This window comes from Mustela nivalis, assembly GCF_964662115.1.
Source record: "Mustela nivalis genome assembly, chromosome: 13".
NCBI lineage: Eukaryota > Metazoa > Chordata > Mammalia > Carnivora > Mustelidae > Mustela > Mustela nivalis.
In genome coordinates this window covers 67,742,952-67,887,130 of record NC_139032.1, presented here as the reverse complement: position 1 = coordinate 67,887,130, position 144,179 = coordinate 67,742,952, and the positions used below count along the sequence as shown (strand labels likewise).

At 39.2% G+C, this 144,179-nt stretch overlaps 1 protein-coding gene and 1 pseudogene across 2 annotated transcripts; both read right to left on the bottom strand.

The window, feature by feature from the left end:
- Positions 1–68,948: 68,948 nt before the first annotated feature.
- Positions 68,949–134,912, bottom strand: TMEM38B (transmembrane protein 38B). The gene is made up of 6 exons (XM_082695110.1): positions 134,650–134,912; positions 121,054–121,210; positions 108,023–108,207; positions 107,164–107,251; positions 102,998–103,115; positions 68,949–70,898 (listed from the first exon to the last, which is right to left on the bottom strand). Exons 1-6 carry the CDS (start codon positions 134,759–134,761, stop codon positions 70,683–70,685), a joined length of 876 nt encoding a protein of 291 aa, XP_082551236.1. The 5' UTR covers positions 134,762–134,912; the 3' UTR covers positions 68,949–70,682.
- Positions 83,781–85,077, bottom strand: LOC309846253 (protein S100-A10 pseudogene; annotated as a pseudogene). Its single transcript has one exon. The product of its transcript is annotated as a protein S100-A10 pseudogene (transcript).
- Positions 134,913–144,179: the final 9,267 nt, after the last annotated feature.

The window sequence follows — 144,179 nt, the reverse complement described above, 5'->3', positions numbered from 1 at the left end:
CAATGGGGCGGGGGGGGGGGGGGGGCAAATAGACTTATTTATCTGCCCTTGTATTAAAGAGATATTGGAGTGGTGATTTGGGGAAAGCCATGACCTCCCTCCGCCTCACTTTTTATCTTTTTTTTTTTTTTAAGATTTTATTTATTTATTTGACAGAGAGAGATCACCAGTAGGCAGAGAGGCAGGCAGAGAGAGAGAAGAGGAAGCAGGCTCCCTGCTGAGCAGAGAGCCCGATGTGGGACTCGATCCCAGGACCCTGAGATCATGACCCGAGCCGAAGGCAGCGGCTTAACCCACTGAGCCACCCAGGCGCCCTCACTTTTTATCTTTGAAGAACAGGAATGAATGAGGAGCTTCAAGCCACAGACAGAAGAGACCGGAAGCTCCCTTCCTGATGCCTGAGTGTCCCCTGTACTAGGTCATGAGGTTGTCACCCCGAGTACCTGCCCCAGAGATAAGGGATCCATCAAGAACAACAGTATTTGCCATTTACTGAGCGTGCCTGTGCCCCCGGCACTGCACTAAATGTTTCCCCTACACGGCTCATCTGACCTTCCAAATCAGTCAGTGAGGGGGCGGCAGTTGTGCGATTCTGTGGACACCAAAAACCATTGACTCCTATGCCTTAAATGGGTGAATGGTGTGGTTTATAAATGGTATCTCAATAAAGCTGCTCTAAAAGCGAAAACAAACCTCCAGTGAAAAAGGAGCTACTGCTCTCCTCATTGTACAGGTGCAGTAACCGAGGAGCCCCCTGAAGTCAGGTACCAGGTCCCAGGGGCCCCCCCACAGTCACACGGCTATCAGAGAGCAAAGCCAAGACACCAGCCTCCCAGGCTGTTCACCGGCCCCCGTGGGGTAACCCACAGAGGGCTTGCTAAGAGTCTAGGTTTTGATCTACAGGTTGTAAGGAGGCATTGAAGACTTTAGGCAAGGGAATGACGTGCATATATGTGAGCTCTGAAATGGTCCCTCAGGTCGCAGTGTGAAGGACAGCAGATGCCTAAGGGCAGACAGGGGGGCCGGTTAGGAGGGTGTGGCCATGGTCCACGGGGAAACAGGCAATGCAGGCTCCCACAGAACAGAGACAGTAGGAGGAAAGGAAGAAATGGATAGGAGAGAAGGAAGGGCAGGAGACTTTTTCCATATTCTAATCACCCCGTCACCAGAATTTAGCAATCCTTTGTGGAGATTTTAGGGGGAAAGAAGAATTGAAAACTATCTCCGAGGAAGAGCTGGAAACTGAGCTCACCAGGGGCCAGTGATGTCCTGGAGTGTCACGGAAGGTGGTCCTGTGACTCAGGGGCGTGGGGAGGTCCCCCCTGCACTAGCATCCCAGGCACTGCCTAGGTGCTGTGGGGAGAGCAGAGCCCAGGCAGTAGGGACTAGGAAGGGGTCGCAGGCTTTCCCAGGAAGCCAGCTCTCTGAGATGGAGAGGAGTGGGCACGAGGTTTATTAGGGTGTGGTCTGGGGATTGTTGCTGTGGAAGGAAGGGGGGTTGGGGAGAAGGAAAGAAGCAGGAGTAGAGGGGGCAGTTGGGATGTGATGGAGCCCTGCTAGAGTTCTCAGGCCTGAGGCTGCGATGCCTCCTCACAGCTGTCCGGGACTGCGGACAGGGGCCCAGGCCTTTCCACCCCTGCATCTGTCATGGAGCTGGCTCAGGGAAGGGGCTTCGACAGGGCAGCTGTCTTCAGCGGAGGCCATCCTGTACAACTGTGTGCAGGGAACAGTCCTGGAAGCCGGGGGGCCAGGTCCTGCCCTTTTTTTTTTTTTTTTTAAAGATTTTATTTATTTGTCAGAGCGAGCGAGAGCGAGCACAGGCAGACAGAGTGGAAGGCAGTCAGACGGAGAAGCAGGCTCCCTGCGGAGCAAGGAGCCCGATGTGGGACTCGATCCCAGGACGCTGGGATCATGACCTGAGCCGAAGGCAGCTGCCCAACCAACTGAGCCACCCAGGCGTCCCAGGTCCTGCCCTTTTGAAGAGGGACCTGGGTGGTCCAGCACAGGGGCCCCTGAAGTTCCACAAGTGAGAACATCAGAGTTAAGCATGAGGGCTGGCACCAGTCTCCCAGTGAGAGGACTGGAAACCAGAACAAAAGCCCAGGTGTAAGACGGAACCACTCGGTGGGGGAGTGGGGGGCATGAAGGAGCCAAGCCTTCCTCCAGCTCTGTGGATACCAGCCCAAGGGCAGCAGGATCCTTTTCAGACTCACTGGAGTGTTCAAAGCCCCACAGACCATTGCCCTCCAACACGACAGACTGCCTAGGCCAGGGGCCCTATCAGCGGCTGGCCCGGGGGAATGGGAGGAGTTGGCCTCAGTGTTCTCTAACCACAACTGCCAGACTCTGGAAACAACCTGCCTACCCAACACTAGGGAACAAACAAGTCAACCATCATGTTTCTGCATCCTTTAAAATAATTCAGCCTACTCTGAAATCACATGAAAAATACTTAGGACTCATTCAGCAAAGAAAAGAACATGAAATAGCCACCTCGTCGGTATACCTATAAAAACTGAGCTCTGCATATGGACAGACACTGGCAAACACAGAAAATAAAACCATTGATTTTTATGATCGAGGGAGTAGGGACGGGTTTTAATTCATAGTACCGTAGTCTGTCATAAATCCTCTTATTCCAGCCTTGACCACCTCCCGATAGAGGAAGTTACAGATGTGTTCATGCTGGTGTGTATGTGGCTGGCCCACATTATCTCCCGTTTTGACCTTACAGTGATATCTATGCCCACTACACACTGCAGGAGGACCTCCAAGCCGGCTAAGAGAGTGTCCAGAGGCAGCCATTAGCTCTGTCTCCGAACACAAGGGGTTCAAAAGTTGGCAAGGAGAAAAATATTTCTAGGAGACAAGAAAAGAAGGTTTTATGTCTCCCGGTCCCAACAACTAATAAGTGGGACATTAAAAGAGGCAGAGTATAGATCGATATTTAAGCAAGTTTTTGTAAGAACAACTGATAGGCTGTCTTCAGAATAGTAAGCCCAGTAGATTTGAGTAGATGCTAAAAATTATAAAAAATAAAGAAAGGAAACCTCGTGAAACATTGGAGTCATGAAACCCTGCAGGAGGTGCTCTCACACACTACCACTTGGAGCAAGAAGAGTATCTCCCCTTATCCAACTGGAAGAAGCCTACTTTCCATAGTCCAGCAGAGGGAAGAAAGAATTTCTCCTTGCCCAGCAACAGCCCAGCCAATGAGAACGCAGCAAAACCGCTGTACCCAGCTTCCTCCTTTCCCCTACAAAAGCAAGCTTATCTCCTCTGTTCTCTGGACTTGCCCACAGCTCACCATAGTTTGCTTGTCCCAAATTATAATTCCTCTGCTATTCCCAATAAACTCATTTTGCGGGTAAAAGAAGTGGCTCTTGTTTTTTAAGGTCAACAAGATCATTAGTCCAGAATGTTGTAGAAGAGTTTCAGGAGGTCAAAGACCCTGCCTTGATTTGTCTAATAAGGAGATTTTATAGATGATATTTTAAATAATTTAAAATATAACTTAAGGAAGGTTGGGTAGAGACCAGCTGGGTCAGATCCTCATGAATTCCTGGAGAGCCAAGTGAGATGGCCTAGGATAGCCCACGGAGAAGGGCATTTAGAGCTCTCCTGCAGCAAACTTTTGTGGTGACCCACTGATCTGCGTTTGGTCTGCAAAACAATTCAGACCTTTCAAGGCTGAGTCATTCAAGAAGCCACAAACTTCCGACTCTTACTCATGCTCAAAAGAGTATGGTGAGGAAAAACCCCAAGGTTAACCAAGGTCCCTTATGTCAATCATTTTTCCCTAAAAGTATCTTTTTTTAAACACCATGGTCAATGTTTTTGAATACAGGCTTTCAAGCTTCCCCTCCCCACACCCCACAAGGAGTTTTAATTGCAAATGGTCAAGTAGTGCTAAACCCCATGTCACACATGAACTGGGCTTTGATTCGGCTTACAATTCCCAAAGACATTTCTTTGTACCTTCCATGAAGCCATCTCGCAAGCATTGAGTGAACTCACTGTATGCCAAGGAGTTGTGTTAGGCACTGAGGACCCAAAGATGAACAAAGTCAGGAGCAACAGGTGAAAAAAGTAAAGTTGCATATCACACGTGAGAAGAGCCGAGACGTATGCACGGAGCATCATTCGTGGGCTTCTGTGATATTCGGAGTCAGGTGATAGCTCACCTAGAAAGAAAAGGACAAGAGAATTGCTCCAGATGGAGAAGGTGGCACAAGATGTGACCGGAGCTGATATTTTTAGGGGAAATGACAAAGCTGAGCTTCCCAAGTGGCAGTAGGTGCAGATGCAGAGAAAAGTAAACCTGTATAGGTAGAAAGGCTTCTGATCAAGAAAGATTTTGCATGCCAAGCCTAAGATTTTGAACGTTATCCTGAGAGTCAAGGAGAACAAGGGGGTTTTCAGGCAAGGATCCAGTGGAATTTGTGGTTTTCATTTTGATCTATCTGGAGCAGTGAGAGGATGAACCTGAGGAGAAAGGAACACGACAGGAAATTCGAACTGTTTATAATTTAATCTGTCTCACTGAATTCTGACATCACCACCCTGATTACGCATCCTCACCTGACAGATGATCTATTGTGATGTAGATCTGCTTCTGTAACGGAAGGATTCCATGGTGTGATTGAAAGAACATGAGGTCTAGAAGTGGAAACCCCAGGTTAGAATTAAGGCTTCTTTCCTGACCAGCTGTGTAACCCTGAAAAAGCCACTTCACCTCTCTGATTCCTAGCTCTCTTAACTATGGAGAAGGAACACCTGCCTCCCAGAGATGTTGTGAAGATCCTAGACAAGGATGCGAAAGCTCTTGGTAAATCACAGAGCTCTGGGAAAATGCTAAATCCACTATCCTACTCTACTGGGATATACAGGAGTTATCATTGCCCCCAGCATTAGCTTGCCATGGGGGTCCACCCAGATTTGGACCCCAGTTTTGCGCTGTATTGAGAGGGTCTCAATAATATATCTTTAGATAAAATCGTACTACATAAAAGAGTATCCCCAAGAAATTGAGGTTGCACTGAACCATACTCTGCCACAAGAGGGAGCTCATCCTTAAGCATCAAAGTCATTTCAAGAGGTCATCAGCTAGAGGCCGCAGAAAGCTGGGGAGGGTTAGTTGCTTGGTTGTGGACCAAGTTGTGGGGGCAGAATTTTAATCATCATTCACCATTAGTCCGTAGCTCCGCAGTTAGGCTAGCATTCCATCCCAAGGCCACCATTTCCTCATGTACAAATATGGACACGCGACTTCATTTCTCTGAACCTGCTTCTTCATCATTCTTACCCAATGGTGTCCAATATTAGACACAGAGTATCCAGCAAGTACCTAGCACAGAACAGGAACTCCATAAATTCCAGAATCCTCTCCTTTTCACATTCTGCTACAAATAACAATCACTGAGAAATACATTTACATGAAATGGAAAGGCAAACAGGAGAGAACAGAGTGGAAAGAGGCACAAAGGGCTGCTGACTGCTCTTAGCGTCAGATGTGGGCATCCCTCCTTCTCACAGCTGTTAAGCGAAGGCATCCGTAGATGTAGATGCCGTTTTATAAGCCCCATGGCTAGACGAGGCAGTCACAAACAGATGGGCAGCTAGAAGTAGCTGCAAAATGAAGCAGGCATATGGACCACAAACTAGGGCTCCGTCTCCTTCTGTTGGAACCATTCCCCTCAACTCCAGAGTCATTACCCTGAGGTGGGAGAGGGAAAATGTTATTTAATTTATTTCATGTCGTCCTACCTTATATTTCTGAAATCACTGTATTAATCCTTAATCACTGCCTTATATTTCCAGAGCCTTCTCTTGGTCTTCTAGCAAGTGACTCTGACAAAGTCTGTGCCAAAACCATGCCAACACAACCGGTGGAAAAAGAAGATTTGAGTTAAACAACCAGGTTCCCTTGACCAAATTCCAAATCTCAGATGGGGTGATTTTTCCTCTCTGCATTAACCCCCCCCCCTTTTTTTTTTACTAAACCAACAGAATCAACTAGATCTTTTGATTTCTTTTAGACAAAGGGAGGAGGGAAGTCACATTTGTACAGCACCTATTGTGTGTCACGCTCTGTGTTAGGCACATTCTAACCACTCCCATGTAATGCTCACAGCCCTACAATGGGGAGGTGCTTGACTCTGCTTTCCTGATGAGGCACCTGAGGTTCAGAGAGGTTGAGTAACTTGCTGGAGGTACCCAGCAAAGTGTTTGGGAGAGCTAGGTCTAGAGATCTTCCGCGGGAGACGCCGAAGTCTGTTTTTCCAACAGATGCACACCAAATACGATAAAAATCTGAAATCTCCCTCTTTAAAGTGTCCCTATGTGATGTGTTCCCTTTTTAGATCTCAGCCATCTCAATTTCTAAGTCTTTCTTGAGTTTTCCTTGTTCTAATACAGTTTCAATTTAATCCATCCTCAAATGACCTTACCCCCGCCTTTTTTAACCTTACCCTCTTTATTCACTATTACAATGCCCCGCAAAAGGTAAGAACAGCCTGTTTCACATGTAGGGTGGGAGTGACTTAACTATCTAAGATCACTCAGTTGGCAAGTGAGGCTTCCACTTGCAGAAAAACAACTTTCTCTCATGCAGGCGTTGCCTCTAGACTGAGCTGGAAGGGAACCACAGTCCTCTGACCCTCCAAATACCGAACTCAGGAGCATCATCCTCAGTGCTTTCCTGAGCTCTCCTCTCAATACTGATTCAACATATCTTAGATTAGTCACCTAATCTCGGTCTCCACGGCCACTGCCCTGGGTCAGGCCCCCATAGGCCCTCAAGAGGATCCTTGCAGAAGTCAGCCACCTGCTGTCCAAATCTCCCAAATCCCCTGTGTCCTCAGCCCAGCTCCTTGCTGTCAACAGAGGGCTCTTTTCAAAAACTTAATTCCATGGACCCACATAGCTGATGAAAATGTTACAGTGACACTCCCATCATCTCCCAGAGAAAACCAGAATCCTTGAACCTGCCAACAGCCTCCTTTATGTGCTGACCCTGGCCATCTCTATAATCTCATCAATGCCACCCCAAGACGACACCCTCCCCTACTCCATTGCTTAACACAGTGACGTAGTATTGGGTCTATAGTGCCGTTAGCTACTTATGGGCTGTAGCACTGACAGGAAGCTTCTTGACCCTGGGTGGCTCAGTTAGTTAAGCGTCCAGCTCTTGATTTCAGCTCAGGTCATGATCTCAAGGTCATGATCTCAATGAAGTCAGACTCCATGCTCAGCTGGGAGTTTGTTTAAGATTCTCTCTCTCCCACCCCCTCTGCCCCTCCCCCTGCTCATGTTCTTTCTCTCTCTCTCTCTCCCTCTCTCTCTCAAATAAATAAATCTTTTAAAAAAGATAGAAGGAACTTGGGTCTCTGAAGGTTTACAGAGTATGCCACTGTTGTGCTTGGTTTGGTTTCCTTGAAGATAAGGATTTCAGTGAATTTATTTCAGAGATGATGCCAGGAAACACCAGGAGGGAGTGGGGGAGTGAAACAGAGAAGAGAAAGGAACAATAAAGTTTGTACATTACGAAGTCATTACCACCATGGGCTGCTGGCCCTCAATCACAATGGGAATCCTGGGAGAATGTAGAACACGACCCAGAGCTATCCTGCACGAGGGGCAAGGATGCTGAGGGATTTGTGCGGCGACACCTGCAGAATTGTTGGGAATTTTGAGGAAGGGGGCGTTCCTCTGCTGTCACCTTGGGTCCCCCTCACTGCTGGTGGAGAGTGCTCTGGGGGCAGAGAGGGCCCTCAGGGAGGGGTGGGTGCCAGAAGACAGATGGATGGTCCAAGTGCACACAAATGGTGATGGTGCCTGGGATCTGGCCCCTCCGTGGTACCGACATGTGTGCAACACTCACCCACCTCTCCATTTCTTCATTCCACCTTAGACTTTTATGAAAGAGAAAGGGAAAACTTCCATTTCCTTAATTGAGTATTATTTAGTCTCTTAATGCATGTATTTCTGTTAACCAACAACAGTGTGACATTGCTTGCGTGCAGAGCCCTTGTCCGCCACTTCTTAGATGCAAGGGACTGAACCTCTGTGCCCTCAATTTCTTCTTCTGGAAAATGGGTTTACTCATACTTCCTCCGAGGGCTATTTTTGAAGGGTGCCTGGGATGCTTCCTGCAAAGCACCCAGCACACTGCCTGCCACGGGGTGAAACCCTCGTTATGCTTGTTTCATTTCTACGAGCGCTTTTCAAAAGCTACTCTTGAATTTGCCTTCCAAGTCGGCAGAGTCTCCTGGACGGGCCCTTACCGTTGTTCCAGAGCAGGGCTACAGAACACTGTTATCAAAGTCTCCCTCTGCTGCCCCAGAGTAAAAATAAAATGGAACCTGAAGCCAGAGCCAAAGATCAAAGCCAAGAAAAGACAGCGGATCTAGGAGGAAAATGACCGGAAATGAGACCAACCCCTGAGGAAAGCCAGGAGAGGAGGGGAGGAGACACCAGATCCGCATGCTTTCAGCAGAGGTTCCCTACTCACCCAGCTTCTCTGGCCCCAGCATCCAGCCAGGCAGCAGGGAACCAGCACCCCATTGGTGTCTGTGAATGAGCAGGGACAGGTCACCCAGGCGGTGGCCTGGCTCGCTTCCCAGCTCTGCTCAGTGAGCAGCACAGAGAAAAGCAGCTCTCCCAGCAGGCACCCCGGGTGTCTGCAGACTCTTCGCCCTCATCTCCTCCTCCCTCCCCATCCCAGCCCCCCCCCAAGCACAGTCTGGAGCAGAGAACACACCCCAGAGCCAGAAAGCAGCAGCTCCTCCCTTTCAAAGCCCCGTCTGTGGGAACCTGGAATCATTAAGGATTGCAGGGCTGCCCAAGGTAAATATCAGTTGACTCCTGATGGATAGCAAGTGCTCAGTCATTAAGATTAGTTGAAATTGAACCGAGGGGGTTATTGTTTTAACTGTTACTCTCCCCGGGTGCTATCACACATGCAGAACTGATCGTTAATATTAATTATTCAGTTGGCTTCTATGGAGTACTTCCCTGAGCCAGGCACTCTTACTAGCCAGGGTCTCCGGAAGTAGGAGATGGGGCTCCATGGCTTGGATTAAATCACGTCCAGCGGGGGAAGCCACTGAGCAACGAAGTAACTTTACAAGTGTGATCCGGCGGCCATCTTTAAATGTTGACTGATAGGAATTCATCTGACTCTTACTTAATCTGTGGCTGGCTGGGCCCAACTCTCAGGGACTTAACCCGGGACCTGCATTTTTTTAAGTAGGCTTTATTTGTTAGAACAGTTTTAAATTTACAGAAGAATTGAGAAGACGGTACCCTGAGTCCCCACGTACCCTCTGTCCTCAATTATCGACATCTTAGGTCTGTAGGGTTCATTCATTAACATTTATGAAACAAGATTGATATTTTTATGTACCAAAGTCCATCGTTTATTCAAATTTCCTTATTTTTTTACCTAATGCCTCTTTCTGTTCCAGAATCCCATTCAGGACACCACATCACATTTAATGTGGCCTTCCCTGGTTGTGACAGTTCCTTGGAGTTTCCTCGTTTCTCGTGACCTTCACAGTTTTGAGGAGTACTGGTCAGACACTTTGTGGGGTGCCCTTTGATTGCATGTTTTTCTCATGACTGGACTGGAGCCATGGGTCTGGGGAGGGCAACCACAGAGGGAAAGGGTCATTTTCATCCCATCACATCAAGGGTACGTACAATCGGCAGGCAGGACTTACCACTGTTCGTACTGACTTCCGTCACTGACTGAGGTAGTGTTTGCCAGTTTTCTCCACTCTAAAGCTAATTTTCTTTTCTTTTAGGAAGGAAGTCACTATGCGGAACCCTACAGTTAAGAAATGGGAAGCTGCCCTCCCATCCTTGAGGGCAGAGTCTCCACAAATGACTGGAAAACATCTACATGGGAAATTTGTCTCTTCTCCCTATTGATATATTCAATCATTTTTATGTCAACATGAACTAGTGGCTACTTATTTTATTATTTTATTTATTTATTTTGGGCTACTTATTTTATACTTCAGGTTATAATCCGACACTGTTGTATTTGGTTACACAAACTGTTCCAGTGTTGGCCATTGATTGGAAGCTCTTCCAGCTGGCCTCTGTGTCCCTTTGACACATGCCCATCTATTTAGGGCTTATTGTTTGTTTCAGAGCATGTCCTCCCTTTCTAGCACATACTTCAGGCCCATACATTTTTCGTGTTCCAGTCCTAGGATCATCCATTTCTTCCAGGAGCCTGGCCCCTTTGATTGAAGAGTGGTCTTAGTGACAAAGTCTAGGGTGTTGGGTGGAGGACCTGCACTTTACGTAACTTCTTCTTTGAATATAATGACAAACTTACAGGAAAGTTACAATAAAGCATTGGGTTTTGTGCCATTTGCTGGGTCATTTGATCTCTCTCTCTCTCTGTATAGAATCTCCCTAAACCATGTGGAAAATCATGGCTCTCTACCTGTAAACACGTCAGTGTGTATTTGCTAAAAAGAATAAGGATGTTCTTTTACATAACCACAAAGAGCTACTGATTTGTAAATTTAACATAGATGCAGAATTCTTTTTTCTAAACTACCATCGATATTCCAAGTTTGTCAATGGACCCAACAATATCCCTTATGGATTTTTTTTTCTTCTAGTACAGAACTCAGCCTAATAGTAGGTATTGCATTTAGTTGTCATATCCCTTTAACCCCCCCTGTAATCGGGAATAGTTCCCCAGCCTTGCTTTATCTTTCATGACACTGACATTTTGTGAAGACTATCATCTTCTTTTTTTTTAAAGATTTTATTTATTTATTTAACACAGAAATCACAAGTAGGCAGAGAAGCAGGCAAAGAGAGAGGAAAAAGCAGGCTCCCTGCCGAGCCAAGAGCCTGATACGGGGCTCAATCCCAGGACCCTGGATCATGACCTGAGCCGAAGGCAGAGGCTTAACCCACTAAGCCACCCTCAGATGATAGGCGCCCCATCATCTGCTTTTTTAAACAGAAAGTTCCTCATTGGGGATTTGTCCAACTGCCCAGAGTTGAACAAATTATGAAGTTTGAAGGCAGAGTCCCCAGGTCTATCCTCACATCAGATACCAACTGCCAATTCAGGGAATTACCCAGACTACCCTCAGGTTCAATAATTCGCTGGAAGGGCTCATGGAAGTCACAGAAGGCTGTTTTACTTACAGTTGTGGTTTATTACAGGGAAAGGACACAGCTTAAAATCAGCCAAAGGAATAGATGTACAGGGCAGTGTCTTGGAGGGTTCCAAGCAGGAATTTTCTGTTTTCCTCTCCCCAGGCAATTAGCACACACTGGCCTCCCAAGAATCAATCAGTGACAACACTCCCAAGCATTGGATGAAGGAAGCCCACTCAAGCCTTGAAGCGTAGACTGATATTGGAGTTTCATCCCATGGGCATAAATGACTGACTGATGGCCCACGTGGTTGAACACAGTACCCAGGGCAACCTCTGTCACATGACCCAACTTCCCCATTGTCTTCCCAAGGTTGGTCTTTCTGGTGTAACCAGCCTCCACTCTTATCAGTGATGATGCAGCGCTTAGGGCAACAGCCAGATTTCTTTGGGCAAGCCCACATTCTTTATGTGCACCGGTGTTTTTTCCCAAATAGATCCAGCTTATGCCTTCCCAGCTGTAATAGCATGGAAGCACCACTGTGGCCTTCTCAGAGTGCCATATCTAAAGGCACACGCTGTCACCCTGTCCATCACCTCACATCGATGATGTTAATTATAAACATCCAGTCAAGGAATGTCTGTGGGTATGGTCTTCCTCCACCATATAGAACTTATATTTTCCTTTGCTTCTAATAACCCATCTATTAAAAGGGGGGATACAATTTCAGATCAAGCAAATATCTGGCACCTCATCAAACTCCCCTAGATTTAGTATCTACTGACGTGTCTTTCCTGAACCAGTCTTAACGATGACGGTTGCAGAAGGTTGCTCTGCCATCTCCAACAGCCCCTCCAACTTCACCAGTCAGCCCCTGTCAGCTACCAGAAGTGAAGAGGACCTGCGGTTTAAATAAGCATCCCCAAGCGATTCTGCTGCAGGAAGTTTCCTTAACGTTCTCCAAGAGACACCCTGACAGTCTAATTTGATTTGGAAATAAAAACTAGACTAAGTCTCTACTTTGTGGATGAGGAGACATTCATCTATAGGAGAAACACTTCTCGGGACGAAGGAGCAGCCCTTGCAATGGCCAGGGGCGTGGAAGAGTCTAGTTCATCTGGGAAAAGGTGAGGCTTAGGGCCTGGAGGAAAGAAGTCTTTCTTTTTCTTTCTTTTCTTTTTTTAGATTTCATTTATTTATTTGAGAGCGAAAGACAGCATAAGCAGGGTGAGTGGCAGAGGGAGAAGCGAGAAGCAAGCTCTCCAATTGAGCAGGGAGCCTAATGCAGGGCTCGATCCCAGGACCCTAGGATCATGACCTGAGTCGAAGGCAGAGGTTTAACCCACTGAGCCATGCAGGCACTCTGAAAAAGGCCTTCTTTTATTTCTTTTGTGTATTTTCCTTATCTTCTTTCCAATAGCTACATGCTCCTGACGAAAACCCTTCATTTTTACAGAATATAATCAACTCCTCTTTAATATCATACCCCCTTACTAGTCCAAGTGATTCAGCAGCACCTGCTGCACTCAGGGGCCTGTGAAAAATGCAGAATCTCAGATCTTCTCGCTGACTCACTGAGTCAGAAGCTGCATTTGATCAAAATCTTCAGATAGTATGTTACCACATTAGCTTTTGGAAAACACTGACCTTCAGGACCCCTTTCCATCTAGCACCTAGCTCTCCAGCCCTCAGGCCATCCCTGCCCCAGAAGTCAAACTCCAGGCATATTGAACCAAGTGCACTCCTCTGAAAATGCCTCCTACCCTCTCCAGCCTCCACATAGCCTTTTTACCAACTAGTCTCTGGCCCGGAAAGCCCTGGCCCATCCCATAGCACAGCACTTTGAATGCTTGCATCCTAGTCAACCTTCTGGACTCAGCTTAGAATCATTTCCTCCAGTCTCCCCTGATCCCACCAACCAGGTTAGAAGCCCCCGTCATGGCTTCCAAAGGACCCTCAACCTCCACTCTCCCAGCTCATTTCCACTGTACAATAAGTACCCATTCTCCTGTCTTTCCCTCCACTGAATACTGCAAGCAGTTTAAGGGCAGTGTCTTATTCATTCATTCACGCATTCATTCCCAAAACAAAATGCCTGAGCCCTAACGGGCACTAGTAAAATGGGTTTAATTAAATGATAGATATATGCTTGATTATAGTAATAATTAACATTTATCTCATGTTTACTGTGTGCCTGGCACTGTTCCATGTGAAATACACACACACACTAATTATGCAGATATAATTATTATGTCCATTTTGTAGATGAGAACACGGAGGCACAGAAAAGTTTGGTATCTGAACCAGGATTACACACTTAGCAATTGCTGGAGCTAGGGTTTGAATCCAGACCACCTATAAGTTTCATACATTGTACTTCTTGACACAAAAGTATACTGGTAGGAAAGCAAGCTAGTTTTTCTCTCAAAGTCCTCCATGGATAGGTAAGTTCTAGCAGACCGACCCTCATATGCACAGAACTTAAAGCCCCTTCACCATCCGGGCGATGTGCTGTTACTGTTGTCAAGGTACCTGCAAGATGGGCTCCCACAAGTGAGTGGGAAACCCCAAAAAGGAGAAGAAAGGAATAGGGAAGTTCAAATGAGCCTTTAAGTGAAAAGAATAGGAATCTCATACTCTGGCACAGTCTTTAGGACAGGACAGGCCTTCTGACCATCTGGAAAGGTAAAATACTCAAGAAAGTTTATCACAAAGAAAGGGACACGTTTATGAAAGCTGCTATCTTGAACACACTCGTTCATTCCGTACATGTGCTGTGCCCCTATTGCTATTAGCCAGGCATTGTGCAGGTAGAGATGATGAAACACCAAGGAAAGGAACAGACACCATCTTGCCCTTGAGGGACTTACAGCCTCTGGTGGATTATTACCATATACATGCTGTCTCTGAGTCATAGCTGAAGAGAATAATGTCTCCTTGTAAGGATACAGGTTTCAGGATGATCCAGAGGCAAGAGTCCAGCCTGGCCTTCACTCCTACTGGCTATGTGAGCCTAGAAAAGTCATCTCAGCCTATGCCCTCTTTTGAAGATGCTAATAATCCCTTCCTCATGGGCGGTTGAGCCATTCCTTGATTCTACAAACGTTACTGGATATCTGCTAAGGGCAGGAACTGGGGACAGAAATGGGAAGAATACAGTCCCTGGCCTTCTGGTTGTCATCACAGAGGGGGACAGATATATAACATGCTGAGAAATTCCCCAGTCCATCCCCAGGGCCCATCTGGCACATAACAGGTGTGTGTAATATGTATAAATGGATACATGTAAATTAAAACACCACAAGGCTATGGGGTAAGCATATGACAGGCCCGGATAGCCATTCATTTACTCCATTTTCCTTTTGAAGTCATTCACTGAGCATGTACTTCGTGCCAGGCACTCTACTAGACCATAGCAATACGGCAATAGACAAAGCAAAGATTCCACAGAACTTGACCCCGACGCAATGTTCACTGTACTAGAGAAAAGGAGCTGGTAAACAAATCAATCGATCAATGCATAACTTCATACCAGGTAGTATGTAGCGCTATGAAGAACAACAGAGCAGAACAAGGCAATGGAGCAGGGCACTTTCAAGCCCGTGCCCGAGCTTGCACCGTGGAAACAGACAATGCAATATCTCAGGGACTTCGCACAACATAGGTTTACTGTTTGCTCACATGAGGTCCGTGGTGGGTGTGGACTGGGAGACTAGAATGCTTGGCTCCTGCTCTGCCCTCCAGATGCAGCTGAGAAGTCATTTTCTCTGATCTTCCCTGTGTGTCCATCTGGTTTAGAAGCCCCGGCTGTGCACTTGCCCACCGTGCTGCTTAGGGTCTGCGCATCACAGTGCAGCCACCTGTGCAGCAAGGCTGTCAGAGTGGCAGAGTACTGGAAAGCTCGTAGGCCTCAAACAGGATAGTGGATCTGGGCTACAGAGGATGAATACGAGTCTGCCAGACCTAAAACGGGTGTTCCAGACAGAAGGCACAACAGGAGCAAGGATGTAATGTGGACAAAACAAGGCGATATGGGTGAAAGTCCTTTATAAAGTAGAAAGGGCTCCATTCACATGAGTTGTTGTTATTACCCACCTAAGTAAGGAAGAGGTAGCAAAGGTATTAGAGCAAATGGTGAAGAAAGGTGTAGAGTCTGGGAGGTAACTTTGTCAGAAAAAAGAATCTTTATGAAAGATGATAAGAAATCAGTAAGAAAACATTGGCATTAATAACACAGATGCAGCCTTTTTCTGAGAAGCCCTTTTGGCAATCTGCAAAACACTGGCTACAGTTGTAGAATCTGCAAATCCTTCATCAAAGCCATTCTGTTGCTGGTTCTGCTGCCATTGCTACTACGGCCACTTGGGAAACTCCAAGAAGACTCCAAGAAAAATTATGATAGGAGATTACGCATGATACTAGACATTAGCCTGATTAGATACGTATTAGTTAGGGTCCTCCAAAGACACAGAACCTCCCAGTGGAGAGATGGATAGATAATGAAGATCGGCTCATGTGATTATGGAAGCCGGGAAAGCTGGTGGTGTAGTGCCTGGCAGATCAGAAGTCGTGAAATCCAGGAGCACTGATGGTACAAATTCCAGCCTGAGAGTACAATACAGATGTCCTTCATCAGTCAGGCAGAGATAGGAGCTCCCCCTTCCTCTGCCTTTTTGTCTTATGCAGGGCCCTCACCGGATTGGCTGATGCCCAAACTAGGGAAGGCACTCTGTTTTACCAAGCCCACTGATTTGAATGCGAATTGCATCCAAGACATCCTCACAGAAATTATTGTTTAATCCAGGCACCCCATGGTCTAGCCAAATTAACCCTCACAAGATGCCAGTTGCCAAAGAAAGATATCACCAAGTCGCCCCATCCTTCTGAACCAAAGTTGGCAATCTTGGTCTCAGGAAAACCCGAGAACCCAGGTTGCCCCTCCAGGAACCCATCTCTCCACACATGGAAAAAAAAATGGTAAGTAGTTCTTTTTATGGAAGCAATAGAACATGGTGGTTAAGAACACATGGCAGATCTGGTTTTCATTGCATCTCTACCATGTATAGTAAATATATATAGTATATGTTTGTCCTTGGACAACCACATCCCTCTCTCTGCCTTCTCCTTATCTATAAATTAAAAAATGATAATACTATCTTCCTCAGAAAGTTGTGGTGAGAGTTCAAGGAGAGAATGCATGTAAAACACACCATAAATGTTAGTTCTTGTCTATACATTTAAATATGAGAAAGCCTTGGTGGAAAGCTTGAGAAGAAAATGTATAATGACAGGGTTAAATTGTAGATATTCACATTGTGACCAGAAGGAGAAAGGAAGAAAGAATTCAACTTTATTAAGCGTTAACCATGTGACAGACACTCTTAAACTCTAAATCCTTTGTCTCATTCACTTCTCACGACCATCTCTGAAGAGTGAATTGGGCACCGTTGTCTTCATTTTTCAGAGACTGAGTTTCAGACAAGTTTAGTATCTTGCTCAAGGTCACTTAGTTCCTAAGTGGTATTTTTTTTTTTTTTTATGGCTGCAAAAACCTGTTCTCTTTCCATTACCGGAAAAATGTTTCTGCATGTTACCAATATCCTTGCTATTATTCTCAATACTAATGTTAATCATTAATCTCCCAAAGAGGCACATCTGAAGTCAACTCTCCAGACTCAAGATCAGTTCGTTTTAGGGATAAAGGTGATTCTTGCTAATGGGGTTTTCAAGAGAGTCACAGCACTTACTGCATTATAGCCTGGGGGAAATTCCCTAAACCCTCAGCCTTTCTTTGCTCACCTGCAAAATGGAGAGAACAATGCCTTGCAAAAAGCGCCATGTAAATTAAATGAGATTATACATGGGAAATCACCTAGCAAAGTGCCTGGCTTTTAACCTACATCTTCAAATTTCTGTAGAGATAGTCTAGCAATCCCTTACTGTCAGAAACCATCGAAGTGATCATCTAACTTTTAATAGCCATGGTTACTTTTGTAGATGTAAGGAAATATTTCTTTGGGCAAATTCTTTTGTGGAATTAAAAAAGCAAGGGAGTTCATCTTTTTTCTAGGTTAAGAATAAACAGGAAGAGGGGCCCCTGGGTGGCTCAGTGGGTTAAGCCGCTGCCTTCGGCTCAGGTCATGATCTCAGGGTCCTGGGATCGAGTCCCGCATCAGGTTTTCTGCTCAGCAGGGAGCCTGCTTCCTCCTCTCTCTCTCTCTGCCTGCCTCTCTGCCTACTTGTGATCTCTCTGTATCAAATGAATAAATAAAATCTTTAAAAAAAAAAGAATAAACAGGAAGAAAGTAGACACTGAAAGAACTTCATATTATAAATTTCTTATTTTTACCTACCAGGGAATGTATTTCACTTTTGCTGTATATGAGGGGATATGCAAAAAAAAAATGTACACACTGGATTTGTTAAAATAATCTATACCTTGAGCTTATCAGCTTTTAAAATTGACTTATTATTTGGGGTTAAGATAGGAATCCTAATATCGTATCAAAAATATCTCCCAGAGGTACAAAATCAGTGCATTCCAAGGTTGCCTACTGATTCATTGGCTCTAGGGTGGGGGAAAGAAAGCTGTGCTTTAACAGATCACTCTGGGTTATTCTTAAAACTGGGCAAATCTGGAAAATACAATTCAAACCCACCTTGCAAATTTCAAGATGTTTCACCTCCCCAAGAGGCTACTAATTTTGGCCTCAAGTATTTTTGGCCAACCCAACTACCAAATCATTAAACAATCCCCTAATGTGACTGACAATTAACTTTTAATGAAGTACTGCTATAATTAATTTCAGAAAAGAAAGCATTGCTACATCTGAAGCCTGTTGGCTCATCTGAGCAGTGAAGAAAGTATTCGGACTGGATTAGAGCAGAGAAGCCCACTTTGAGTAGGGAAGAGAAGGTGCTCCCAAGGATCTCTGACCAAGTAATTAAAATGGGGTCCTACCTGACATCCAGGCAGGTGTTTGCACAGGGAGTCTGCTTCTCCCTCTCCCGCAGCCCCTACCCCCAGTCACACTCACTCTTTCTCAAATAAATAAATAAATAGAAAATCTTAAAAAATTAAATTAGGAAGCTGAAAAACATTTACATAATGCCACCGGATTTACAGAGCCCTTTTACAAACATCTTCTCAGTTACTCTTCAGAACAGCTCTGTGAGGTTAAGTTTTCCTCACTTTAGAGTCGAGGACATCAGGGCTCAAGCTAATTATCAAATTATCCTTGGACACTGCATTTCCCAGCTTCTAGGTTCCTGGCTCTTTCGACACTCGGAGCTGCTCTGACAGACAATAATGAACTTGAGGGAAGGGGCTTCTGGGATGGAACAGAATGAAGAAGGCAACCGTTATAAATCAAGCAGAATAAAATATAAGTGGAAGAAAAGGATGAGGACTCTGTCACAGGCGGCAAGAGGGCATTCGAGAGTTCAGAGAGGAATCGTGACCAATGACAGCAAATCAACCTCATAAATTTCCAAAGCTGCACTAGAGTCAAAGCTTGTCAGGGCAGACCCAACACGGAAAGGTCCTCCGCAAGAGAGAGAAGGTTGCCGTAATTCGTCCCCAGGTGCCAGCCGCAAGAGCACGAGTACAGACAACCTGCAGGGTCACGAGAGTCGCGTCATGCTGGACGTGATACCCTAGGCCTAAGACCACACGCATCAGAGACAGACACCCAAGCCCGCGGAGCCCGAAGTTGTTGGGTCTGAGATGGGATGTCTCCTCCAGGGTCTCCACTCCAAGCGCCTGGCCACTGGCCGGATGCAGATGACTTCATCTCTCCCCTGGTCTCGTGACTGGTTTCCCTGCTTCCAGCCTCCTTCTCTCCCTGCGAAGTGCCATTTCAAAAGGCACACTGAGGGCATAGCCTCGTGCCTCTAGCAAAAAGACATTCAGCAACTCCCAGGATGCCCGAGATACAGTAAGTGCCGCAGGTCGTAATTCCAGCACTACAGTCCTACTGCCTGGGTTCAAATCCCAGCTCCCCTCCCACCGGCTGTGGATCCTTAAGAAGTTACTTCTCAACTCTGAGCTTCCCCAGTCGTACCTGCTTCTCAGACTGTAGTGAAGCCCTCGGCACAGTGCCTTCCAAGGGGTGTGACCAGAAAACAAGGGCTGTTTTTGCTTATAAAACACCAACCTGAGGAGATATAATTGGAGTGTTGGACAGCTCATCCTTTGCTAGGAATTGTCTGAGTGTAGGACAGACCCCCAGCCATCACAAAATAACTCTTGGTCTCCGAATACTAGATTTCCATTTGTTCGGCCATCGCTAAGAGCCTACTCTGAGCCAGAAACTGTTGTCAGTGCTGGGGAATCTCTCTTTTTTTTTTTCTATAAAGGTTGTATATATTTAAGGTGTTAAAAGGTCTGTACCAAATTCCACTGTGTTCATGGGGTCTGGGGCCCAATAGGCATTGCTCTGACACCAGCCAAGTAGCCCATGATTCGACTCCATTCTGTCTACCTGGAGATAGCATCATATCCCGTAGATTATGGGGTCAGTCCTACAAGACTGCCCCCTCCACAAACACACACACACACACATCAGATGCCAGTCTCCAGCCCACATTGTCACCGGGAGTTTCAACAACCCCCTCCTTGGATTTGATTAATTTGCTAGAGTGGCTCACAGAACTCAGAGAAACATTTTACCTGCTAGATTACCAGTTAATTATAAAAAGATGTAACTCAGAAAGAGACAGATGGATGAGAGGCACAGGGCAAAGTGTGGGGAAAGGGCAGAGAGTTTTCATGCCCTCTCAGAACACACTCCTCTCCCCAACTTTCCATGGATATTCACCATGGATGAATATCCATGGATGGGATATTGGAATATTCCATGGATGAAATATCCATGGATGGAATATTGACTCCATCTCCAGCCCTTCTCCCCTCTCAAGAGAATGGTGGGTGAGGCTGAAAATTCCCAAGCTTCTAATCATGGCGAGGTCCTCCCAGGAACCAGCCCTCATCCAGCAGCCCAGGAGCCCACCCAAACAAACTGACACAGCTATCACCCAGGAAATTATAAGGTGTTCGGGAACTCTGTGCCAGGAACCGAGGACAGAGAGCAATGTGTGTTTCCTATTATATCTAACTGGTGTACAATATGATGTTTTGATATACATCTACTTTGTAAAATGATTATTATTACAGCCAGGTAAATTAACCTTACCTCACACAGTTACCTCTTCTGCGCGCACGTGCGCGCGTGTCGAGGTGTGTGTGTGTGTGTGTGTGTAATGAGAAGACTTAAGGTGGACTCTCCTAACAAGTTTTAAGAGTGCAACATAGTATTATTAGCTATAGTCACCACGCTGTAGCTTAGATCTCTAGAACTTACTCATCTTGCATAAACTGGAACTTTGTACCCTTTGACCAACATGTCCCTGTTTTTCCCACACTCCCCCACTCCAGTAAACACCATTCCACTCTATGCTTCTGTGAATTTGACTTTTTCAGATTCCATGTATAAGTGAGATCATGCAGTATTTTCCTTTCTGTGCTTATTTTGCTTAGCATAATGTCCTCTAGTTTCATCCATGTTGTCCAAAATGGCAAGATTACCTTCTCTTTTCAGGACGAGTTACATATATACTACATACATAATAATATAATTTTTATATATTTTATATAATAATATAAAACAATATATTAATATATTACATAAAATATATATTATCCTATATACATATATATGTATATTCTCACAATTTCTTTTTCCATTCATCCATTGAAAGACATTTAGTATGTTTCCACATATTGGCTATTGTGAATAATGCTGCAATGAACATGAAGTGTGGTTCCCTTTTCAGAATATTAATTTTATTTCCTTTGAATATATACTGAGAAGTATATGGGATGGTTGGGTCATATGGTAGTTTTACTTTTAATTTTTAGGAAACTCCTTAGTGCATTTCATTATGGCGGTACCAGTTTACATTCCCACCCACAGTGCACAAAGGTACCCCTTTCTCCACATTCTCGCCAACAATTGTGTTCTTTTTTTTTTTTCTTTGTCATACCATCCCAACAGGTATGAGGGGATATCTTATTGTAGTTTTGATTTGCATTGCCCTGATGATGAGAGATATTGAACACCTTCTCAACTACCTGTTGGCTGTTTGCATGTCTTCTATATGCAGAATGCCTACTTAAGTTCTTTGACTATTTTTCAATTCAGTTACTTGTTTTTATACCATTGAGTTGCATGAGTTTCTCAAATATTTTGGATCTTAACCCCTTACCAGATGTATGGTTTGCAAATATTTATCCCCAGTCGATAGGTTGCCTTTTCATTTTGTTCATCATTTCCTTTGCTGTGCTGAAGCTTTTTAGTATGATATAGTCCAACTTGTTTGTTTTTGTTTCCTGTACTTTTGGTGTCATATAACAAAAATCATTCACGAAGCCAACGTCAAGGAGATTTTCTCCTTTGTTTTCTTCTAGGAGTTTTATGGTTTCATTCTTATGTTTGTCTTTAATGCATTTTGAGTGGATTTTTGTGTTTAGTATAAGGTAATGGTCCAATTTCATTCTTTTGCATGTGAACATCCATTTTTCCTAGTACCACTTACTGAAGAAACTCTCCCTTCCCCTTTGAGTATTCTTAGTGCCCTTGCTGAAAACCGACTCTACATAGGTGGGTTTCTATCTTGGCTCTTGATTCTGCTCCACTGATCTGCTAGTACCATTATGCTAGTACCATACTGTTTGGATTATTGTAGTTTCATAATATAATTTGAAATCAGGAAGTATGGTGCCTCCCATTTTGTTCTTCTTTTTCCAAATTCCTTCAGCTACACTGGGCCCTTTCTAGTTCCATATACATTTTAGAATTGAATTTTTCTATTTCTTTGAGAAATAGTGGCATTTTGACAGGTATTGCATTGGATATGTAGATGTAGATCTCTTTGAGTGGTATGGACATTTTAACAACATTAATTCTTCCAGTTCATGGCACCAATTTTGTATATCTGGGAGACAGATGCTAAATAATTAAAATGCCTTCTCTGTCTTCAGAGCTTCCATTCTAATAAAGTGGACTAAGCCCTGCTCCCCAAGAATTTAGACTTTGGTCTGTGCCAGCTGACCTCTTGGAGAACCTCTAGCAGCAGAAGGAACCAGGGTAAGAAAGCAAAGTAGGGTAGTCTGAAGGATGAGGGAAGAATAAAGCCTGGCCCCATGAGGAGCCATCCAAAAGGACAGAGAGAGGCTCCGGAGGTCTAACTGCACGCTGGCCTCCATGCTCATTAGAAACTTTCGTGCTGTTACAATAGCTTCCTCCCTGGGCATCAGATGGGTCCAATACATTGATGTTTATACAGTTCCAACCTGAAGAAAAGTCTATGCAGAAATCATCACAGATAGGGACCAGTCTATATATATTACATTAAGGAACATTCAGATAGCCCTGTAGCTGTGTCAAAATGTCACTTCATTTAATCCTCAAAACAATCATACCAAGAAGGAGTTTTCAGAGCCATTTTACAGATGATGCAACAGATTCACAGAAATGCTAAAACTGCCTGGTTTATCAGTGGCAGAGTGACAATGTGAACTCACGCAAATCTGGCTCCAAACCTGAGCTTTTTTATAGTGTATCGTTTCATACTAAGAATAGCGTTTCATCAGTTCTGCTTCAATGGCCAGAGTATTCATGACTCCTCCCCTTCCTCCATCTAGAGTATGTTTACCTGCTTGTCCTCTGCTCCAGGCCCTGTCTCTAGCCATGGAGGCCATAGAGACAAACTGGACGTCAGTCCCCATCACAAAATTTCCAGTCGATAGTGATGTATTAACCATGATAACAACCCTGGAATCTCAGTGGTGTGTTTCTGACTGCTCTCACAGTCCCACGCGGGTCTGTGAGGGTTTTGTTCATGCCAGGATCTGGGATCTGGAACCCTCCATGTGTCCTTCCACCAAATCTCTGTCCTTCACCTCCAGTTGGTTGGGTAAGAGAAAGAGAGCCAAGAATATAGCAGAGAAACTGTAATGCCCAGGTCCAAATGCAGAAAACATCATTTCCAACCACAGATACCTAGGGAGAACAAACGTAGTTGTAACCATCCAGCCAGGCTCTGCTAGAGAAGTAACTGGAAAACAATGTAGCAGGTGTCCTGTTCTCTAAGACTTCAGTTGAGTATGATACAAGTTGAGAGGAGGGCCAGTTCCCTCCAAGCCAGGTGTGCAGGAGAGGAAGAGGTATTATTTCTATCTCAATGGTCAGGTTATAGCCACTAGGAAGAGGTTGGGCTGGACGATGTCTTCTTGTGTGTCAAGGTGAAGCCCACCTTGCCCAAAGGATTCTGTTCTTTGGCAGAATCCTTCTCCCACAGGCAGGAGCCCCTGCCTTTAGCAGCAAAAGTGAACAGTTCTCCCATCCTTCCCTGTCTTCATGCTTTCAGTGCCCCGGACCTCAGGTGCAGGCGCTGCAGAGTGGAGCTGTTAATCTTCAGGCTGAGAGCGACAGGAAGAAGGTCAGCCTCCTTGGTGCAAAGGTTCCTGACTCTGATTCACAACCGGGACTAAAAATGATAACTCTAATGCCCAATACTTAAAAAATAAGGCTTCGGCCCTCACCTCTAATAAATTATTGAATGCTTCTCTTTTCTCACTCTCAGCCTCCATTTCTCACTCTTATGGTCTCTACTGGATTCCCATCACCTGAGTCTTACATAACATCCTAGAGCGGATACCCCAAGCCTGACTTGCCGATATGAGTTATCTAGACTACTTACTAAATATACAGATCATCAGGCCTCTCCCCCCAGAAATGCTAATTCTGGGACAGAGCCCCCCAGTCTGGATTTTCTAAGAAGAGCTTCAGGTAATTCTCACCTTTAGGAAAAGACTGGGAAAACACTGATCCAACACATATGCCATAGTAAATGATTTCTGAAAGGTTTTTAGCTTGAAAACACAACTTTATACAGTGCTTACCACCTCATTTCTTTTTTAATTTTTTAAATTAATTTTTAAATTTTTATAAACATATAATAATAATAATGTTTTTATAAACATATTTTTTTAAAGATTTTATTTATTTATTTGATAGACAGAGGTTATAAGTAGGCAAGAGAGGCAGGCAGAGAGAGGGGGAAGCAGGCTCCCTGCTGAGTAGAGAACCCGACTCGGGGCTTGATCCCAGAACCCTGGGATCACGACCTGAACCAAAGGCAGAGGCTTTACCCCACTGAGCCACCCAGGCGCCCCAAACATATAATGTATTTTTATCCCCAGGTGTACAGGTTTGTGAATCGCCAGGTTTACACATTTCACAGCACTCATCATAGCACATACCCTCCACAATGTCCATAACCCCACCACCCTCTCCAGAACCCCCCTCCCCCCAGCAACCCTCAGTCTGTTTTGTGAGATTGAGTCTTTTATGGCTTGTCTCCCTCCCGATCCCATCTTCTTTCATTTTTCTTTTCCTCCCCCCAAGCTCCCTCACATTGCATCTCCACTTCCTCATATCAGGGAAATCATACGATAGTTGTCTTTCTCCGACTAACTTATTTTGCTCAGCATAATACCCTCTAGTTCCATTCATGTTGTTGCAAATGGGAAGATTTCATTTCTTTTGATGGCTGCATAGTATTCCACTGTGTATATATACCACATCTTCTTTATCCATTCATCTGTTGATGGACATCTAGGTTTTTTCCATAGTTTGGCTATTGTGGACATTGCTGCTATAAACATCCATGTGCACATGCCCCTTTGGAGCACCACATTTGTACCTTTAGGGTAAATACCCAGTAGTGCAATCACTGGGTCATAGGGTAGCTCTATTTTCAGCTTTTTGAGGAAACTCCATGCTGTTTTCCAGAGTGGTTGCACCAGCTTGCATTCGCCTTACCACCTTGTTTTAAAGTCTTGTTCACCACTGACATTTGTGCATTACTTACCAGTATACAGGTCTCACAGTCCCCAAGGGGGCTAAGTGGAAACTGGAGGCAGTGCAGGTAAGTGATTTGCCCCAACTCGGCCACAAGGCTATAATAACATTGAGACCAAACCCAGACTTCCCACATCAGAGCTGCAGTCTTGCCGCTTCATTATCCTTTCTTCTATTGTTTGATGTGTCTTCATCCTGGGCCCTCTATCTGCTTGTGGCTCTAACCGGGGTGGGAAGGCAGGCCACGCTCACTAAAAAGCCACGAAGCTTCTCTGACATCTCTTCAGCCTGTGGCAGGGGCGGTGGGGAGGCAAAGATGCGGCTGGCGGGGGGGGGGGGCATGGGGGATGTTGGCTGAGGAGCCAGGCTGAATCAGGAAGCAGGCAGTGATGAGGATAGGATTCCTTTCACTGTAGGAAACCATAGCACTAAGGGAGCACCTCAGGAGGGGTCAGGACCTCGACTCCCACTAAACAGGGTGGCTTGGAAATCATGAACGGTCAGGACAGGCAAGGAACCAAGTCCGAAGTGGTCAGCCAAAGTAGTGGTGAGCGCTGACCCCTTGACCACTCTTGGCCTTGGCCTGGTCTCCTCTCCTGCTGGACCGGAGGGGTTCTATTTCCGGTACAACACCCCTTGGGGTTGCTGTCGCTCCCTCCTCCTGAAACACTTTCTCCAGGCACCACATTTCCTAATGCCTTTTCTCGGAGCCCCAGGACAAACACCTGCTCCTCTAGGAAGCCCTTGTCGGTAAGTCCCAGGACCCCCGATCGGCACTTTCTTCGAAGTAACTGGCACTGAACCCCTCATGTTAGTGTTTCTTTGGGACGTAGACCGAGTCTCATGTGGTTGGGCAGGAGCCCAGACACAACAAGGCAACTCGGCCTCGCATGACCCACCGACATGGCTCAAATGTACCCTCCACACCCATGGCGAGGACACCCGGCGCTGGGGGCTGGCCAGCGCTCACACGGCTTCAGCTCCTTCCTGCTCTCTTGCTCTGAGTCGCATTCTCTTTCTCCTTCTCTCTCTCTTGCTTTCTCTCTTTCTCTCGATTTCTCTTTCCCTTTCTTTTCCTCTCTCCCTATCCCCCACCGCCCCTCCCAGATTCAAATGGCCTTCCGGTGGGGGTTGCCTTTCTGCTTCTCTCCCTCTCTCTTTCCCTCTCTCTGTCTCCCTCTCTCCAGCACTCGCACTCACTATCATCGGGTGAGGCTCAGGTGAGAGGAGTCACACCTGCTGTTTCCGCACACTTGAACACCACGCTGTTTCTGGTGGCACACGCGTTGCCAGTCACCGGGGCTAGCTTTTGTCAGTGAGCTTGTTTCCTCTTTGTTAGGTGTCTGTGGCCCACCGTGGGCAGCAGGTGTTGTTCTGATCCGCCTGACAACCTTTCTATTCAGTTCCTGCTCTCTGCTGGCGTCCCTCCAGAGCCTAGGGGTTCAGAATGGGCTGGTGGAGACTCGCAGAGCTTGGGTGAGCAGGGCCCACTATGGCCTCAGCTGCAGCTCCTGGAGCTTCTCTGGGGAGTGAGGAAGTCTCTGCTTACAAATCCATAAAGTTCAACTTGAAGTTCAAGTCCCTCCTAGTCTGGGTGGTTCCAGCTGGGACATTTTCTCCGTAGAACACCCCCACAGTGTGTCTCTGTAGAATGGGCATGTCCCTGGTATCTTCGAATTTTTGTGGAAGCCCAAAGCTGACAGGTTCTGGCTCTCTTAATTCGCCACCCACCTTCCAAGCTTCTAAGAGTCAGAGTAAGTGTGTCTTTGAAGAGAGTTGCCCTTCTGGCAAGAAGTGTCTGACATTCCCGTCAAAGGAAGGAAGGGGGCATGAGAAAGGGTCCTCAGCCCATCTCAGCCCACAGAGAGCTGCCTGTGACTGCAGCGTGGAGAGGAGAAGAGGGCTGAGCTCCCCCTCCTCAGAAGGGGAGACAAGGGTGACGTGGGTTTTCCCATGGATTGAGTGGGACGTCCCCCAGAGCAGCTAAGCGGGGGCCATCTTAAAAGGAGCCCCACGCAGACGGATGGGACAGGCTGAAGAGATGTCAGCAGGAAGAGTCTGGAGGTATTCCTTCTGAGAAAGAGCTGAGGAGGAGCTATTGGCTGCCAGCCAGAGAGGCGTCGCCCAAGCCAGAGATCCCTGGGAGGGCCAGGACTAGGGCTTCAAGGACTCGCAGAGTCTCTCCTTGAGCATTTGGGCATCTGCCACACAGACAGCCTCAAGGCTAATTATGCCAGCAGCTGTCAAATAAGAATTAAGATTTCCCTCTTATTCCTCCTTCCCACTCATCCAGAAGCAGTAGAAAGGGAGCTAGCTGGGAGGCGAGGTAAAAGAACAGGACCACGTCTCTCTTCTCCAAGGCAGCAAGCTGAATCCAACCTAATTTCAATCAAATTGAGCTTTTTAATACTCCAAAAATGAGTCTGTTCTGATAGGTGAAAGGGCCAGAATAGCTAGTATCGCTGAGATATTATCTAGGAATAGGAAAGAGTTTCTCGACAGAGAAAGTGGTTGACCAAAAATAACTAATTAATTTTTGGATTTTATGCTACCAAGTTCAACCCAGACAACTTATAGGTCAGTTATACTTATAATTCCAACACACTCAGATAAAAGGCAGACTAGACTCTTCGAGGAGGCGGGAATTCTGAAATGGAAGGAGAAGCCAGAAGGTGAGGCCAAACTGAAGGGATCTAGGGAAGCTAACCCGGCTCAGGAGCAGGCTGGTGTGGGACAGGTGTGTGGGTCCCAGCGAAGCCTGCAAAGCCTCATCACCCACATACCTGTTCCGGGGGCTGCTGCAGTAACAGGAGCAAAGTGCGAGGCTCGGAGGGCAAACGCTCAGAAGTCAGGAGGCGGCAGACCTGGCTCTCCAGGATCTCAGAAAATGGATGGGGGGCCAGGCACATTCCAGCACCCAGGGGGCAGGGGAGTGTGCAGAAGACTGAAGCAGGATACCTGGATTCCGGCTGAGTTCACTGGGTTTCAGGGAGGGACTCCCACCCAGGGGGGACCTGAAGAATTAGATACAGCACAGAGAACTAAGACAGAAGCAAATCCCACAGAGAGGGAGGCAGAAGTGCTCCTTATATGCAGGGACTCCGTTCCATGTGTTTGCTTCCTAGGGAATGTTCCTTTACAGGCCCCCTCTCCTCTCTGCTCAGCCCTTCACTGGGTTAAAACTTCCTCTTTGTTTTCACAGCATTCTGTACTGCACTGTTCTATACTGGACTCAAGTATAATTGTCTCCTTTTCTATTCCCCTCACAGGGCCCAAGGAGAACCTGCCTAGGAGCAGGGATTCAGTAAATGTTTCCTGAGTGACTGTGTTGGTGAATGAACGCATGAGTGAGGGAATGAATGGGTGAATGCATGAAAGAAAAGCTACATATGTGCCTTGACCAAGTGCTGGTGGCATATACGTCTAACACCTGGTTAGCACCAAATCGAGGTTAGCAGGTAGGTTAGGGTGTGGGTAAAAAGAGACTAAGAGGGGAGCCGGGGTGGCTCAGTGGGTTAAGCCTCTACCTTCAGCTCAGGTCATGATCTCAGGGTCCTGGGATCGAGCCCCGCATCAGGCTCTCTGCTCAGCGGGGAGCTTGCTTCCCCCTCTCTCTTGGCCTACTTATGATCTCTCTCTGTGTCAAATAAATAAATAAAATCTTTTTTAAAAATTAAAAATAAAGAAATAAAAAAGAAGAGACGAAGGGTGGTGGCCAACTGGTGGGGCCTGGATCTAGGGTAGGTGTTGAATTCTTTTAAAGGACCATAGTGTTAAGGGGAAGGAGTACAAGAGCTTTCTCAATCATGATGTGTTCAGGACTGGAAGAAGGAGGGGTCCTCTCAGTGGAAGATATCAGGAGATCCAGAGGGAGGTTGCTGAGGAAGGCAGAGCTCTGGGAAACAAGATGGCAGCTGATATCAAGATGGCAACTCATACTGTGGTCTTTAGAGTGTTTCACAACTGACCCTGGAGTATTTGCAGCATTGGGACCATAAAAACGTGAGTCCATCTTCTGTATTAAAAAACTCAAGGGCAACCATTCATCAGCAGTGCCTGACACTGTGGTACTACGACTTGGAGGCGGAGGAATCCCATCCAAGGGGCAACAATGCAGCTCCTACTGAATGCAGTTCCCACCGAATTACAGCTACGGAAGAATAATATCATTTGGTAACATATGTTCAACACACCTTCCCAATAAAATTCTTTAAATTAAAAGGCAGTGCTTGAATCAGGGTGAGCATTATCAACGTCAATGAGATCCAACGGACTCCAACTACCAGAGGAATGCATCCCAAGCCATAGTACCACGTGCACCCACAGTACCACAAAAAGTAAAGCTGGACAGACAAGGGGAGAATGGTCAGACATCACACCCAACATAATTTCAGATCTCTGAGCCCCATGCCAAGATTCTGCCAAACCTTATGGCATCCAAGAGATGGGAGTTAGATAGAAAAAGCATATGGCTAGGGTGGGAGGGGGTTGAGGAGGAACTGCACAAGAAACAGACTTGCTTTTCCAGAGGTCTGCTTCAGCATCAGACTGTTGAGACAAAAATATGCTGTTTGAAACACACAAAAAAAAGTCCTTAGTATTGCCTTTTAATACCAGGAATTGTATCCTGGGGGTGGGCCACATCCAGCCTCCACACACACGGTACAGACATGCGGAGGGGTGCACACAGGAAATGTAATTCTCAGGAATCTAGACCTTTTGGGGTGCTGTCAAAGGCATCTGGCAGAAGTAACTTGATTACTTGATTCAAGACCCACACTACATGTTTTGCAAGTATAATTTTTTTATTATTTCTTAGGGGGTAAAAAAAAAAAGTACACACATAAAATTAAGTTTTGGCATATTTTTAGTGTTTTTGCCAACTGTTACATGGGGGAGGGGTGTCAGCTTTGGTTCTTTAAATTATGTATAAAAAAACAAGTGGTCATAAGTAATTTGAAGAGAAAAAAAGGAAAAGAAAGCTACACAGAAAGCCAAAAGGCTATTTCCACTGGCTGAGGAAAAGCTGCTCCAGGAATTTCAAAAGTGGATGGATACGGAGCTTAGAGAAAAATGGGTCAAGCAGAGCACACCCAACCAACAGCCTGTCTTCCCGTATTTAATGTGAGATTAGGCCATACATCCAACAATAGTTAGACACTGTGCCCAAGGGCATTCCTTGGTTCAATAAGATGTGTGACACCAAGCAAGTCACCCTCTCTCAAAATTAATTAAGAGTCTCGGAGGACCTACGATGTCCGCTCCCACGCTAGTTTTCACAATCGTGTCCCTTCAAAAATTCCCATCGCAACCGTGAGAAGGAAGGAATTATTATTCCCGACTTCCAAGTGAGGAAACTGGAAGAAAGCAAAGATTTAGAACCTTTCCAATGTTACACAGTGTCCTGGAATACCAAAATGGGCCAGGGGTGGAGTCTCTGAACGAGGGAGAAGAATGCCAAAGCAGCAGAGGGAAGAGAGGAACCAGAGCAGATCGACAGCAGGGACCTGTGAAGTTCTGCTCTATCGGGCCTCATTATCATTCCATCCACCTGTTGCACTGACTTCCTCCAAGGTCCCTGAAGGCTCCAAAAAGCTTCTGATGCTCAGGAATGCTGATTCAGGATCCCAACCCAGGTAGGGAGGACGATGAGGTTGATGAGAATGGTAATGACCGGTGATGAAGAGGACGAGGAACATGATGGCAGTGGTGATAAAGAAAGCAATACCACCCGTGGAGCTAGACACTCTTAGGTACTTTCAATCCTTTCTCTCATCTTATTCTTACTGTAACCTTGTGAGATAGAGATTACCATTATGCTCCCTGTTACAGATGAAGAAGCTGAGGCTTAGAGAGAAATGTGTTCCCCAAAGTAGCAGAGCTAGTAGTTGAAACCAAGGGCAGCCTGACAGATGGCCAAGGCCGTGCTCTACACCAGCACACCTGGGGGTCTTCACATAGCCTGTTAGTCACAGGTCCATTATGTACCTAAGACCCCACCTCGCTAAAGTAATTCCTCAGGTTCCATGCAGATATGAAATTCTATGCCCATGACTTGTCATTATTGTTACAAATACATCCGAAGTACGGTTGCCTTCTAAATTTTGGTTCTTTCTGTTGTTGGATAGAAGTTTTTCATTTTGGGAGTCTGAACTTGGAACCCTATCTCTTATTTTCCTGTGGCTTCAGGGCTTGGTAAGGTATTCTTCATTGGGGAAAAAGTATGATAACGACTCCATTTTACATGAGTCTGCTTTCTGACTGTACATTCTTTTAACTCTTGAATCCATCTGGAATTCATTTTGATGTATGGTAGTAATCGGATTTTATGTCCACTGGTCTAGCTGACACTATTTCTGACAAAAGCCTCCTTATTGCCTCTTCCTGCAATTACTATCACAAGACAAGTTGTTCCTTTCTCAAAGTTTAAGTTTCCAAATGATTTTTCCAATTATGTGAATTCCTACCAATAGGAGTCTCCCATCTCCCTAAGCTATGTATAGGTAATTCAACATTCAACGTTTTACCAAATAAATCTGACCAGAAAGAAGGGAGCACACACTGCCTGAGCGACCGGGATCCCTAGCCGACCCAAGCAAAAAGGAAGACTTCCAAAGGGTTTACTGATTTTTTTAAAAAATCACCTTTATTTGAAATTTTCAAGTAAACTGAGTATACGCTTAAGAAAATCTTTTTTCTTTTTGACCAGAAAAAGATGGCTAAGATGGTGACTTAGAGCAGACATTTGATGTCTCCACTCCCAAATTTCCATGAAAATGGCAAACACAATTAGTCAGCAATCCATTAACAATTTGTAGACTGACCCCAGTGAAGACTACTAACATTGGCATCACCTCAGAGCCTTTTCTGCATTTAGCAACAGCTAAATTTATTGTCTGGAGGACCAGCACAGTGCTGAGTCTTGGACATGAGATGTCCCAAGTGAAGAAACAGTAAAATCAACCCCCATCTATGAAATAAGAATTCTGCAGGTCAGAAGAAATAGGAGAAATCCTTTTTTTAAAAAATTGCTTTTATGAAATAGATTTACTCCAAAAAGCAGGAGAAGTTTTGAAGCATTTATGGTCACATGCTCAGCAAGATTCAAGAATATATTGAATCTATGAAACTAAAACAGAGTCATGAAAAAGCAACAATTTGACATCAAGAAAGATTGGATGAACATGCAAATAAAACTGGAATTAAAACTGTAATGGAGGGGCACCTGGGTGGCTCAGTGGGTTAAGCCGCTGCCTTCGGCTCAGGTCATGATCTCAGAGTCCTGGGATCGAGTCCCACATCGGGCTCTCTGCTGAGCAGAGAGCCTGCTTCCCTCTCTCTCTCTCTGCCTGCCTCTCCATCTACTTGTGATTTCTCTCTGTCAAATAAATAAATAAAATCTTTAAAAAAAAAAAACAAAACAAAACAAAAAAAAAACTGTAATGGAAGCAGACAGATACTGTGGAAAATTGGATTACCACAGTGGAAGAGACACGAGAAATTTAAAATGCTACGCAGGAAAAATAAACATTTTCTAGATGTAAGAAGATATGGAGGTTACGTTGAGGAGACTCAGTCTATGTATGACCCCAGTGTCCACAATATTCTAATCTTCATAACAGCTTTATTGAGATATAATTTACATACCATGTAATTCACCCATTAAAGTGCACAATTCAGTGGCTTTTAGTACATGCACAGAAATGTGCAACCATTATCACAATCAATTTGAGAATGTTTGCGTCACTTCAAAGAGAACTCTGTACGCATTAGCTCCTAAATTCCTCATTCCCCACCAAGCACTACTGTAGGTAACCACTAGAATATTTCCTATCTCAATGAATTTGCCTGTTCAGGACATTTTATATAACGGAATATTATAATAGGTGATCCTCTGTGACTGGCTTCTTCCACATAGCACAATACTTTTAAGATTTATTCATTTAACATGTATCAGTATTCCTTTTTATGACCAAATAATGAACATTTGGGTTGTTTTCACTTTTTGTCCATGATTAATGCTGCTTTGAACGTTCATGCACAAGTTTGTTTGTTTGGCAGGCATATGTTTTCATTTCTCTTGGACATATACCTAGGAGGGGAATTGTCACTGGGTCATATGGTAATTCTATGTTTAAATTTTTGAGTAATTGACAGACCATTTTCCAAAGCAAACTGTACCATTTTACATTCCCACCAGCAGTATGTGAGTGTTCTACTTTCTCCACATCCTTGTCAATACTTGTTATCTGTCCTTTTAATTAGAGCCACCCTAGTGGGTATAAAGCCGTGCCTCATTGTGGTCTTGATTTGCATTTCTCTGATGACTAATGATGTTGAGCATCTTTTCATGTGCTTATTGGCCATTTGTAGATCTTCTGGGGAGAAATATCTATTCAGATCCTGTGCCCATTTTTAATTTTGTTGTCTTTTTATTATTGAATTGTAAGTGCTCCTTAAATATTCCAGACGTAAATCCTTTATCAGATATATGATTTGCAATATTTACTTCCATTCTGTTAATTAATTTTTCATTTTATTGATGGGGCCCTCTAAAAGTTTTTGAAGCACCAATGTTTTTAAGTCCAATTTATCTATATTTTATTTTGGACACCTAGCTTTTATTGCCATATTTAAGAAACCATTGCCAAATCTGAGATAATGAAGATTCATGCCTGTGTTTACTTTAAGAATCCTTAGTGGGAGAAGAATAAATGAAACAAGATGGGATTGGGAGGGAGACAAACCATAAGTGACTCTTAATCTCACAAAACAAACTGAGGGTTGCTGGGGGGAGGGGGGTTGGGAGAAGGGGGGTGGGGTTATGGACATTGGGGAGGGTATGTGCTTTGGTGAGTGCTGTGAAGTGTGTAAACCTGGCGATTCACAGACCTGTACCCCTGGGGATACAAATAGATGTATATAAAAAATAAAAAATTTAAAAAAAAAGAAAAGAAAAAGAATCCTTAGTGGGGGGTGACTGGATAGCTCAGTGGGTTAAAGCCTCTGCCTTCGGCTCAGGTCATGATCCCAGGGTCCTGGGATCCAGCCCCACATTGGGCTCTCTGCTCAGCAGGGAGTCCCCTCCTCTCTCTCTCTGCCTGCCTCTCTGCCTACTTTGTGATCTCTATCTGTGAAATAAATAAATAAAATCTTTAAAAACAAACAAAAAAAAGAATCCTTAGGGGAAGCCCATTTCCTTTTAGATCATTAATCCATCTTGATTTTCCTATATTGTGTGCAATAGGGGTTCAAGTTCATTCTTTTGCATTTGGATATCCAGTTGTCCCAGCCCCACTTCTGGCCCTGTGAGTCACTGTGTTCTTTAATATCCAAGAGAAATAATTCAAAACCTCAACTCACAAAAGTTCAGCGCCATTACCAATACTTTTAATGATTCCTTTACCAAGAAAGGCGTCATGTTCCATCATCCTTCCTTCTGAATTCTTTTCTATCACAGATGCTGTATGGCTCAGAAGGTAGATGCCCATGAACTGTCCACACTGCAAAAGAAGTCCTGGGAATGCCTTCCAGGTCACTTTCCTCCTGAGAAGAGGGATCCCAAGCAGGTCTATCCCACAAGCATGCCCCGGCCGGAGTCATATGTGTCATATACATAATCTTGCCACTTGATGCAAAGCTGATGGCACCAGGGAGCAGTCACAAGAGTCTGAGGAAGGCCAGAAACTTATAAGATCATGTGATAAAGACACAAGTTAAGAGGTGTATTCCATATAAATGGAGGGAAACCGACCCAACTAAACACTCTATTTTGAGACCTATAATTGCTCCCACTAATGTCATGAGATTAATGGGAGCTCTAGATCACCATAATTGATCACCACCATAGATGATTTGGGTTTACACTAAGTTTTCCAGTAAGTGGGTGTAATATTTTCTCCTCTTTTAGGGATCTCTATGAATATAGTGTTTTATTGTAATAAATTGCTATAAATAATCCTTTCCTTTATGGGACAAACCTTCCTTGGTTCTATTGCCTCATTTTCCACTCACTTTTTCTCTTAAGACTTCAGATTCTCAGTGGCTCAGTGAGTTAATGCCTCTGCTTTCAGCTCAGGTCATGATCCCAGAGTCCTGTGATCGAGCCCCGCATCGGGCTCTCTGCTTGGCGGGGAGCCTGCTTCCCTTCCTCTCTCTCTGCCCGCCTCTCTGCCTACTTGGGATCTCTGTCTGTCAAATTAATTAATTAATTAATTGATTTTTTAAAAAGACTTCAGATTCTCAAGGATGGTCTGTGGTTTCCTTTTCATCCATCTCTATTGAGAATATTTACATCATGCTACTTTTTGATTGACTTTAAACTCACCAGGTTCCTTATTCTAGAACCGTACAAATGATCGGGAAATTTTCCAATTCTCATCAGTTGGGGAAGAATTATCCATAATTACCTCTAGCTTGGATTGTGTTTTCCTTTTTCTTTTTCTTTTTGAGATTTAATAATTTTATTTCAATTTTTAAAAAATTTTTTCAATTTATTTATTTTCAGAAAAACAGTATTCATTATTTTTTCACCACACCCAGTGCTCCATGCAATCCGTGCCCTCTATAATACCCACCACCTGGTACCCCAACCTCCCACCCCCCTGCCACTTCAAACCCCTCAGATTGTTTTTCAGTCCATAGTCTCTCGTGATTCACCTCCCCTTCCAATTTACCCCAACTCCCTTCTCCTCTCTAACACCCCTTGTTTTCCATGATATTTGTTATGCTCCACAAATAAGTGAAACCATATGATAATTGACTCTCTCTGCTTGACTTATTTCACTCAGCATAATCTCTTCCAGTCCCGTCCATGTTGCTACAAAAGTTGGGTATTCATCCTTTCTGATGGAGGCATAATACTCCATAGTGTATATGGACCACATCTTCCTTATCCATCCGTCCGTTGAAGGGCATCTTGGTTCTCTCCATAGTTTGGCAACCATGGCCATTACTGCTATAAACATTGGGGTACAGATGGCCCTTCTTTTCACGACATCTGTATCCTTGGGGTAAATACCCAGGAGTACAATTGCAGAGTCATAGGGAAGCTCTATTTTTAATTTCTTGAGGAATCTCCACACTGTTTAAAATGTTGAAATTTGTTATTCTCTTGTCTTCCTATATTTCCAATGGTTTTTGCTATGTATATTTTGATGCAATTCCTCAACACATACATTTGCATTACCATTAAATCTCCACTCTCAGTGTTTCTCGGTGACTGGCAGCATCAGCCCCACCTGGAAATTTGTTAGCGGTGCAAATCCTCATGCCCCACCACTCCCCCACCAGACTTAATGAACCAGAAACTCTGTACATGGGGCCCAGAAATCTGTTTGTTGACAGACCCTCCAAGTGATTCTGATGTACCAGTTAGAGAACCACTGATCTATACCAGCACTTCTAGCAGCATAAAATGATTCTAAAATGAGTTATCAGTGATTCTTATAACCATTCTCTTTTTTGTTTCTGTTTTCCCAATAGACCTTTGCCTTTCATTTTATAGTTGAACATAGCAAACCACTGAATTTTATGATCAAACTGGAGAAAGTTTAACTTTTTTTTAATAGGAAATTTTAAACTACATATATTTATTCTCAGACTGGTTATGCTCATCTTTCTAATGCCATTTTATGCTGTTTTTCATTTCTTTGATATTCCTTTCTGTTCCAGTTTTCTTTATAGGGTAATCTTTGTTTCACTCTTCTATAAAAATTTGGAGTTCTAGAGTAATGAATTCCATGGAAAACTTTCAAAAGCACTCTCAAATCTATATTTATCAAATACAGAGACTGTAAGTTTTACTGTAATCTATTGAAAATATGAAAATTAGCACCTATATTTTCTCTTGCCTCAATTCCTTCCATTCTGCTTTTATTTTGAATTCAGATAATATTATTTTCTCTTTAAATATGTATATATAATGTATAATTTCTTTACACATATTCTTTTGACCTCTATCACCAATACTTAAATTATATCTGTGTATTTAACATATTCAATGCACACTATAGTGTATCACATCTCAAGGATCTGGGGACACCTTGTGAACAATTTGTTGAGCAATATTATGTGGGTGAGATATTTCTCCAGATACCAACCACCTCCGACCATATCTTCTTATTCCGTTCACATAGGAACCATAGCCTTCTCCACTAAGCATCGCTATATTGTTTCCAGGCATTCCATGTCGCCAAGAATTCTATCAATCTGCTTTTTGCTCATTTGTCAGAAACAGGTGTTTTTTGTTTTTTGGTTTTTTTTTTTTTACCTTCTTTTCAGGATGCTTGCAGGGTTCTCTCTTTTTCTTTGAAATCCAATTTTTAGGGGCGCCTGGGTGGCTCAGTGGGTTAAGCCTCTGCCTTCGGCTCAGGTCATGATCTCAGGGTCCTGGGATCGAGTCCCGCATCGGGCTCTCTGCTCAGCAGGGAGCCTGCTTCCCTCTCTCTCTCTCTGCCTGCCTCTCCATCTACTTGTGATTTCTCTCTGTCAAATAAATAAATAAAATCTTTAAAAAAAAAAAAAAAAGAAATCCAATTTTTAAAAAACTTTAAAAGATTTTTTTAAAATCAGAAATCCCACTTTTATGTTTTTCTTACATTTATTGCTTCCACTCCATTTGTTCTGGATTCTTTTTCTAGGATGCATATTAATCATGAAGCTAATTTCTGCTTTCTGTTGCTTACAGTTGCCATCCTTTTTGATTTTGCTTTAATATCTCGGTCCTTTTCCTCTGCATTCTGAGAACACCTAAAATTTGTCTTCTACTCACTTAATATTTTTTTTAATAGTATCCAGTCTCCACTCTGATTCCTGTGTAGATTCTATTTCAGCTACTATATTTGCTCTGTGTATCCTTTTATTTTCTTATTCCCTTCCTTTTCCAAGAGCCACCCAGTCAGTTTAATAGAAACAAGTATCTTTGCATGTCTTTTTAGAAATTGACATATTTTTAAAGATTATTTTTTAATTATTTATTTATTTGACAGGTAGAGATCACAAGTAGGCAGAGAAGCAGGCAGAGAGAGGAGGAAGCAGGCTCCCCGCTGACCTGAGAGCCTGATGCAGGGCTCGATCCCAGGACCCTGGAATCATGACCCGAGCCGAAAGCAGAGGCTTTCACACACTGAGCCACCCAGGCACCCCAGTTGACATATTTTTAAATGTGTTTCTTATAGGAAATATACCTAGAGGAAAGTGAATTTGCTTAGTCACAGTGTATTACCATGCTTCTCTTGGGCAACAGAAATTTCCCATAAACTTTAATTTGATTTTGTTTCATTGAAGGAAGGATACACTCATTTTATGAAGGAGAGATAGACTCATCTAAGACTGAGGCATTACCAAGAAAGAATTGTTTCCGGACTAATCAGAGTTTGGGTGAGGGAGGAGTAGAGAAGAGTGCCCTCCAACCCCTTCACATTCCCAAATTCAGAGGCAAAGGGGAGAAAAGTTGCAACAGGTTGTAAATGCAGAGATTAAATGACCCTGAAAGGAGCAGGACCACCTGTGGGAATCTCTCAACATCTATAGGAACCAAAGGCAGGAAAATGCCTCCTGCTGTGCCTTCCTTGAACACATTCCTAATCCCACAATATTTCAGAGGCAGAAGGAAACTAAAGCCCAGAGAAACCAAGCTCTCCTCCCAACTGTGACATGGTTAAGCTGTTTAACATGGTCTACTCTTAAATCCAGGTGCCTGACCTGCAAACACAAGCCATTGCATAGGACCAGACAGGCTGTACAAAGCAGCATCTAGAGAACTCCATTCACAGCTTTAATAATCCTTCTAAAGTTTTCTTCTTTTCCCTGAATTATCTATATATCCTCTGAAGTCAGTTGTGTTAGTTCATTTTCATTTTCTCTTTCTTATTCTCTTCAAGAGTTTAGTGATCACTAGTTATCCAGTCCCTCATCAATATATCATTTGCAAATACCTTCTCCCATTCGTTAGGGACGGCCTTTTTATTTTGTTGATTATTTCCTTCACTGTGCAAATGTTTTTTATCTTGGTGTAGTCCCAACAGTTTATTTTTGTTCTTGTTTCCTTGGCCTGAGGAGATATACCTTAAAAAATGTTGCTATGGGGGCGCCTAAGTGGCTCAGTGGGTTAAAGCCTCTGCCTTCGGCTCAGGTCGTGATCCCAGGGTCCTGGGATCGAGCCCCACATCGGGCTCTCTGCTCCGCAGGGAGCCTGCTTCCTCCTCTCTCTGCCTGCCTCTCTGCCTACCTGTGATCTCTGTCTGTCAAATAAATAAATAAAATCTTTAAAAAAAAATGTTGCTATGATCAGTAGCTAAGAAACTATTGCCTATGCTTTTTTTCTAGGGTTTTTATGATTTCAGGTCTCACACCTAGGTCTTTAATCCATTTTCAGTTTATTTCTGTGTGTGGTGTAAGAAAGTGGTCCAGTTTCATTCTTTTGCATGCAGCTGACCTGTGTTCCCAGCAACATTTTTTTGTCTTTTCCCCATTGTATAGTCTTGTCTCCTTTGTCTCTTGTCTCCTTTGTCCGTTTGTCAGAGATTGATTGACCATGTGAGTGTAGGTTTGTTTCTGGCTCTCTCTTCTGTTATACTGATCTATAAGTCTATTCTTTGCCAGTACCATACTGTTTTGATTATTATAGCTTTATGGTATCTCTTAAAATCTGGGATTGTGTCACCTGCTGCTTTGTTCTTCTTTCTCAAGATTGCTTTAGCTGTCTGGGGTCTTTTCTGGTTCCATACAAATTTTAGGATTGTTTGTTCTAGTTCTGTGAAATCATGTTGATACTTCTAAGGGTGAAAAGGGTTGAAATGCTTGTGTTCAGTCTGCTCTTGGGCTGAAAGCTAGATAGAAATTTTCCGACAATTAAAATAAAGGTTGAAAGCAGCTGAGAATATTAAGAATATTGTTTTTTTAAAATTTTTTTATTTTTTATAAACATATATTTTTATCCCCAGGGGTACAAAGAATATTGTTTTAAGAAACTTTCCTTAAGTGCCCTAAAATGTTCTTATTCTAAAATTTAAAAATTTATATTTGTATGTTCTAATTTTGAATAGTTTATAAAAATTCTATGTGATATATTCTACAAGTTTTATAAAATTTTTAAACATTTTATTTTTAAGCAATTTCAACATCCAACATTGGGCTCAAACCCACAACCCTGAGACCAAGAATTGTATGCTCCACTGACTGAGCCAGCCAGGCACTGCAAACTCTATAAATTTTATAATTTATATTTACATACACTTTATCTAATTATGATTTATATTTTACATATGCTTTAAAACTATATTTTTAAAGAGTACTATGTATTTTTTTTTAAATAATGATTAAAGGATATTCTAAGAGGGTGTTGGGAAAATATAAGAACAGTGGTTTAAAACTCTGTCCCTACGGCGCCTCGGTGGCTCAGTAAGTTAAGGGTCTGACCCCTGACTCTTGATTCTGGCTCAGGTCATGATCTCGGGGTTGTGAGATTGAGCCTTCCTCTCCCTGCATTGGGCTCCATGCTGGGTGTGGAACCTGCTTAAGATTCTCTGACTCCTCTGCTCCCCTCCTCCCCCCCATCCCCAGCTGCTCTCTCACTTAAAAAAACAAAACAAACGAAACACCTCTATCCCCCAAATTCTGTAACTATGTATGGCAACAGATGTTCACTAGACTTATTGTAGTGATCATTTTGCAATATATACAAATATTGAATCATTATGTTGTACACTGATGTAAATATAATGCCGTAGGTCATTATACCCCAATAAGATAAATAAAATCAAAAATATAATAATAAAATAAAACTATGTCCCATGAAGATCTGAGGTTTGGCAGAGGTGGCGCAAGAATAAAAGAGGAGGCTGAAGGGACAGATTCCCAGTGTCCTTGCCATTTTTATCTCTCTTGTATATTTGGGATTTTGTATAAGATTTCATCTGGAAAATGATCACCATTGCCTTAAAAAATGAAACACACTGTATTACACACTTTATATTTGGTTTGCTCAGGTATGCTGTGATTTATAAATAAGCTTTGTTTTTTATTTAACAATCACTGAAGAGTTGTCTGCCTTTAACAATCAGAATTTATTTGATCTCACGGAATAGCGCCTTCCTTGATTGCATCACGGGTTTCTCCTGCCACCTGGTGGCAACATATGTCTATTGCAGGGGCAATTTCTAAACCTAGCTGGTACATGCTCAAGTTGCAAATACAACTCACAAAACAATGATGTGTAGTGGGTTTTTTGGCTTTGTTTTTTTAATTTGAGTATAGTTGACACACAATGTTAATTAGTTTCAGGTTTACAACACAGTGATTCATCTTCTCTTATTCCCCTGACATATTCATTCCATAAGTGGAAGCTTGTATCTCTCCTTCCCCTTCACACTTAGCTCATCCTCCAACCAACAGCTCCTTCCCTTTGGCAACTATCAGTTTGTTCTCTATATGATAGGTCTGATTCTGCTTTTTGTTTTTTATGTATTCATTTGTTTTGTTTTTCAGATTCCACATACAAGTAAAATTATATAGTATTTTTTTCAATCTGACTTATTTCTCTTAACATAATGCCTCTATGTCCATCCACCTTGCAAATAGCAAGATCTCATCCTTTTTATGACTTTGTAATATTCCACTGTGCATGTCTGTGTGTCCATGTGTCACATCTTCTTTATCCATTTATCTATCCAGAGACACTTAGATGCTTCTATATCTTGGCTATTGTAAATAATGCTGCAATAAACACAGGGATGAATATATTTTTAAAACTCAGTGGTTTTGTTTTCTTTTGGTAAATTCCCAGTAGTGGAATATTATGTCCTATAGTATTTTTATTTTTAAGCTTGGGGGGAACCACCACACTAATCTCCACTGTAGCTGTGCCAATTTACATTCCCAACAACAGTACACAAGAATTCCTTTTCCTCTACATCATTACCAATACTTATTTCTTGTCTTTTTCATTCCAGCCATTCTGACAGATGTGAGGTGATATCTCATTGTGGTTTGGATTTGCATTTCCTTGATGACTAGTGATGCTGAACTTCTTTTCATATGTCTGTTGGCCATCTATGCAGAGGGGTTTTTTTTTTTTTTTTGACATCCCTTGTAAGTTACAAGAGAACTCTAGATCCATTATCTCATCTTATCTTCCCACCAGCTTTGACAGGTGAATATTCATATTCTCTCCATTTTCCATAGAAGAAAAAAACAGCTTAAAAGCTAAGGAACTTACCTTAGGGATAATTTAAAAATTCTGGGAGTGGGTCTCAACCCCAAAGTTGTAACAGTTAAAAGAAAATGATGTGAGTATCTAAAAAGTCTTAAATCTAGACAGGTATATGGACTGAAAGTACAAAATTGATAGCTATCAGAAAAGAGATAGTAGTTGAAGTTAGAGACGGATAGACTTGGAGCCAGGAAAATGACACAAATGGATTCCAACGCACAAACTAAGATGGCATGGCTTAGTAATGGCAGGTAAAAGAAACATAAGGAAACTCATCCTATTGGCAGTCTAAAGTCATAATCTGAAGGAAAAAGAGGAGGAGGGAGAGAAGACATAACAGATCTACTCTATACAGTCCAGATCAAACCTAAACTTCAGGTCCCTATTTGCTACAAGAGTCATAGATATGACACAAAAAATAATAAAGTATGGCTATTCAGAGCCTCGTTCCCTCCTTACCACTCATTCCCAAAAGGATTCTTTCTTGCCCAATTATCCAATCAGTCCCTAGACATTTCTGTGAATAGTGGGGTATTCAAGAAGAAAGAGAATACAAGAAGAGGGAGAGGATATCAGGATTTAAAACAGAAAAGGAGAGAACTAAGGACAAAAGAAAAAGAACTAACACAGAGATGAAAATAGACCTTACAAGCTGGGTTTAGAAGAGACTATTTTGGACTCTGGGACGGGAGAAAAATGAGACTTTGTAATAGCTGCCTTGTATGAGAGAATTCGTCGAGAGGGAGAACAGAACTGGGCATAGCCTCAGACGGGTCATCAGGTAGAGGTGAGCGGTCACAGAAAAAGAGATTAGAGTGCAGAGCAATGTACAGATTAGAGCGCAGAGTCCCTGCAGATGACAAGAGGTGAGAAAGGGCCACAGGTCAAAACTCCGGAGAAGGAGCCCAAGACCAGCATGATTTTGGCATCACCATGTCTGTCCCATCCATGATTAACCTACCAAGACAGAAACCAGATCCTTAGTACAGATGGGTCCTGACCAGTAAATGCCAGAGAGAAAGGGCTGCATGCCAATGAATAAAGAGAAAGAAAAGATTGAAAAATACCTTCTGGGGGCGCCTGGGTGGCTCAGTGGGTTAAGCCGCTGCCTTCGGCTCAGGTCATGATCTCAGGGTCTTGGGATCGAGTCCCACATCGGGCTCTCTGCTCAGCAGGGAGCCTGCTTCCCTTCCTCTCTCTCTGCCTGCCTCTCCATCTACTTGTGATTTCTCTCTGTCACATAAATAAATAAAATCTTAAAAAAAAAAAAAAAAAGAAAAATACCTTCTGGCATACTCAGGTGAAAAAGAGAGAACTTTGCCCACTCGAGAGTCCACTGTGCCATTTTCTAACCGGTAACTTTGGAAAATTTCTCCCCTCTCTGGGCTTCCACACCATCCTCTAGATAGTGAGTGGATACTGACCTCTAGGTGACTGGGTAATTTCTGGGTGCTTTTCTGGTTCTGACGGTCTGCCTCAGTGCCTCAGCCTCCCCTTTGGTTGCAGACACCCTACCTGTCTCCCCAGAGACAGAGCAGGTGGGACTGAAGGACACAGATCTTCTTGTACTGCTGTGGCTCTTGCCAAAGGGAGTTCCGACCTCCAACCCCCAACCCAGCCTGCAGCTTTCTCACCACCCTGCCCCTCACAGTTGCTTCCCATCAACCTTTGGGGCACAGCCTCCAGCCACCCTACCCTGTCTCATACAGCAGGCACCAATCACATTCAGCATCCGCCTTGCTCGGCTATGGGCCTCTGCCCCTGCTCAGTCCGCTGCCCATACAGAACATGTATGGCAACCGCCAGACGCTTGTTGTTTATGTTTGTCAATAGATTCCATCTATGATGGAAAGTTCCGCTTCTCAGTAGATTCTATGACGGAAACATGCAAGTTCCTCCCTCCTCTTGTTCCTTAGACTCTCCCAGAAATCTGGAGCTGGATGGGCTTCTGATGATTAACTATCTGACTTCCGTTTCAGACTGTCATCTCTGTGAGGACTAAGGAAATATTCATTAAGCCATTTATTAAACGATTTGTTAAATTAAATAAGTAATGAATAAATAGGGGCATGTGGGTGGCTCGGTGGGGTAAGACTCTGCCTTCAGCTCAGGTCATGATCTCAGGGTCCTGGGATCGAGCCCCGCATCGGGTTCTGTGCTCAGCAGGGAGCCTGCTTCCCTTCCTCTGTCTCTGCCTGCCTCTCTGCTTACTTGTGGTCTCCCTGTCTGTCAAATAAATAAATAAAATCTTAATAAATAAATAAATAAACAAATAAATACTGAATAAATAGATGCATAATGCTTATAAATCCACACACATCTAGTGAGCAGGCCTTTGTGCTCACCTACCGTGCTCTGCCTCACTCCCTAGGCTATGGTCATAAGGCCTCCTTGCTGTTCCACAAGTATGTCCTGGCACCAAATCTTCTGAGATTTTGCCTCAGATATCTGGCCTGGCTCATCCCTTGCACACCTAAAAGCTTTGCTCCATGTCCCTCTCTCACGGAGGCCTTGCCAGGCCCCAATATTTAAGATTTTCAACATGTTTCCCCCCCCCCCACCCTTGAAGCTCCCTATCTCTCTCTCCTCTTTATTTTTTTTAATAGCGTTTACCTCTTCACAATATATGACATAATTTACTTATTTTATTTACTTTCTTCCTCTTCCAATAAGCTCTATGAATAAAGGGCTTGGGTCTGTCTTATTCACTGCTATCTGCCCGGTAGTTAGCGGTGAGTATTCGTTGAATGAAATCCCTGGTTCTCTGGGAGCTGAATACCAGCATGGTGTCTCACTCAAGTAAACGAATTCAACAGCCAAAAATAATGCAAACCTTTTATTGTGCTCTTAAAATCTGCTAAAAGAGGTGATACCCATAACCCAAAGTGAGCCTTCTCAAGATTGTCTTTCCATCCTTTTGCATTTCTTAGATGCCGGCAGCTGTTTCCTCCAAAACATCACTTCCATGTCTCTTCCTGAACTTGCCCCAAGTGCCTTGTCCATGAGGGTTCTGCGCTTTTCCTTCCCCACAAGCCACCCCCACCCAGCCTCACCAGACGTCACTTCTGCTTCCACCGTCACTGAGCCACCGCAGATGAGACCCCACCCCCCATGTACCACGGAGGGAAAGGGACAAATCCCCCAAGAAGCAAGGCTCTCTCACTCTGAGTGCTCTTAATTTTAAGAAAGGGGTTTTGGGTAGGGATTTTGTCCATTTGTTACAAACGTGGCCTCAGAGAGCAAAGAGGTCAAGGGTCCCAGTAGTTTCCCAAAGAGTCATTATCTGTGCTCGTTAGTTGAGGCACATGTGTTCATGGCCATTTACCTGTGACCGCTTGGGGAGGGGTTAGAGACATCCCTTCCCCCTAGTTTGAGAACCTTGACCTTTCTGCAGAGGAGAGGCTGAAGGACTGGAGCATATGGGTGACTCAAGAAGAGAAACTGGATCTCACCCTGACAGTCTTGCCCCCACACTCATGTACTCAGCTCTGAAAGGGAGAGCTCACTGCTAGAGAAGCATGTTCCGGGGAGCAGTCAGGCTACAAAGCTGTCGCTTCCAAGCATCTGATCCTCTCAGCTGGTGGCCAAGACTCTGGAGTTACAATAGGTGTTTACATGGAGAAAAACTCTAGGGTGACAAGACCTTAGAGGTCCTGCCCTTGAGTCAAGGGAACTAGAGAGCAGAGACCAGAATTACCATCTGAGCCATCACTGGAAGGAGAGAGAAAAAGCCACGCAACCCGGATCTCCCCTAGGAGCACGTGTTATGCAGCAAAGGAGACCCGGGGAGTAGTGATGGGATCAGTGAATAGGTCACAGTGGGGTCACTTAGTCCCAGGGGGGCCTGAGGATCCTGACTCTAAGCATATGTGAAGCACATAGAGCAAAGCTGCTGGTCAAAATGGGCAGAAGACCTAGGAACAGGAAGAAGCTGGCAAGACTATCTGAGGACATGGAACGGCCAGAAAATTCCTTCACTCAACAAATGTTTACTAAGTGTCTGCTACTGTCAGGTGGTCTTCCTCTTGGAGTTGACACCCCAGTCAAATAGGCAAACCTCTATTTGGGACAAGCCACAACTTCAGACGGTCCACAGCAGCCACTGTTGGCTCCTCCATACACACTCGATCCCTACCTGTGGCTCACTCTTACGAACTTCAGGGAGCACAGTTTGTACTAGATATACATTTTAACCCCTGAAAAAGTTTAATAACCACACCAAAATCTTAGTGCCTTGAAAAATAATTTTTTTAAAAAATGCCCATGCTGATTTTATTACTGGTATTTCCTAGAGCTCTTGTCAGCCTGCTCAGGATCCCAGGATTCCACAGAGCACAATTTAAAGTCTTTGTCCTCAGTCACGCTGACCTTCCAAAAAAGAGGTGGGCACACTCTCTATCCGCCAGGCAGCAGTAGCAGTGAGATATATCAAAGTAGAGTGAGCCAGGCTTCATTACTGGAGCTCTGAGGCTCGAACTGGGCTCCCAGAGGGTCCATGTGGACTTGTAAATAGATGCAGTAAAAGAGTAAATAATGAATTTGTGCGATTGGAAGGAAAAGCCCCCAAGCAGGGCTGGTGATGCAGAGACAACCATTTAAACGAGAGTGCCTGGGCATGCATTTCACCCAGCGGATGTAATGGCTTCATATACATTCATGAGCTTTGGTCTCCCAACTCTGCCTCTTTTTCAATCACAATCATAAAAGACAAAGGAAAAGTGAGAGGGAAGAGAAAGATAGATAAACTTCAAGGGTCCGAATTGCACACACAACCCATAGTTTGTAAATTGCTTGGAGACCTTTGGAGGGAGAATCAAGGAAATGGAAAGTAGAACATACAGGAATATTACTGTTTAGGGGAAAGTCCCTGCTCTGGGCATAAAAATCTTGTCTGGAGAATGGTTGAGAAGCACAATACTGACTAAACTTTGAGATTGCTTTGTATAAAGGACGTGCCTTGTTCTTTACTCTGCATTCTTCTGCCTGTCTCCTGGGGCCACCTCCAAGGTCATTTCCTTGTGGAAACTCCAAGGCTCTATGACTTTAGTTACATTGAAACCAAGAGCCCGGGAGTCCTGGCTATGTTTGTTGGCCTCTGCCACCTGTCACCCCTCCCAGGTGGATCCTCGGAGAGCCGAACCTGCCACAAAAATCAGGCAGTCTCACAGCTCAGATACCAGTCAGAGTTTGTGTTTAAACACCAGCTCAGCCACTTTCTGTATAATCTGCACCCCCTTCCAGGAAGGATTTAAAGTCATCTGCAAAAAAGGCTTTTCAGTTGTGTGCATTCGGGCACGTGTTGCCTAATAATTTGAATAGGGGAGCAGATATTGTTTCTAGAAATAAACATAAACACACCAACACACACACAGGTTGAGGGAATCTGTTGCCAGTAACTTGAGGTCAAGCTATTGTTGCATGCTGGGGTCTTGTGTCCTCAAAGGCAAGGGCACATTGCTAACTTCTGCTGGGAGGAATGCAGCAGTGCAGCCCAAAAGAATAAAAGAAAGATCACAGGCCAGCTTCCGTTTCCCACACCAGCCTGTGTTTAGACCAAAGGCAGCGGAGAGCCAAGCAGCCAGCTCAGCTGGGTCATGGGGCTCTGCTGCCCCTTCCCTGTGAGTGAGACTGACCCCAGGCCCCAGCAAGCTGTTAGGGGGCTCCACACTGCCAGAGGAGCAGCTCTTCAGAAGGATGAGAGACGAAGGTCGTACCCATTTGTGTTTAGCCCTGGCCTCGCGGTGGCTCTGAGAATCCTTGGCCCAGGGCCAGCTTGGATAATTACATTTCACCTGCCCAAACCCTTCCCTGGTTTCCCCTGAGAGATGTATTCCTCTTCCACAGCTGCCGTGATCCAGAACATAAATACTCTCTCCAAGGCAGTATTCTGTGCCTGGGCAGCTGAGGTTTTGTTCCTTAAAAGGAAAAGTCTCTGTAGCAATGCACTTCTTTTCATTCCTTCCTTGGATCAGCAAACATTTATTAAGCAACTACTTAATAAGCCCTAAGCACTATACTGAGTGCTGGCGTGCCAAGAGGAATAAGAGATTACATTTGGGGGCCCTTAAGGTCACGGTCTAGTAGGAAAACCATCCATAGGAGTAGTCGATGCTTTTGAAAATGGAGTCGGACTGGTGAAATGAAAAAAGAGAGATTCTGACTCTGAGAAGAGCAAGGAAGGTTCCTGGACCAGGGATGTTGAAGCTGAACTTTTAAAGAGAATCTCAATGAGCAAATAAGGAAGAACAGGCAAGGCAGGGGACGAATACATATGCAGAACAAGAGGGCGTGAAGAGCTTGGAGATGACAGAACAGGTTAGGTGGCTGGAGTATATGATATATGGTATGAGAGTCACAGGCAGGAAGGAGAGGCTGGAAATGTAATCTCTGGTTCGGCTGTGAGGAAACTGGAGTACCATCATAAGGAACTTAATCTAGAGCCTCTGAAGGTTTTTAAGACCTGGAATAAGATCATGCTTTAGTACAGTCCCTCTCTGGAGAGAAGAATTGGGACACTAAAGAAAAAGCGTTGAGAAAGGACAAAAATGTGGCGCTGTCCTCCTCAAACCAATGAGAAATAATGGGAGTTGGATGAAGGCAGGGGCGGTGGTAGACAGCCTCAGACAACAAACTCTCGGGAAGGGTAGTCAACAGGTTCTCAGAGCCAGGCCGCATGACAAGTGAGAGGACACAAGAAGAGTGGGCACATGGATGGCAGGATTAAGCAAGATGCCACGGGAGGCCGAGAAGGGGCAGGAAGGGTTCAGGTGGAGATCACAGGAGGCAGCTAGAAGTGTAGGCCCGGGCTCATTAACATCCACAGGTTCTCTGCAATGACTGCGGGCTGAATTTTATCCACTGATGTACCTTTGGTGGCTTATGCCATTGGTCCCCAAGTCTGAACTGAAGTATCCCTAGAGGCCTTGTTAAAACACAGATTGCTGGGCCCCTCTTCCAGATTTTCAGATTGAGTAGGTCCAGTTTACCTAACCCAAGAATTTATATTTCTAGCAAGTTCCCTGTGATGCTGACATGACAGACCTGGGGCCCACACTTTGAGAATATCTGCTCTAGACTTTTGGGGGGCTATTCTTCTACCTGGTCTGGTATTTCCTCTGAGAGGGTAACTAAAAGAGTTAATGCAGGTGAAGATAATCAAAGATTTCTCTTTTACCAGCAGAATTTCAAGGATTCTAACCATTAAGAACAAGTGTTTAGATTTGGTGGCTGCTTAATCTCCCATTTTTTCTTACTCAAATGATAGGTTTAAAAAAAAAAAAAAACTCAGCCTATAATAATAGGTAACCTATTTTTCGAGGACCTACTCTACGCCAGCCTTCATGATAAGCACTTCCTATGCATTGTCTCATTTAGCTCTATCAATAACTCTACGGAGGTGAGGACAATTATAATCCCCATTTCTCAACTGAGGAAACTGAGGCACTGAGTGGTTAAAATTAGCCCAAGGTCAAGTTGCCATTATATGGTAGACTTACTTGGGTCTCTGCTCAAATACTATCATAGATAGATAGATAGATAGTCTCCTTTACTATCCCATATTTTGTTCCATGTAATAGGCTAGCTTACTCCCAGGCTAGAATCTTCCATATCCTGTCATTAACCTACAGTGGTTTCCTGAGTCTGTTTTCAAAAATCTTCCAGCATAGAGCTGGCAACCATGATGTAGGGTAATAATCATCTTTCAGCTTCTTAATAACCCTTGTGCTTTGAAAAATCAAGAGAACGGAAGGGTCAAGTGGAAGGCAACGCCCTGTCGTGCTATGAATGTGTTTGAGGACTTTCTGTGAAAATGCCTGGGGGATACATAGGCATTCTTAGCATATTACAGTGTAAGAGCCTCACAACATCTGTTCCAACAACATCTCTAGACAGTACATGCAGTATCATCCTTAAAAGACAATTTTCAGAAAGCCCTAAACAATTGTTAAGAATTTTTTTTGGCTACCTCCAAAGAAGAAAGCGAACAAAGCAAGTAATTCATGCAAGTTTTCCATAAAGAATCTATTGGTTATTTAAAATCTAGTAGTTATTTAGCCTCTAGGTTACATGCCTAAACTGAGACAGAATGTGTCCTATGAGACCAGAGGACATCAGAAATTCTGACCTGTGTCCCAGCATTATTCGAATGTAAATTCCTAAAAGCTAGGGAGTATGAATATGGCTGATTAAAGAAGCCACAAGTAGCAGGTTGACTCTTTCAAGGAAAGGAAGCTCTCTGAAGAGCACAGATGGCACCCACCTGTGAAAAGACAATGTTAGAAGAAAGTTTCGGGAGGACCATCCTCAAACTATCAGAGAGCTTTATGCCTGTCCCACACACTCTCAGGCCCTCCAGCAGGGGTGACCTGGAATTAAGTCTTGTAGTTAAGGGCAAAGAATTTTCAAGGCAAACCATCACATGAAAGCCTTCTCCCAAATCTCTGTCCATACTACTGGGCTTCAATATCACCACTAGGGCTTGGACTTAAAATCTTATTTCTTGGCTCAGGTCCTAGAAACCCTTTTTGGAACCCCTTTCCCCAGGATCTAGCATCATTTGACATTTCCACCAACACAACCATCTCCACACCTGCATCTAGATAATGTCTTACTTTACATTGGCCAGAATAGTTGAAAGAGAATGCTGCCTTCTGCCTGAATTACAGCAAATTCTTGTCTTTAGCTTCTGCTGCCCTGTTCCAGACACCACATCCCTATCCCCTGGATATAGGAGCTATATATCTGACATTGCTAGTCCTCACCAATTGATTTCCTCTTCTTCCTGGGCTCATAGCCCAGTTTCTCTTGCAGTGAGAAGTGGCCATATGATTCAGTTCTACTGAATGGAAATGAGAAATGATATTCCAGGTCTGGCCCAAATAAACCTTGAATGTGCCTCTTCCCCCTTCCGGTGGCTGGGTATTAATTTCTAGGGCAACCTTGGGAGCCATGTTTTAAAGATGGCAGAGTTTATTAAGCTGGATCTCTCAATGCCTGTGCAGAAGATAGTTCCACACCACCTGGAGGTCTTAGAAAGCTCATGTGAGTGAAAATGAACTTGAGTGTATGTGAGCCATTTTATATTCTGGGGACTTCAGTTATTGCAGTTGGCCTATCCAACTAATACAAGTGGATCAAGTACCAATCCACTAATACCCTTTTGAGAATCCTCCACAAGAACCTTCCTCATTGATGAGTTAACCTCTCTGGCCATGTGCTCAGTCCCAATTTGCTGGTTTTCCCTACCCTGTATGGCTGAGATCCCAGCATCTTATCTATCAATCCCATCTAAGGAAGCACATGTGGTACCTTATGGGCTCAAGGATGGAAAAGCTAGATTTATGGCAAGGAAATAGGGGAGTGTGCATATACATGCACAGCCCTGAGTCTGTTTCTCCCAATTTACTCCTCCAGAGATGGTTTGACTGGTATCCCTCAGCAAGGAAGAATCTAAGTATGTAACTTCGGTGTCCCTCTGTGAAAGCTGAGAGGATCCAAAAGAATGTCAATTTATCACTGACTTCCCTTACTTTCCTGGAATAGGTTCTTTTAATTGGTTCTTGTGATAGTGGATGTGAAAAGTGCTTTCTTTAGGGTAATTGGGAACTCCTGAAACCAGATAAAACGTCAGTTAATCCAGTTTAAGAACACTGTTAGCAGTATTCTGAGTTCCTATCTCATACACACTCTTTTACAATGTTTATGAGAGGCTAAGAACTTCGGCCCCTAAACCAGCACAGGGAAGAGACAAGGCACACAAAACATGGGGAACATGGTAAAACCAGTGAATTATTGTGAGCATGGGTCCATGGCTGCGCTTCATTTGCTGTGAGGGGGAATTCCTTGATCAGAAGCAATGCCATACAAGATATTATAATGGTAGATAGACAGACAGACAGATAGATTCTGTAAGCCCAAGAATGACAGCTTTGGCAGAGGCATTGTGTATAGGCAAGTCAAATCTGTGTCTAAAGTGTCTATTCCAGTAAGAACAAAGCAATTCCTCTTCCATGTTAGAAGCAGTCCAACGTAATCATGGTGGTACCATATTGAGGACTCAGTGTTGGTCTCTATTGCTGGTAGATTGGGCATCAGCAGTGGCTGTAGACAGGTTGACCTTGGTGAGTAGATATCCATTTGTTCACAGTAGATTCATAACCTCCATGTAAGTTGAGTCTTTACATTTTTGCAAAAAGAAATTATTGGAATTTTGATAGCATTTCACTGAATCTGTAGATTGCTTTGGGGTATACTACCATCTTAACAATATTGTCTTCTAATGCATGAACATGGGAGAGATTTCCATTTATTTAGTTCTCCTTTCATTTCTTTCAACAGTGTTTTGTACTTTCTCGAATTTGCTGAAACTTGTTTTGTGCCCTAACATATGATCTGTCCTGGAGAATATTACATGTGCGCTTGAAAAAAATATGTATTCTGCTGCTGTCAGATGGAATATCCTGTATGTCTGTTAGGCCCATTTGGTCTATAATGTTGTTCAGATCCACTGTTTCCTTAGTGATTTTCTGTCTGGATCATCTATGCATTGTTGAAAGTGGAAGACTGAAGTCCCCTACTATTATTGTATTGTTGTCTATTTCTCTCTTCAGATCTATTAACATTTGCTTAATGTATTTAGGCGCTCCAATGTTGAGAGCATATGTATTTACAATTGTTATATCTTTTTGATACATTGACCTCTTTATCATTATATGATGATCTTCTTTCTCATTACTGTTTTTGGCTTAAAGTCTATTTTGTCTGATATATATATATATAGCTAGCCTTGTTCTCTCTTGGTTTCAACTTACATGAAATATCTTTCTCTATCTCTTCTAGCCTATAAACATCCTTAACATTTAAGTGAGTCTCCCATAGAAAGGATATAGTTAGATCTTGTTTTTTTAATCCATCTAGCCATTCCATGACTTTTCACTGGAGAATATAATCCATTTGTATTTAGAATAATTGTTGATAGTTAAAGGCTTATTAATGACATATTATTTTCTGGCTGTTTTGTAATTCCCTTATTCCTTTCTTCTCTTGTTGCCTTCCTTTGTGAACTGATGATTTTTCTTACTGGAATGCTTTGATTCTCCTCTCTTCATCTTTATCTTTATCTCTTTATCTGAGGGTTTTTGCTTTGTGGTTACCATAAGTTTACATAAAATATTTTATAGATAAAACAGCCTATTTTTGCTGATAATAACTTACCTTTAATCACATATAAAAAATGCTACCATTTTACTTCTCACCTTTTATGTTATCAATGTCACAATTTACCTCTTTTTATATTGTGTATTCATAACAAATTATTCTAACTAGTTATTTTTAATACTATTGTTCTTTTAACATCTACACTAGAGTTAAGTGATTAATATATCACAATATTACAGTATTAGAGTACTCTGATTTTGACTACATACTTATCTTTACAAATCCTTCGCTCACTTTTCAAAAAAACTGAAGGGGAAGGAACAATTCCTAACTCATTCTATGAGGTCAGGATTACCTAATACCAAAGCTAGACCACAACACTACGGGGGGTGGGGGGGGCGGCGGGGGACCAATAACAGACCAATATCTCTTAGGAACTCTGATGCAAAAAACCTTAACAAAACACTCCCAAACCAAATTCAACAGCATATTAAAATGATTATACAGCATGACCAACTTAGATTTGTTCTCAGAATGCGAAGATGGCCCAACATATGAAAACTGATCAACTTAAAACAATGAATACTGTTAATGCTGAAAAGAAATAATTTTTTAAAAATTGATCAATTTAATACACATTAACAGAAAGAAGGGAGAAAAGCAACATAATTCTGTCAATAGAATGAGGAAAAGCATTTGATAAAATTCAACACCATTTAAAAAAAAAATTATTTGATTAAAGAAAGAGAGTGAGCACTAACGCACACGTGAGCAGGAGGGAAGCAGAGGGAAAGAGAGAGGGACAGTGGGGGTTCAGAGAGGGGCAAACAGACTCTGTGCTGAGATCCCAGGGTCCTGGACCCTGAGATCATGCCTGAACCGAAATCAAGAGTTGGATGCTTAACTGACTGAGCTACCTTGGCACCCCTAACATCTTTTCATGAAAAAAAATTCAATAAACTAGAATTAGAAGGAAACTATATCAAGAAAATAAAAGCCATATATAAAACCCACAGAGATCATGCTCCATGGTGGAAGACTAAAAGCTTTTCCTCAAAGACCAGGAATAAGACAAAGATACCCACTTCTATTCAACATAGTACTGGAAATTCTAGCAAAACCAACTAGGCAAGAAAAATAAATAAAAGGCATTCAAACTGGAAAGAAGGAAGTAAAATTATCTCTCTTCTCAGGTGATCTTCAATGTAGAAAAACCTTAAATACTGCGCACACACACAAAAAAGTTAAAAATAATAAATGAATTCATATAAGTAGCAGAATACAAAGTAAACACACAAGAATCAAATAGTATTTCTATACATTAACAATGAACACTCTGAAAAAGAAATTACAAAAACAATTCCATTTACAATAGCATGAAAAAGAGTAAAATACTTAGGAACTAACCATGAAGTTGAAAGACTTCACAATATAAACTATAATATATTGCTGAAAGACATGTAAGAAGGCATAAATAAATAGAAACAGATCTCATGTTCATGGATTGGAAGTCTGCCTATGGTTAAGATGGCAACACTACCCAAAATTATCTAAAGACTAAATGCAATCCCTATCAAAATCCCAATGGCGGGGCGCCTGGGTGGCTCAGTGTGTTAAAGCCTCTGCCTTCAGCTCAGGTCATGAACCCAGAGTCCTGGGATCGAGCCCCACATCGGGCTCTCTGCTCCACAGGGAGCCTGCTTCCCCCTTTCTCTCTGCCTGCCTCTCTGCCTACTTGTGATCTCTCTCTCTGTCAAATAAATAAATAAAATCTTTTTAAAAAAATCTCAATGGCTTTTTTGCAGAAAAATCCATCCTAATGTTTATATAGAAGCTCAAGCAACACCAAACAGCCAAAAGAATCTTGAAAAAGAAAAAACCTGGGACACACAATTTGTAACTTCAAAATTTCATACAAAGCTACACTAATCAAAAGAGCAGTATTCATTAATAATAATTTTTTTAAAAGAATAAGAACATATGACTCTCAGGACTCCTGGGTGGCACAGTCAGTTAGGCATCTGCCTTCAGCTCAGGTCATAATCTCAGGTTCCTGTGATTGAGATTCACATTGTGCTCCCTGCTCAGTGAGGAGTATGCTTCTCCCTCTCCCTCTCACCCCTCCTGCTTGTGCTCACTCCTTCTCTCTAAAATAAAAATAAAATCTTTAAAGGAATCATGTGATCCTCTCAGCAGATTCAGAAAAAGCATTTCACAAAGTACAGCATCATTTCTTGATAAAAACCCTCAATAAAGTAGGGATAGAAGGAACATAGCTTAAGATCATAAAGGTCATACATGAAAATCCCACAGCTAATATCATTCTCCACAGAGAAAAACTGAGAGCTTTTCCCCTAAGGTCAAGAATACAACAGGGATGCCCACTCTCACCACTACTGTTCAATATCACACTGGAAGTTCTAGCCTCAGCAATCAGACAACAAAAAGAAATAAAAGGCAGCCAAATCAGCAAGGAAGAAGTCAAACTTTCACTCACTGCAGATGACATGATACTCTATGTAGAAAACCCAAAGACTCCACCAAAAAATTGCTAGAATACATGAATTCAGCAAAGTCACAGCATACAAAATCCCATACAGAAATCAGTTGCATTTCTATAGACCAACAATGAAGCAGTAAAAAACAAAATCAAGGAATCGATCCCATTTACAATTGCACCAAAACCCATAATATACCTAGGAATAAACCTAACCAAAAAGGTAAAAGATCTGTACTCTGGAAAACTATTGATCACTTATAAAAGAAACTGAAGACACAAAAAAATGGAAAAGCTTCTAAATGGATTGGAAGAATACTGTTAAAATGTCTATACAACCCAAAGCATTCTACACATTCAATGCAATCTCTATCAAAATACCACCAGCATTTTTCACAAAGCTAGAACAAACAATTCTAAAATTTGAACAGAACCAGAAAAGACCCTAACTGGCCAAAGTAATGTCAAAAAACAAAAGCAAAGTGGGAGGCATCAAAATTCCAGACTCAAGCTCTATTACAAAACTATAATCATCACAACAGTATGTACTAGCACAAAAATAGACCCATAGATCGATGGAACAGAACAGAGAACCCAGAAATGGACAACAAAGCTAGAAAGACTATCCAATGGAAAAGAAACAGTTTCTTCAATAAATGGTGTTAGGAAAACTGGACAGCAACATGCAGAAGAATGAAACTGGACCACTTTCTTATACCATACGCAAAAATAAGTTCAAAATAGATGAAAGACCTAAATGCAAAACAGGAAACCATCAAAATCCTAGAGGAGAACAAAGGCAGTAACCTCTCTGACCTCTGCCATTTGCAGGATTACTAGGCACATCTCTGGAGGCAAGGGAAACAAAAGCAGAAATGAACTACTGGGACTTCATCAAGAAAAAAATCTTCTGCACAGCAAAGGAAGACAATTAACAACACTAAAAGGGCCTATGGAATGGAAGAAGATATTTGCAAATGACATATCAGATAAAAGGTTAGTATCCAAAACCTATAAAGAGCCTATGAAACTCAATACCCAAAAAACAAATAATCCAGTTAAGAAATGGGCAGAAGATATGAACAGGCACTTTTCCAAAGAAGACATCCAAATGGCTAACAGACACATGAAAAGATGCTCAACATCACTCCTTATCAGGACAATACAAATCAAAACCATGATGAGATACTACCTCACACCTGTCAGAATGGCTAAAATTATCAACACAGAAAACAACAGATGCTGGCAAGGATTTTAGAACAGTATGGAATTTCCTCAAGTTAAAAATAGAACTACCCGGGGCGCCTGGGTGGCTCAGTGGATTAAGCCGCTGCCTTCGGCTCGGGCCATGATCTCGGGGTCCTGGGATCGAGCCCCGCATCGGGCTCTCTGCTCAGCAGGGAGCCTGCTTCCCCCTCTGTCTCTGCCTGCCTCTCTGCCTACTTGTGATCTCTCTCTCTGTCAAATAAAATAAATAAAATCTTAAAAAAAAAAAATAGAACTACCCTACAACTCAGCAATTGCACTACTATGTATTTACCCAAAGGATACAAAAATAAAGATGCAAAGGGAGTACATGCACCCTTATGTTCACAGCAGCATTAATCAACAATAGCCAAACTATGGAAAGAGCCCAAATGTCCATTGACAGACGAATGGATAAAGAAAAGGTGGTATAAATATACATACACAAAGAAATTTTACTCACCCATCGAAAAGAATGAAATCCTGCCATTTGCAATGACAGGACAGAACTAGTGTGTATTATACTAAGTGAAATATGTCAGAGAAAGACAAATACCATAAGATTTCACTCACATGTCGAATTTAAGAAAAAAAAAAACAGATGAACATAGGGGAAGGGAAGGAAAAAACTGAAGTAAAATAAAAATAGAGGTAAACCAGAAGAGACTATTAACTATAGAGAACAAACTAAGGGTTGTGGGAGGGGGTAGGCGGGGCATGGACTAAATGGATGATGGTTATTAAGGAGGGCACTTGTGATGAGCACTGGCTATTGTATGTAAGTGAAGAATCACTAAACTTTACTCCTGGAACTAATACTACACTATATGTTAACTAACTTGAATTTAAATAAAACCTTGGGGAAATAAAAAATAATAATAATAAATAAATACCTCTAAGCACATTTTTTTAAAGATTTATTTATCTGAAGGACACCTGGGTGGCTCATTGGGTTGAGCCTCTGCCTTCAGCTCAGGTCATGGTGTCAGGATCCTGGGATCAAGCCCCACATCAGGCTTTCTGCTCAATGAGGAGCCTGCTTCCAGCTCTCTCTCTGCCTGCCTCTCTGCCTACTTGTGATCCCTCTCTCTGTCAAATAAATAAATAAAATTTTTTTTAAAAAGATTTATTTATTTGAGAGGAAGACAGAGAGATGGGGAGACAGAGACAGCACAGGAGGGAGGAGCAGAGAGAGTCTTAAGCAGACTCTGTGCTGAGCACAGAGCCCAATACAGGACTCGATCACATAACCCTGAGATCATGACCTGGGCTGAAACCAAGTTAGATGCCTAAGCAACTGCACCACTCAGTCACCCCACTGTAAGTATTAAAAAACAAAACAAAACAAAAAACTTTGCCTACCTCCCTCCACCAAAAAACAACAACAACAACAACAAAAAAAACTACGGTACTGGCATAAAGACAAACATACAGATCAATTGGACAGAACAGAGAGCCCCAAAATAAAACTTCACATACATTTTTGGCAAGGGTGCTAAGACATTAAATGGGAAAAGGACAATCTTTTCAACAAATGACACTGGGAAACTTATATGGCCACATGCAAAAGAAAAAAGCTATACCCTTTCCTAACACTATGTACTCAAAATAGATCAAAGACCTAAATATAACACTTAAAACTGTAACATTCTTAGAAGAAAACAGAGGGCAAAAACTTCGTGACACGGATTTGGCAAAGATTTCTTAGATATGATACCAAAGGCAAAGGCAACAAAAGAAAAAAGAAACAAATTGGGCTTTGTGATTATTTTAAAACTCTTTGCATCAAAGACAACAGCAACAGAGTGGGATAAAATATTTGCAAGTCATATATCAAATAAAGGATTAATATCCAGAATATAAAGAAAACTCCTAAAACTCAATGAAGAAAAAATAATTTAATGGACAAAGGACTTGAATAGGTATTTCTCCAAAGAAGGTATTCAAATGGTCATGTGATATATGCACATAATGGAGTATTATTTAGCCTTAAAAAGGACAGGAATTTTAAAATATGCTGCAACATGGATGAATCTGGAGGACATAGTACACTAAGTCAAAATAAACCAGTCACAAAAAGATACATACATACATACTGTACAATCATACATACTGTATGATTCCACCCATTATGGTAGAGTAGTCAAATCCATAGAGTCATAAAGTAGACCAGTCATAAAGTAGACCAGTTGCCAGAGGCTGGGGAAGAGGGAAATAGGGAGTTACTGCTTAATGGATATGGAGTTTTGATTGTGTAAGGTTAAAAGTTATGGATATGGATGGTGGTGACAGTTGTACAACATTTTAGATAGATTTAATACCTCTGTGGGGCACCTGGGTGGCTCAGTGGGTTAAGCTGCTGCCTTCGGCTCAGGTCATGATCTCAGGGTCCTGGGATCGAGTCCCACATCGGGCTCTCTGTTCGGCAGGGAGCCTGCTTCCCTCTCTCTCTCTCTCTCTGCCTGCCTCTCCATCTACTTCTGATCTCTATCAAATAAATAAATAAAATCTTTAAAAAAAAAAAAGATTTAATACCTCTGAACAGTACAATTAAAAATGGTTAAACTGATAAATATCTCACTTATTTTACACAGTAAAAAAAAAAATGAGAGTGTTCCAGTTTCTAGTTCCACATGCAAGGAGCATGGAAGTCACCATTCCATTCTGTCCTAACAACAAGTAAAAGCTGAACAGACTGAAAAATTAATGCTTCTTGGATCCATAAGAAAGGAGAGAACAAAGAATAAAACACTGTCCTCAAGATTGCAGAAATAATCAGGCAAATAGAGGGAGTCTCAGTTTACCAGAGCAGAGACTCACCAGCAGAAACTGCCAAAAAATCAGTGCTAGGTAAAAAACCTGAACCGTAATTGATGAATTGCTGAAGGCTCAGTGTGGAAAGAACTCTGAGAGTTATGACCCAGTCATAAGGGGGCTCCCACAATATTGTGAGATTTACCTGCAGAAGCTCAATTAGATTCCCACAGTATATATAGGAGAAAAATCTCCTTGAGCTTCCAGCAGGAGAAAGGAACCATTTTGAAATAAGTCAGAGAACTCTGTTCTTAACAAGACCTGCCCTAAGGAGTATCTAGTTAATCAGAGCCTAAACTGCTGGGGTATTATCAGAGCCTAATGGATCTGGAGAAGGGAAATACCCAACATCAGCCCATGCTAGCCATTCTGTCTCATTTACAGGGACAGAAAAAAACCTGAAACACTTGTGATAGTCACAGTCCAGAGGCACAGGCTCACTGAAAGGTAGAAGCCTAATAACAAGACTATAAAATGCCTCACCTCTCCCCACACCTCACCATCATTATTACTAAACGGCTATTTCTAGCAGTTTCTTCCTCCTGATACATCACATCTGACTCTCAAGAAAAAATGAGAAGGCACACCAAAAGTCAAAACACAATTTGAAGAGACAGAGCAAGCATCAAAAACGGACATGGAAGGGATGTTGGAATTCTAGGCCAGAATTTAAAATAATTGTGATTAATTATGTTGAGGGCTATTATATTGGATAGACAGCAGGCAAGAACAGGTGGACAAGCAATGCCAGCAGAAAGATGGAAATCATAAATGAGAACAAGAAGAAATGCTAGGGATCAAAAACACAGAAATGAAGAATGCCTCTGATGAGCTTTCTTAGTAGAACAGGCATGAAGGAGGAAAGAATCTCTGGGCTAGAGATATCCCTGGGAGCCAAAAAGCAAAATGAATAAGGACTGAAAAAAGGAACAGAATATTCAAATGCTATGGGAATACCACAAAAGTATAACATACATGTATGCAAATACCAGGAGAAGAGAGAGGGAGAGAAACAAGAAAAATTTGAAATGATAATGACTGAGAATGTCCCCCCAAGTCAATGTCGGACACCAAACCAGAGATCCAGGAAGGTCAGAGAACACCAAACCATATAAATAACACCCCCCCCCCAAAGAACCAAACTACAGCTAAGCATATCATTTTCAAATTACAGAAAATCAAAGACAAAGAATCCTGAAAGAAATGAAAGTGGAAGAAAAACACCTTACCTGTAAGAGGAACAAAGAATAAGAATTATATCCAAGCAAAAAGTGAATGGAATGAAATACTTAAATGCTAAGAGAAGAAAACCCACCAACCTGGACTTCTCCACCCTGCAAAATTATTTTTCAAAAGTGAAAGAGAAAAAATGTCTCAGATGAATAAATATTGAGGCAATCTGTTGCCAGATTTGCTTTGCAAGAAATGTTAAAAAGAACTTCTTTAGAGAGAAACAAAGAAAATAGGTCAGGACTCAGATCTCCATGAAGAAATGAAGAGCATTCAAGAAAGAATAAGTGAAAGGGGCACCTGGGTGTCTCAGCTGGCTGAGTAACCAACACTTGGTTTCTGCTCAGAATGTGATCTCAGGGTGATTAGATTGAGCCCCACATCAAGCTCCACATTGGACTCCATGCTGGGGGTGAAGGATTCTCTCTCTTAAAAAAAAAAAAAAGTGAAAGTAAAATAAAAATACTAATAATTTTTTTAAATCCCAATTTTAAAACTCTCAAAAGACTCAAGCAAGTTATTTTTGTGGAAGTTGACAATTTCAAAATTGATACAGAAGCAAAGGGAGCCCGGGACAGACAAGAAAACTTTGAAGAAGGTAAAGATCAAAGTGGGAAGATTTATTCTACTGGATATTAAGACTTACCCAGCTACTGTAGTTAACATAATCAATATATAGTATACATGCAATATAGCATAATGATAGACAAAGAGAACAATGCAACAGAGTACTGAACATTTTAATGCATGTATGTCCAGTTTATGATAATACATTTTAATAAACGGTGCATAAATTAGATATCCATATAAAGAAAGAATAAAAGGAAAACCGATCCCAAGCTCACACCATACAAAAATAATAAATTCTAGGTGGAATTTTAGAATCTTTTAGATAAAAGATACAATAATACAGCTTCAAGAAGATAATATAGGAGAATATCTTCATGACTGTGGGATAGGGCAAGATTTCTTAAATAAGACAAAAAAGGTCATAAATCAATTATAATGAGAATTTTGTTAAACTGAACATTAAAATGAGTAACTTCTATTCGTGGTACTCAACTTAAGAGTGAAAATGAAAGCTGACAGAATGGAAGAATTTATTTGTAATGCATCAAACTGCCAAAGAGCTCATACACACACACACACACACACACACACACACACACACACACACACACACTACCCTGTACACAAATGAAAGGACAAACAACCCAACTGAAAACAATGGGCAAGTAACTAGAACAGACAATTCACAAAAGAGGATATCCAAATGGCAAATAAACTTGTCTGAAACATGTTCAACTTCACTAGATTTTTAACTAGTTTTTTTTTAACTTATTTAAAACACAAACTTTTTAAATCTTATTTGTTTTTAAGATTTTACTTATCTGAGAGAGAAAGAGAAAGATCAACAAGCAGAGGGGCGGAGAAGAGTGAGAAGCGGGCAGCAGGCTCCCCTACTATTTGTTGGGGAAGGAGCCCCAACATTTCCCAAAAGTTGAGCAGGAAGTCCAACTCGGGACTTGATTCCAGGACCCTGGGATCACAACCTGGGCTGAAGGTAGACACTTAACCAACTAAGCCATCCAGGCACCCGAAATACAAATTTTAATACATGAGATACTATTCTAACTTCACCAGAATTATTAAATGTAAAAGATGGAGAATACATAGTATTGGTAAGAAGTGGGGGAATTAGAACTCTCAAACACTGCTCATAGGAGTGCAAATTAAGCCAACTATTTTGTAAAACTTTTGGGAACTATCTGTAAAAATTGAATATGTTCATATTCCAGGCCCCCCAGCACTTTCACTCCTAAGAACATACAGAACAAAAGTATATATATATGTGCCTCAAAAGATATGCAAAGGAATATTTTCACAGCAGCAATATTTGCAATAGCTCCGAACTAAAGACAATTTAAATTCCTACCAACACAATAGACTCAATACAAATGGAAGTATAGTCATACAATGGAATACTAGCAATGAAACTTAGTGAACCACAAGCTACACAAAGTAACAGATGAATCTGACAAACATATGCAGAAGTCAGACACACTAGGAAAATTCTGGTGTAATTCCATTCATATAAATTCAAGGAGTTAAAACATCTGTTATTTAGACGTCAGGATACTGGTTACCTATGAGAAGGGAAAAGTGGTGATTAGAAAAGAAAACAAAGATATTAATAGTGTTTCATTTATTGACCTGGGATTTAGTTACATGGGTATGTTCTCTTTACGATAATTTAACAAGATAAACACAATTTGTACACTTTTCTGAATGTTATACATCGATCAAAAATTTTAAATGCAAATCTGATAAGTGCCCCTTTGAAGAAATGTTCCTGTTTCTAATGGAGATTACTTGTCTTGCCAGTTTCCTCTCATCCTTGAATTGAACTCATTTGTCACCTTTAGATAGTAGGGTGCTTTCTGAGGGGAGTGTCCTGTCAGAACTGAAATATGTGTTTTAATTTCTCTTCCACGGTAAGATGTCAACAGTCTTTGCTACAGTCAAAGACTAAAAGTCACCTTGAAGCAGATCCTCCCTTTCCTGCAAAGAATCTCTTGAGTGGGTTCCTATCCTAAGAGAAAGGCTTAGCAAAACTATTAACAAAACTAACAGTATCTGAATGGCTTTAAGTATGATCTCTTGTGGAGGTAGTCAGTGAAGAAGTAGGAATAAGGGCTCTAGGTTTGTGTACTGCAAGGTAATGTTTCTAAGGGGTCTATTAGGATATTAAGACCCAGGATGATTATCCTTTAAATAACTGCTCTGAAAGAACTTTACCTCAGCAGCTTTAATAACTGCTAGATCAGAATTTAGCCACTCTGCTACCTTATTCCAGACCTAATATTTGGGGATAACTATGCCAGCACAGAAGTCACTTGCCCTCCCTGAAGCCTTTCCAACGAGTGTCTTATCTTCCTAGGAAATGCTCAACTTTGTTCCTGCTGCCCACAGCTTTTACACATTTATCAACTGCTTCATCTATCACCTACTGACTCAAATCACTACTGCTTGAGGAGCAACCATCAGCTCAATCTGTGCCATTCCCACCGTCCTGGGGTAGCCTAGAATCTCATGGATTTGGCTCAGAGTGGGACTAGAAAGTTTTAAAGCTTTAAAGATGCTGGACAGTTTGGCTTAAGTCACCTTTAAGAAGAGCAACATTAAATAACATTAATGGGGCCTGGGTGGCTCAGTGGGTTAAGCCGCTGCCTTCGGCTCAGGTCATGATCTCAGGGTCCTGGGATCGAGTCCCGCATCGGGCTCTCTGCTCAGCGGGGAGCCTGCTTCCTCCTCTCCTCTCTCTCTCTCTCTCTGCCTGCCTCTCTGCCTACTTGTGATCTGTCAAATAAATAAATAAATAAAATCTTTAAAATAAATAAATAAATAAATAAATAAATAAAATTAATAATATTGTTCAAGATAAAGAGTCAGGACCAAACCTGAAGCCACTTGAATGCACACAGAATAAAAAACTAGAGGGAGAGAGAAGGGAATTTTTTTTAAAGACTATATTCAAATGGATTTAATTACCACAAAATTTATCATAATACATAATCTGCAAACATAGAGAAGAATAAGGTAAGCTTTTGAGGACACCTATCCAACTGAGAATATTGAAAGATCAGACAGAATGTGAATGTGATAATTGACATTGTGGAGCAACAGAGATTTAAATGTATGAGTAAAAATGCCATACAGAGGGACTCAGCTTCTTCATAGTAATATTACATCACCACAGCATCATAACAATAAAACATGGTAAGTGTAATGAGAACAGACTTCTTAAGTTCAAGTTTTACTGACTTGTGAGACTCAAATATTACACATGGGAAATGAATGACTAGGGCACATTATTTGCCCTGCAAACTGTGTAGAACTCTGGTCTTAACTATAAATTAACTAGACTCTTCTCTGTGAAATAATATTTTAGAAACATTTTCACATATATTATTTTCAAGATATTGTTTTTAGGTAAGCAGTCATGGCAAAGACTGCTATTTGCCCTCTAACATGAACTTCTCTCTCTTCCTCAGTAAGGTAACCCTCAAAATGTCAGGCAGGCTGCTCAAAACAAAGACTGTAACATGTTAATGTTTCATTAATTTTTGTCAATCACAGTTTATTACAAAACACATGCATATTTCCTTAGGTTTAGGTCTTATATAATTCTTCCCTGCTGCATACTTGTATTTTTTAAGCCAATCATTTCCCAAACATAACTATTAGACCTTTGGGTTTTTCCTGTCATTATGGGCTTTCATGACATCTAATGTCCCTTGCAAATTTAATTAAGATACTATGTACTTCCTCTCACAGCTAAGATGTCAAAATATAAAAATGCTATTTATAAACCACAAACAGAATCATTTAATTTTGTATTATTCTCAAGGGAGGTTTCAGTCTATAGTCTATTTTTATTGATTAGAATGGATTTATGTCATGATAAAATGTTTATAAAAAATACAAATGTCCATTATCAACCTTATTCTATACTAATATAATAATTCTACAGGAGTAAAAATACATATGAAGTTATTAAATTTGTCAGGCAGAAGGCCCTCCAATTCTCTGCCTTCCTAACAAAACGACTGTTTGCTGATAATAATCCCACCAAATGAATTGACTTTTTCTTGATCCCAATTAAATCTTAAATATCTTTATTAAACATGGAAGTAATACTTATCTTCAGTTAAGCATACTACATAAATGTACTGTGATGCATCAGCTAACAGTCTGCCACGTAAATTAACCTAAGGTCTACTGATTTTTATACCAGATCACTGGTTCACATTCTGTCCGCAAATATGCCCTAAGATTATATATTCCAATATGGACCACTGCTTTCCAAACAATCCTGTACCTACACTGAGCTAAGAGATTTATTTCACTTTTAAAATATTTTCTATTATCAGGGCACCTGGGTGGCTCAGTGGATTAAAACCTCTGCCTTAGGCTCAGGTCATGATCCCAGGGTCCTGGGATTGAGCCCCACATCGGTTCTCTGCTCAGCGGGGAGCCTGCTTCCTCCTCTCTCTGCCTGCCTCTCTGCCTACCTGTGATCTCTGTCTGTCAAATAAATAAATAAAATCTTTTAAAATTTTTTTCTATTATCACAATCTAATTCACCATCTCTTCTATATTTTGAGGATTGTGATGAAACAAGGTCAAGCCTGCCCACAGTCCCTAAACAGACACCTAGAGAAAAGCACTAAATTCCTAAAATATATGACCTATAACACAAGCACAAAGAAGTGACCACACATATGAGGTGTACAATGATTTTCAAGAAGCAGAACTAAAAATTAGGCCTGGGTGCCTTGCTGAAAAACAAAATTATGACTTAACATAATAGCATAAAGTATTTCTCTTCTAAGTGTTTCCTAGAATAAAAGCTAGGTATTATTTTATTTGGAGTTCCTCAGGCAAATATAATTCATAACCTAGAGGTAGGCAAAAGTTTAAGACACAGAAAACAGTAACTGTAAAATAAAATATTGAGAAATTAGACCGCTGCAATATTAAAAACCTCTGTTCATTAAAAGACATCAGTATAAAAATGAGTAGGTAAGCCACAGACCAGAAAGGAAATATGTGCAAAATAGGTATTTGACAAAAGATCAATATCCACAATACATAAAAACCCCTACAACTTAATAATAAAAATATAAACCCAATAAAGTATGGACAGAAGATTTGAACAGACGCTTCACAGGATGAAATAAACAAATGGCCAATGAGCGCACACAAGAAAGTGCTCTATATCATCAATCACCAGGGAAATACATATTTCAAACATAAAAAACCATAAACCACCCATTGGAAATGGGCAAATTAACATGTTTAACAACTCTAACCTTTGGTAAGCATGTAGAACACTGGAACTCTCATACAAAGTTATGGAGTATAAAATCATACAACCACTTTGTTAAAAAGGTCTACCAGTTTTCTTTTTTTTTTTAAGATTTATTTATTTATTTGACAGAGATCACAAGGAGGCAGAGAGGCAGGCAGAGAGAGAGAGGGAAGCAGGCTCTCTGCTGAGCACAGAACCTGATGCAGGACTTGATCCCAGATTCTTGAGATCATGACCTGAGCCGAAGGCAGCGGCTTAACCCACTGAGCCACCCAGGCGCCCTACCAGTTTTCTTAATAAAACTAAACATAGTTCTATTCCTAGATATTTGCCCAAAAGAAATAAAAACATATACTCATCAAAAGACTTATACAAAAATGGTCATAGTAGCTTATTCAGAACATCACAAACCAGAAATAGACCACCAAAAGGATAAACAAAATGTGGTATAAGAAATTAAAAAGGGATGAACTACTGATAAATGCAACAAGATGAACAAATCTCAAAAACATTATGCTGAGTATGATAGCAGTCTTATGAAAAAGAGAATATATTGCCTGATTGGATTCTACTCTATTCAGAATAGTTTGGGGGGCAGATTTAACTGGAAGGGATCTTCCCAAGGTGCTGATAATGTTCTATATTTTGATAGAAGTTTGATTAGAATGGATTTGTAAACTATTTAAGTGTATACTTACAATTTGTACACTTCACTGTATGCAAATTTTACTCGAGAAAAAAAATGCAAAAAATAAAAACAAATTAAAAATATTAAAAACCACAAGAGTAAAATCATACTTAAGAAAAACAAATTCAAAAATTTTTAGGAAAAAATACATAATCTAACTCAAGTATGTAAAGAAACCGAATGACCCTGATACTTACCCAGATATCTGCCTGGCCTGCTCCCTCATGTGTTCTTCAGGTCTCTGCTAACAGAAAGGCCTTCTCTAACAATGCTATTTCAGCAAACACCCCCAAGTCCCTGACTTTCTATTCTGTGTCCTCCTTAATATTTATTCATAACGTTTCGTATCACCACAGGAACACACTTGCTTATTGTGAGACTCTTCACCAGTGGAATGTAAACTCTAAGAGAACAGTGGGGAGAAGGAAAGTATTCTTGAACACATTATTCCATTTCCAACATATCACTCAACTGCAATCCATTTGAGCTTTGAGGTAGATTTAAATGAAGTGTCTGGCCTCAAAGAAATGGAAAAGAAATACAGTAGAGGAGGAATATCTCCCTTCTTCTCTCATATCCACTTTTGGTCTCTGCCTAAAGGGAGGCTGGAATTCCCACTGAAATCCACCTACTCTACATATCTCAGCCCTCTCCTACCCTTACTCTCTCAGCGAAGAAGAGTGACTAATCTGATAAATCAAAGTTTGATATTAATTTGGCCACATTTCACTAGAAGGTGAAACCACTGAGCTAAGCCAGCCCATGTTCTTACCAGCATCTTGTCTCCTGTTACTTAAAGAGAACTACCAGGTCTTGACTTTCTCACTGCTCCCTAGGACTGGCCATATGAAACAGGCCCATAGGCCTCACACATGCTACATGTTGGGAAAGAATTTGCTTTTGCAAACCTAGTGAACTCTCTAGTCTAGGTAACATGAGTAGATTTGGAGTGGGGGTTTCAAGTCTAAGCCATGTTCTCCAGTAGCTTTTTTTTAAGAACCTTGAATTGAAGGTTCCAGAATGCACATCTAAATTAATAGTTTGTGCCAATATTCCAGTTAGACAGTATTCAATGGATATATGCTGTATATCAGTTAAAATGCCAGAGGAGTTCTGAACTCCTAACTCAAGAAAAATATAAAACAAAAAAATAAAAATAATGTAATACTCCATTGGTGCTAAATAACTTATTTTAATAAATTTGTCTTTAATACAAGTGTAAAACAACACTCCTACCATTTCAACTATAGTTTAACCCACACTTCAAAGCTAATTCAATAATTAGTACCATGTTAATTCTGAAAAGTTTTTAACTACCAGAGTATCAAATATAATACAAAACCCAAATATTTAATGCTTTCTGATACAATACTGAAAATAAACTTCTTAGCATCCCAAGGCTATCAAAGGTCCTCCCCCTAAAAAATCTTTTTGATTTAACAAGTAAAAGCATAGTACCCTGCTGGTGTTTATATTAAAAAACATTTTTTAAAAAATTTCTAACTTCAGTGTGATTTAAGTACTTCTATGCCATTCCCAAATAACTTATGTACATACTAACTCTTTGCAGGTAGAGTCATTGTCTTGGCTGGGAAAAAAAACATGTTTTTCTCAGTGTTTTAAAATTGTAACTAGATTTTTAAGCTATGAAATAAAGCAAGACAGTTTAACATTACTTAGGACCCTTTCTTCTTCTTTTTTTTTTTTTTTTTTTTGCCAGTAAGGACAGACTTAACATCATTCTTCATATGAGGTTTTAGTTTATGTTTCTTCTTGGTTAGCTGGTTAATATCAAATGCTCAAGGACAATTCTCATTAGAACTGAGCATTTCCACATAAGGGTAATTAGTTTTAATTTAAAATAAAATAATATACGTACATGTAGATTAAAATATAACAAACATATGCAAATTAGTAAGAAGACATCCAACTAGAAAACTGAAAAGTACCCATTAGAAAGGAGACATAAGGGAAAAGTTTTAAACTGAAATGCTGAATCATTAAAGATACTACCATCGATGTATCCAGGCCAGCTAAGAAAAGAAAAAAGTTAAGAATATGTAAAATGCTGGCAATAATTTCTTTCACAGTTAAAATGAATGTGTTTTAAGAGAGAAAAAAATAAGCTCCTAAAATGAAAGTTGCAAAGCAAAACATGGGCTTAGTAATTTATTAAAAATTGTACCCCTGATTTTCTCTGGAGAAAAAGGAACACTATAAACAAGGGCATGACATAGACTTCAGATTGAGACTCATACCAGTACTCTGTTCTTGCTGAAAAATACTACTGTTTAAAAAATTAAATAAATTTCAAATATTTTCCATTTTATATGGGCTAAAAAATACAATGTTTATATCTGAAATAAAAACTAGTCATTTATTTTCATTCCTAATATAAAGTGGTTTAGGTAAGGTTTACTTTTCCCAGTTCTCAAAGTTAAATAGAAATTGTATTCCATATCTAGGAATTATAATAGTAATATTAAGTGTAAATTTAATTTTGCTGAACTAAAGCTCAGATAGATTCAATTAAAAATGTGTATGAAGATACCTAAATAAAACAAAGGCTTTAATTTTTACTATTTTGCAATGATAGTAAGTTTACTTTTTCTAACATTAGGGAAAAAATCTAGTCCCCTTTATCAATATAAAACTATTAAAATAATCACAACAGAATCTTTTATATATAACTTAGGAAAACAATTTCACATGATATACTCATAACACTCACGAATTACAATCCAGAAAGAGACAATCTCCCTCAAACAGAAAGAAGTTCTTTCTTTTTGTCACCTCCATTCCTTATATATAATCTTTATTTCACATCATTTACATAGAAATTTTATCACAATCAGACAGGTAGGTAAGAAAAAAAAATTTCTGCCTTTAGAGCTCATAAAATAAATTTACTCAGTCTTCTTAGTATGTTTCTTTTTAACAGTATCTGAAGCATCAGCTATAGGTTTTGAGGTCGATGAGCCAGTACCATTAAAAGATGATTTTGTTTCATTTTTCTTTTCACATGATGAAAATTGCTGCTGCCAGCCAAACAGCATCCGACTCACTGTATCCTCGAAAGAAGCAAAAGGCACAGTACCATTCTCTGTAATCATCATGGTTATCTGGAAAAAAAAAGTTCAATTTTGAATTGAAATACAAATGTTTTCTACTTCTCAAAACTGAGAAGAGAATGTAAATTTAAAAAGAAAGAAAGATTAAAAACACATTCTTATTTTTTACTCTTTAAAAAAATTTTTACTGAGTATAATTGACATAGTTCCAGGTGTAAAACATGATTCAATATTTGTATATATTGCAAAGTGATCACCACAATAGGTCACCATAAAGTTACATATTTTTTGTGTGATGAGAACTTTTAGCAGCTTTCAAATATGTAATATACTATTATTAACTATAGTCACTAGGCTGCACACTACATCCCCATGACTTACAACCAGACATTTGTACTTTTTGAGTCCCTTAATCCATTTCACTTCCCCAACCCTCTGTCTCCAATAGATTGGCAGCCACCAATCTATTTCTTATATTTAGTTTTGTCTTGTTTGTTCATTTGTTTTGTTTTTTTAGATTTCACATATAAGTGAAATCATGTAGTATTTGCTTTTCTCTAATTTCACTTAGCTTACTGTCCTCAAGATCCATCCATGTTGTTGCAAATGGCAAGATTTCATTCTTTTTATTGCTAAATATTCCACTGTATAGATATGTATATATATACACACACACACATATAAATTACATCTTCTTCATCCATCAACTGACAGGTTGTTTCTATTATCCTGGCTGATATAAATAATGCTGCAATGAACATGGGGGGTGCATCCATCTTTTTGAATTAGTGTCTTCATTTTCTTCAAATATCCATAATGGAACTGCTAGATCATATGGTAGTTCTATTAATTTTTTTTAAGATTTTATTTATTTATTTGACAGATAGAGATCACAAGTAGGCAGAGAGGCAGGCAGAGAGAGAGGAGGAAGCAGGATCCCTGCTGAGCAGAGAGCCCAATGTGGGGCTCGATCCCAGGACCTGGGATCATGACCCGAGCCGAAGGCAGAGAGGCTTTAACCCACTGAGCCACCCAGGCGCCCGTTCTATTAATTTTTTTTTAGAAACTTCCATACTGTTTCACACAGCAGTTGCACCAACTTAACACTCTCACTCATGGTGCACAAGGGTTCCCTTTTTTTCCACATCCTCATCAACATTGCTACTTCTTGTCTTTTCGATAACAGCCATTCTGACAGGTGTGAGGTGATGTCTCTTTGTGATTTTGATTTGCATTTCCTCATTATCAGTGATGGTGAGCATCTTTTCACATACCTATTGGCCATCTGTATGTCTTTGGAAAAATATCCACTCAGAGCTATCCATTTTTTAATGGGTTTGTTCTTTTGCTATTCAGTTGTATAAGTTCTTTATGTATTCTGGATATTAAACACTTATCAGATATATCATTTGCTAATATTTTGTCCCATTCAATAGGTTGCCCTTTCATATTGCTAACAGTTTCCTTTCCTTTGCAGTACAGTTATTTTTTTTCTTAATTTGCTGTGCAGTTTTTTTTAGCTTAATGTAGTTCCACTTGTTTATTTTTGCTTTTGATGTCTTTGCTTTAGGCATCAGATCCAAGAAATAGCCAAGACTGATGTCAAGGAGCTTACCACCTATACTTTCTTCTAGGAGTTTTATGGTTTTGGTTCTTCAATCCATTTTGAGTTCATTTTTGTGTATGATGTAAGACAACAGTCCAATTTCATCTCTTTGTATGTGGCTCTCCAGTTTTCCCAGCACCATTTATTGAAGAAACCATCCTTCCTCCATGATGTATTCTTGACCCATTTGTCACAAATTAATTGACTATATATGCATGGATATATTTCTTAGAGAAAATACATTCTTTAATCTTTTGGAGAAACAAACTCAGCTAGATTCTAGAAAATCTCTGTTCTCTACAGAGATTTGGTTATACTTAACCAAAGCAAAAGAATATAACTCATTAATAATAATAATACAAGGTACCATATTTTGGGGTGCCAAATGAGCAGTATAACCACAAAAATACATTTAGCATTCAAAGGAAACAAAAAGATAACATAACATCTACAGTCTATACAAAACAACCAATAACAGCAACCACTACTATGCTCTTAACATGTGCCAGAACTTTGATAAGTGTTCTATATGATCTATCCTCTTTAAACTTAACCCAACAATTATTCTACTATTACTCTCAGCATAGAGATGTGGACCAAGGCTGATAGGTTCAGTAACTTGTCCAAAGTCATAGAACTAATAAGCAGTAAAGCAGTTTGGAACACCCAGATTTTGAGCTCAGTCACTACATACAATGCATTCTATCATCATCTAAGGTCACAGACTTTCAGTAAATTGCAGAATACTACCCTTAGGAGGGAGAGTAGAAAGTCTCTAGTCATCCAATTTTTCCCACATGTATATACAAAGCATGAAGACATAAAAGGATGGAACATAAAGTGCTACCAATTTTTTTTTTCTAACAACTTTATTTATTTATTTGACAGAGAGAGAAAGATCACAAGTAGGCAGAGAGGCAGGCAGAGAGGCAGGCAGAGAGAGAGGAGGAAGCAGGCTCCCCTCCAGCAGAGAGCCCAATGTGGGCCTCGATCCCAGGACCCTGAGACCATGACCTAAGCTGAAGACAGAGGCTTAACCCACTGAGCCACCTAGGCGCCCAGTGCGACCGATTCTTTATCTGGCAAAATGCACAGTGTTTAGAGATGTTCAGATTTACTCAAAAAATTAGACTGGTACCAAAATGGATCTGAGGGGAGAAGGTTAAAGATTAGAATGGTTCTGAAAAGCCCAAGAATTTCCAAAAGACAATTCCTCCAGCAGATCTAAGATAATGAACCAAATTAGAAATTTTTGGAATCAAATCTCCACAAGAGGACCCTACCGAATCCATTTGGTGAGGAAAATGGAATCAAGAACAAAGTTCTTACTGGGGCCCCTGGGTTGCTCAGTCATTAAGCATCTGCCTTCCGCTCAGGTCAAGATCCCAGGGTACTGGGATCTAGCCACACATTGGGCTCTCTGCTCAGTGGCAAGCCTGCTTCTTCCTCTCCCACTCCCCCTGCTTATGTTTCCTCTTTCACTGTGTCTCTCTCAAATAAATAAATAAATAAAAAGAATAAAGTTCTTACTAACTGCAATACTGTCTAGTAGTGAGAAATTGGGAGACAGGTGTCCACCAAGAACACGTAAGTGAAATGTATACTGTGCAACTGTTAAAAGAAATACATAGAAAAGTAATACAGAAAAATTCTTAAAAATACTGTTAGGTGAAAATGAGACAAAGAACAAGAGCTATAATGTACTATCATTTAGATAAATTAAAAATGCACAACACACAACATTGTGAATGTACAAAATGTCACAGAATTGTATACTATGAATAGTTCATTTTGTTCTGTAACTCTGCTCTCAATAAAAACAAAATAACAAACTTTTTAAAAGATGCATGCTCGGAGGGGAGGAGTCAAGATGGCGGAGAAGTAGCAAGCTGAGACTGCTTCAGCTAGCCGGAGATTAGCTAGATAGCTTATCTAAAGATTGCAAACACCTGAAAATCCATCGGCAGACCGAAGAGAAGAAGAAGAGCAATTCTGGAAACAGAAAAACAACCACTTTCTGAAAGGTAGGACCGGCGGAGAAGTGAATCCAAAGCGACAGGAAGATAGACCCCGGGGGGAGGGGCCGGCTCCCGGCAAGCGGCGGAGCAACCGCGCACAAAATCAGGACTTTTAAAAGTCTGTTCCGCTGAGGGACATCAGTCCAGAGGCTAAACCGGGGCGAAGCCCACGCGGGGTCAGCGTGGCCTCAGGTCCCGCAGGGTCACAGAAGGATCGGGGGTGTCTGAGTGTCGCAGAGCTTGCGGGTATTGGAACGGGAAAGCCGGCTACAGAAACAGAGCCGACAGTAAGCTCACAGCTCGGTGTTACCTTGAACCGATCGCAGGCTCGGTGAGCTCGGAGCGCGGCCGGAGGTCAGGCAGACGGGAATAACTGGGCGCTGTTCTCTGAGGGCGCACTGAGGAGTGGGGCCCTGGGCTCTCGGCTCCTCCGGGCCGGAGACCAGGAGGCCGCCATTTGTGTTCCCGTCCTCCGGAACTCTACGGAAAGCGCTCAGGGAACAAAAGCTCCTGAAAGCAAACCCGAGCGGATTACTCACCCCGGCCCCGGGTAAGGGCGGTGTAATTCCGCCTGGGGCAAAGACACTTGAGAATCACTACAACAGGCCCCTCCCCCAGAAGATCAACAAGAAATCCAGCCGAGACCAAGTTCACCTACCAAGGAGTGCGGTTTCAATACCAAGGAGAGCAGCAGAATTCCAGAGGAGGAGAAAGCCAAGCACGGAACTCATGGCTTTTTTCCTGTGATTTTTTTTTAGTCTTGCAGTTAATTTAATTTTTTCTTTTTCATTTTTTTTTCTTTTTTTCTTTTTCTTCTCGCCTTCGGGTAAAATTTTTTTTTTTTTAACTGTTACCTTTTTCTTTTTTAACGATTTTTTACTAGTTTATCTAATATATATATTTTTTCTTTTTTACATTTTTCTCAGGTGTTTTCTTTTTTTAAAAAAATTTTTTTTTCCTTTCTTTTTTTTTCTTTCTTCCTTTTTGAACCTCTTTTTATCCCCTTTATCCCCACTCACGATTTTGGATCTCTTCTAATTTAGTTAAAGCATATTTTCCTGGGGTTGTTGCCACCCTTTTAGTATTTTACTTGCCCCTTCATTTACTCTTATCTGGCCAAAATGACAAGACGTAAAAATTCAACGCAAAAAAAAGAACAAGAGGCAGTACCAAAGGCTAGGGACCTAATCAATACAGACATCGGTAATATGTCAGATCTAGAGTTCAGAATGACAATTCTCAAGGTTCTAGCCGGGCTCGAAAAAGGCATGGAAGATATTAGAGAAACCCTCTCGAGAGATATAAAAGCCCTTTCTGGAGAAATAAAAGAACTAAAATCTAACCAAGTTGAAATCAAAAAAGCTATTAATGAGGTGCAATCAAAAATGGAGGCTCTCACTGCTAGGATAAATGAGGCAGAAGAAAGAATTAGTGATATAGAAGACCAAATGACAGAGAATAAAGAAGCTGAGCAAGAGAGACAAACAGCTACTGGACCACGAGGGGAGAATTCGAGAATTAAGTGACACCATAAGACGAAACAACATTAGAATAATTGGGATTCCAGAAGAAGAAGAAAGAGAGAGGGGAGCAGAAGGTATACTGGAGAGAATTATTGGGGAGAATTTCCCCAATATGGCAAAGGGAACGAGCATCAAAATTCAGGAGGTTCAGAGAACGCCCCTCAAAATCAATAAGAATAGGCCCACACCCCGTCACCTAATAGTAAAATTTACAAGTCTCAGTGACAAAGAGAAAATCCTGAAAGCAGCCCGGGAAAAGAAGTCTGTAACATACAATGGTAAAAATATTAGATTGGCAGCTGACTTATCCACAGAGACCTGGCAGGCCAGAAAGAGCTGGCATGATATTTTTAGAGCACTAAACGAGAAAAACATGCAGCCCAGAATACTATATCCAGCTAGGCTATCATTGAAAATAGAAGGAGAGATTAAAAGCTTCCAGGACAAACAACAACTGAAAGAATTTGCAAATACCAAACCAGCTCTACAGGAAATATTGAAAGGGGTCCTCTAAGCAAAGAGAGAGCCTACAAGTGGTAGATCAGAAAGGAACAGAGACCATATACAATAACAGTCACCTTACAGGCAATACAATGGCACTAAATTCATATCTCTCAATAGTTACCCTGAATGTGAATGGGCTAAATGCCCCTGTCAAAAGACACAGGGTATCAGAATGGATAAAAAAACAAAACCCATCTATATGTTGCCTCCAAGAAACTCATTTTAAGCCCGAAGACACCTCCAGATTTAAAGTGAGGGGGTGGAAAAGAATTTACCATGCTAATGGACATCAGAAGAAAGCAGGAGTGGCAATCCTTATATCAGATCAATTAGATTTTAAGCCAAAGACTATAATAAGAGATGAGGAAGGACACTATATCATACTCAAAGGGTCTGTCCAACAAGAAGATTTAACAATTTTAAATATCTATGCCCCCAACGTGGGAGCAGCCAACTATATAAACCAATTAATAACAAAATCAAAGAAACACATCAACAACAATACAATAATAGTAGGGGACTTTAACACTCCCCTCACTGAAATGGACAGGTCATCCAAGCAAAAGATCAGCAAGGAAATAAAGGCCTTAAACGACACACTGGACCAGATGGACATCACAGATATATTCAGAATATTTCATCCCAAAGCAACAGAATACACATTCTTCTCTAGTGCACATGGAACATTCTCCAGAATAGATCACATCCTTGGTCCTAAATCAGGACTCAACCGGTATCAAAAGATTGGGATCATTCCCTGCATATTTTCAGACCACAATGCTCTAAAGCTAGAACTCAACCACAAAAGGAAGTTTGGAAAGAACCCAAATACATGGAGACTAAACAGTATCCTTCTAAAGAATGAATGGGTCAACCGGGAAATTAAAGAAGAATTGAAAAAAATCATGGAAACAAATGATAATGAAAATACAACAGTTCAAAATCTGTGGGACACAATAAAGGCAGTCCTGAGAGGAAAATATATAGCGGTACAAGCCTTTCTCAAGAAACAAGAAAGGTCTCAGGTACACAACCTAACCCTACACCTAAAGGAGCTGGAGAAAGAACAAGAAAGAAACCCTAAGCCCAGCAGGAGAAGAGAAATCATAAAGATCAGAGCAGAAATCAATGAAATAGAAACCAAAAAAACAATAGAAAAAATCAACGAAAGTAGGAGCTGGTTCTTTGAAAGAATTAATAAAATTGATAAACCCCTGGCCCGACTTATCAAAAAGAAAAGAGAAAGGACCCAAATAAATAAAATCATGAATGAAAGAGGAGAGATCACAACTAACACCAAAGAAATACAAACTATTATAAGAACATACTATGAGCAACTCTACGGCAATAAATTTGACAATCTGGAAGAAATGGATGCATTCCTAGAAACATATAAACTACCACAACTGAACCAGGAAGAAATAGAAAGCCTGAACAGACCCATAACCAGTAAGGAGATTGAAACAGTCATTAAAAATCTCCAAACAAACAAAAGCCCAGGGCCAGATGGCTTCCCGGGGGAATTCTACCAAACATTTAAAGAAGAACTAATTCCTATTCTCCTGAAACTGTTCCAAAAAATAGAAGTGGAAGGAAAACTTCCAAACTCATTTTATGAGGCCAGCATCACCTTGATCCCAAAACCAGACAAGGATCCCACCAAAAAAGAGAGCTATAGACCGATATCCTTGATGAACACAGATGCGAAAATACTCAACAAAATACTAGCCAATAGGATTCAACAGTACATTAAAAAGATTATTCACCACGACCAAGTGGGATTTATTCCAGGGCTGCAAGGTTGGTTCAACATCCGCAAATCAGTCAATGTGATACAACACATCAATAAAAGAAAGAACAAGAACCATATGATACTTTCAATAGATGCTGAAAAAGCATTTGACAAAGTACAGCATCCCTTCCTGATCAAAACTCTTCAAAGTGTAGGGATAGAGGGCACATACCTCAATATCATCAAAGCCATCTATGAAAAACCCACCGCAAATATCATTCTCAATGGAGAAAAACTGAAAGCTTTTCCACTAAGGTCAGGAACACGGCAGGGATGTCCATTATCACCACTGCTATTCAACATAGTACTAGAGGTCCTAGCCTCAGCAATCAGACAACAAAAGGAAATTAAAGGCATCCAAATCGGCAAAGAAGAAGTCAAATTATCACTCTTCGCAGATGATATGATACTATATGTGGAAAACCCAAAAGACTCCACTCCAAAACTGCTAGAACTTATACAGGAATTCAGTAAAGTGTCAGGATATAAAATCAATGCACAGAAATCAGTTGCATTTCTCTACACCAACAGCAAGACAGAAGAAAGAGATATTAAGGAGTCAATCCCATTTACAATTGCATCCAAAACCATAAGATACCTAGGAATAAACCTAACCAAAGAGACACAGAATCTATACTCAGAAAACTATAAAGTACTCATGAAAGAAATTGAGGAAGACACAAAGAAATGGAAAAATGTTCCATGCTCCTGGATTGGAAGAATAAATATTGTGAAAATGTCTATGCTACCTAAAGCAATCTACACATTTAATGCAATTCCTATCAAAGTACCATCCATCTTTTTCAAAGAAATGGAACAAATAATGCTAAAATTTATATGGAACCAGAAAAGACCTCGAATAGCCAAAGGGATATTGAAAAAGAAAGCCAACGTTGGTGGCATCACAATTCCGGACTTCAAGCTCTATTACAAAGCTGTCATCATCAAGACAGCATGGTACTGGCACAAAAACAGACACATAGATCAATGGAACAGAATAGAGAGCCCAGAAATAGACCCTCAAATCTATGGTCAACTCATCTTCGACAAAGCAGGAAAGAATGTCCAATGGAAAAAAGACAGCCTCTTCAATAAATGGTGCTGGGAAAATTGGACAGCCACATGCAGAAAAATGAAATTGGACCATTTCCTTACACCACACACAAAAATAGACTCAAAATGGATGAAGGACCTCAATGTGCGAAAGGAATCCATCAAAATCCTTGAGGAGAACACAGGCAGCAACCTCTTCGACCTCTGCCGCAGCAACATCTTCCTAGGAACAACGCAAAAGGCAAGGGAAGCAAGGGAAAAAATGAACTATTGGGATTTCATCAAGATCAAAAGCTTTTGCACAGCAAAGGAAACAGTTAACAAAATCAAAAGACAACTGACAGAATGGGAGAAGATATTTGCAAACGACATATCAGATAAAGGACTAGTGTCCAGAATCTATAAAGAACTTAGCAAACTCAACACCCAAAGAACAAATAATCCAATCAAGAAATGGGCAGAGGACATGAACAGACATTTCTGCAAAGAAGACATCCAGATGGCCAACAGACACATGAAAAAGTGCTCCATATCACTCGGCATCAGGGAAATACAAATCAAAACCACAATGAGATATCACCTCACACCAGTCAGAATGGCTAAAATAAACAAGTCAGGAAATGAGATGCTGGCGAGGATGCGGAGAAAGGGGAACCCTCCTACACTGTTGGTGGGAATGCAAGCTGGTGCAGCCACTCTGGAAAACAGCATGGAGGTTCCTCAGAATGTTGAAAATAGAACTGCCCTATGACCCAGCAATTGCACTATTGGGTATTTACCCTAAAGATACAAATGTAGTGATCCAAAGGGGCACATGCACCCGAATGTTTATAGCAGCAATGTCCACAATAGCCAAACTATGGAAAGAACCTAGATGTCCATCCACAGATGAATGGATCAAGAAGATGTGGTATATATACACAATGGAATACTATGCAGCCATCAAAAGAAATGAAATCTTGCCATTTGCGACAACATGGATGGAACTAGAGCGTATCATGCTTAGCGAAATAAGTCAAGCAGAGAAAGACAACTATCATATGATCTCCCTGATATGAGGAAGTGGTGATGCAACATGGAGGCTTAAGTGGGTAGGAGAAGAATAAATGAAACAAGATGGGATTGGGAGGGAGACAAACCATAAGTGACTCTTAATCTCACAAAACAAACTGAGGGTTGCTGGGGGGAGGGGGTTTGGGAGAAGGGGGTGGGATTATGGACATTGCGGAGGGTATGTGCTTTGGTGAGTGCTGTGAAGTGTGTAAACCTGGTGATTCACAGACCTGTACCCCTGGGGATAAAAATATATGTTTATAAAAAAAAAAAAAAAAAAAAAAGAAAGGACCAATACCCAACTTTTGTAGCAACATGGACGGGACTGGAAGAGATTATTATGCTGAGTGAAATAAGTCAAGCAGAGAGAGTCAATTATCATATGGTTTCACTTATTTGTGGAGCATAACAAATAGCATGGAGGACATGGGGAGTTAGAGAGGAGAAGGGAGTTGGGGGAAATTGGAAGGGGAGGTGAACCATGAGAGACTATGGACTCTGAAAAACAATCTGAGGGTTTTGAAGGGGTGGGGGGTGGGAGGTTGGGGTACTAGGTGGTGGGTATTATAAAGGGCACGAATTGCATGGAGCACTGGGTGTGGTGAAAAATAATGAATACTGTTATGCTGAAAATAAAAAATAAATTAAAAAAAAATAAAAATAAAAAAAAAATAAAAGATGCATGCTCATGGGGCCCAAGCCAGCCATCACTTTAAAAAATGCCTTATATCAAACAAACCCAGTCTCTCACCAAAATCAATATAAAAAACAAATACACAAAACAACCATTAAAAGGCAGTAGAGAATAACAAATCAGGTCAAACCTAATAGGGCTATGATTCCCCCTAAGAGAAAGTTAATTGAGTAAGGTGAGGTCCACATTCAACCTTTTTTCTTTTAAATGATATGTGTCAATTCACAGCAAACCCAAGTCCAAAATGGGCTAAGGAGACAAAGGCCGCAGTGTGAGAAGGCCAAAGCATCTGAGACTTGAGGGCAATACAGCTCAAAGAGAAGAGAACCACAAAAAAGCCCAAAGATCCACACATAACTTGCCCTGGAGAAGTTCACCAATCCTAAACTATGCAAACACAGAAAGATTTCAAAAACCCAGCAGATAGCAACATATGGAAGCCTTAAAGTAGATCAGACACTTCAGCAGCCAACTTAAGGTTGGAGTTCAAGACCAGCCAAAGTGGAACTGCCTAGGGATATACCTCAAGTTTAAACTGAGACCCCAAAAGGGTCACAATCTAGAAGGGCAAACCCAAAACAGAACAGCATGAACAAAACCTAAAAGCAACTACTGACAGGATTAAGATAATCTGCTTGTTCATTATACCTGGCTGCCAGAAAAAGACTGAATGTAGTCCCTGAAAGCCCTTACACAGTAGTCAGAGGCTGGTCAGAGACAGAGTAAACCAGTAATTACAGAACATAAAAGAATAAATGCAGGAATGGAGATCTGGTCACAAATATTTAAGTATGAGATACAGATTGGAAGTCATTTCCAGATAAGTAAAAGGTAAAGGCATGAATATGAATGTGGTCACCTGGAGAGAGAAAGAAGAGTCTAAATACGGGATGCCTGGGTGGCTCAGGCTCAGGCTCAGTCGTTAAGCATCTGCCTTCCGCTCAGGTCATGATCCCAGGATCCTGAGACTGAGCCCAGCATGGGTTCCTTGCTCAGCAGGAAACCTGCTTCTCCCTCTCCTACTCCCCCTGCCTATGTTCCCTCTCTGTGTCTCTCTCTCTCTCTGCCAAATACATAAATAAAATCTTAAAAAAAAAAAAAAAGAGTCCAAATATCATCTACAAATTTATGTCATTATTGGGTAAGATCTAAGAAGAACTTCTTTATATTAAATTATTCTTTAGAATAGTTACAATAAGGTGTACTAGCAAGATTACCTTGGTCATAGCTTGACTTCATGGACTGCCAATAACAAATAAAAAAATTCTAAAAACCACTGTCCACTGTCAGGAAAACAGCAAAGTCTTTTTACAAACACTAAAAGAGAAGACTGCCAGGATCTAAAGTATTTCCTGAGAACATGAACTACGGTATTTTTCAAAGTCGAGTGTTTTAATAGAATCTCCACTCCCAGGAGACTCATCACTCAGCTGAGAAGAATTGCTGGCATCAGAAATTACTGCTGAGATAGACTTATGAGGTTCAAGGACAAACTTCTGTGAATTCAGCCTCTTATCAGGTCTTGATTCAGCAAGGTGACACAAATATAATGGTAACAAATGGAATGAACCTTTATTCTTTTACAAATAAAATATAAAACTGTCTCCTTATTTAGCAAACTATTAACAGAAAAAGCATAATCCCTAAATTAAATAGCACTTGATTTCCCAGTCTATTGCTTAAAAAGGGAAAGAAGGAAAAGAAAGTAGAAACCCTAAAGACAATCTCATATATACAACATATCCTAAAATATAAACTAATTCAAGTTAAAAAAAAAAAAAAAACTATTAAAAGCTCTTCCACATTCTTTATGTAATATCTCATGTTACAGAATTTCAAAGATGCCCAGAAAACTGTGACAGACAATCTAAGTTCTTTAAGGGCACAAACAGTACTTAATGTACTTCTAGATCCTCTACAGAGCCTAGCACAGAGTACAATGAATAAACCTAATTTCTACCTCACATGAACTGAATGAATCTATATAAGCAAAATTTGCACTATTACTCTCTCTCCACCCAGAACATACTTCTTCTTGTCTCTGAGTCCCCAGATCCAATTATTTGCAGGGAAACTCCTATGTCTACTCCATTAAGCCCTTGAACAACCTCCAATAATAAAAGTCTCCTTGCCCTTGAATGAACTCCCAATGGCAAGTGGCATATTCAACCATGTTTTCTGGTCATCTATGCTTTCTTCATTGGTGATGTCATTCACTTAGGCATCAGTAATTATTAACCTGATGATGTCAAATAAATTAACAATTTAAGATTTCAATTTTTGTAAATGTCCTTTTCAATAAACTGGGTAAATAAATTGTTCATTTCTGGTAGTACAATCTTAGATAAGTATGGAAGAATTCAATACAGAGAGACCTCTAAAAGAAGCTTTTGACCATTTATCAGTCACTCAAATATATATTTGCAATCTACTTGGGGCACCTGGGTGGCTCAGTGGGTTAAACCTCTGTCTTCAGCTCAGGTCATGATCCCAGGGTCCTGGGATGGAGCCCTGCATTGGGCTCTCTGCTCAGCAGGGAGCCTGCTTCCTCCTCCTCTCTCTGCCTACCTTTCTGCCTACTTGTGATCTCTGTCTGACAAATAAATAGATAAATTAATTTTAAAAAATAATTTAAATAAATAAATAAAATCTACTAAAATACTAAACAAACTGCCAGGAATACAGTGATAAATGAAACAAATGTGATCCCTATCCTCAAAGTTTAAAAGTACAATGTAGGGGCGCCTGAGTGGCTTAGTGGGTTAAGCCTCTGCCTTTGGCTCAGGTCATGATCTCAGGGCCCTGGGATCAAGCCCCGCATCCAGTTCTCTGCTTGGCAGGGAGCCTGCTTCCCTTCTCTCTTTCTGACTGCCTCTCTGCCTACTTGTGATCTGTCAAATACATAAATAAAATCTTTTAAAAAAATAAAAGTAGAGTGTGTAGGTCTCATATTTCTCTTCATAATATCTTAAGGATAGAGTCTGGGTCTTATTCCAAGTTGATATGCCCATATGTATCCCTCAAAGGGCCTAATAACACTGTCCCTCATTCATGTTTTCATTAACATACTATCTGAATACACCTCTCAACAGCATTCAGCACAACTCACTAGAGTCTATTCTTCCTAAAACTGTATCTTGGTTTTCCCCTTGTCTAACAACTTCTTTCTGGTTTCCCATTCTGACTCTTCCTTCTCTAAGTATTAAAGAATCTCATAGCTCTGTCCTCATTCCTGTCTTACTCTGTTTCTCCTTGTAATATAACTGCCTTCTTTGTTTTTTTTTTTTTTTTTTTTTGAGGAACTAAAAAAAGGAATTTGTTTATTGAGGGCAAGAGGATGCAAACAATATAAAAATCAAAAATCAAAAGCTTATCTGACTTTTCTTTCTCTGCTTCTCAAATGGGGGTTGGATTTTATTTGTAAATTTTCTGAGGGTCTCCAACTGCCAATGGAATCCTTTATACAGAGGGAAGCTGTGTGACAGATTCCTTAAGAGACCCTTCGGAAGAACTCTCATTGGGCAGGAGTGGTGCTAATATCGCCTATTTCTTTCCCTTCTGCTTCATGTGTACCTCAAAATAGTCATTGCATGCAATGGTGAGCCCTGCGATTAGCGAGAAGAAGCTCTAGAAGCCAACTTTGCCATCTCGGCACTGGTCGAGGTCCTTCATTATTTTGTCCACGGCCATACGGTCTTTCTGATTTTCCAAAAATCCAGGGAACTCCTTTTCCATGAGTACTTGCAGGTCCTCCTTTGTTAAGTAGCCTTTATCACCAGCAAACTTATGAAATGTGAACATCATGGTTTCCATGGCATGTTCCATTTGAGACGGCATTTTGGTGAGGTCTGTTGAAACCTTGGCCCGAGGCGCAGCAGGGACGATTGGCTGGTTGGGACGCGCGGCCAGTCTATAACTGCCTTCTTAATTTATAAATTAAATACAATCTCAATTAAAAAAATGCCAACAAGTTTTTAATAGAGTTAAGACAAATTACTACTTTTTTAAAGATTTATTTATTTATTTATTTATTTGACAGACAAAGATCACAAGTAGGCAGAGAGGCAGGCAGAGAGAGAGGAGGAAGCAGGCTCCCTGCTGAGCAGAGAATCCGATGTGGGGCTCGATCCCAGGACCCTGGGATCATGACCTGAGCTGAAGGCAGAGTCCCCAACCCACTAAGTCACCCAGGCATCCCAAGACAAATTGCTATTAAAGTTCATACTGATATGCAAAAATAGCTGGAAAAAAGTTGAAGAGAAAAACAAACATGAAAGAATATCCAAAAACACTGAAAGCAAAAAATTCCAAAAGTACGTGATTCTCCATAGCATTATAGATAGAACACAGAGCCAGACTTTTTAAGTTTTGCCAGCCAGATAAATGAGAAATGATATCTGAGTGTTATTTTAATTAATTTCTCAAATGATGAGTGTTGCATATCTTTTCACATGTTTGAAAGATATCATATCTTCTCTATGTGAATTGTCTGTTGACAGCTTCCTTTTAATCCTTCTATCAGGTTTTTGGCCATGTATCCCTTAATTTTTAAGAAGTTGTTATTATTACATAGATAAGCCTCTGTAATATATGTCACAAGTACTTCCATCACAATTTGACAGCTGTATTTTTTACTTTGTCCATGGTACTTTCTTCCATGCAACTTTTTCAAAAAGTGTTGGAGTCAAACTTATCAACCTTTTGTTTATAGAAAAAGAATAAAGAAAGCCCAGAGTAAGTAAAAGGAAGAAATATCAAACAGAAAACAATGACACCAAAGGCTGGGTCTTTCCAACAAACAATGAAATTGATGAACACTTAGTAGGACTGATTTAAAAAGAAGATACAAATGACCAATACCAGGATCTAAAGCAAGGACATTACTACAAATTCTACAGACATTAAAAGGGTAACAAAGAAGTGCCAGGAAAATTTCATGCCAATAAAATAAAAAATTTAAGCAAAATGGCAAATTCCTTGAAAAATACAACTTACCAAGTGAACACAAGTAGAATAGAAAATAGTCTTATATCAAACACTGAACCAAGAAACAGTATCAAACCTACATAAATGCTTTCAGAGAATAGACAACTGAACACTTCTCAACTTATTTAATAAGCCAAGTGTTACGCTGATATAAAAATCAGACAAAGAAATTACAAAGAAAACTGCAAACCAATATCCTTCATGAACACACTGGAAAAAAGTCTTTTCAAAGTATCAGCAAATTGAATCTAGCAATATATAAAATGGATACATCATAGCTAAATGGGGTTTTTCACAGAAATGAAAGGTTGATACAACACTTTTTAAAATCAATGTAATCTAATATATTAACAGAATACAGGAGAAAAAACCATATAATCACCTCAACCGATCCAGAACAAAGCATTTAACAAAATTCCAAACCAATTCGTGATAAAAATTCTCACCAAATTAGGAATATAAAGGAATTTCCTCAACCTGATGAAGTATATTGATAAGAATTTACAGCTCACATCAATATTAACGTATGATGAATGTCTTCCCACTAAGGTTAGGAACAAGACAAAGATGTTTACTCTCACTAACCATTTCCATTCACCATTGTACTGGAGGTTCTAGCCAAGACAATAAGACAATAAAAAGAAATAAACAGTATCAATTAAAAAGGAAAAAGTAAAAAATTATACACAAGATTGCATTTGTAGAAAATACTAAGAAATCAACACAAAATATACCAGAATTAATGTGTAAATTTAGAAAGGTCACAGGATACAAGAAAAACAAGAATCAACCATAAATCTATATATAAACAATGTAAACTGTAAAATTGAACATTTTTAAATTACTATTTATAAAGGTATCCAAAAATATTAACTACTTCAGGATAAGTTTAACAAAATATATGTAAAACAATGAAAACACAAAAATTTAAGAAGACCTAAATAAACAGAGAAATATATCATATTGATAGACTGGCAGGTTCAGTATTTTTAAGATACTATTTTTCCCAAATGGATCTATAAACACAACACAAGTTCAGTCACAATCCTAGAAGCCTTGTCAGGTTTTTTTTTGTATAAAGTGACATGCTAATCGTAACACTTAGATGAAAATGTAAAACACCTAAAATATCCAAAGAAATCTTGAGAAAGAATAAATTTGAAGTACTTACACTATTTGATTTAAGACTTATTATAAAATTATAGTTATATAAGATAATTTGGTATTGGTTAAAGATAGACATTAAATCAGAGTATAGTATAGTATACAGAAGTATACTATACAGTATAGTATACAGAGTATAGTATACAGAATATAGTCCAGAAAGAGACCCACACATAAAAGGGCAACTGATATTCAACAAAGGTGCCAAGATAATTCAATGAGGGAAAAGAGAGTCTTTTCAACAAATAGTCCTGGAACAAACTCGTGTTCACATGGAAAAAATAAATCTGATCCTTATCTTAAACTAATCATAAAACTTAATTTGAAATGGATCACACACCTAAATATAAGGGCAAAACTGTATGAAGAAAATACAGGTGAAAAATCCTCACAACCCTGGGGTAGGTATGGAAGAATTACTTACATAGTATACAAAAAAGCAGGGCCATAAAAGGAAAATTTCCTAAGTTGAACTTCATCAAAATCAAAAACCTCTTTTCTAAAGACAATCTTAATGAATTGAAAAAGAAAGCTACCAACTAGGAGGAAAAAAATTGCAATTCATGTATGTTATAAAGGATTGGCATCCTAAATATACAGAGAACTGTTACAATTCAATAAGAAGACAAATCATCCAAATTTCAAAAATGCGCAAAGACTAAACAAACACTGGTTAACAATAATAATATAAATGGCCAATAAGCACAAGAAAAGATGCTCAAATTTCTACTAGAGAACTGTAAAAAAAACAAAAACAAAAAAACCTACAGGGAGATACCACCATATATATATTGGAAACAGCTAAAGACTGACAGTAACCAATATTGGCAAGGATGTAGAACAACTGGAACTCTCATACACTGCTGGTAGTAATGCTTGATGGGTACAACCATTTTGGAAAACAGTGTGTCAGTTTCTTTAAACATATGCTTTCCATATGACCCAGTAATTCCACTCCTAGTTATTTATCCAAGAGAAATGAAAATACATGTCCACATGAAGTACATGTGTTCATAGCAACTTTATTCATAATAACCTTATTGGAAAAATAAAAAACTAGAAACAATCCAAAATCTGTCAACAGATAACTGGATAAACAAACTGGGGTGTATAATGCTACTCAGCAATACAAAGGAATATCCAACAATATCCAAATCCCAAAAATATTACGCTGAACACGGGCACCTGGGTGGTTCAGTTGGTTAAAAGGCCAACTCTTGATTTTGGCTAGGTCATAATCTCATGGTCCTGGGATCAAGCCCCATGTTGGGCTCCCCACTAAGTGGGGAGTCTGCCTGTCCCTTTGCCCCTCTTCCCTACTTGAGTTTGTGCTCTCTCTCTCAAATAAAATCTTAAAAAAACATATTATGCCCAACAAAAGAAGCTAGACACAAAAGATACACAGTTTATGATTCCGTTTATATGAAACTTGAAAAAAAGATTAATCTATAGTGACAGAAACAAGGTAAGTGGTACCCTGGAGCTACAAGCAATAGTTGGGATTTACTGGAGTAATACACAAGGACCTTTCTGAAGTAACGGACATACTCTGTATCTTGATTGTGATGATTACACATGTACATAAATTTGTCAAACTCATCAAAATGTAATCTTAGAATGAGTATTTTTTATTGTATGAAAATCTAGTAAGTTAGGTTTTTAAAATTTTTTTTAAAGAGCTTGTTCCTAAGTTTTTGATAAATGTAACAGCCCTTTGAAGTCATCCTTTGTATTTCTGGAAAACATACTGTCAATCAGTCAGATTAACTTTCTCTATAAGATCCTTTAGCCCCATTTTTTTCATATTTGAAACCTTGAATAAAAGACCACATATAATAAGGATGAGAAATCAGAGTACACAAAAGAATGCGTTGGTGGCTTGGGTATTAGACGGATCTGAAAGAAAAAAAATGCTACTTTGCTAAAACATTTTCTAACAGAGATACTGATGAAGTTGGGCTCTGTACCACACACTGGGAGACCTATTGCTGTAGGTTATACGGAGTAAAGGAATGAACAGGTCACAAGATATGTGACTCCTCAGCTTTGTCAGATATTGGCAAACTGCTCTCCCAAGCTACTTCTATTTATACTCTCTCCAAATCCCTTTAAAATAGTTTATATGCTTTGTCTTCAATTCCTCTTATTCACTTCAGTCTATTATAATCACTTTTCTATTCTCTACTAGTCCACTGAAACAGCTTTAACCAAGGTCACCAAATACCTCTTCATTTCAAAATCCAACAGCCTCTTTTCAGTTTTAATCACTCTTAACCACTCAAGTCTCCCTGTGTTTTACTTCACAATAACACTATTTCACCATAACTCCTTATACCAAGGAGCCAAAAGATAATCCATGCCTCTCAAACTTTTCTCTAATCATCTCTTGTGAAATAAAAAGTGAACCTGCCAGGGCTCAAAACAAAGGCATGCCAAATATAAAACGTCGGGTTTTATCTCATCTTTAAAAGTGTGACTTTTGGGGGCACGTGGACAGCTCAGTAGGTTAAAGTCTCTGCCTTCGGCTCAGGTCATGATCTCAGGGTCCTGGGATTGAGCCCGCATCGGGCTCTCTGCTCAGCGGGAAGCCTGCTTCCCCCTCTCTCTCTGCCTACTTGTGATCTCTGTCAAACAGATAAAAAATCTTTAAAAAAAAAAAAATGTGACTTTTGAATTCTATCCCATAATATATTCCTGTTTAACTTAAAAATGTTTATAATAATTAACACTGAGATCAACCAGTGGTACATAATATATCACATTTATAATATGACTGTATACAGTTTCTGCCCCAAAAAGCCATAGATCCCTTAGAATATGTATAACTCTAGCTTAAGAAACATAAATGACTTGCTCAAAATTGTGAAACCTGGATTTCCCATGCTCATTCCAAAGCCCATGTGATTTTCCCTATATCAACAGTCTTAATTGGCATCTATTTCTTTAATCTGAGACTTGATTTTAACAAACATTAATGACTTGTGAAAGCTGGCAAAGTAGAACTGAGTTCTCCTTGAATGAAATGAGGACCCTACAAGGGCTGAATATCATTGAATATTCAGTTTGCTTGGGCTATGGAAGAAAAGAAAGGAAGGTAAGAGAGAGGGAAAGAGACAAGAAGAGGAGGAGGAAGAAGTTTAACACATTTCTCTCAGGAAGAAAGAAAATTAATAGATCAGACTGGAAAATATTAGTTGCTATATATTTGAAACATAATGAACAAGCATATGTATAGATATATGGCTCCTTATACCTCCAAAATAAAGAATATACTTACTTTTCATATATACAAATAATTATAAAATCTCATCAATATTGAAAGGAAATGAAGTCTCAACAAACACAAGAATAACAGACAGACCCACATACACCATCTATAATGCAGTTAAAGAAAAGTTTTTAAAAGTTTAAAAGATTTTTTTTAATTTCTGAAATTTTAAAATACACTCTTAAACATTTTTGGTGAAAGAAGAAATTCTAATTGTAAGTTAAGAGGAATTTAAACTGGGGTGCCTGAGTGACACAGTCAGTTAAATGTCTGTAAGTTTTGGCTCAGGTCATGATCTCAGGGTCTTGGAATTGAGCCCTGCATCAGGCTCCTTCCTCAGCAAGGAATCTGCTGAAGTATATCTTACCCTCTCCCTCTCCCCATACTTGCTTGCATGCTTGCTTGCTCTCGGATAAATGGATAAATCTTAAAAAAAAAAGGAATTTAAACTGAATGACAGTAAAAGCACATACGTGAAAACGTGTGATGTGAGACACAGCAATGTAAAACAGTATGAATGAGAGGAACAACAAAACCAAAAATTGGTCCTCTGAAAAGATTGACAATACACAAAAACCTTTGACAAGACGGATCAAATAGATCCTTAATGACAGAATAATTGGTTCTAGACTCCAGGCATAAAAACCATAAATCTGACCAAAAAAAGAGGTAAGTACTTTTACGATCTGACAACAGAGAGTATAAGACTGATCATGAAAAGAGAGTAACTGATGGGGGCACCTGGGTGGCTCAGTGGGTTAAAGCCTCTTCCTTCAGCTCAGGTCACGATCCCAGGGTCCTGGGATCGAGCCCCGCATCGGGCTCTCTGCTCCGCAGGAAACCTGCTTTCTCCCCTCTCTATGCCTGCCTCTCTGCCTGCTTGTGATTTCCCTCTCTGTCAAATAAATAAAATCTAAAAAAAAAAAGAAAAAAAAAAAAAGAGAGTAACTGATGAAGTGATCCATACATGTACCTCACTTCTGCCTCAGGACAGTTTTCAAGCAGAAAGCTTGAGGTGAAATTGACGTGGCAAAGACTGAACTCAGTGAAGCTAAACAGACTTGGATCTGCAGGGCCATGTATCAAATGGGAGGAAAATGGGTAAGCACGGTGCGGGGGTGCAGAAGAGACTTCAGATATCTGTATGGGATGGTGCCACAAGTTCTTGGCTTAGGGCTAGCCTGCATACGTCAAGAGAGAAACTTCCTGGGGCCTATCACAGATTGGCTGCTAGTGGGTTGAGATATCAAAAGATACACCACAGATTGAGCAATGGTAGGGGAAATTTACTTTCTGTTTCTCTTACAGAACACACAATTTAAATACTTGTATTATAGCTTTCTATGTGTTTGTTTTTACTTTTGTAGAGTTATTCTCTTTGAAAAGAGAAATCAAATTTATTAGCATCTCTCTATAGCAAAACACTAGATTATTATCCAAAACAGACTGCACATTTCCTGACTATACAAACAATACAGGAAAAGAGCAAAGCAAAGAAAAATAAATAATTACTGCCAAATTTTTCCCTATATATTCTATCAATTCATTTTTTTATATCTAAGAAATGAAAAACTACAGTAGCTACTCAGAAACAAATGAAAAGCCATTTAAAAATCAATATAAATATAAATGGAATTTAGGCAAAAATATGGGTTAAAATGCATTCTATTTAGAAATTGGTGGATAATTAGGAAAATGCTGGGAAATATTATGAGACAAGTTCAATACTGTATGTTATTATCACACTGCAATATGGTATTTAAGTTTAGGTTTTATATTAAAAAACTCTATGTCCAGCAATTACTGTAACAAAAACTCATTTTTATTGAACAAATTAAGCCTTCAACAAAAACTAATGCTTGTAATTAAAAAGTTCAAGATATGGGCACCTGGGTGGCTCAGTGGGCTAAGCCGCTGCCTTCGGCTCAGGTCATGATCTCAGGGTCCTGGGATCGAGTCCTGCATCAGGCTCTCTGCTCAGCAGGGAGCCTGCTTCCTCCTCTCTCTCTCTGCCTGCCTCTCTGCCTACTTGTGATCTCTCTCTGTCAAATCAATAAATAAAATCTTAAAAAAAATAAAATTAAAAAAAATTAAAAGTTCAAGATAATGGTTTACTAATTAGCCCATAATACACGTTCATTTTCTTTAAAGTTAGAAAATCTCAGAAACTATACAGTTCCCAACACTCTTTCAGGATAAAAACACTCAACATGTGAGGAATAGAAGGGAACTAACTTCCTCAATCTGATAAAGGGCATCAGTGAAAGACCCACAGTTAATATCATACTTAATAGTGAAAGACTAAATGGCAACTGAGGGTTGCCAGGGGGAGAGGAGGGTGGTGGGGTTATGGACATTGGGGTGGGTATGTGCTATGGTGAGTGCTGTGAAATATGTAAACCTGGCAATTCACAGACCTGTACCCCTGGGGCTAATAATACATTATATGTTTATAAAAAATTTAAAAATTATATAAAAAAAAAAAGAAAGACTAAATGGCTTCACCTTAAGATCCAGGAAAAAGACAAGGATGGTCATTCTATTTCTACTAAACACTGTATTAGATTGTCTAGCCAGGGCAACTACACAAGAAAATTAGATAGAAAACATGCAGATTGGAAAGAAAGAAGCACTGGCTCCTAGGTGGTTCAGTCAGTTAAGCAGCCAACTCTTGACTTTGGTTCGGATCCTGGGATCAAGCCCTGCGTCTGGCTCTGTGCTCAGCTGCAAGCCTGCCTGAGGATTCTCTCTCTCCTACTCCTTCTGCCTCTCTCCCACTCCTCTGCCTCAAATAAATAAATCTTAAAAAAAAAAAAAAAAAGAAGTAATACCTTCTCTATCTGAGGTTAATATGATCTTAAATATATAAAATCCTAAAGAATCCACACCAAAAAAACCCACAAAACCTATTAGGGCTAACAAACAAATTTATCTGCAAGATTACAAAATACAAGATCAAAAATCAATTTTATTTCTACACATTTACAATGTACAACCTGGAAAACTAAAAAGCAATTACATTTACTACTGCATTAAAAACAACAGGAAGAAATTTAACAAAAGGAGTGTGTGTACAACTCGTACACTGAAAACATTTTGAAAAAATATTTTAAAAGACCTAATAAAAAGGGGAAGGAGTCAAGATAGCGGAGAAGTAGGAGTCTGAGATGACATCAAGTAGGAGGAGATCAGCTAGATAGGTATCAAACCATTCCAAACACCTACAAATCCAACAGGAGATGGAAGAGAAGAATTCTAGAAGCAGAAAATCGACCACTTTTTGAAAGGTAGGGCCTGAGGAGAAGTGAATCCGAAGCGACGGGAAGATAAGACTGTGGGGGGAGGGGCCAGCTCCTGGCAGGTGGCAGAACAACGGAGCACAAAATCAGAACTTTTAGAAGTCTGCTCCACTGAGGGACATCACTCCAGAGGCTAAGCAGGGGTGGAGCTCTCGCAGGTACAGTGTGGTCTCAAGTCCCAAGGATCAAAGAAGGCTCGGGGGTGTCTGAGTATAACAGAGCTTACAGTATTAGAGCAGGGAAGCCGGCTAGAGACAGAGCAGAGGAGTGAGCTCTTAGCTCGGGGTTACCTTAAACTGTGATCCGTGGCACAGTCAAGCCACTGCTCTTTGAGTAGGGACCCCACAAGTGGTAGATCTGGGGAGACACCCCTGAAGAGCTGCAGGGATCTACTGGGTTTGGGGACTCCAAACGAGGCTGTGTGCCAGAGACAGAAACGCTCCATCACAGGCCCGGTGAGCTCAGAGCGTAGGTGGAGACCAGGGAGATGAGAGTGATTGAGTGCTTTTCTCTGAGGGTGCACTGAGGAGTGGGGCCCTGAGCTTTAGACTCCTCTGAGCCAGAGATTGGGGGGACGCCATTTTCATTTCCATCCTCCAGAGCACTACAGAAACCGTTCAAGGAACAAAAGCTCCCTAGCGAACCAGAGTAGATTACTTAGCCCAAGGCCAGTGTAATTCCGCTTCAGGCAAAGACACTTGAGATTCACTATAATATGCCCCTCCCCCAGGAGATCAGCAAGAACATCCAACCAAGATCAAGTTCACTGATCAAGGAGAACAGTGGAATGCCAGAAAAGGGGAAAGCAAAGCATGGAATTCATGGCTTTCTCCCCATGATTCTTTAGTCTTGCAAAGTTAATTAAATTAAAAAAAATTTTTTTCTTATTCTAATTTTTTTAACTTTTACTCTTTCCTCTTTTAATTTTTTTTATCTAGTTTATCTTAACAACACCTTTCTTAAAAAAATCTTTTTGAAACTTTATTATTATAGTCATATTTTATCCTTCATTGTATCTAACTTTATCTTTTGTATATACATAAGGTTTATTCTTCTAAAAAATTTTGTAATACATATTATTCTAATAGATCAAAATACACCCTAAATCTAGCACAGGGTTTGCTCTAGTCTCCAGCCTGAGCAAATTCTCTCCACTTTCTTTTTCTTTCTTTTTCACAACCAACTTATCTTATCAACTCCTTTTTTAGAATTTTTAGAATTTTTTTAAAATTTTCATCCTTACCATCATATTCCATCCCTTAATCATGTTTAACCTTATTTTTGTGTGTGTATATATATATATATATATATATATTTGTGTGTGTATATATATATATTATATATAAAATATATATACATAATATATATATTATATATATATATATATGTTTTTCTTTCTTTAAAATTTTGGGAGGTAGTTTCTTCTAAGAGACCAAAAAACTCCCAAAATCAAGTGGGTCACTCTGTTCTAATCACCAGTCTAACATATATATTTTCTCTTTTCTTTCTCATTTTTTTTTAATTTCTTTTTTTAACTTCTTTTTACCCCCCTTTCTTCTCCCCACAATTTGGTGTCTCTTCTGATTTGGTTAACACACATTTTTCAGGGTCTTGGTTATCCTTTTAGTATTTTATTCTCTCATTCATATATTCTTATCTGGGTAAAATGACAAGGCAGAAAAACTCACCACAAAAAAAAAGAAAGAACAAGAGGCAGTACCAAAGGCTAAGGACCTAATCAATATAGACATTGTAACATGTCAGATCTAGAGTTCAGAATGATGATTCTCAAGGTGCTAGCTAGGCTCAAAAAAGGCATAGGAGATATTAGAGAAACTCTGTCTAGGGAAATAAAAGCCCTTTCTGGAAAAATAAAAGAACTAAAATCTAACCAAGCTGAAATCAAAAAATTCATTAATGAGATGCAATATAAAATGGAGGCTCTTACTCTAGGATAAATGAGCAGAAGAGAGAATTAGCGATATAGAAGACCAAATGACAGAGAATAAAGAAGCTGAGCAAAAGAGAAACAAACAACTACTGGACCACAAGGGGAGAATTCGAGAAAGAAGTGATACCGTAAGACAAAACAATATTAGAATAATTGGGATTCCAGAAGAAGAAGAAAGAGAGAGGGTATATTGGAGCAAATTATTGTAGATAGTTTCCCTAATATGGCAAAGGGAACAAGCATCAAAATCCAGGAGGCACAGAGAACCCCCCTCAAAATCAGTAAGAATAGGTCCACACCCCATCATCTAATAATAAAACTTACAAGTCTTAGTGACAAAGAGAAAATCCTGAAAGCAGCTCGGGACAACAAGTCTGTAACAAAAAATGGTAAAAATATTAGATTGGCAGCAGACTTATCCAGAGACCTGGCAGTCCAGAAAGAATTGGCATGATATATTCAGAGCACTAAATGAGAAAAACATGCAGCCAAGAATACCATATCTAGCTAGATCATCACTGAAAATAGAAGGAGAGATAAAAAGTTTTCAGGACAAATTAAAACATTTTAATTTTTAATAAACACCATTTTAATAAACACCAAAGCAATTCTACAGGAAATATTGAAAGGGGCCCTCTAAGCAAAGAGAGAGCCTAAATGGTACATAGACCCGAAAGGAACAGAGAAAATATACAGTAAGAGTCACCTTACAGGTAATAAAATCACACTAAATTTATATCTTTCTATAGTTACTCCGAATATAAGTGGGCTAAATGCCCCAGTCAAAAGACACAGCATATAAGATCAGATTAAAAAAAAAAAAAACAACAAGAGAAAAATATATAGCAATACAAGCCTTTCTCAAGAAACAAGAAAAGTCTCAAATACACAACCTAATCCTACCACTAAAGGAGCTAGAGAAAGAACAACAAAGAAAGCCTAAACCCAGCAGGAGAAGAGAAATAATAAAGATCAGAGCAGAAATCAATGAAATAGAAACCAAAAAAACAATAGAACAAATCAACGAAACAAGGAGTTGGCTCTTTGAAAGAATTAATAAGACTGATAAACCCCTGGCCAGACTTGTCAAAAAGAAAAGAGAAAGGACCCAAATAAATAAAATCATAGATGAAAGAGGGGAAATTACAACCAACACCAAAGAAATACAAACCATTTAAGAACATATTATGAGCAACTATTCGCCAGCAAATTTGACAATCTGGAAGAAATGGATGCATTCCTAGAGACACAGAAACCACCACAACTGAACCAGGATGAAATTGAAAACCAGTACCATAACAAGTAAGGAGATTTAAACAGTCATCAAAAATCTCCCAACAAACAAGCGCCCAGGGCCAAACGGCTTCCAAGGGGAATTCTATCAAATATTTAAAGAAGAATTAATAACTGTTCTTCTGAAACTGTTCCAAAAAATAGAAATGGAAGGTCAACTTCCAAACTCATTTTGAGGCCAGCATTACCTTGATCCCAAACCAGACAAAGACCCCTTCAAAAAAAAGAGATTTACAGACTAATTTTCTTGATGAACACAGGTGCAAAAACTGTCACCAAAATACTAGCCAATAGGATCCAACAATACATTATAAGGATTATTCACCACGACCAAGTGGGATTTATTCCTGGGCTGCAAGGTTGGTTCAACATCCGCAAATCAATGTGATATAATACATTAATAAAAGAAAGAACAAGAACCATATGATACTCCAATAGATGCTAAAAAAGCATTTGACAAAGTACAGCATCCCTTCCTGATCAAAACTCTTCAAAGTGTAGGGACAGAGAGCACATAACTCAATATCATCAAAGCCATCTACGAAAAACCCACCACAAATAACAGTCTCAATGGAGAAAAACTGAGAGCTTTCCACTAAGGTCAGGAACACGGCAGGGATGTCCATCATCATCACTGCTATTCAACATAGTACTAGAAGTCCTAGCCTCGGTAATCAGACAACAAAAAGAAATTAAAGGCATCCAAATTGGCAAAGAAGAAGTCAGACTATCACTCTTTTCAGATGATATGATACTATATGTGGAAAACCCAAAAGGTTCTACTCCAAATCTGTTAAAACTTCTACAGGAATTCAGTAAAGTGTCAGGATATAAAATCAATGCACAGAAATCAATTGCATTTCTATACACCAACAGCAAGACAGAAGAAGGAGATGGCAGTCAATGCCATTTACAATTGCACCCAAAACCATAAGATACCTAGGAATAAACCTAACCAAAGAGGCTAAGAATCGGTACTCAGAAAACTATAAAGTACTCATGAAAGAAACTGAGGAAGACACAAAGAAATGGGAAAATGTTCCACGCTCATGGATTGGAAGAACAACTATTATGAAAATGTCTATGCTACCTAAAGCAATCTACACATTTAATGCAATCCCTATCAAAATCCCATCCTTTTTTTTTTTTTTCAAAGAAATGGAACAACTACTCCTAAAATTTATATGGAACCGGAAAAGACCTTGAATAGCCAGAGGAATGTTGAAAAAGAAAGCTGAAGTTGGGGGCACTACAATTCCAGACTTCAAGCTCTATTACAAAGCTGTCATCATCAAGACAGTATGGTACTGGCACAAAAACAGACACATAGATCAGTGGAACAGAATAGAGAGCCCAGAAATGGACCCGCAACTCTATGGTCAACTAATCTTTGACAAACCAGGAAACAATGTCCAATGGAAAAAAGACAGCCTCTTCAACAAACAGTATTGGGAAAATTGGACAGCCACATGCAGAAGAATGAAACTAGACCATTTCCTTACACCACACACAAAAATAGACTCAAAATGGAAGAAAGATCTCAATGTGAGAAAGGAATCCATCAAAATCTTTGAGGAGAACACAGGTGGCATCTGACCTCAGCCGCAGCAAATTCTTCCTAGAAACATTGCCAAAGGCAAGGGAAGCAAGGACAAAAATGAACTATTGGGACTTCATCCAGATCAAAAGCTTTTGCACAGCAAAGGAAACAGTCAACAAAACCAAAAGCCAACTGACAGAATAGGAGAAGATATTCACAAATGATGTATCAGATAAAGGGCTAGTATCCAAAATCTATAAAGAACTTATCAAACTCAACACCCAAAGAACAAATAATCCAATCAAGAAATGGGCAGAGGGGGTGGCGCCTGGGTGGCTCAGTGGGTTAAAGCCTCTGCCTTCAGCTCATGTCATGATCCCAGTGTCCTGGGATCGAGCCCCGCATCGGGCTCTCTGCTCAGCAGGGAGCCTGCTTCCTCCTTTCTCTGCCTGCCTCTCTGCCTACTTGTGATCTCTGTCTGTCAAATAAATAAATAACATCTTTTTTAAAAAAAAGAAAAGAAAAAGAAATGGGCAGAGGACATGAACAGTCATTTCTGCAAAGAAGACATCCAGATGGCCAACAGACACATGAAAAAATGCTCCAGATCACTCGGCATCAAGGAAATACAAATCAAAACCACAATGAGATAACACCTCACACCAGTCAGAATGACTAAAATTAACAAGTCAGGAAACGACAGATGCTGGTGAGGATGCAGAAAAAGGGGAACCCTCCTACACTGTTGGTGGGAATGAAAGCTGATGCAGCCACTCTGGAAAACAGCATGGAGGTTACCCTATGACCCAGCAATCGCACTACTGGGTATTTTACCCTAAAGATACAAAGGTAGTGATTCGAAGGGGCACATGCACCTGAATGTTTATAGCAGCAATGTCCACAGCAGCCAAACTATGGAAAGAACCTAGATGTCCATCAACAGATGAATGGATAAAGAAGATGTGGCATATATATGATATATGATATATGATATATGATATATGATATATGATATATGATATATATATGTATATGTATATATAATGGAAAACTATGCAGCCATCAAAAGAAATGAAATCTTGCCATTTGTGACTTGGATGGAACTAGCAGGTATTATGCTGAGCAAAATAAGTCAATCAGAGAAAGGCAATTATCATATAATCTCCCTGATATGAGGAAGTTAAGAGGCAAAGTAGGGTTTTGGGGGGGTAAGGAAGGAAAAAATGAAACAAGATGGGATCAGGAGGGAGACAAACCATAAGAGACTCTTAATCTCAGAAAACAAACCGAGGGTGCCGGGGGGCAGGTATAGGGAGAGAGTGGTTGGGTTATGGACATTGGGGAAGGTATGTGCTATGGCAAGTGCTGTGAAGTGTGTAAACCTGGTGATTCACAAACCTGTACTCCTGGGGCTAACATTATATGTTAATTAAAAATAAAAAAATTTTTAAAAAAAGACCAAACCAGGAAGACAAACCAGGAAACAATGAACTGAACCAGACATCTGTGTTGACAGATTGATAGCCTTAACAGTGTTAGGGTGATAATACTCCCAAACTTCCTTGCAGATTCAATGCAATCTCTAAGAAAATAAGAGCTGGCCTTGTTTGCAGAAATTATGACATTAAACCTAAAATTTATATGGAGATCCAAGTGACCCAGAATGGTCAAAACAATCCTTAGGAAGAATAAATTCAGAGGATTCACACTTCTCAATTTCAAAACTAAGTATGAAGCTAAATGAATTAAGACAGTATGGTATGAGTAGAATGGAGAGCAAATAGATGAAGGGAAGAAAAGTGAGGGAGAAAAAAATCCAGAAAATACCCTCACATTTACAGCTGATTTTCAGCAAGGGTGCCAAGACAATTCAATGAGGGAAAGAATAGTCCTTTCAACACATAATACTAGGATGACAAGATATCCGCAGAACCTGAATTTGAATGTAATGAATATGCATATAAAATAATGAATTAATGAATATGTATGTTAAAATACATATCCACAGAATGTAAAAGAATGAAGTTGAATTGAGTCCTTCCTCATACCATACTCAAAAATTAACTCAAAATAGATCACAGAGCTAAATATTAGAGATAAAACTTTAAAACTCACAGAAGAAAACATAGAGGTAATCTTTTTAGCTTTAAATTTAGCAATAGTTTCTTAGATATGACAGCAAAAGCATAGACAACAAAAGAGAAAATAGGTAAACTGGACTTCATCAAAATTTTGGGAATCAGTGCTTCTAAAACATGACAAAGGAAGTCAAAGACAATCCACAGAATGGGAAAAAACATCTGCAAATCAGAAATCTAGTAAGGGTCTAGGATGCAAAATATATGAGGAATTCTTACAACTCAACATTAAAAAGACAAATGGAAACAATTGAAAATGGGCAAGTAATCTGAAGAGACATTTTTCCAAAGAAGATCTACAAGGAACCTTATGAAAAGATGCTCAACATCATCAGTCCTCAGGGAAATGTAAGTCAAAATCACAATGAGATGCTCCTTCACCCCCACTAGAATGGCTCTAATAAAAAAGACAAGAGTTGATGATGGTATACGAAATGAGAATTTTCATACACTACTGGTAGGAATGTAAAACGATGAAAACACCATGGAAAACAGTCTGTTAGTTCCCCAAAGGCTAAAAACAGAATTATGATTATCTAGTCCATTTCTATATCACATACCCAAAAGAAATGAAATACATATCCACATTAAAAAAGTGCAATAATGCTCATGGCCCATTATTCCTACTAACCAAAATATAAAACAACCCAAATATCCATCAAATGATGGATAAACAATATGTGGTATATCCATATGATGGATAATTACTTGGCAATAAAAAAGGAGTAACATACTGATACATACTATACCATGGATGAACCTCAAAAACATTACACAGAATGAAAGAAACATGTCACAAAGCCACGTATTTATGATACCAACTACATGAAATCTTAGAACAGGAAAATTTATAAACAAAAACACTAGAGGGACGCCTGGGTGGCTCAGTTGGTTGGACGGCTGCCTTCGGCTCAGGTCATGGTCTCGGAGTCCAGGATCGAGTCCCGCATCGGGCTCCCAGCTCTATGGGGAGTCTGCTTCTCCCTCTGACCTTCTCCTTGCTCATGCTCTCTCACTGTCTCTCTCTCAAATAAATAAATAAAATATTTAAAAACAAAAACAAAACAAAACACTAGAGAGTAGAATACTGGTTGCCCATAGTTGGGGGGCTGAGGGAAAATGTGGGACTGTTAATGGGCATGATGGGTTTTTTTGGAATGCTGAAAATGTTTTAATACTGATTATGATGACAGCTGCACAATTCTGTGACTACACAAAAACAAAACATTGAAATGTACACTTAAATGGATGAATTTTATGGTATGTAACATATATCTCAATAAGCTGTTACAAAAAATACACACAGCTCAAAATGTGAGGACTGGAAGAGAAGGACACATATGAGAGAAACTGCCTCAGATATTTGCAGTACTTAAAATACAGCCACAGATCACCTCCACTGCAGAAACTACTGGAACAAAAGGAAATGACCGCTCTAACAACTTGACTCTAAGATATAAATTTATATAATACATAATGTTTTCCTTTTAAGAATTCCATGGGTAAATTTTTAACCAAAAATACCTATAGAATTCCTCTACACTTAAATAATAATCTTATTTTAAAACCAACCATCTACTTTTGAATAGCAAACAATATCTAATAATGGTAAGAATAACAATAATCAGAATTAGCCTCATGATGCAAATAAAATTCGTAAGATATGTCACAGTGATAGAAGGATATGCACCATCTCCAATCTTCTCAACAATCATACAATGAAGATGAGGAAATCAGGATTCAGAGACATTAAGTGACTTGCCTTATTCAGCAAAGCTAGGATTTGAACTTAAGATTACCTGTCTCCAAAACCTGTGATCTTACACCACACTATCTTCTATCTTCAAGATGGAATAAAGCTTCCAACGAGGCAGTAATAATACAAGAAACTAAGCACAAGTATGTCCTACTATAAAATTTTGTAATGTTAAAGCTTAAAGGTACCTCAGAGAACATCTACCCCAAGCACCTAATTTTACAAATGAGACAATGCTATCTGCAGTCTCTGATCAGCTAGAGCTATTTCCACTACTCTCTGGTGTCCAATATACTATTAGACTATCTGCAAATCTTTCTTGATAGCCTGGCATGAGTCAAACAAGAGCTGTGTTTCAGAAGTTCATGGATGCACTGAATAAATAAGCCGAAATTTACCTTTTTAGACTGTAATAGTATTGAAAAATGTATGTTCCTGTTACTTGCAAAGTATGCAGAATTCTGGTCATACAGAATTTAGAATACTGATTTAAAGCTACTTTGAATTCTTACCTTTGTGGCCACAAGAAACATGGTATAAAGGAACATAAGGTTATGCCTTGATACCGCCAGATGCTTCGTGTGCTGGAAAGTGAAGATAACTGACCCCAGTAGGGTTACCTTCGCAGGGCTGAAAATAAAACACATTATAAGTCAGTAAGTAACAAACATGATCCATCTCTATATTTCTTTGAGAAATATAGAGATGGATTGAGAAATATAGAGATGGATCATGTTCAGATCACTCTGGAAAATATTAATTTAATGAGTTATTAACAGACAAAAATGAGTTACATAAATATACTTATAAAATTTTAGAAGTGCTAAGCTATATAAAGTATAATTTCACTCTGATAAAATACCAGAGATCTTAGAATGTTCATACATATATGATGACTCTCTGATAAGAGTTCATTTCTATATACAGTATTTCTGAAACACATTTGACCTTATAATAATTTTTCACAAAGATTTGAAAGTCCCATGTTTCACAGTATGACTTGAAAAAAGATTAGTCATTATCATACACAACAAGCTCCTTCAGTTAGGTGGGAAAAGAAAAAGAAAGCCCTGATTTATAATATTTTCACATTTCCATGGTATAAATACTCCCATCACAGTAAATTTCAGGCTGCTATGCAGAGTGAAAGAAAAGACAGATACAATCAGCTCTCATATAACAGTATAAGCCAGATCTAGCACATTACTTTGCTAATTCCAGCACAGAATATTAGTGTTCGCTAGTATCTTAGTAAATTAATACTGAAATTTTAATGTCTATAGTTAATCTACAAAAAACATAACTTTCATATTATACATTTGCCACACATTTAAAGTATATCTTAGCAACAGATCATTATCTAGCTTTGTGCTTACAACTAGAAAAGATAAATGATAAACTTTTAGAATGCCACTTTGCAAAATATCACAAATTTCATTTCATGAAAAATTACCTATTTATTTATTATAAGCTGAGGACTGAGTTCAAAACAGGATTAGCTTTGGGCAATGGGTATAGACCTTGTGTAACAGCTGACTGGGCAGCACATATGTTTTAGAACAGTGGTTTCTAAAATTTTTCACTGTGCATCTCTATTGGTACAAAAAAAAAGTGTTTTAAGACACTAATATGTGTTTATCAATTAATTTATAAGTTATATATATGTACAACTGTATTATAAAAATGTACACCAAATTGACATTTTTAAAGGATGAGATTGGGGCGCCTGGGTGGATCAGTGGGTTAAGCCTCTGCCTTCGGCTCAGGTCATGGTCTCAGGGTCCTGGGATTGAGCCGGGCATCGGGCTCTCTGCTTGGCGGGGAGCCTGCTTCTCCCTCTCACTCTGCCTGCCTCTCTGCCTACTTGTGATCTCTCTCTCTCTGTCAAATAAATAAAATCTTAAAAAAAAAAAAAAAAAAAGATGAGATTAAGAGAAAAAGAAATTAGGCTTATCTTAATGTCATTTTGCTATTCTTTGTTTCTAAGTTTGGGTTCTGTACCACAGTGCCTCATCATGGGTTCCTCTTAGCACACTCACATTCCATTTTGGACTGCATTCCCTTAGAGCATAAATTCAGAGGCACTGAATCTGAAAAGCAAGGATTCTGCAGACAATAAAATGGTACAGGGAATTGGAGAAGGACTGAGATTTAGGAAAATGTCCATGAGACTGGTTTGGAAGATCAGGATGCATTTAGAAAATATTCTTATGTTAGTTTCTGATGAAACTAGAAAATGAGCTTATCTGCATCCAAAATACAATAGTAGAATAGGTATATGGTAATAGAGACAATTCCATTCCAAAAGGGAGAAAATGAAAGGTAAGGAGGGAAAAAAGAGATCACTAGTCCTATGCAATTTCAAAATCCAGCAGGGCAAATTCCATTAGGTTTCAAAGTTCCAAGGCCTAGGAATAATCCCCTGTGAAATTAGGCTCCATACTCTTGAGTCCACAGCTCCTATCTCTACACTCGTGGCTCTGGCCTCTGCACCTGGACTCTAACCTAGGAGCCTGGCCTCAGACCTCAGGCCCATGGTTCCCAGCCAAAATTAATTTTTCCTTTTCTTTGAAGGGTAACACACGTTTGCAACTGAGCAGTTTTATCAGCCTGTTTCCTGCCTATAAATTTTTGGGAGTCTGACAGCCTCCTTTTATTTCACCTTATTTCTGTCCCTTTTAGTGAAAGCTAGCAGTGTTTCTACTGATAGAACATTTTCAAATACCTTGTGAGTCTCCAGCATATGACACAGGGATCCATGATATTAGTTAAGATGGTCCCTCATGTATCTTTTCTGGATAATCTCAGGTGTATTCCTGGCTTGTGCTGTGATGGCTGAATGCATCCATGAGTCACACACTTAATTTCTTTAACACTAGCAAAAGTTTTCCAGCCGCACCCTTTAATCTTTACCTTTAGAGTAAGACTTAGAAAGTCTCCACAACAGACTTTACTAAAAATGAATCTCCTAATTTAATCATCTTTTGCAATCTGGATAGGCTGAGTTCTTTCCAAATCGTCATCTTGTTTTCTTTGTTCAGCAGTTATTCCCTAAATTCAACTTTTCCTCTCTCACTTTACTAAAAGCAGCAAGGAAAAACCAGTCCAAACCTTTAACACTGCTTTGAAATCTCTTCAGCTAAATACCCAAGTTCACTGCTCACAATTATGCTTTCCATGTAACTGTAGCAAACAACTCAACTAAGTTTTCTCCCACTATTAACTATATCACATCTCCTCCAATTTCCAATATCATGCTCCTCACTTTCTTCTGAGCCCTCACCTTTAATATTCATAATTCTACCAACATTGTGTTTATGACAATATATGTATTCTCTAAGACCATATGGACTTTCTCTACTATGCAAAAGTATTTGGTAATATATAAATGGAAATTTATATATACACGCATACACAAAATACCATAACAAACCAGTGATCAATCTCGTCTGACCAGCTGATAATTCTTTCATTCATCTAATATTTATTGAGTATCTACTACGTGGTATATTTATTCAAGAACACAGTGCATATTCCCTGGCTTGTTCAAGGATACAAGCAAAAGAAAGAATAGTAAGAAATGAAGTCAAAGCAAATAGGGTATGGAAGAAAGGCAGATCTTGGGAGGATTTTACAGGCCATCTGGGTAGTCATTCCCAAGGTTTTGAACAAAGGAGAAACAATTTGATTTTGGTTGTAAGAGCCCAAGAAATGTTTTACAAAAAACATTTCAAGGCATATGCTCAAAATGAGAAAAATTTCCCTTGAATCTCATTAATGCCTTACTTATAACTTATCAAAGCCTTATTTGTTCTATTTCTAAACTACCTCATTCACACTTTAAGGGGTACTTTCCTTCTAAGTTAAATTTCCTAGAATTTATTGGTCCACAGAAACATATACGTCATCACAGACTGCTTCTAAACTTCATTTTTAATCTATTCTAATGAGCTTATTTTTAAATGGAGTCTTTCCTTACCTTGCTTACTATGACTACTATTCCCTAAGTACTTTCCTTCTTGAGCTGTGGAAATAGTAATTACATCTCTCTATTTCATTTTCGGGAGCATCAGGGATACATCTGTGAACTTACTTACGAATGATTAAGTATCTTTAGATAACATTTAATGATCAGATTCTCTTAAATGGATGCAAAAGGTAGTCTCTGCACCCTACAATTATAGAGTGGCTTACTTTCTCTAATCTTATTTTTATGTGTAATTAAGCTCAACTCTCATTTTTAAAGCAACAATGTCTTATGATAACGAACTGATTTGTTCCCATAAGCTTAACATTTTACTACTATGTGCATTTGAAATCTGAGTAATGTAGTCATTAATGAAAATGTCAAGAACCTGCAACTGATTCATTTCCATCCCGTGAAGTGTGTTCCTATGTAGTTTTTTCTCCATAAATACACAGTGTTCCCATGATTCTATAAAAATCCAAGAGTTCTGGTTTGATTTTATTTTCTAAGGGGAGGAACCCACAGAGAAAAGAATCAATATTTATTTTAAAAACTACATTTGAGAAAGAGCAGACTTTTTGAAAGAGTAAGTTTCCTGATTTTCCTCCCATTATCATGACTATTTTTTTAAACTCCATTGCATCCATATTTAGAAATGTGGTAAGATCTAAGGATAAAAAGCTGGTCTCAGTATAGATTACACCAACTCACTAGGACATCTTCAGCCATTCATCAGCTTCTGGTTTCCAACCTCCTTTTACCAACTGTTCAAAATTCGTGATAATGCTACCACCTGCACCTAAAAATAAAACAAGAATATTTAGCCAAATTTTATGGAGGAAATATCTGAAACAACCCAAGAAAATCCCAATATAATTTTGAGGAGGAAGAAAATAGTTTTCTTGTATACTTATGGTACTGAAACAATTGTAATACCTCCCTTCGGTCAGTGTTGCCAACTGTCTATCGTATCACAATTAAGGTTAAAATTAAGGTTAAGGAGCCTCAAGAACAGAGATGTTCCTAAAGGTTTATTTCAGGCCTGAAAACTAAAATTTTCTGCTTTATCATTTCATTCCCTGATACTAGTTTTAGATGCAGTATAATACAATAAAAGATTAGGGAAATTTATTCAACTTATACACGATACAGAGTAAAGATGAACCCATAATCAATATATTTACTACTTCTAGTTATTTGGGATGAAAAAAATTACAAAAAAAGAGCAAATTTTAATATAATCCTTTTACATAATTTCTTAAGTGAACTTATTTTATTTATGGTGGCACTATACCTTAATTAACTATGACTCTCTCTGGTTCTGAGATACTAATCAAATCAATCAGAAGAATTTTATATTGTAAGGTAGTCAGGCTCAAAAAAATGGCTGATGACTAGTGCTAGTGAAAGTGCTAGTTATGAATTAACTTTACTAGCCAAGAGAAGACTTCTTTCTTCCAAAAATACTGTTACTAAAGTATGTGATCCTCATTAATTTTACTAGACAATCCTTCAGTAGCAGTAATATATCAGTAACAGAATATTTACAAACACATAATGTTAATATTACCTCGAGCCCATCCAATAGCTATCATGACTATCCAGCCATTTTTGTAATAGCTATTAGCATGTGTGACTCCACCTACTATTTTCCAAGTTCTGGTCACTTCCTTCATTCCCGCAGCCAAGAGTTGAACAGGTAGGAAAGAATAGCCCTGGGAAACTAGGTCACATGGGCAAAAAAATATAATATACCTGAAATTAAAATTTAAATATTTTAATATATAAAGTATAAATATTTATAATAAAATTAGGTTAATAAATTTTGTATAAATGTTAAATATATTAAGTATAATGTGCATTAATATATAGATATAAATTATTTAATGAATATTTAACATACACTCAAATTAGTTGAGTAAGTTAGATTTTTAAATCATTAAATCACTGGACACGGTGGCGCGCGCCTGTAGTCCCAGCTACTCGGGAGGCTGAGGCAGGAGGATCACTTGAGCCCAGGAGTTCTGGGCTGTAGTGCGCTATGCCGATCGGGTGTTTGCACTAAGTTTGGCATCAATATGGTGACCTCCCAAGAGCGGGGGACCACCAGGTTGCCTAAGAAGGGGTGAACCGGCCCAGGTCAGAAACGGAGCAGGTCAAAACTCCCGTGCTGATCAGTAAACCATTAAATCACAAGAACACCTATATAAAAAAATTAAAACCCAGCATATTGGCAATAACAATTTGGCAAAGCACGACGAACTGAATTCTCCATATAAACCAAGAATTTGACTTCAAGAAAACCACAGACTGGGTAGTCAATTTTTCTAAATCACAAGAGACATACATAATAATCTGCCCAAACAACAGGATCAAAGGGGAATTTCATCTTGATTGGACTTCTGAATATTCTATATATGCAGAAAATATTTACTGAGTTTCTAATCTGTGCCTATACTCTTTTAGAAGGTAAGTGCTGAATCCACTCACTAAATAAAGCAAATGTATAATCACTTCTAGGATAGAGGCTTCTCTAACTGGAGTGTGTTTGTCCTCTGGGAAAAGGAATTAGAGAAGAGCCCTTAGTAGCTGAGAAGGGCTGCATTTCAACCCTTTCAAACATCTTTACCTGTGCCCTTTTGTGCAGCACATAAACTAGGGCCTATACACAGAAAGGTGATAACTCTCAAGGAGACAGATTTGTGTTGAGGAAAAATATTTTTACATACAGGTAAAAGAATATGAAAAATGTTCTCTAAATTGTGATACTAGTTTAAAAACAATTCACTCCCCAGGTAAATTATATTTTGAAACTTAATTTTTTCTCTAAGCACGTGTTCAAACAGTATACCAACTGCATTAACTGGAAAACACACTAATTTTTTTTTTCTCCCATTTCTAAAATACTCTGGCAGACAATTTCATGCTTAAAGCAGAACATAATCTTCTAATGGAGTGATACAGAATACACCACATGGAAGAAGTATTATATGTCTTCTAAAAGAACTGCAACTCATGATTCATAAAGTCAGAATTCCCAAGAGTATTCATAGAATATGAAATTTATTTGTTAAAATACTACTTCAAAGATCCAATACAAGATGCAATGGTTTGTTTAGGCTTATTAAGCACCCTTTCTTCATCTCCACTTACCGATTCCTTCCTATTTTTCAAGGTCCCCCTCAAATACTACCATTATGTCGACATTGGGAGTTTCATTTTAATATTTTCAGTTCAGACTAAATTCTGATGACTCTACAACTAAAACAATCAGTTCTTCTGCCACAACAGATCTCTTTACATATTTTTCTCTAGAACATATAAAGAGTGTAAAGTTCATAATAAATTTTAATAGTCCTTAGATGGCAGTAATCATTCATTTTACTATCCCCTCATCTAAAACTCAGCATGAGGATAAGTAGCTCTGAATTAAGCAATATTAGCAGTTAATCAGGAGACAAAATATATCAAATCAAAGAATCAGTTGATAATTAAAGAGTCTGAGAGAAAGGAATAAATTATCTGACAGTAATAAAAGGCATTTTGAAAACTCGTATCATTTAAAAATTTTACATGTTCATATATTTTTGAGAGCCCCCTATACACCTTTCTCTTTAAATACAGAATAAGGTAGTCGACTAAGTGTTGGGCGGGGGGATGTTACACTTAAAATAAGCAATTTTTAAAAATATTTTTAAATGTAATAAAAATGCTTTGGTATCTATCATAGATCAGATTAAGGAAGGGGAATTAGGTTTCCCTTTAGCAGTAATGAATGCTCAAAAATAAAATAGTCAAAGAAACAACAAAAACTTAACAAATACAGCATAATGACTGCATTTTCATTTCCTACACCAAGACAATCTTTAACATTAGTTAAAAACCTAAACTATTGGAACTTTGACTTTTTAAATTCAACTATGTGACAATGTGACATACAGTCTAAAATTTGTTTATTGCTATTTTTAAATAAACAAGCCTTTATCTTATTTAATCAGATATTGCTAAAGTATACCAATAATAAGCTAATATTTTAAACAGAAAACAATTCTCATTTCAAGTGTTAAATAGCCTCAGGGCAATAAAAAAAACAATTGTGTATTGTTCTCAGTAGATTCACAAATAAATATATCAGACCAATGGCTCCCTACAGAGTCATTCTTGCTCTATAAGTTAGCTTTTTAAAATTTCCTTAATGAACCACTCAACCAACAATCATTAAGCAGTCACCATGTCCCTCCTTTTATAAAAATTATATTTCTCTTCTTAACTAAAATCATCACATCTAAGTCAACTTTAACTTGTAAAGTGTCTCAAGAAAACATATTGGAAAAGAAGAAGAAATGGCAAATATCAGACAAGAAATAAAGAGAGAAGGCAAATGATTTCTCATACATTTTTAAGTCACATAGGTTAAAAGAGAGAAATAAAAAGCAAAGAAAGGTTCAAAATATAGAAGTTAGTCTAAAACAGGACATAAACAAGATACCAGGCCACTGACAAATGAAAGCTAAACCAGTTTAAGGAGGAAAGATGAAAGTAAAATTTAGGTTAATACCAAGAACTGAGCAGAGAGAAGTTTCCCACGGTTAGTCAGAGAACCCTTATTTTCATTCCATTATTAATTCTATTCCTCTGACTCCAAAAGACAGTATTACTTAACTAAGCCAAAGCAGAATGACAAATTAAATAAAATTCATATTAGTCCAATATGACAACTTTGCTCTTCCTCCTATTACTCTAATAAATTAATAAGTTTATGTATTTTATGTATGCTTTGAAAAAGACTACTGAAGGATGACAGACCTATAAAGTTATACTTTTTCTTGAACTTTTCCTCAAAGTAATACAGTCTCAAAGTATGCAAATGTGCAGTATTTAATAGTTGATACTTGGAAGTTTAAGGAAAGCAAAGTACAGCACAAAACCCAGTACACAAAAAAATTATAAAATACTAATTTCTCCAGGAACAGTTTTCAAAAAGAAAAATCCTGTGCTCGCTTCGGCAGCACATATACAAAAAGAAAAATCCTATTAAGGTGTACACTGTCTTCCAAACAATACTATACTATAACACACCAAGCTATTGTTTGCCGCTGCCAGTAGATGGTGCTAATATCCACATGTGAGCACTATGTACTATTATACATAGTGTAATAGTACATAGAGCTATTGTACTAAATAAAGATGGCCTTCCCAATCAGTGCATTCAGAGTCCCGTAGTTTAGCTTGCTAGAGTTTTGAAGTACATTCCAAACATAATTTTATCTCTCAAATTACAATCAAATAAAGATTAAATTTTTTCTCAACATTAAAACCTTAAAAATAGTAAAATACGCTGTGTCTTTGAACAAGTATCATATTTTATATTTAAAGATCTGAGAGGACAGAAATATTATCTGTATTTCCAGAATCCAAAACAACACACTACATAAGAGCCAACTACAGACATTCTAGATTTGAATCCTGGCCCCAACTAGTAGATATGTGTTATCTTGGGCAAGTTACTTAACCCATCTTGCTCAGTTATATCATCTGCTAAATGAAAAAAAAAAAAAAAAAAGTACCTACCTCATACAGTTCTTATAAGGTTTAAGGGAGATAATACATATAAAACATTTAAAAAATGTTTAGTACATAGTGAATACTCTATCAGTGGTTGCTATTATTATTGTTTTGTAATCAATAACAATGATCGTCAACAGAATAAATAAAATATAGGTATTAATAAATTACAGAGCATAAGAAGGAAGGTACTACAAGAACTTGCAAAAACACAGCTGAATCTTACTAACATAATTTTGACTGAAAATAACAAGTCCTGGGGTCCCTGGGTAGCTCAGTGCACCAAGTTCTGCCTTTGGCTCAGGTTGTAATCCTAGGATGCTGGGATCAAGCCCCGCATCAGGCTCCTGGCTCAGGGGGGAGTCTGCTTCTAACTCTGCCCCTACACCCACGACCCCACTCTTCTCTCTCTCAAATAAATAAAATTTAAAAAAAAAACCCACATCCCAGAAAACCAAATACAGTATAATAATCCATTTTAAAATAGGGGCAAAAATAAATAAAACTAAAAACTTATTGTGTAGATATTCATATATATTATTTTACATATATGATTATAGATTATACATGTGAATATATATATATGAGTACATATAATTATATATGATATATATTATTATGCCTTCTTTTTTTAGAAAGGTAAGAATAAACACAAACAGGAAAGAGGTTATCTGCAGGAAAAGTACAGAGAAGTGGGACAGGGGAAAAGAAAGTTATTGGTAAGGTCCAGTTCTTAGGTTGGATCCAATACAATGGAAGTGTAAATTAGTTAACCACTTTGAGAAATGATTTGGCATTATGAAGCATAGTCTAAAAATCACTTCCTCTGTAACTTTAAATCTACTCTTAAGCAAATAGCAAGAGAAAATCTTGCTCATGTACACCAGTAAGTATACACAAGAATATTCTTAGCAACATTGTTTGCAATAGAAAAATAACTAGAAACAACTCTGCCAACAGAATAATGAATAAATTATGACAATTAATTCTAGTATGCTGGAAGTAAAAAAAAAAAAACTACAACCATACACAGTAAGACTGAATCTCAAGAACACAGACTGACCAAAAACAGCAAGTTACAGAAAAATATATACACATGATACCATATATACATTGAAAAACTGTATTGCTTAGGGATATAAACATATGCTAAAACTACACAGATAAGTAAAGGAATGGATAAGCACAAAATTAAGAGTAATGGTTACCTCTGAGAAAGGAAGAAAAGAGACGGGATGGAGCAGGCGGCGGGATGGTGGCATACAAGGGATACAGAAACTAACGGCAAGGCTTTAGGGAAAATGGTGGCAGCTCTGGCTGCACAGACTTTGATCTCTTTAAATCCCAACATAAAAACAGGGCAACTAGAAAGCAAAACCAAATCCCATCCAAAACACTTAAAATTATGTGACAAGGTATCCCTTCAAACCCCAAAAAGCAAAAGGGCAGAGACAGCAAGACCTCTACTTTTTGGAAGGAAGAACGCAACAAAGTGGCAACTAATGAACCTAAGAACAAAACAACTCCAAAATAGCAAATGAGTATTCACTGGCAAGTACAAGAGGCCAATTTGGAAACAATAATAACAGTTGAAACTGGGAGAGACTCTGGCATTCTCCAATACCAGGTGAGACAAAGGGTCCATAGTAAAAAGGTCTAAGGGGTTAAAGCAGTTTGGTCCCCATGAAGTTTCAAAACGGATCCACCTAAGCTGTCTCCCAGAACAAGCCCAATGTGAAGAAAACACTAGTATACAATCAAAACTGAGCAGTACAGAGAAATAGAAGAAATGGAAGGTTCAGGCCAAACTGGATTAAGGGGAAAGAGACACAGAAAAACTGAGAAAGGTCTGGTCCTCATCTTCTGAACACTATAAAAACAACAGAAGCAGGAGTTAGCTCTATGAAGTCATAACATCTTTCCTGAATTCCACCTTACCCTAAAAGTTCAAGAAACCTAATTCAACATAAAAATGACCAAAAGAAAGATCAAGGTCAAATCCCACATAAATTTATTTAAAAGAAAAAAAAAGCAGAATAAATCCCTACAGACAATGAAAGCATTCAGGAAAATGTGTCCACCAAAAAGATCAAAATTCCAACCTACTGTTCAAAATAAGCTAAAGACATTAAGAAAAGTGATACAACATATAAAAGAATATACATCAGAATCAGAAAAACTGAGAACTGAAGATACAATTCTCAGGGGAAAAAAAATTCTTTAAAGGAAAAGAAATCACTTCAGTAATGAAAACCAAACTAGAATGAAAACAAAGAGAAATAAACATAACAATACCTTGAAAGAAATAGAAGGGGAAACATTTTAAATTTTTAAAAAGAGATTTTAAAAGTCACTGAAGAAAGACAAAGAGCCATATAACAACCATACAAGTCTTGAAGAGTACAAATACTAAAATAACTTGTTCTCAATTAAAAACAAACAAACAAAAAGTACCTACTAAAAAGAACGTAACACATACCTAAAAATATTGACCCAGAAGGACCAACATCAAGACTTATTGTATTTACATTAGTAGGCCTTAACAGGAAAAAAAATTATTTTGGGCATCTAGAAGAATATGTGACTTATAAGGGAAAGAAAAGAAAGTGATCACCAAACTTTCTCACAGCAATGCTTTATGACATAAGAAATGGAGTAACATTTTAAAATCCTCAAAGATACAAAGTACGATCCAATTTATTTATACCCAGTAAAACTGACTTTCAAGTACAAAAGACAAAAACACCAACATATGGGATCAATGATGCATCTCCTAGAGCATAAGCTTCAAACAACTAAAATTACTAAAGAGACACAGACATAAGGACTGGTGATAAGCATTAAGCATACAGTTAACTGTAAAACTAAGACTAAATGAGGATTAGGAAGTGAAAAGTAATAGTGTGTAATGGTTGTAAGGCTATGTAGAATAGCACATCTATTTTAAAAATGGGAAGAGAACGAGAAGTGTATATGCAGAAAAATTAATGTAATCCCATCAGCAGAAGTTTAGTACTGTTACTCAAAGCTACTGTGTATTGTGTGTATACTGAAGAATAAAAGAAATGAGTAATGTTTTAATATTCTAATTCTATTACGTCTTGTGCCATCAAGAAAGAAAATTCTTAGTATAGAAGAAAGGATACACACACACACATACGCGCACACGTGCACACACACCACAAATATATTACATATACATTATTATACACACAGAAAGTTTAATGAAGGCTCTATGGTCTTGAATTTGAATTAGAAATAGAATAATTTTCATCCTTATTATTCCTAATTCTGTCACTGAAAAGACTTAGAAACTATCAATTCAGTAATAACAAACATCTCTAGTGCTCCAATTTTGGTCTTGAAATGCCATTTCTCACTAAGAGAAACCAGAGCTTCTTAGAGAAATGAGTGATTCCAGAAGAAAATTACAAGATGAATCTTAATATTAAGTAGCAAGGAGCTAATCAGTTTGAAGAACCAATCTGAAGAAGCTCCCACCAGCCAAAGATGAAAGAATTTGGTCTTCAATAATGACAACTGCAATTTATTGAAACCTATAAAATATGCTTAAATCCATAAGTTCATAATTACTCAAAAAACAATAAAATAGTCCATCTTTGGAGGATGACAGAGGATCGATTAATTACCATGAAAATTGGTATGTAAAGATAAAGAATCAAGGATTTATCCTGCTGTTCCTATGTTTTCGTACAACTGGATAACCAAATAATAGATTAGTGGGAAGTATTTATTTATACTACTTCATATAATACACAAGAAAAGATAGAATTAGACTATTAACATTTTGTAATTCCCAGTTAATTAATTCAGTCTTTAAATGTAAGAGTGCTAATGTCAACAAAAAAAGAAAGCAAATCAGATATTGTAGGTCTCTTATGGTCTTGCCAAAGGGATCTAACCTAAATCTGATTTGTATTCTGAGTCAAACTACCAATTTTCAGGAATCCTCTGTATCCTCTGTAGGATACAGAAATATAATGATATGCACCATGAGTACACAATCAGTGTGTTCCAGGCTATGGAAAACTCTACATGTCAAATGACTCTGGTTCTTCGAGAGATAAATTATAAGAGAAAAAGGGAATGGAGAGGAAACCTATAAAATGAAAGCAACTTAAGAAACATCAATTTTGGGACGCCTGGGTGGCTCAGTTGGTTAAGCAGCTGCCTTCGGCTCAGGTCATGATCCCAGCGTCCTGGGATCGAGTCCCACATCGGGCTCCTTGCTCAGCGGGGAGCCTGCTTCTCCCTCTGCCTCTGCCTGCCATTCTGTCTGCCTGTGCTCGCTCTCTCCCCCTCTCTCTCTGATAAATAAATAAAATCTTTAAAAAAAAAAAAAAAAAAAGAAACATCAATTTTTTTAATAGGCATGACTAAAGAATAGTGTCTAGGGATGAACATTCGGATGATAAAATTATAAAAATATACAAGTAATTACCATTAAAGTGAAGATAATGGTGTGCTACTATAATGCTTATTTAAGGTGACAAAAGCATTGTGACTGGAATGGGACACACAGAAGGGGGTTTTAGAATGAATGGTTAAGTCTTATCTCTAGACTTGGGTAGTGGATTCAAGGTTATACTTCAGAATAATTCATTAGGCAAAACACTTTTTCATGGGTTTTCTGAATTTCACTTTACAATAAAAAGATTCTTATTCTACATAATGAAAATGCAGTTTTTATTGTATCACAGTTCTTAACACTTCACATATATTTTATAAATTTTCTTTTGTACCTGTTCAGTATTAATTGAAAATTTTTAAAGAAAAAAATATTGTGGGGCGCCTGGGTGGCTCAGTGGGTTAAGCCGCTGCCTTCGGCTCAGGTCATGATCTCAGGGTCCTGGGATCAAGCCCCACATCGGGCTTTCTGCTCAGCAGGTAGCCTGCTTCCCTTCCTCTCTCTCTGCTCGCCTCTCTGCCTACTTGTGATCTCTCATTGTCAAATAAATAAGTAAAATATTAAAAAAAAAAAAAGAAAAAAGAAAAAAATATTGTAATAAATCAATAAATAAAAATAAGACAAAAGATTTGGTCCTAAAAAAAGAAAACTGTTCAAAATGAACATATTATCTAAGGGCACCTGGGTAGCTCAGCTGGTTAAATGTGTCTGCCTTTGGCTGAGGTCATGATCCCAGGATCCTGGGATAGAGCCCCACATCCGGCTCCCTGCTCAGCGGGGAGTCTGTTTCTCCCCCTTCCTCTGACCCTGTGCCTGCTTGTGTGTATGCTCTCTCTCTCTCCACCACCCCCTGAATGAATAAATAAATAAATAAATAAATAAATAAATCTTAAGGGAAAAAAGAAAACTCATCTTGGTTAAGATCATAGTCCAAATGCTAAGTTGAATTCAGGCCCTGCCATTCACCAATTTCCTAAGCCTCAATTTTCTCCTATACAAAAATGGGATAATAAAAGATCTGAGGATAACAAATTATATTTTTATAATATTATTTTTTGTTATTTATAATATTCATATATTATTATTATATTATTAATTCACCATGTAAAAATGCATTTATTTTCCATTTCTAACATACCTTTTAATTTAATCCAAGAAAGCATCCATTTATAGAAAAGCAATTTTATGTCATTTAAGGGATCAAATAATCAAGATCTAGAATTCCTTACTACTCAAGTACAGAAATCCCTTATAACAATGCATAGCAGTCCATTTCTTTAGCAATGTATTTATTGAACATAGAAAAGTACTTATCACACAGTTCACAAAACAAAGTCCCTGTTCTCATAAGCTATTATTCTAGTAGAATGACACAGACCAAGATAAAAAGAAATAAACAGATAACAGATCAGATAGTAATAAGCCTAAGAAGAAAAATAAAGAAGAATGATGTGATACTCATGGGAGAGGAGGTACTATTTCAGTCAGGGAGACCTCTCTGAAAGAAAAATAATTAATTAATTAATTAATTTAAAAAATATATATATGCCTTCTAGGGAAACGGCATTAGAGAATAGACTGCAAGCACAAAAGTACTGAGGTAGAAAAATACCCTATGTGTTCAAGAAATGATAAAAGTAATGGTGGCTAAAACAGAATGAATAAGAGTACAGTAGAAAGACATTACATCAGAAAGAATGAAAGGAAAGATATTGTAGGGTTTTATAGGCCACTGTAAAGAGTTTTAGATTTTGTTCTTAATCAGATTAAGAAACTACTAAGCATAGGAGTAATATATTCTTATTTTAATTTTTTTTATTTTTTAAGTAGGGTCTATAACCAGCATGGAGCCCCACATAGGGCTTGAACTCATGACCCTGAGATTGAGACCTGAGCTGAGATCAAGAGTTGGACACTTAACCTACTGAGCCACCCAGGCACCCCTCTAACTTATTTTTATTAATCACTTTGTCCATGCAAAAAAGAGTGGTGGTTAGTATACAAGAGCAGAAGTAGAAATGACAGTAAGTGTCAGACTCTGGCTATCCTACCTTTTATATAGTCTCAGCATTATTAAAATTGTAATAAATTAAATTATAAAAATTATAATAAATGCTAAGTTAATATCTTTTTAAAATATGGTTATAAAAATAAAAGTCCTTGAGAAAGGCTTTTAAACATAGCATTATACCCTTGAGGTCCACCCACGTTGTTGTAAATAGCAAGAGGCATTCTTTTTTATAGCTGAATAATATTCCATTCTACGTATATACCATATTTTTTTATACATTTATCTATGGATGGACACAGGTTGCTTCATATCTTGGCTATTATAAATGATGCTACAATAAACACAGAGGTGCATATATCTTTTCAAATTAGGATTTTCATTTTACCCAGTAGTGGAATTACTAGATCAAATAGAAATTCTATTTTTAATTTTTTAAGGAACCCTCATTCTGTTTTCCACAATGGTTGTATCAATTTGCATTCCTAGCAACAGCACACAAGGGTTCCTTTTTCTCCACATCCAGGCCAACACTTGCTATTTCTTGTGCTTTTCACTTTAGACATTCTGACAGGTGTGAGGTAATATCTCATTGTACCTTTGGTTTGCATTTTCCTGATAATTAGTGAATGGTCCTAAAAAAAGAAATGCTAGATGGTATAATGCTAAATAACATAAGTCAGTCAGAGAAGACAAATATAATGATTTCCCTTACACGTGGAATTTAAGAAGCAAAACAAACAAATAAAAAAAGAGATGAAGGGCCCCTGGGTGGCTCAGTCGTTAAGTGTCTGCCTTTGGCTCAGGTCATGATCCCAGAATCCTGGAATCAAAGCCTACATAGGGCTCCCCAAACAGCAGGAAGTCTGCTTCTCCCTCTCCACTCCACCTGCTGGAGTTCCCTCTCTCGCTGTGTCTCTCTGTGTCAAATAAATAAATAAAATCTTAGGAAGGAAGGAAGGAGGGAAGGAAGAGAGGGAGGGAGGAAGAAAGGAAGAAAAGAGAGACCAAAACACTCTTAAATACAGACAACAAATTGCTGGTTGCCAAAGGGCAGATGGTGATGGATGAAATAGATAAAGGAGTTTAAGAGTACACTTATCATTATGGGCACTGAAATGTATAGAATTCTTGAAACATTATACTGTACACCAAAACTAATATAACATTATATGTTAATTATACTTCAAAAAAAGAAAGAAAACACATAACCAATGGAAGACTATGCTTCTATAAGAGGTGGTTAAACAAATCTATGAGAAATAGGAACACCTGCCTGGCTCAGTTGGTAAAGCATGCACTATTGATGTCAGGATCATGAGTTTAATCCAACATTGGGAGTAGAGTTTACTTTAAAAAAAAAAACTAATTTATGAGAGATAGTGGCTATTAAATATTAAAGTTCTAAAGTCAAATTTCCTGGTTTTGATCCTAGTTCAATCACTGAACACGTAAATTTTAGCAAAGTTTCTCAATACCTCAATTTTCTCATTTGTCAAATGTGAAAAATAATGGTTAAATATGATTAAATATGAATATAAAGAATTTAGCTGATATACAGTTAAAAACTCAGTAAATATTAGCTATCACATTTATTATTCTACTTCCACTTATTTCCACTGCCACACATTTCCACTATTACTTTTTCACACAGCCATCACTACTTATAATACTCCCCTTTAAGACTGGTTACATACCCATTTAAAAATTATCACCAAAAAAATGAACTTTAAGTATTCTTAACATTACATATTTGATACAGTTTTTATTCAAAAGTATAGTTTCTGCTTCAGACATAGCAAAGCACTTTGTATTATAGTTTTCTTTTAGCTTTATGGATCACTCTCCTTAAGGATAACTAAATATTTGAATTTGTAAGAAACCAAAGCAATTCCTGCTAACATTTTTTTCTTCACTTCAAAATTAAATTAAAAACAAAATTAGGGGCACCTGGGTGGCTTAGTCGTTAAGCATCTGCCTTCAGGTCATGATCCCAGGGTCCTGGGACTGAACCCTGCATCAGGCTCCCTGCTCAGCGGGAAGACTGCTTCTCCCTCTCCCACTCCCCCTGCTTGTGTTCCCTCTCTTGCTGTCTCTCTCTCTCTCTCTCTGTCAAATAAATAAATAAATAATCTAAAAACAAACACAAAACAAAATCAATGCTATATCCCATAAGGCTCTGAAAAATCCAAAAGAGGCTATGACAAGAACAATTATTACATACGAATCATAATCACTTGGACTTTTTGTGTAGTTAGTCACATTCTTATTTTATCCTGCTGTATATCTGTATGTATGAGTTAGTTAGATAAACCGTTTGGGGCCAAATATTTGGTGCCCTTTCACATTTGACAAGCTTCCAACTCAAATACATAAGAAAATGGTAACAATACTTGCCTCTGGGACAGAATATAAGTGAAGGGCGAGAAAGAGACAAACTTTGCAGTTAAAAACATTGCCTTAATTTGGGTTCCTTCCTTAGCACATGCATTCACTTTTGGAACATAAAATAGGTTTTAAAGAAAAAAAAGATTCATTTATTAATAATTTACAAAACAATTTTTTAAATGTCTCATATTTCACCATAATGGCAGCTTACCAGATTGAAGATGCCAGTAATATATTAGTGTTGTTTGCAAGAAACCTCAACGGAGGCTCTGCAAGCAATACACAGGATAAAATTCCTCCACCAAAGCAATGGAGCATAGCAGTAAACCAGCTTGAAAGAGGATTCTTCCATGCCACTGCCGCAGCTCCTGAAATGGTAAAGTAAAAATGTGGTCTGAGATAACTGTATGCTAAACAAATCCTAAGGTACCAATGGCACTAAAGAAATAAACTTCTTAATTTCGTAACTTTCGAAAGCTTACTATTACTCATAGGTGTGGCAATCATGATCATCATAAACTCTACCTATTATTCTTTAAAGCAAGACTGGAAACATTTTAAGACACACATAATTTGGGGCATCTTTAAAATACTCTGTCCGGGCTCTTACTGCCAGTTTCCCAGTAGTACATTATTATAAACAATCTCCCTACCTACTCTCTCCTTTTATTCCCAGCCCTATTTTAAGTACTTCCAGTTGATATGTCAGAGCAAATCTGAAGAAAAATTATCTTAAGCACTTTAAAAAATAAAAGCTGAAATAAATAAACTAAGCTTTTAACATGACAGGCTAGAAACAGAATCACAAAATAAACCCAGAGGTGAAAGGGTGATGAGGAACAGATATACACACAATCTTAAAATGCTTCCTAACAAGGCACTTATTAATTACAGAGGGAAATAGTAATTTTAGAGTGGAGAAACCTTGCAGACATTACTATAAACAAACATCAGGTGACTCTTGTTATGATTCACCAAGAACACATCTTTCTCCTACAGTACTGCTACCAACAATATATAACCTAAACTAACTTAATCAGATACACCCAAACTGAGGGTGCTTCTGGAAAAAAAAACCTCGCCTATACTTTAGCAAAGCTAAGTCAAGAAACACAAAAACAAAACAAAGGCTGATGAAATGCTCCAGATTAAATAACATGAAAGAGACAACAACTACATACAGTGCATATTCTAGATCATATCCTGGAGTGGGAAAGAATATTTATAAATGACCTTTTTGGACAACTGATGAACTCTAAATATGGACCCTGGACTAATAACAGTGTTGTATTACTGTTAAACTTTCTGATTTTAGTAACTGTTTTGTGGTTCGTAAATATTAACACACTTAAGTAATTTGATGTAACTGGGCAAATGCTTCCAATTTACATTCAAGTGGCTCTGAAAAAATAATATGCATAAATAAAAACATTCAGAGAGATGCTAAAGTACAAACTTCTAGTTATAAAATGAATAAATTCTGGGGATCTAATGTACAGCATAGTGACTACAGTTATTAATACTGTATTGTACACTTAAAATTTGCTAAGACAGTCAATCTCAAGTCACTACCACCAATTTAAAAAAAAAAAAAGTAACCATGTGAGATAATGGGTGTGCTAATTAACTTGAGAATCATTTAACAATCCATATGCATATCAAACCATTAAATTGTACACTTTGAAGATATATAATTTTATCAATTATACCTCAATAAAGCTGGAAAAAAATAAATGGGGCAAAATGTAAATGGTTGGTGAATCTGAGTAAAATATATGAGAATTCTTTGACCTATTCTGGCAATTCTGTAAGTATGAAATATCAAAGGGAAAGTACAAAAAATAAAATAAAAAATAAACTCAGCCAGAAAAATAGAAGCAATTTATAAAAATAAAAGTAGAAACCCATTAAACAGAAGCTAGAATAGGGAAATGAAGATGGGCAACCAAAAAGCCAACCCAAAGTTATTACTGGAAAAGACCAATAAAACAGACCATTGTTCAACAAGTCTAAGAAAGGGGCAGGGGCAGAAACAAAAATAATGCAAAACATTAGAAGGAAAAATAAGGAAATAGTTTTATAGAGTTTTTTAATTATAGGAAAGCAACATGCATTTAATCTAATAAATGTGAAGATACAGTTGAAATGGACAGTATAAATCAGCCAAAACTCCCTTAAGAATAGACAGAAACATGAATCTACATATAACTATGGGGAAAAAAAAAACTATAGGGCAAAGATCTATCTTAAGAAAGGTGCTAACCTCAATAAATTAATGGAAAACATTTACCAAATATTTTTGGATTACTCATTTTTATTCTATATAACCATTATGGAATATAGCAAAGGAGAAAAACTTAAATCATTCTATGAAACATACTCCCAACATCAAAAATTATAAATAAAGAAAAAAGAGACAATGAGAGAGGAAGGAGGAAAGGAAAAAGATAGGAAGGGAGGGAGGAAGAAAAGAAAGGAAGAAGATACACAGTAATTCTTAGAAGTATAATAACAAATTGAAATCAGTAGTTCTTTGAAAAGGTAATAAATCATGACCAAGTAGATTTTATCGAAAGAATTAAAAAGGATTCAATATTTAAAAATTCATTTAAATCATTCACCATACTAACAAATTATCATCTCCCCTTTAGAGAGAGTAAAAGACCTAAAAATTCAATGTTCCTGATTTTCAAAAAAATCTAGCAATCTAAGAACAGAAGGAAAAGTACTTAACCTGAATTAAGCTATAAAGGGAAAAACTTTTTTGACTCCACTAAAATTTAAAACCTCTATATGAAAAAAGTCGGGAACAGTGTTTTTCAAATTACATAAGGCAAATTTCAGTAAATCAACAAAAAAAGACAACAAACACAAGAGAAAAATGAGCAAGTCACAAAGTGGGAAATATAAATGATTAATAAACATACCAAAATAAGAAAGTCCTCCCTTAAGTCATCAGTAATCAAGAAAAAGCAAAATTTTAAAAGATGTTATATTTCTCACACATCCAATTGGCAAAAAAATTTACAGCTTAATATTCATTAACTTATTAGTCAGCAAAGGTCTGAAGAAATTCATATACTCCTGTGACAGTATTAAAAAGTCATTCTGAAGAATAATTTGGGAGTATAAGTTTATAAATAAAAATTTTGATTTAAAACTGACTCAGTACCCAAGAAATGTCATACAAGAATATTAAAGCAGTGTGTTTATAATACTGTGAAAAAAATGAAAAAAAAAATCTAAACAACCATCATTAGAGAACAGTTAAACCATGATCATTTGTGCTATGGAATATTATACAGGAGCAATAAAGAGTGTGATAAAGCAGTATCAACATGGGATATTGTTACTCAGCAAAAACAAAGAACCAAATACAATTATGTAGAACAGCAGTATTACAGCATGGAATCATTTACTTTTTTCAATTTTTTTAGAATCATTTATGAGCAAAAATGCAAACACGATACATTTCTCTAGGTACCTGCATACCCATGGAATGCAAAGAATAGGTTTGCAATACACCAACATGTTAACTGTTACTGTCTCTTGAGGAAGCCTAGGATTTGGGAGGATGCTCAAAGGGGATTTAAATTTATTTAATTATACCAAGCATATTATTTAATCATATTGGGATTCTTTTAAATAAAATGTTCATTTACTAAATGTATAATTAAACAAAATTTTAACAAATTATGTCACACCCAATCTGTGGAATACAATGCATCTATTTAAAAGAATGTAGCAGCTTTACAAGAACTGATGTGACAAAAAAAATCATATGTGTATACATAATATGTACAGTAAGAAATTATTTACAGGGAAAAACAGAAAACCAGTTATTCTATCAGAATATTATACAAGTAATAAATAAAATAAGGTCTGCAAGAATTTATAAACAGTTAACTGTTGTTATCGCTTAGGATGTATGTGTGAGTTCAGTAGAGTAACATCATCATACTTGTATTAACATGGGAATTCGGGGTGCCTGGGTGGCTCAGTGGGTTGGGCCTCTGCCTTTGGCTTGGGTCATGGTCTCAGGGTCCTGGGATCGAGCCCCACATCAGGCTCTCTGCTGAGCAGAGAGCCTGCTTCCCCCCCCCCCTCTGCCTGCCTCTCTGCCTACTTGTGCTCTCTCTCTCTGTCAAATAAATAAATAAAATCTTTTTTTAAAAAATGGGAATTCATCTGTGTGTGCTCAGGAAAAAAAGCAAGAGGAGGAGATAAAAGTCAAATAGTGCAACCCATCATTCCATACAACAAAATGTGCCCAAGAGTGAACATGAGTTGGCAGATGTGCATTTTCTGTGGTGTACACATCCTGTCAAGTGAAGTGATGCCAAGGTTTAATGATATGCATCTGGTGATAACTCAAGAAATGGTGCCCTGTTCCAATTGGAAGAAAAATCAGTTATGAGAAATGTGCTAAAAGACAGGGTATCAATCTTCAGTGTAGCAATTTCCCCTAAACTTTGTTTGATAATACATGATCATGCTCTTTAAAGCCCAAGTCCCACAAAAGATGTGATACCAATATGTCTCTACCTAAATAGTATGACCTACCTAAAAATGTGTATAGGCAATACAGCACCACACAGTGATGACTGATTATAACATTGGTCAGTCAGCCTAATAAATGAGTATAATCTTTTCTTTAGGTAATGGTCACTAGCTCCCATACTGCACCATCTTCATATTGAAAAGCTATAGAGAGGGGCACCTGGGTGGCTCAGTCAGTTAAGCATCTGTCAGCCTTGAGCTCAGGTCATGATCCCAGAGTCCTGGATAGAGCCCCACATAAGGCTCCCTGCTCAGTGGGGAGTCTGCTTCTCCCTCTCCCGTTGCCCCTCCCCCCACTTGCCTGCACCTGTCTCTCTCTTTCTCTCTCTAATAAATAAAATCTTTAAAAAGAAAAAAACAATATAGAGTGCTTAAGGGTACAGACTCTAGAGTTTAGCTGCTCAGGTATAAATCCTGGCACCAGCACTTACTTGTTGTGTGAAGGCAACAAGTTAATTGTTTGCTTTCACACATCTTTTTTTTTTTTTTAAGATTTTATTTATTTATTTGACAGACAGAGATCACAAGTAGGCAGAGAGGCAGGCAGAGAGAGAAGGGGAAGCAGGCTCCCCACTGAGCAGAGAGCCCGAAGTGGGGCTCGATCCCAGGACCCTGGAACCATGACCCAAGCCGAAGGCAGAGGCTTAACCCACTGAGCCATCCAGGCGCCCCCACACATCTTAAACACACACACACACACACACACACACACACATATAGAAGAAGCAAAGAAGGGGCGCCTGGGTGGCTCAGTGGGTTAAGCTGCTGCCTTCGGCTCAGGTCATGATCTCAGGGTCCTGGGATCAAGTCCCGCATCAGGCTCTCTGCTCAGCAGGGAGAATGCTTCCCTTCCTCTCTCTCTCTGCCTACTTGTGATCTCTCTCTGTCAAATAAATAAATAAATAAATCTTTAAAAAAAAAAAAAAAAGAAGAAGAAGCAAAGAAAAAAGAAACCTACATCACAGGGTTGTTGTAAGGATCAACTAAGGATCAACTACAAGTGAGTACTTTGAAATCACTTAGAATGGGGCCCTAGCACATAGTAAGCAACTAAGTATTAGCCAATCACTATTATTACTTAAGTAAATAAAAATAAAAAGCAAAATTACTCTCTCCTCTCTATTTCTGCCATTCCATCACACTCCTATTTGAGTTGTCTGAGGCAACTTTCAGGCTTTTTTCCCTATGCTTATTTACACACATACACCCCTTTCCCCCTTACTCTTAACTCTCTTCCAACCCTACTGTGTGTGTGTATCCCTCTCTCTTTCTCACAAGCATACCCTGGTTAGCTCTAGAAATGCATTCTGGAAATGGGAGTTCTCACTGCAGGACAGCCATAATGGGCCCATCAGAGCACAGTCACTACGAAGAACACATTCTAAGGTAACTGATTACTTTGAATAAACATACAATTAGAAACACTCACTGGTGTCTGTCCTCTACAATTAGAAACACTCACTGGTGTCTGTCCTCTACGTTCCTTAGTATTACTCTAATGCAGATTTAGCATTACCTTCATCCACCTGATACTCACCACTCACTGACAACCAAATTCAAATGTACCCAGGTTTTCCTTTGCAAAACAATCCAAATCAAATTTACTAAATGATTTCATACTAATGATTTGCTCATGTAACATTGATTTCTGATTACATTTGTCAAAATAACTTTCCTTTTTCCTCAACTTGCACATTTTACATATAAGTATTAGCTCCATTTATAAAGTTCTTATTATTAAAATTCTAAGAGACTTTTGTATAGAGTAGGTGCTCTATAAATGTACTGAATGACAGAAAAATATATGTGAAATATTTCAAGAGGTCAAATATTATGATTTCACTATCATGAATTTCCTTTTGTATTGTACAAATCAAAGAGGCAGCTATAATTACATACCAGTTTTGTAACATCTTTGTAGGACCACTAAGCCCTCTTAGCTTAAGTTTCAACTTTCATAAAATGGGAGTAATACATAACTTATAAGGATTAAAATAAAGAAATATACATAAAAACACAATTACTACCTAGTACATGGCAGACGCTTTGTTGACTTACCTACTGAATGGACTGATCATGACCCACAGATAAAGTAGGCAAAATGTGACCTCAGGCTGCTTTTAATCTCTGAGCCCAAGATCTAATTCTTTTGAGTTCTTATTGCAAGGCTGAGACAAAAACAACAAACCACAGCTCTAAAAAAGTACTCATAACCCTAAGAGACTTAAATCAGCAATACTAAGATTTTATTAGAGAAAAAAAGAAAAGAACTGAATTAAAGGGTTTCCCTCACATCAATCTTTTCTGTCTAATTCTCAAAATTACATCGGCTGGAAAAACTTCCCTAAATCAAACTGGCCTTTCTATAATGCTCTCTTTAGTATGCACACTATGTTAACACATTTTATAGTTATGAGGCAACCCTATGACAAATTTTCTTAGGTGTTATGTTCCTTTGTATATATCATAACAGTACCAGAATTAGTTTACCGTGAAGTTAAACGGTGAAAATACAGAAAGTTAACCAGAAACAGCCTGTGTATCTTTCCAGCATAAAATAATTTTCAATAGGAAAAAACAGTTAGTATGATAGCTTTAATTTTTTTCTCAGTTTTAAAACAAAGATATATTGGGCGCCTGGGTGGCTCAGTGGGTTAAGCCGCTGCCTTCGGCTCAGGTCATGATCTCAGGGTACTGGGATCGAGTCCCACATCGGGCTCTCTGCTTGGCAGGGAGCCTGCTTCCCTCTCTCTCTCTCTCTGCCTGCCTCTCCATCTACTTGTGATTTCTCTCTGTCAAATAAATAAATAAAATCTTTTAATAAATAAATAAATAAATAAATAAAACAAAGATATATTCCTTTAGCCTAGGAACAAGCTGTGATAAAATTAAGATGTGGGTTTTTTTTTTAATTTTTAACATGCTGATATTTAAAAGACAAAAAATTCTCTGTCCTACCTTGAGTTAAGATATTTGTGATATGCTAGCAATGGAATTATTTTCCCCAAAACTCTTAGCAAAATTTGTCACACTGAAGCCTTACTCTAATTCAAAGTATATGAGTTTTGAAGCACTCATAACCACCTATGGACTTGAAGATCAAAATAGTTTATTGTGAAATGAAAGCTAGAAAATGAAGTCATATTCTACTTCCAGTTTTGGATCAAGTTTGAATCATAGTGGGCCAAGTAAATCCATAGACCCACCTTGTGATTATTTCCCCAGTTCCTTAATGTATAACTAGAACAAGACATAGTTGCTAACACAAAGCCTATGTTGATCCTCTGATCTATGGAGCAAGGATTAGTAGATGGTAGAAACATTCAAGTAAAATCTCCTAGAGTTTCTCCTCCTCCTTAAGGTATCTTTAAAAAGCAATACCACAGAGATGGGTGCTATAACCAAAAACATCAAAGCTGAAAAGGTGGTGATACCTTATCACATCCCATTTAACATGCTTATTTGGTCTATATGTAAAGCAGAGGGATCTTGGAAAAAGTGAATTATCATAATTGTAGACAGGTAGTGACTCCAATTGCAGCTTGTGTTCAAGATGAAGTACTTCTACTGAAACAAAGCAACATAACCCCTATAACCTGGTAAGCAAATCCTTTTTCTCCATATTAATTTGCAAGGAACCCCAGAACCTAAATACTGCAGTCTTGCCTTAATTCTATGTCAACTTTCCTGCTCTCCGACAAAGTCCACAGAGATTTTGATCATACTGGGAATCCAAACTACATTACACTGACCCTACACTACATGACACTGATGACGTTATACTGACTGGATCTACGGGCAGGAAGTAGCCAGTACTTTGGATATCCTAACATGACATAACCAAACCAAAAGTTAAACTCCACTGCTAGGAATCTGTACCTGTCAGAATCCAGTAAGGAAAGAGAAAATACATGGTTATTTTAACAGAGAGAATTTACTCTAAAATCATTAAATATAAAATTGTTAAGTAATTGTTGAAAAGGTAAAAAGTAAATACTATGGTATCACAGAGGTATCAACTACAGAAAGCAGTTTACCATTGCTGGGGAAACAAAGGATGGGCTGAAATTATTTAAATTTAGAAACACGAACAAACATCTCTTTAGAACCAAAACTGAGACTCCTAAGCAGGGAACATTAACACTGCTCAGTCATTGTTCTAGTCCAGCCTACTTACTCTACAAATGAAATACTGGGTTTTAAGTTCTTATCCCAAACTACCCAGTTAGTGATAGAGTTTTAACACTGGTCCCCTGATTTTATGAGCTCTTTCTACCAAACCGCATCCCCTGACCAATATTTTATGTCATGTCAATCAAATATTCTTTCACTTATAAATTAAAGACATTTAAGTAAGATTCTCTACAACTAGTAGAAGTAAATTGTGAACTGTCATTTCTTAGACATCCTTTTCCACCCTACACTGGGCAGAATAAACTCAGTTTTTAAAACATCACAGAACAAGGGGCACCTGGGTGGGTCAGTGGGTTAAAACATCACAGAACAAAAGGGGCTTCTGGGGTTTCATGAATGTTCTATTTTTACCCAGATGTTGATTAAATAGATATGCTCATTTTAAAAATTCATTGAGCTATACATTTACAATTTTTGTACTTCTCTGTGTGCTATGTGTGGATTCATAAAGACAGCAAAACTATGCTGTCACCTTACAGAATCAACAGAACTGACAAATTCTTGACATATTAATCCTTTCATTTCCCACAAATTAGAAGGGGGAACAATAATAACTTTATTCCTGGATTTAATTCCTAAAAGCAAAGGAAAAACTCATTGGTGATATGGAAATGAGACAAATCATGGGAGAAAATAACCATGTCAAATGAAAGCTTATTGAGAAACTGCTAAATACTAAGAAACCAGAAACATTAAATGGACTTGCAAAAAGAGAGCAAGGAATATTTGAGAACTTTGGAATTAGCTGAAGAGCTAGCTCATAATTTATTAACCAATGAGACTTAAATACAGTTATTTCATTCCTGTAAGACTATTCCCCATCTGAAAAAGGAGTTCAATATCTATCTTAAAGAGATACGAGGATTAGAATTAAGATACTACAACGTTTTTGCATGTATCTGAAATGAATATCATTATTTTATAGGAAAGTATCATAAAACCTTTTGTGATACTATCAAAAAAAGAAGACTAATAGCACAGCTGAGTTCCTTTAGGGCTACAACAGCATCTTTCATCTTGGTATCCTCAATATCTAATATAGTGCCTGATACACAGTGGAGTTTCAATAAATATTTGCTTAATTGAAGTCCCTATGATTCCACAGAAGTTAGCAAAATAGTGATGGGAGAATTAAGGGGAAAAGCAAATTTTGTGTGTTAAAATCAAGTAGAAATAACTGTAGATTAAATTTTCAGGAAGTCTTACAGAAAATAGCAACTAGATATGAATATATTATTGAAGAAATGTGTCTAATTTAATCAAGATTTAAGAAGAGAAGGCAGATTAAAAATGTAAGGTAAGAGAAATTAAAGATTAAACTTTCTATTAAATGGTTTCTAATAGCCCTCAAGGCAGCATTTTCCAACTTCCTAATAAAATACCCAGAAAAATGGAACACAAGCAAAACCTATCCTAAAACAAAACTAAAAACTATCAGATGCCACGGTTTAGGAGGAACTAAAGTTAATTATTTACAAACGGAGGTAAATTAAGAAATAAAAAACAGGGGTGCCTGGGTAGCTCATTTGGTTAAGCATCTGCCTTTGGCTCAGGTCACAATCCCGGAGTCCTGGGATCAACCCCCACATTGGACTCCCTGCTCACCTGGGAGCCTGCTTCTCCCTCTCCTTCTTCCTGCCACTCTGTCTACTTGTACTCTGTCAAATAAATAAATAAAATCTTAAAAAAAGAGAGAGAAATAAAAAACAATCCAATTTATTAAATACCCTGATGTCTTTGCTTGAAGCACAAGTCATGTGGAAAAAGAAATGAGGGAAAAACCATCATCTGCCCTTGGATTTGAAGGCCTACAATCTGAACCAAACAAAAAAGGGATGCTGTCCTTATCCATACCACAGAAAGAGTTAACCCACTTTACATCTTGTTTCCACTGGCATTTTTTAAGATCTAGGTAGAGACATATAAGATGTAAACAGTAGGAAAGTGAGGAGTGAGGTACTGGCAATGGCAGAGCACATTCCAAAAGCCAAGAATCTCAAGGAGTAACATGCTTGAGAGAATAAAAAGAAGAATCAGGGCGCCTGGGTGGCTCAGTGGGTTAAAGTCTCTGCCTTCAGCTCAGGTCATGATCCCAGGGTCCTGGGATAGAGCCCCACATCGTGCTCTCTGCTCAGCAGGGAGCCTGCTTCCCGCCTGGGCACACCCCCTCACCCCTCTACCCCCGCCCCACCTACTTGTGATCTCTGTCAAATAAATAAGTAAAATCTTAAAAAAAAAAAAAAAAAGAAGAAGAAGAATCCTGGTAATACATGGATGAATTGTAGTTTCATTGTACTACTAGTCTAAGTTCTAGAGAATCAGTCAACGGTGGGTAAGAAAATGTTGCCAATTAAGTAAAAATTTACATAAAATATTGCCAAATCAAAATCCCTAATGAGTTAAAGTAATATCTCGAACAAAAATAATACCTCAAATAAGTGGAGCTTATCCCAAGAATGTAAGGATGGTTCATTATTTTTTTTTATTTTAATTTTTATTTATTTATTTTTTTAGAAATCTCTACACCCAACATGGGGCTTGAATTCACAACCCTGAGATCAGGAATTGCATGCTCTTCTGACTGAGGCAGCCAAGCACCCTGATTTATCATTTAAAAAAATGTATTACATTACAATTTTTTTTTTAAAGATTTTGGTTATTTATTTATTTGTCAGAGAGAGAGAGAGACAGCAAGCATGCAAGCACACACACAAGCAGGCAGAGTGGCAGGCAGCGGCAGAGAGAGAAGCAGGATCCCTGTCGAGCAAGGAACCCGATGTGGGACTCGATCCCAGCACCCAGGCATCATGACCAGAGCAGAAGGCAGCGGCTTAACTGACTGAGCCACCCAGGCGCCCCTATATTACAATTTAAATAGGAAAAACAATATGATCAACTCGATAAAAGTGGAAATACAAATTGCTAAGAAACTTAAGCAGTACACACCCAGCAACCAAGACAGATGCAAATGAAAACTATTTTTCTGATCATTAGAATGACAAGATATTTAAGAATGGTAACAGCCGGGGAGGAAAAAAAAAAGCAAAAACTGTGGAAGAAACAGGCAGTCTAACACATTTCAGGTAAAAGCTTAAATAATTACAGTCTTTTGTATGAATTTTATCATTTTTACCTGTTTACAAGCACTGCTACTGGAATATAAAATATTTTTCACACCATGTGTAATACTGTTTAAGCATTCAGTTGGTCCAGTGCTTCTCACATTTTTTGGTCTTGGGACTCCTTGTGCTCCTAAAAATTAGTGAACAGATGAACAGTTGCAAGGACTGGGGGAGGGCTGACTATAAAGGGACAGAAGGGAATCGGGGGTGAGTGAGGAAACTATCGTATATCTTGATAATGCTGGTCATCACATATCTGTATGTGTTCTCCAAAATCATAAACTTTATTATTATTAAACCTTTAAAAAAAATCAGGCCTGAAGAAAAAGTCTTGAAGACACCAAAGAATATTTATTGAGTTACAGGTATCAATATTTAACACATTAGAAACTGAGAAAATTTTAAAGTAGTACTTGATGTTTTCACTTTTAAAATAGTAACTGTACTAAATGTTAACATAAATTATGTATTCTTTGCGAAAAATAACTTTTCCAAAGCAAAAAACATTCAGTGAGAAAAGTCCCACTGTTTATATGCTAGCAAATCCCTTTTAATGTCTGGCTTCAAAGGGAAAACAACTGGACTCTCATTCTGTTTCTGTATTCAATCTGTTCCCATATCATAGGTCATGTAGCTTCTGGAAAACTCCACTGCACACTTATGAGAAAATTAGTGTAAAAAAGACAACATCTGCATATTATTATGAAAATAACTTCAACCTGGAAGTGTCCAGAACCCTAAGGGTTCCTGGACCACACTTTGAGAACTTGATTTAGCCTATACAAGAAAATTTCAAATATTGAATATGGCAGGATAATGTACTTCTTTTCAAATCAGGGAAACACTTTCTTATGCAGATTATCTGTCCTGCGTTAATACCATATTCACCTTTCCCAGGTCAAAAGGTCTACCAAACAATGCTTTATTTAGACTGAGCTACAAACACCAATGTAAATGAAAGATATTTCCGAGACCAAACAGTTTAAAAAACAAACAAACAATTGTCATGAAGAGGTACAGCACCTCCTCAAGCCCTCACTCTCTCTGTAGGACCAGGCAGCACGAACAGGGAGAAAGTAGAAGAAAATAAATGCCTGAACTCAAAGAAGAGATCCATTAAAACCAAAAGGCAAAGAGAATAACTGCAAACATCAAGCAGCACAAGAGCACACATACACTGAATGTAAAATACAAGAAAATATAAATATTGCTTCTTGGCCATATACAAAAAACAAAAACAAAAAAAAAAAACAACCCTCAAAATGCTGTATTCAGACTCTACCCTCAGTCTACACGTACTGAGTCTTGGACGGTGTCGGTCAGACGACGGAAAGGGGGGATCCCGTGTTTTCCAGCCATCACTTTAGCCAGAACGCTAAGCAAGGTGACAGAGCGCTGCGTGAAGAATAGTGGGGTGCCTGCTTGAGGCTTTTTAAGTGTTGATACAACTTTCAGGACCGCAGAACAGTCCAGAACTACTCACTCTTCCAAGCGACCGAGTCCCACTTGCAGTCCCCGGGACCTCGGTCCCCAGAGTCCCACTTGCAGTCCCCGGGACCTCGGTCCCCAGGTGACTTTTAAATACTGTACTTTCCAAGGAAGTGGCGGCACCACCGGGAGACGGCGCACATCCTGGGTGGACGCAGGCAGGACCCGGGCTCCCGAATGCCCCAGCGGCTTCCCTGTCCCTTGCCCCTGACGCGGTATCTCGGACCCGAGGTCGTGCCTCCTGGGACGAGTACCGGCGCCACCTCTCTTCCCTGCCTGTTTCCCCACCTGCGCTCGAGGGGTCGGAAGGGTCGCCTCGCGGCGCCCCTCCAGCTCAACTATAGGACTCTGGGACAGAAGCAACTCGGCCGTTCAGGCGGCCCAGGCCGTCCTCTCGGTGAGAGGTACCCTGAGGGGGACCGTCTGCGTCTCCCCGCACTCACCCGGCTGACGCTTCAGCGCCATCACGGACACCAGGTAGTGGGCGATATCAAAAAAGGGGAACATAGACGTGCGAGAAAAGGCAAGGGTCAGCTCGTCCCACGGAGAATCCATCACGACGACGGACCGCAGCAGGCGAAGCAGCCCGGACGACGGGTTCCTGCCGTGCGCGGCGAGAAGTGGGGGAGGGGGACCGCCGCGGCCGCGCGCCCTTTCGCGCGGCCTGGAGGAGCCCTGCGCGTGCGCCCTGGGACCCTCGCCGGCGCGCTTTGGGGGCGGGGCCGCGCGTCCCGGGAGTGGGCGGAGCGAGCGGTTCCCTGGTGTTCCGGCGGGAAATACATTACTTATGTTAACATTTAGCACCTTTATTATTTTAAAACGAATACGTGAAAGACTGTTTTAAGTTTTGCTGTTATAACTTCTTGAGAACTGTTTTTGGGTCCTCAAGAATTTTTTTTACGTCAGCTTTAAGGGTTTAATTTACGTACAGTTGGGACGCCTGGGTGGCTCAGTTGGTTAAGCGGCTGCCTTCGGCTCAGGTCATGATCCCAGCGTCCTGGGATCGAGTCCCACATCGGGCTCCTTGCTCGGCAGGGAGCCTGCTTCTCCCTCTGCCTCTGCCTGCCATTCTGTCTGCCTGTGCTCGCTTTCTCTCTCTCCCTCTATTACTGACAAATAAATAAATAAATAATCTTTAAAAAAATAATAATAATTTACGTACAGTTGATTCACCCCCCTTTTTTTTTTTGACAGACAGAGATCACAAGTAGGCAGAGAGGCAGGTGGGGGGTGGGGGAGGAAGCAGGCTCCCCGCTGAGCAGAGAACCCAATGTGGGGCTCGATCCCAGGACCCTGAGATCATGACCTGAGCCGAAGGCAGCTGCTTAACCCACTGATTCACCCTTTTTAATATAAAGTTCTATGATTTTGGATAAACCTATGCAGTCCAGAAGGGTAGAGTTTCAGAGTGGGATTAGTTCCTTTAAATTGTTTCACCTAACATTTCTCAAGCAACCATAATGCGCAAGTCACACCGTGAGTCAGTGGAGGTATAAAAAAAATACAATAATATCCTGCCCTCAATAAGTTTGTGTTTTCCCAAGAGATTAAACACATTTTTGAGGGCACATGTAATTTGTACAAAGCTGGTAGTGAGAAGTGTAGATGCCATGCTAGGGCAGTTCTAAGAAGAGGGAAGACTGTTTCAGGGAAGTGAAAGGTGAACTGACCTTAAAGGCTAGATGAGAGATAGACTACAAAGTGAGAAATGAGGTTGGAAAAAAAAATCTTTGAAAGACATACCATAAACTATGTGGTCTGGCTTCAGAATCTAAGCTCTTGATCACTACATTATGCTCAGACAAACCAGAGCCAGAATCCGTTCTCTTCACTGTTACACTAAACTGGGTTTTTTCCTTTTCGGTGGAGGTAGGGTGTAATATGTCACCAACTAGTAAGTTTAGGAATAGATTAATGAGAAGAGACTAAGATAAGGAAAACAAAGCGTATTCACTGGTCCAAGCAAATGGTTGGAGAGGCTGAGGACAACAGGAGCAGGGACTGATGGGAAACATAAAGTAGAGGCAGAATAAGCCAGAGGTCAATTCAACCTGTCAAAGAAGGTTATGGGGACTGGGTGAGGAAGAGGATTATAGTTACCTTCAAAGAAATAGGAAACAAGGAGGAGCAGGTTTAGGTAAGAAAAACACATGTCTAGTTTGGCACACTTTTTAATTTGATGTGTCAACAGGTCATGCTGGCACCAGGAAACTGGAAATACATAATGAGCTGCTAGATAGTTAGAGCCCTATGAGAGTGTGCACTGGCCAAGGGAGACTTAAATTGATTTTTTAAAAGTCTGAAGATTTGTCTGTTTTGATTCATTTATCAAATGTTCTTTGGGTGTCTGCTGCGGACCAGGCATTTTGCTGGATGTTAGAGGCCCCTTCTTAAACACTAAGTGTTCAAAAGGTGGGAAAATTGTAGTGAATGTCTACATTTTATTACTTATCAAGAAAGAACATGGGGCACCTAGGTGGCTCAGTCAGTTAAGTGTCTGCCTTTGACTAAGGTCATGATCCCAGGGTCCTGGGATCGATCCCCACATGGGGTTCCTGGATCAGCAGGGAATCACCTTTCCCTCTTCCCCTGCCCCTCTGCCCTGCTGGTGCTCTCTCTCTCTCTCTCCCTCAAATGAATAAATGAAAGATTTGAAAGAAAAGATAAGAAAGGAAAGGAAAAGAGGGGAAGGAAAGGAAAGAAAGGAAGGAAAGAACAGACTTGCTAAAAAAAACTTTTCATATGTGGTTTTCTAAGAAAGTACTTTCCATAGAGAAAGGTCTTTAAATCTCTTGCAGAACTAAAGAAAAAAAAAATACCTGTGATTATTTACACTTCCATGTTTCAGTTGATTCCTTTCATACGTTTTATACATTCATTTATCTTTGGAATTGTAGTATTGTGAATTTAGGGGCAGAACTTGGATATTGTTTCCCAAAAAGTTTTACATTTGACAGTCTTAAATTTCACAAAATATGTTTTGTCCTTAGATTTTAAAAAAATAGTATTTTTGTAGTCATCTTTACAAAATCTGTAACGATACTCTATGCCACTATCATTCTGAGATGTGATTAAACCAATTATTAGTACCAATAGGACAACATAAAAAGCATCGGAGTTTTTTTTTTTAAAGCACATAAATCAAACATTTTACATACCCAAAGCAAACTAATTCCAACAGAAAGAAATGAATCTCTTCAGGCTCTTCTAGTAATCTAAAACTTGTTTCATTTTAAAAACTGAGAATAGGGTGGCTCAGTGGGTTAAAGCCTCCGCCTTCGGCTCTGGTCATGATCCCGGGGTACTGGGATCAAGCCCGGAGTCAGGCTCTCTGCTCAGCGGAGACCCTACTTCCCCTGCTCTCTCTCTCTGCCTACTTGTGATTTCTGTCTGTCAAAAAACAAAAACAAAACTGAGGGGTGCCTAGGTGGCTCAGTGAGTTAAAGCCTCTGCCTTCAGCTCAGGTCATGATCCCAGGGTCCAAAGATCGAGACCCGCATCCGGCTCTCTCCTGGGCCCGGAGCCTGCTTCCTTCTCTCTCTCTGCCTGCCTCTCTGCCTACTTGTGACCTCTCTCTCTCTTTGTCAGATAAATAAATAAAATCTTAAAAAAAAAAAAAAAGCTGAGAATAAACTGGGTCTCCATCTGCCTAGAGTCTAAAGAAAAAAAAGTTTAAATCCAAGGGATATAAAATTACAATCTTACAAAAAGACAAGTTCTATCCAAATTTTAAATATGCTATATTTAAAATTATAATTATATTTGCTTCTGGTCAGTGCTTCAGTTATTTAGTCTAATAAAATAATCTAGAATAGAAGGAAATGAGCAATGAAAGGAAGAAAGGCATTGAATTGGTAACAGAGAAAGGCAAGATTGAGGGAAATTGTGTGTGAAAATTCAAACTTTTCCTGACTTTTGGAAGCAGTTTACAAAGTTAAATGATCACTGCATATTAAAATGAATCTGTTACTATAAAGTATTGCTTATCTATTAGAAAGTAAAGCTGGTCTCACTGTATGAACATCTAGAAGAGTCTTGACTAAAAAGCAAGAATTTGAGTTCAAAAACATATGAAACTAATTTTTATAAACCAGCTTTCTCAACAACAATACTATTGAGAGTTCTTTCTTGTGGGGACTGTCTTATGCATTATAGGATGTTTAACAGTATTCCTGGCTTCTACCCAATAGATGCCACTAACACACACACACACCAAAAATGTCTCCAGGGGCGCCTGGGTGGCTCAGTCCTAAAGCATCTGCCTTCAGCTCAGGTCATGATCCCAGGGTCCTGGGATCGAGCCCTGCATCAGGCTGCCTACTCAGCGGGGCACCAGCTTCTCGGTCTCCCACTTACCCTGTTTGTGTTCTCTCTCTCTCTATATCTTTCTGTCAAATAAATAAATAAAATCTTAAAGAAAAAAAAGTCTCCGGATATTGCCAGATGTCCCAGTGGAAGGCTGTGGTGAAAATGCCCCTCCTTCAGAACTACTGTTATAAATAAATAAATAAATAAATAAATAAATGATTTTTTTTTCCCTGTCTGTGCTTCTGTTTGTGCAAACATTACTGTCATGCCACTAATATTAATCATTAAGCTAATTCTAGAACAACTCACATAGCCCTCCTTAGTCTCAGCTTGCTCACCCATCCCTGGGGGTCAAGTTGGCAAAATCCCCAAAACTAGTACCTCAAAATGTAATCCTAGCTATTTCTTCTCTGCAATACTGCTTCCAATCCACTGAGTGGCATGCCTTTCACTTTGGGAAATCAATAACAATAACTTTTCAAAGACCCATAAAGAGTCCATAGTTAGGAGGTTTCATATTAAAGTGGCTAATAACACTTCTAAACCTTGGTATTCCAGTTAAACATTTTCACTCTGAAGTTATTTTGATAGGTATTTGATAACTATGCCATATCAAATTATAGTGTAATAGTATATGACATTTACAACAAAATATGCTTAATTTGAATTCAACTTTTTTAATACCCAGCATTATCTGGGAGAATTAACTAAAGAACATCAATTACCCTCAAAATACCTACAGCATTCAACCAGTTCAATGAGATGCTGGTGCATAAGGTTTAAGTGATAAACCAATTTGAGTATACATTCAACTTTATAGATTCAGTGGATATCTAATAATAGTACCTTCTGATATGGTGACTTGTAAAATAAGACTTGGTTCACCTATTTCTTACACTGGAAGCTAATTCTTTTCTATAAACATCACATATACCTCTAATATAAACTATCAAATTAAAAATGTTCTCCTCGGTAACAAATGCAAATATACCTAATTAAAAGTCTGGTGTAGGGGCGCCTGGGTGGCTCAGTGGATTAAGCTGCTGCCTTCGGCTCAGGTCATGATCTCAGTGTCCTGGGATTGAGCCCCGCATCGGGCTCTTTGCTCAGCGGGGAGCCTGCTTCTCTCTCTCTCTCTGTCTGACTTTCCGCCTACTTGTGATTTCTCTCTCTGTCAAATAAATAATAAATAAATAAATCTTAAAAAAAAAAAAAAGTCTGGTGTAATTAAAAGGAATATCCCGGGGCACCTGGGTGGCTCAGTGGGTTAAGCTTCTGCCTTCGGCTCAGGTCATGATCTCAGGGTCCTGGGATCAAGCCTCGCATCAAGCTCTGTGCTCAGCGGGGAGCCTGCTTCCCTTTCTCTCTCTGCCTGCCTCTCTGCCTACGTGTGATCTCTGTCTGTCAAATAAATAAATAAAAACTTTTAAATAAATAAATAAATAAAATAAAAGGAATATCCCTAGAATTCATCCATGTAAGGACTACCAAAACAGAAGTCACTCACAAGTGCATAGCTGCCTCGTGTCTGTGGTTACCTGCACCCAGTGTTACAACTCATCTCTGTTCAAGATTAACAGGCACTATTAAATAAAAAATGATAACGTTGTAGAAGTTGAATGAACCCTTTAAAAAAATTTCCTTGGATTGCAAGTCATAGAAAACAGTTTGGGGGCAGCTTTAAAAAAATGAGGGATTTACTGAAAAACTACCAGGAATCTCATGAAAGCCAAGGAAGAGTTAAGCCATTTAACCCCAAGAAGAGCAAGAAGCTGGACATTTCTGAGGCCAGCAGCAGCAGGTGGGGGTGGGTAGCTCTCAGTTACTAATGACAGTGTCAGCTTCGTTCCATCTCTGTGTCCCCCTATTCAATACTGCAGAAAAGAGAACCTGCCTGGCCTGAGACAGATATCCTCTCCTGCTTAACCAGCTCTGAAAGGAGGCTGGGTCATATGGACCCAAAGCATCCTTAGGTATCAGAGGCAAGAACAAAGAGAGCTAGGCAACAATCACAAGCGGTGTCTATTACAATCATTTTCTTCAGCCCACTTATTTCAGAGTAGGAAACCTAGGGCTACAGAGAGATCACAAAGGCAGTCAGCGGTAAACCAGGATTTCTTATTATCTTGTTTCAATCTCTCCTAAGTACTGCTCCTCGGCTTTCCCTTGTCCTGCAGACACCAAATATTCCTCCGAAAGTTGTCCTTTAGTAACAGATTCAGCACCCCTACAGCAACGAAAAGGCTACTAGATAAGAACAAGGAAGACTTACTAGGAGTCAGTCAGTGGGTGGACAGTCAGGATTAAAGGAGTTGGTAGTTTCTAGCACAAGCAGTTTGTTGAAGGGCCTGAACCTCATGGAACATAATCAGGAAGTGAATTTATCTTCCTTCAGACAAAACCCCCAACTATCACCCTATATCAGATCTCCCCACCCCATCCTTTAACATTATCTCATCAGATATCCCACTGCTTCTTATCATTAAAGATACTAAAAAATAAAATTAAATGATAATGTTCAAGTCTACTATGGTTAAATTGTCAGTCTTGCATCTAATTCAGAGCTTCTCATGTTCCATCAGCTTGGTCTGTGTAGCCCAGAAACTTGGTATGGAAGAAAGGGGCAAGAGGTCTTTCACTTTTCCTCATCTTCTGCCCCCTCCATCTTCTGTACCCTCCAAAGTCAAGGTAGAAGGTAGGGAAATTATAGAAAAGAAACAAAGCCCTTCTAGTTAACAAGTGTTGGTTATAGTTTTGGGTTTTGTTTTGGCTATTGATTTTTTTTTTTTTTTATGACAGGATTCCGGTGCTGACTTATTCATGGGGTACATGTGTGGGTTCTGCAGTGATCTCACAGACTTCTGCATAGGATGTTTTCCCAACATCTATAGTTATGGCAGACACCACCAGATGGCTAACACAACAGGTATGTCCAACATTACACGTTGAAGTAAAACATTAAATATAGCTTTCACAGCCTCTCAGCAAGGGGTGGCCATGTTTTAGAATACTGGCAAATGAAATGAAGAGGGAGTCTGTTGAAGTGCTTTAAAAACAAAGTGAAGAGGAGTCAAGATGGCGAAGAAGTAGCAGGCTAAGACGATATCAGGTAGCAGGAAATCAGCTAGCTAGCTTATCAAACCATTCCGAACACCTACAAATCCAACAGGAGAGCGAAGAGAAGAAGAGCAGCAATTCTAGAAACAGAAAATCAACCACTTTCTGAAAGATTACATGCAGTAAAGTTTCTTTCATGCTACTTGGCACATAGTATGTATTTAATAAGCAATAGTTATAATTATTAAAAAAAATGAAGAAGAACATAGGTGGTGGACTGACGCTGCTTGCTCGACCCTAAGACTTACTGTACAACTACAGTAATCAAGACAGTGTGATATTGGTAAAAGAAGAGATGAACAGATCAATGAAAACAATGTAGGTTGTCTTACAAAGGTAACCTATGCCCTTGAGATGGGCCTTCTTTTTTCTTTCTGCCTTGAGCTGGAGCAGCTGTTTTGTGACCATGGGAGAAGGTCAAGAAAATAGCAGATAACTGAAGATATCAGCTATCTCTCTCAAGCTTACTGTTACATGAGAAAAAGTAATCCTTTATCTGTTTAAATAGAGTCTGAATTGGCTTGGGGCAGAGCGATATACCTCCTCCTCACAGAGAGAGGAGTACAAAAGTAACACTCCAAACCTTTGAATTCCCTTCTATGAATTTCCTTTCAAATTGTTGACATCTTGGGGTATTGGGAGTAAAGGTCTCCAGACCAGTTGTTATCTTTAATTAAGTCACAGGTAGATGGTTTACCTCCTCTCTTTAGAATATGAAGATAAGTAACATCTTTTGTCTTAGGGGCGGTAGCTGGAGTTCCAAGATAGTAACTCCCAATTAACATCTTGTTACACCATAAAATAGGCAAGAGAGAGATTAGAAAATGAGATCGATGAGGGAGGTTTGAAAGAAAATGCATGTAGCTAAAGCTAAGAACTCACAAAATGTAAGTGATCTGTGTGGATGGGTTGATTAAACCAAAACATTAGGAACAAGAACATAATATGCACCTGACATTTGGGCAAACCAAAGGAATCCTAACTAGACTTTCAGAAGTGTGACCAAATAACAGGGAACAAATGGTGAAGAGGGTCCTGAAGTATAGATGGAGAGGATAAATGCAGGGGGTCTCTGTCCAGTAACAGTCACTGAGGCAAATTAATCCAGTAAAGCTGCTCTAATAGGACAGTTGACAATAAATACATATTCCATTGCTTGAGCCCAAAGCTGTCTAGCTTTCATATAGAATGGATCTACATTACATATCTCCCAAGTCTATTTCTAAAGTGCCTGTCAAGTAGTGGAATTGTATATGTTTCTGTGGACAGAACTTCCAGGGATTGAAGCATCAATCACTGGATGTTCTTTAAGCATCTGTAAATCTGTGTAAATCATGTTAGATATAAAATCTATAAAAACGTAAAGATCTATTAATATTTATTATCCATGTTCTTATGGTTTTGCATAGAAAAATTAGTAACAAGTTTCCTTAGCCTGAAAAAATAAAATAGAAAAGCTAAAGGGAGTATTTTTTAAAAGACTTATTTCTTTATTTTAGAGAGAGAGCATGCATGTGCAAGTGGTGGTGAGTGGTGGTGAGGGGCAGGGGGCAGTGGGAAAAGGAGAGGGAGAGATAATCTCGGGCAAACTCCCCATTGAGTATGGCACCGACCAGGCACCCAATCTCATGACCCCTGAGATCATGACCTGAGCCAAAATCAAGAGTCCAACGGTTAATCAATTGAACCACTCAGGTGTCTCAAGAGCATTTTTTTTTTAAAGATTTAAAAGATTGTATTTATTTATTTGACAGACAGAGATCACAAGTAGGCAGAGAAACATGCAGAGAGAGTAGGAAGCAGGGTCCCTACCGAGCAGAGAGCCCAGTTCGGTGCTCGATCCCAGGACCCTGAGATCATGACCTAAGCCCAAGGCAGAGGCTTAACCTACTGAGCCACCCAGGTGCCCCTCGAGAGAATATTTTTAATAACAGCACAACTTCTTATGGGCATTATGATTATCTAAAAAGGGAACAATTTCCCAAAGTGTTTTAAACATTGAAATCTACTTTTTTTCCCCTCCAAGCAGTTCATGAAACTAGAAATCCAGCATGGAGAACTCAGTATAATTCTTTTCCTATCTCCAATACATTCAGCTGGACTATCAGATTATTTATAAGGTTCATTCACTCAATAAGTATGTATCTCATTTTCAAATAGGGCCCATCAAATCATAACAGAAAAGTCTTTCCCTCCATCTTTTTAGCGACTTCTCTGTTAAGCTTAGCCAGCTAGTAGCAGCATATCAGATTGCATTCTCCATTTTATACGAAGGAGTTCCCTTGGGAAACTCTCACCTTGGGAGACAGTGTGGCATACTGCTTGATAAATCTTACCTATTAGTCTTTTATGATATTCAGATGTCTTGGAAGGACCTTAGATGTTCTTTCATGCTGCTTTCTTAACTACTGAAGTTATAGAAATTATACTAATTTTAGAGACCTAGTGGTTAAGACTACAGGTGCTGCAGCCAGAGATCCTGAATCAAATCCTGGCTCTGACCCTTGCTAGCTGAACTATCTTGGGAAAGTTTCTCTATGCTTCAGTT

Excerpts from the sequence above, each read along its gene's own strand:
- TMEM38B (XM_082695110.1), bottom strand. The coding sequence starts at position 134,761 with ATGGATTCTCCGTGGGACGAGCTGACCCTTGCCTTTTCTCGCACGTCT. Across the intron at positions 121,211-134,649 it reads GGCGCTGAAGCGTCAGCCGG|GAGCTGCGGCAGTGGCATGG; the intron begins GTGAGTGCGGGG and ends TTACCATTTCAG. Across the intron at positions 107,252-108,022 it reads AGCTATTGGATGGGCTCGAG|GTGCAGGTGGTAGCATTATC; the intron begins GTAATATTAACA and ends TTTTATTTTTAG.